Source organism: Dendrobates tinctorius, unplaced genomic scaffold, assembly GCF_039654945.1.
Source record: "Dendrobates tinctorius isolate UK_male_01 unplaced genomic scaffold, ASM3965494v1 ptg000293l, whole genome shotgun sequence".
In the NCBI taxonomy this organism is placed as follows: domain Eukaryota; kingdom Metazoa; phylum Chordata; class Amphibia; order Anura; family Dendrobatidae; genus Dendrobates; species Dendrobates tinctorius.
Genome location: NW_027361960.1, coordinates 25,200,612 through 25,344,790, shown reverse-complemented (window position 1 = coordinate 25,344,790; position 144,179 = coordinate 25,200,612). Strand labels below are relative to the sequence as shown.

Sequence of the window (144,179 nt, the reverse complement as noted above, 5' to 3'; positions counted from 1 at the left end):
GGTTAGGGTCAGGGTTAGGGTTAGGGTTAGTTAGGGTTTAGGGTTTGGGTTAGGGTTAAGTATGGTTTGGTTAAGGGTTAGGGTCAGGGTTAGGGTTAGGGTCAGGGTTAGGGTTAGGGTTAGGGTCAGGGTTAGGGTTAGTAAAGTCATGGTTTGGGTTAGTGTGAGGGGCCAACTAATGTTGGAAAAAACCGCAAACGCGGTAAAAACGCACTAAAAACGCATACAAACGCATAAAAACGCTGCGTTTTTTTCATGCATGCTCATAAAAATGCTTGAAAAAAACGCAGCAGTTGTATGCTTTTGTATGCGTTTTTTCAATGCGTTTTTTTGCGGGAAAAACGCGCTGCAAAAAAAAGCAAGTGTGAAACTAGCCTTACTTATGTAGAACTCCACTCGCATGACAGGCAGCTGTAGCCTCCTTCATGAACCGCTCCCAATGGCGTCTCTGGCTCACACATGCTGCTGTGTCGTCGAGTCTCTGTTGCGAACAGGGGATCTGCAACCTCCTGTCCTCCGGATTCTTCTGTGGGGTCTTTAGCACCCACACAGCCTCGGACTCCGGCGTCTGGTATCTCGCTCTCAAGTCTGGGGATGAGCTCTGCTTTGCTCCTGTCCCCAGCTTCTCTTCCACACGTCCTCTCGCTTCCCTGCTCGAGCTCTAACTACTAACTCCCTCCTCCTGACCAGAGAGAGCAGTTCCCCTGAAGTCGGGTTAGAGCTCCCTCTGCTGACCTGGAGCAGGAATTGTGTTGTACGCTGTAATTACCTGACAAAGAGATCCCTGCCTTCCTTCCAGGCATGACTTTATTCCCCCTTGGAGGGAGGTAAGGCCACTGTAACAACCGTACTCCTGGGTTGCCACAAAACTATAATTTGAGGACCTAGATGGGAACATAACTACAATATGAGGACCTGGATATGAATACATGAATATGGGGCATGACTACAACATGAAAACCTGGATGGCGACATAACTGCAATAGGTGGCCCTGGATGGATACATATATATATAATTTGAGGATCTAGATGGAGACAAAATTACAATATAGGGACATAACTACAATATGAGGATCTGGATGGGGATATTACTACAATTGTGGGGACCTGGATGGAGATATATCTACAATATGGAGACCTGGATGGTGACATAACTATAATATGGGGACATAACTACAATACGAGTGCACATTAGTTATCATCACACCCATTACGGCCCCCAAAAAATTAAAAAAACACGGCAAAATGTTCAAAAGGTGCATATAAAAAAATCGTATCACTAAAAATGTCACTTTGTCCTTCAAAGAATGCAGCGCCTCAAATTCAAATTTTTTCTATATGCGGACAATATACCCAGCCGAGTTTGAGACCCCTGGCCTAGACGCTGTTCTATTATGGTCTTCTTCACGTCAGTATTTTTGCATCAGTATTTCATCAGTATTTGCATGGCAAAACCAGGAGTGTCTCCAAAACAGAGAACAGGTGTCAACATTTCAATCATAGTAAGTTCCACTCCTGCTTTGGGTGATATTTGTTTAGGTGATGAATTATATGATTGGATCCCACGACATGTAAATGATGGTAATCAAGTGATTACATTGGAAAAATATCAAGTAATTATTAGTTTACAAGTGTTAAACTGCTTCATGTAATATTATTCACTGTGTTCACTCCTCCTATTCTGAAGCCAGATTACTGACCATCTCCGTTTAGGTTGTGTGGCTGACATGAGTTTTTGGGGATGTTTGGACATTGCATATTTTTGCAGCGTCAAACACGCCTTACAGTTCCAGCAAAAGTGGATGGAATTTATAGAAATCGCCTGCCCACTGCGATTTTTTTTTCTCAGCATAAACTAACCTGCGGTGCGTGTTTCTACTCCGCAGAATGTCATTTTCTCTTATGGGTTCTCTGAGTTATGACTAAAAAGCAGTTGGGTATAGCTGTGAAGGCTTACTGGTAAATTTGTATTTTTAAGCCAATGTGATTAATGTGAATTATTAAAAATTAACTTTTAATTGTTAAAATTGATATATTTACGTAACGACAAACATATAAAACCCTAGGGACAATTATGTGTGCTAAAAAGCAAAAAGCTAATTGATAGCAGCGCCTGAAGCTTGATAAATGTACTATGCCCCACTAGGCAAAACCTAGTCCAAATATGGTGGCCCATAGTACAATAACCTATCTCTGAATCAGGTCCTAAATAATCTACCAACATAACATAATTAAGTATGCAAAGAAAAAAAGTAGCGAGCAGCACAAAACCTTTAGATACTCGGTGCAATACTCAAAAATTATGTAAAAAAGCGTACATGCTGAAAGCATGTGTGCAACAAGCTAAGGATAGGATGGATACCCTCCATGTAGGATACCAGTCCAATAGTCTCTCCTGAGGAATCTATTAAAACCGGAGTCACAGTAAACGTATGAAAAATTGATCCGAGTCTCCCTGCCAAGAGTCACCCAAGTGTTCTCCGTATGGTCATACGTGTGTAATGCATTTGCAATGCGATTTCTCCCACCCATGTATCCATGTGGCATCTGTATGACATCCGTGTGGGTTTACATTTCTCACTGATTTTCCCCATTGAATTAAAGGAATCAATGGGCTGAAGTGAGGAAAATGTGTGCGTATTTGTTGCGAGCCAGATAGATGGTGCGTGTGGTGTCCGATTTTTTTCTCACACCCATAGGCTTGCATAGGTGAGTCTTGGACGATATACGTGTACAGTCGCAGCATGTTGCGATTTTACACGCACATCGAATTACGCCCAAGAAATAAAAACTGTGATGTGAGCTGCCCCTTAGATTAACACTGGTCGATGTTTTCGCACACAGCACTCACCCGTATTCAACGGTAGTGTGACTCCGGCCTATGAAGAAACACGTCGGGAGAAATATACCTTGATATGGATAGAATGAGCACCTAAAATGGACCTTCCATACTACTAGGAATAAGAGGGCAGCAGCCAGTTTTGACTCTATGTGGTGAGATCATTCTTGCTTGATTTATTTGAACGCACCAGGTAACTAAAGGTTGTGTGCTTTTCCCTACTTTTTACTCTTTGCATACTTAATTATGTTATGTTGGCAGATTAATTAACCCCTTCACCCCCAAGGGTGGTTTGCACATTCATGACCGGGCCAATTTTTACAATTCTGACCACTGTACCTTTATGAGGTCATAACTCTGGAACGCTTCCATGGATCCCGGTGATTCTGACATTGTTTTCTCGTGACATATTGTACTTCATGTTAGTGGTAAAATTTCATTCAAATAACTTGCGTTTATTTGTGAAAAAAACGGAAATTTGGCAAAATTTTCAAAATTTCGCAATTTTCCAACTTTGAATTTTTATGCCCTGAAATCACAGAGATATGGCACACAAAAAACTTGATAACTAACATTTCCCACATGTTTACTTTACATCAGCACAATTTTGTAACCAAAATTTTTTTTTGTTAGGAAGTTATAAGGGTTAAAAGTTGACCAGCGATTTCTCATTTTTACAACACCATTTTATTTTTAGGACCACATCACATTTGAAGCCACTTTGAGGGGTCTATAAGATAGAAAATACCCAAAAGTGACACCATTCTAAAAACTGCCCCCCTTAAGGTGCTCAAAACCACATTCAAGAAGTTTATTAACCCTTTAGGTGCATCACAGGAATTTTTTTGAATATTTAAAAAAAAAATGAACATCTAACTTTTTTTCCCAAAAAAAATACTTCAGGTTCAATTTTTTTTATTTTACCAAGGGTAACAGGATAAATTGGACCGCAAAAGTTATTGTGCAATTTGTCCTGAGTACGCTGATACCTGATTTGTGGGGGGGAATGACTGTTTCGGCGCATGGCAGAGCTCAGAATGGAAGGAGCGCCGTTTGACTTTTTCAATGCAAAATTGGCTGGAATTCAGATCGGACGCCATGTCACGTTTGGAGAGTCCCTGATGTACCTAAACAGTGGAAACCACTGACCCCATTTTGGAAACTAGACCCCCCAAGGAACTTATCTAGATATGTGATGAGAACTTTGAACCCACAAGGGCTTTACAGAAGTTTATAACGTACAGCGGTACAATTAAAAAATCATATTTTTTCCACGAAAATGATCTTTTCACCGCAATTTTTATTTTCCCAAGGGTAACAGGACCCTAAAAGTTATTGTGCAATTTGTCCTGAGTATGCTGATACCCCACATGTGGGGGTAAACCACTATTTGGGCGCATGGCAGAGCTCGGAAGGGAAGCAGCGCCATTTGACGTTTTTGGCTGGAATTGAGATCGGACACCATGTCGCGATTGGAAAACCCCTGATGTACATAAACAGTGGAAACCCCCCACAAATGACACCATTTTGGAAACTAGACCCCCTAAGGAACTTATCTAGATGTGTGGTGAGAACTTTGAACCCACAAGGGCTTCACAGAAGTTTATAACATAAAGCTGTACCATTAAAAAATCATATTTTTTCCACAAAAATGATCTTTTCACCCTCAATTCTTATTTTTCCAAGGGTAACAGCACCCTAAAAGTTATTGTGCAATTTGTCCTGAGTACGCTGATACCCCACATGTGGGGGTAAACCACTATTTGGGCGCATGGCAGAGCTCGGAAGGGTGGCAGCGCCATTTGACGTTTTTGGCTGGAATTGAGATCGGACACCATGTCGCGTTTGGAAAGCCCCTGATGTACCTAAACAGTGGAAACCCCCCACAAATGATGCCATTTTGTAAACTAGACCCCCCAAGGAACTTATCTAGATGTGTGGAGAGCACTTTGAACCCCCCAGTGCTTCACAGAAATTTATAACGCCCGGGCGTGAAAATAAAAAATTTGTATTTTTTCCACAAACATGATCTTTTAGTCGCCATATTTTTTATTTTCCCAAGGGTAACAGGAGAAATTGGACCCCAAAAGTTGTTGTCCAATTTGTCCTGAGTATGCTGATACCCCATATGTGGGAGAAAACTACTGTATGGGCACACGTCGGGGATCGGAAGGGAAGTAGTGACGTTTTGGAATGCAGACATTGATGGAATGGTCTGCGGGTGTCATGTTGCCTTTGGAGAGCCCCTAATGTTCCTAAACAGTGGAAACCCCCCACAAATGACCCCATTTTGAAAACTAGACCCCCTAACGAACTTATCTAGATGTGAGGTGAGCACTTTGAACCCCCAAGGGCTTCACAGAAGTTTATAATGCTAGGGCATGAAAATAAAAAAATCGTATTTTTTCCACAAACATGATCAATTATTCCCCAATTATTTTATTTTCCCAAGGGTAACAGGAGAAATTGAACCCCAAAAGTTGTTGTCCAATTTGTCCTGAGTAAACTGACACCCCATATGTGGGAGAAAACTACTGTATGGACACACGTCAGGGCTCGGAAGGGAAGTAGTGACGTTTTGGAATGCAGACATTGATGGAATGGTCTGCGGGTGTCATGTTGCCTTTGGAGAGCCCCTAATGTACCTAAACAGTGGAAACCCCCCACAAATGACCCCATTTTGAAAACTAGACCCCCTAAGGAACTTATCTAGATGTGAGGTGAGCACTTCGAACCCCCAAGGGCTTCACAGAAGTTTATAATGCCCGGGCATGAAAATAAAAAAATCGTATTTTTTCCACAAACATGATCAATTAGTCCCCAATTTTTTCATTTTCCCAAGGGTAACAGGAGAAATTGGACCCCAAAAGTTGTTGTCCAATTTGTCATGAGTACACTGACACCCCATATGTGGGAGAAAACTACTGTATGGACACACGTCGGGGCTCGGAAGGGAAGTAGTGACGTTTTGGAATGCAGACTTTGATGGAATGGTCTGCGGGTGTCATGTGCGTTTGGAGAGCCCCTGATGTACCTAAACTATTGAAACTCCCCACAAGTGACCCCATTTTGGACAATAGACCCCCCCACGGAACTTATCTAGATGTGTGGTGAGCACTTTGAACCCCCAAGTGCTTCACAGAAGTTTATAACGCTCGGACGTGAAAATAAAAAAATCATTTTTTTCCACAAAAATGATATTTTTGCCCCCAATTTTTTATTTTCCTCAGGGTTACAGGAGAAATTGGACCCCAAAAATTGTTTTGCAATTCGTCCTGAGTAGGCTGATACCCTACATGTGGGGGTAAAACGCTGTTTGGGTGCATGGCAGAGCTTGGAAGGGAAGGAGCATCATATGACTTTTTCAACTCAGAATTGGCTGGAATTGAGATCAGACGCAATGTTGCATTTGGAGAGCCCCTGATGTGCCCAAACAGTGGAAACCCCCAATTCTAACTCCAACCCGAACCCCAACACACCCCTAACCCTAATCTCAGCCCTAACCCTAGCCCTAACCCTAGCCCTAACCCTAATGGAAAAATGGAAATAAATACATTTTTTTAATTTTATTATTTTTCCCTAACTAAGGGGGTGATAACGGGGGGTTTGATTTACTATTTATGGCGGTTTTTATGTTTGGCAGCTGTCGCACGCTAAAAGACGCTTTTTATTGTAAAAATAGTTTTTGCATCACCACATATTGAGAGCTATAATTTTTCCGTATTTTGACCCACCGAGTCATGTGAGGTCTTATTTTTTGCGGGACGAGTTGACGTTTTTATTGGTACCATTTTCGGGCACGTGACATTTTTTGATCGCTTTTTATTCCGATTTTTGGGACGCAGAATGAACAAAAACCAGCGTTTCATGAATTTCTTTTGGGGGAGTGCGTTTACACCGTTCCGTGTGCGGTAAAATTGATAAAGCGGTTTTATTCTTCGGGTCAGTACGGTTACAGTGATACCTCATTTAGGTCATTTTTTATGTTTTGTCGGTTTTATGCAATGAAAACTATTTTATATAAAAAATAATTATTTTTGCATCGCTTTATTCTGCGAGCTATAACTTTTTTATTTTTTCGCTGATGATGCTGTGTGGCAGCTCGTTTTTTGCGGGACAAGATGACGTTTTCAGCGGTACCATGGATATTTATATGCGTCTTTTTGATCGCGCGTTATTACACTTTTTGTTTGGCAGTATGATAATAAATCATTATTTTTTGCTTCGTTTTTTATTTTTATTTTATAAGGGGTTTGCTAAAGGGGTTAACTAATGGGACAGTTTTATAGGGCGGGTCGTTACGGACGCGGCGATACCTAATATGTGTACTTTTATTGTTTTGGGTTTTTTTTATTTTCAAAAAATGAATTTATTGGGGAATCTTTTTTTTTTTTTTTTACTAATTTATTTGGCGATTTTTTTAAAATTATTTTTACACTTTTTTTTATTTTTTTTTACTTTATTATATAGTCCCAGGTGGGACATCACTGTCCTGTGACAGATCGCTGATCTGTCACATCACAGATCACTGTGACAGATCAGCAATCTGTCACAGGCATTGAAGAAGACTTCCTCTTGCCTGCGCTTTGCAGGCACTGAGGAAGCCAGCTTCCTGCAGGCCCCCGTCGCCATCTTGGATTCGGGGGCCTGGAGGAAAGGAGCCCCCTGCAGCAGCGCTGCACATTGCGCTGCCGTGGGGGGCTCAGGGAAGCACGGAGGGAGCCCCCTCCCTGCCGATGCTTCCTTTTAACTCCCGGTACACCGCGATCGTGTTTGATCGCGGTGTGCAAGGGGTTAACGTGTCGGGGGCGGTCCGTGACCGCCCCTGACACATTGTGCCGGGTGTCAGCTGTGATAATCAGCTGACACCCGGCCGCGATCAGCGGCGCTCACCACGTGGGCACCGCTGATCGCGGTAGACGTACCATCCCGTCCATGGGCATAGGGGCCCGGGTCCCATGGACGGGATAGTACGTCGGATGTCAGGAAGGGGTTAAAACCTGATTCAGATATAGGTTATTGTACTATGGGCCACCATATTTGGACTGGGTTTTGCCTAGTGGGACACAGTACTTTATCGAACTTCAGGTGCTGCTCTCAATTTGCTTGGTTTGCACACATAATTGTCCCTAGGGTTTTATATGTTTGACGCCATGTAAATATTTTAATTATAACAATCAAAAGTTAATTTTTAATAATTCAGATTAATTAATCACAATCGCTTAAAAATACAAGTTCTCTTGAGTTTTATCTGCAGATTTTTCTCAGACTTGCATCAGGTGCAGAAAATCTGTAGGTACCAGGAAGTATTAATAACAAAGCAGCTTTGGGTTATTTAGTTTTCAGTCAGTTAATCCACTCTCATTATCGTCATTGAGGAGTCGTAAACATTAGAATCTTGGCGATAATCAGCCAGTGGAAATACAATCTATTTACAGATATTTACATGGACTGTGATGCTCCAGCCTGGGTGAGTTCTCAGCCTTAGCATAAAACCATGGCAGGCAATCAGGAGAGAAAACAAACACTTTCTGGAAGGAAACTCCACTGGAAACATCACGTGACCCCCCGACATCAGATGAGAAGGAGTTTGGCCTTTAGCAGTTTGCTTCTAAAATACCTGCATTGGTCATGAAGTATAGGCAGCTATAGGTAGTTCAGGTGGATGATTTACGCGGCCATGGAATGTTCAAATCAACAGTTTAGATGGCCATGGGCCCTCTGGGGCGCTCTGTTCTGTTGCTGTCAATGTTACAAACCCATTTTTTCAGCCATAACCATGTACTAAAGGAACCGGGCAAGGGGACATATATCCTACATACCCCAGGTAAACCTGCATCTTTTCCTGAACATGACAGCTGATCTGATTAGCTATCATGTGCCTCTAACTGTCGAGAGTGGATCCTAGATCTATTCGTGGCTTTTAACAAGTTAAATCCTTCTGTCAATCTCTGAAAGTGGTATTTAACATGCGCCGGGTAGAAGCGAGTTACAAGACACGCCCATCAGCATCCCTGTCACGTGATCGTGAGGCACCGATGAGATGTCATGACAGCCGGGGGCCTGCAGATGCCTGTGCCTGTTATTGTAAACCTCCTATGAATTCCGGCACATGACTTGCGTTTATTTATGAAAAAAGGAAATATGGCGAAAATTTTTAAAATTTTGCAATTTTCAAACATTTAATTTTTATACCCTTAAATCGGAGTCATGTCACACAAAATACTTCTCACATATCTGTTTTATATCAGCGATTTCTCATTTTTACAACAAAATTTACAAAACCATTTCTTTAGGGACCACCTCACATTTGTAGTCATTTTGAGGGGTGTACATGACAGAAAATACCCAAAAGTGACACCATTCTAAAAACTTCACCCCTCAAGGTGAAAAAAACACATTCAAGAAGTTTATTAACCCTTCACGTGCTTCACGAGAGCTAAATCAATGTGGAAGGAATAAATTAACATTTTAGTTTTTTTCACAAAAAAATTTACTTTGGAACCAATTTTATTTTATTTTCACAAGGGTATCAGGAGACAATGGACCACAAAATGTATTGTGCAAGTTCTCCTGAGTACGCCGATACCCCATATGTGGGGAAAAGCCACTGTTTGGGTGAATATGGCAGGGCTTAGAAGGGAGCACCGTTTGACTTTTTGAACGCAAAATTGGCTGGAATCAATGGTGGTGCCATGTCGCATTTGGAGACCCCCTGATGTACCTAAACAGTGGAAACCCCCTAATTCTAACTCCAATCCTAACCCCAACACACCCCTAACCCTATTCCCAACCCTAACCATAACCCTAACAGCAAATCTAACCCTAATCCCAACCCTACCCTAAATATAAACACTTACAGGTGCATCTCACAAAATTAGAATATCATCAAAACGTTAATATATTGCAGTTCTTCAATACGAAAAGTATTATTATCTTATATAGAGTCATTACAAGCAGAGTAATCTATTTCATGTGTTTATTTCTGTTAATGTTGATGATTATGACTTACAGCCAATGAAAACCCAAAAGTCATTATCTCAGTAAATTAGAATACTTTATAACTCCACCTTGAAAAATTATTTTAAAATGTGAAATGTTGGCCTACTGAAATGTATGTTTAGTAAATGCATTTAATACTTGGTCAGGTCTCCTTTTGCATCAATTACTGCATCAATGCGGTGTGGCATGGAGGCAATCAGCCTGTGGCACTGCTGAGGTGTTATGGAAACCCAGGTTGCTTTGTTAGCAGCCTTCAGCTCTTCTGCATTGTTGGGCTGGTGTTTCATGTTCCTCTTGACAATACCCCATAGATTCTCTATGGGGTTAAGGTCAGGCGAGTTTGCTGGCCAATCAAGCACAGTGATACTGTTGTTTTTAAATCAGGTATTGGTACTTTTGGCAGTGACGACAAGTACCAAGTCCTGCTGGAGAATTAAATTTCAATCTCCAAAAAGCTTGTTGGCAGAGGGAAGCATGAAGTGCTCTAAAATTTTCTGGTAGACGGCTGCGCTGACTTTGGTCTTGATAAAACACAGTGGACCTACACCAGCAGATGACATGGCTCCCCAAACCATCACTGATTGTGGAAACTTCACAATAGACCTCAATCAGTTTGAATTGTGTACCTCTGCATGCTTCCTCCAGACTCTGGGACCTTCATTTCCAAATGAAATGCAAAATTTACTTTCCTTGTGGAGTGTGTCAATGGCTTCCTTCTGGACATCTGTCAAGTCAGCAGTCTTCCCAATGATTGTGGAGCCTAGTGAAACAGACTAAGGGACCTTTATAAACACTTAGGAAGCCCTTGCAGGTGTTTTTTGTTAATTATTCTAATTTACTGAGATACTTACTCTTTGGTTTTCATTGGCTGTAAGCCATAATCATCAAAATTAACAAATAAACACTTGACATAGATCACTCTGTTTGTAATGACTCTATACAATATGAGTTTCAATTTTTGTATTGAAGAACTGAAATAAACTAACTTTTTGATGATATTCTAATTTTGTGAGATGCACCTGTATATAGAGCCTGGCTTAGGTGGTCTCCTAAAACTTTACTCTGCATAGGGTACACTATGTCCACATAAGTTGAACAGATGCCTTAAATCTGGGAAGCAGTTGATATCTTTTTGAGGAATGTGAAATGATGAAGTGGCTATAGATTGGGGTAGGCTCATGTCCATCTTGGGGCTGAATTTCAGCCCTGACATTAAGGATTCGCTTACATCTGTGTACATAAGGTAGTTGAGGCTCTCAGCCAGAAAAGTTGGAGAGTGTCATACGCTTTTTCTTCTCGCCTAGCATATGTATATCATGCGAGTGATATGCAAGTGCACATTTTTTTCCCCACCTAGTAGTCATATGACATCCATATGACATGTGTATGAAATCTCTATGCAATGCATTTTTAACATCAGCTTTTACATACGGTAATTCTCTGTCATTTTAATCTAGTTTTCTAACTAATGAAACAATCGTATATACAGAGATAAATAGAGTAGACAGATAAATACTGTATATGTATGTATTTAAATACATGTATTTTGCTAATAAAGAACTAAAAGAAAAAAATGGAGTGGGGCTCCCCTTATTTTAAATAACCAGCTGAGGGAAAGCACACAGCTGGGGGCTGGTGTTATTATTCTGGGAAGGGGCCAATATCCAGGAAGCTTTCCAACCTATATGCGCCAGCCTGCGAGTGGTGATGTCAGTAAGGTTACTGCAAAAAAACATATTAACAAATATATTGTCACGGTTCCACCTCTCTGGGTGTCTGGAATGCAGTTACTGACAGCTCGGCCATCCAATCTGGTACAGGGTTGTGCTGAAGCTGCCAGTACTTTGATTGACAGCATGGCTATCCAGTCTGGTTCAGGGGCGTGCTGAGCTGTCTGTGTGTTAATTGACAGCTCGACTGGACAATCTGTGACTGGGAGGCATCTGCTGTCTCCAAGTGTTCACTGTCCCGGGCAATTGCAATGCCTACTTAACTGAGCAGCTTTTCCCAGATCACTGCCAGACATACATTCATCTTGTGAGGTTTATGCTTTTTGATTTCCTGCACCTTGAGTTCTGAATGCTTGATCTGTTGCCTGACCTTGGACTTCGTTCTGACAATTCACCTGTTTAACTCCTTCAGCTCTGAACAGTTACCCTCCCGGTACTCTGACCTCGGAAAATTACCTGACTACGCTTTTATCTCTTCCTTCTGTTTATGACGTACCCTCCTGGCTTCTGACCTTAGACTCCTTGACCACTCTGACTTACAGCTTGGCCATGAGAAGTGACTAGTGTCACATTATGTCTTGCCGCTACATTTTTCTTTTTCGCCAGTATGGATCCTGTTCACACGCTTTGTGACCAGGTGGCGAATTTGATGCAGATGACTCAGGATCTGGCAAAGGATTGCCAGAGTCTGGTGTCATCGTAATATCAGTTGCAGGGTCAGATAAATAACTTGATGAAGACCTCCCATAGCTCCCCACTGCCGTCAGTGGTTGTGATGTCCATACCTTCTGATGTACAGTTGGTCTCTCTGAACCCGTCATATCCCTCCCTGATAATTTTTGGGGAGAGAAAGACCAGTTTAGGGTATTCAGGGAGAGCTGTAAGTTATTTTTTACCCTGTGCCCCGGGTATCAGAGGAGGAGTTCCAGCGGGTGGGAATGATCATGTCCCTACTGCGATTGGGTCCTCAGACCTGGGCATTTTCTTTGCCCCCACAAGCCAGAGAATGGTTTTCCGTTGATGGAGGCAATAACTCAGGCCATACGAATGGACCTCAAAATCCGTGAGAGACATGCTGAACAGAAGGCTGCATGTTATACTTTCCCCAAAGCAGGTCCATTTACCCGAGGTTAGAGTTGCCAGTCTTCGTGTTGCGGAGAGAAGATGGAAACAAGATCTCAGACTGTCTATACTGTGATCTCTCTGGACATTTTCTTAAGAATTGCACAACTCGTCCTCAAGCCATCAAACCATCGGGAGAACATCTGAGCCTGGGTTACGACCAAGGAGTTCACCCAGACTCCCAGGTACCTTTTTCTTCCTCTGATAAAGTACTGATAAATATGATGATTTCCTTCGAGAACCAGGTGTTATCAACATTGTCATTCATTGACTGTGGGTCTGCTGCTAACTTTATTGATTTGGGACTGGTTCTGAAGTTAGGGTTAGGGACAGTTAGTTTAGAAAGACCCATTCAAATCATCGCCCTGGCCAAGACACCGTTAGTTCACCTTCTGGTCAAGAGAGCAACGTTGGATTTCACTCTCCAAGTGGGGGCACTTCACTCTGAATCCATCTTTTGCTTTGTGTTGAATAAATTACATGCTGTATTGGTACTGGGGTTTCTATGGTTGCAGACTCACAATCCAGTTATTGATTGGTGTCTGAAGGAAAATGTGAAATGGGGCCCCAACTGTTCCAAGAAATGTCTAAAAAAAAATGTACAGATATGCTCCGCTAGTCTGGAGGGTCTTCCGGAGTACCTGAAGGACTTTGGAGATGTGTTCTCGGAAAAAGAGGAGATACTACCTCCCTGTCATCCCTATGATTGTACTATTGACCTTATGCCTAACGCCAAATTGCCAAAAGCTTGCCTATACAATTTGTCAGGGCCTGAACGGACCGCCATGAAAGAATATGTTAACGAAAGTTTACATAAGGGTCATATCCATCCTTCCTCTTCCCCTGTAGCTGCTGGATTTTTCTTTGTTAAAAAAAAGATGGGGGTCTCCGTCCGTGCCTTGATTTCTGAGAACAAGATCATGGTTAAAAATACCTACCCACTTCCACTCATCCCTGACCTATATAATCAGCTTCTGGGGCCAGGGTGTTTTCTAAACTTGATCTTAGAGTGGCTTACAATTTGATATGCATCCGGAAGGGTGATGAGTGGAAAACAGCATTTTTAAAGTCTGAGGGTCTGTTTGAAAACCCTGTCATGCCTTTCGGATTATCTAATGCACCTGCTGTGTTTCAAAGTTTTATGAATTATATTTTCTCTGATTGCATTGGAAGATTTGTTGTAATATACCTCAATTACATTCTATTGTTCAGGAAATCTTTCAGTAGACAGTGGCCAGGAGTATGAAATTCAGAGGATTGTGGATTCTCGTAGGGTCCATAATTCCTTCCAGTATGTCATCCACTGGAGGTGATACGGACCAGAGGAGAGATCCTGGTTCCCTGCTCGAGATGTGAAGTCCGGTGGCCCCACCAAGAAGAGGGGCTACTGTCACGGTTCCACCCTTCAGGGTGTCTGGGATGCAGTTACTGACAGCTCGGCTGTCCAATCCGGTACAGGGGCGTGCTGAAGCTGACAGTACTTTGACAGCATGGCCATCCAGTCTGATTCAGGGGCATGCTGAGCTGTCGGTGTGTTTAATGACAGCTCGACTGCCCAATCTGTGACTGGGAGGCATCGGCTGTCTCCAAGTGTTCACTATCCCGGGTAATTGTCATGCCTACTTAACTGAGCAGTTTCTCCCAAAACACTGCCAGACGTACATTCATCTTGTGAGGTTTGTGCTTCGTGCTTTTCTGTGCCTTGAGTTCTGTATGCTTGATCTGTTGCCTGACCGTGGTCTTCATTCTGACAATCCGCCTGTTTAACTCCTTCAGCTCTGATCCATTATCCTCCCGGTACTCTGAACTCGGAAATTTACCTGACTATGCTTTCGTCTCTTCCTTCAGTTTATGACATACTCTCCTGGCTTCTGACCTTGGACTCCTTGACCACTCTGGCTCACGGCTTGGCCGTGAGAAGTGACTAGTGTCACATATATTAACAAAAATAAAACAAAAAAGGGGGAAGAAAAAAAAAGAATTCCAAAGAGTTCAGTGCAGGGGGAATATATAGAGCCAGGCACCTCTAGGGCTGGTCAGGTACAGAGCCTGGCCCCTCCAGACCTGGACCTGGACTCATAGTCTGGCATGTCGCAGGAAGCCGCTGTAAACTGCGATAACCTTACTGATGTCAGCACTCGTTGCAACAGCCGGATTCACACACTTCTCTGTGTGTTTTGTTTACCTTGGTGAGGGGTTATATTACTGGTGTCACCACTCACCGCAGCATCTGGATGTAGCAGACTCGGGGATAGTTGTGGGTTATTCTAATTATGGATTTACGGCAGGCCTAATTGGATTATTTTATTTTTTAAAGATAATAAATGGGTAAAAGAGTGTCAGGGAATGCTTTTCACAATTAACATACTTCTGTATGTTTATTTCTTTTGACTACGGGGTTAATAATATGGGTGTTTGATAATCACCTCTCCATTACTAATCCCTGGGCTTGATGCGAACATTACACTGCTGACATCAACCCAAAAACTATTACCCCGATTGCCAATGCACCAGGAGAATGAGGAAGAGCCAAGGCTAAGCATCATAATTGGTACATCTAATAAATGCGTCATTTCTGAGGTGGATGAGGGCTGGTGTTACTAGTCTGGGAAGGGGCCAATATCCATAGCCCCTTCCCAGCCTATTAATATCAGTCTGCAGCTGTCTACTTAGCCTGGTTATTAAAAATACTCAAGACACCACATCCTTTTTTCGCATTCCCCCCTTTTTAATAATTAGTAAAGGCTATGCAGACAGCTGTGAGCTGTTATTAATAGGCTGGGAAGCTTCATGGATATTGGCTCCTTCTCATTATAATAACACCAGCACCCAGCTGTCTACTTTCCTTTGACTAGTTATTAAAAATAAGAGGAACCCCACTCCAATTGTTTTCTTTATTTATATCAATACATATACAGAGAGCTACACATGCACTGCACTAATGATATATCTCACTGACATCATCAATTCTGACGGGTCATGCTGTGAATTTACTGTGCTTCGCTGATTTAATGTCCTGTCTCCCTTGAGATGAGTGTGCCAAAATCAGACGGCATGTATCCTTGTGTAGTGCAATTTTTTTTCTTACACCCATTGACTTGCATTGGTGAGTCTCGGCCATTTTACGCAGGCATATGTAGAGTGCTGCAATTTTGTTTCTCACCCCAATTCCAGGTAAGAAAAAACTGCACAGATGAACATTGCCTCTTTGAATAAGATTGTTGCAGGTGCAATGTGATTTTTTTCTTACATTGCATTTGCCGATTTTATACACAGACATGAACCATGAAATGTGTACTAGCCCAGGCAGCACGACTAAGGGAAAACACTCTCTAACCCCTGCCTATCACAAATTCAGCACTGTCAGCAGTTTTAAAGGTGTCATACCTACATACAGACTCCATAACATTGGAGTTGGCGATGTTACGATGGGCTCCATACCTAAACAATTAACCCAAAATAAACAACCACCCCCCCACCCAAATTCCCAAATAAGACCAGGACGCCAAATTTCGAATGGTAATGGCCACAGCAGCCTTTTTATTTAAACATATAAATAATTAACAGTAATATAAATAACATTGAGAGGGTCCTTGAAGCTCCCAAAGTCTGGTGACCAAAAGTAACCAAAACTTATGTGGACAAACACATACCATAAATTACTCCAAGCCGTTACCCCACTCGGGAGCACTAATATCCCTCCGGGGTTGCACTGTCCACTTAAACCCTGGGGATCGGACCAACCACTGGCAGAAATCCCCCCAAATCACCAGACCCAAGCCACGAATAATAACAATTGAGGAATCCATATTCCCACAGATCCCCAAAACAATTTACCACCAACTTCAAGGACCCCCTCCCCCAAACGCCAACTTGCCACTATGACCCGTTGACATAAAGCCCATACTAAAACACCATTAGAAAGCAAGGGCGGGCGGGCGGGACAGTAAACGCTGGCTCCGGAGCGGGAACTGAGGTAACCGCCCGACAAACAGCCCCTCAAATACCCCTTATTTGCATATCCCTCCTCTATGGACAGTTAACCCCTTCCCTCCAACCCACTATCATGTGGGCCTCCATCTTACGCCGCCGAGGGGGGGGGACCAGTTTGCTCCGACCCCTCCTCTGAAATTGAAAAGATACTTATATGGGAGGGACTAAATTTGTACATTCCTTTTTTTACGAGCTGTATTTTATCCAAGTAATTAATAAATGTGCTCATAGTATTAAATGTGTGCTGGGGAATGCAAGAGATCTTGTAAACAAAATGTGTGAACTAGAGACTCTTATGCCAGCCACAGAGTATGATGGGGTGTGCATTACAGAAATGGGACTGGACAAGATCCATGACTGGATGACAAATGTAAAGAATAAAACCATATTCAGAAAGGACAGAAAAGACAAAAAATGGGTAGGAGTGTGTATTTTTGTTAAACCAAACTTAAGACCTGTGCTCAATAATGACATTTGGGGGAGCTGCAACAATATAGAGTCACTTTGGGTAAATATACTTGAAGCTGATAATAAGAGCTAATTGGAGCTTACTGTAAATCACATAATATAGCTGAAAAGGTAGAGGATGAAATGGTGCAACAAATGGAAAATGCAGCAAATAATAAAAAGGAATTGCTGTAGTTAGTGGCGCTCTTAAATTACCTGTACACCGCTGCAAAATAGGGTCTCAGCCAATTAGACCAACAATATGTGAACAATTATGTAAAATTATTTTGCGCTGGTTACAGATATAATAGCCTATTGTCCACACTCCTACAGAGTAATAACCTTTTTATAATATACAGCTGGTAGTTTGCACATATAGAAATATATCAGGAAAAATGCTGATTACAGGGGACTTTTACCTTGTATTCTCAATTTGAAGTGCCGATGATTAACCCCTTCCTGACATCCGACGTACTATCCCGTCCATGGGACCCGGGCCCCTATGCCCATGGACGGGATAGTACGTCTACCGTGATTATCACAGCTGACACCCGGCACAACGTGTCAGGGGCGGTCACGGACCGCCCCCGACACGTTAACCCCTTGCACACTGCGATCAAACATGATCTCGGTGTACCGGGGGTTAAAGGGAAGCATCGGCAGGTAGGGGGCTCCCTCCGTGCTTCCCTGAGCCCCCCACGGCAGCGCAATGTGCAGCGCTGCTGCCGGGGGCTCCTTTCCTGCAGGCCCCCGAATCCAAGATGGCGACGGGGGCCTTCGGGGGCCTGCAGGAAGCTGGCTTCCTCAGTGCCTGCAAAGCGCAGGCATGAGGAAGCCTTGTGCACTGCCTGTGACAGATCGCTGATCTGTCACAGTGATCTGTGATGTGACAGATCAGCGATCTGTCACAGAACAGTGATGTCCCACCTGGGACTATTTAATAAAGTAAAAAAAAAATAAAAATAAAGTGTTAAAATAATTTAAAAAAAATCGCCAAATAAATTACAAAAAAAAAAAAAAATATTCCCCCAAATAAATCCATTTTTTGAAAATAAAAAACAAAACAAAACAATAAAAGTACACATATTAGGTATCACTGCGTCCGTAACGACCCGCCCTATAAAACTATCCCATTAGTTAACCCCTTTAGTGAACCCCTTAAAAAATAAAAATAAAAAACGAAGCAAAAAATAATGATTTATTATCATACTGCCAAACAAAAAGTGTAATAACGCGCGATCAAAAAGACGCATATAAATATCCATGGTACCGCTGAAAACGTCATCTTGTCCCGCAAAAAACGAGCCGCCACACAGCATCATCAGCGAAAAAATAAAAAAGTTATAGCTCGCAGAATAAAGCGATGCAAAAATAATTATTTTTTATATAAAATAGTTTTCATTGCATAAAACCGACAAAACATAAAAAAACGACCTAAATGAGGTATCGCTGTAACCGTACTGACCCGAAGAATAAAACCGCTTTATCAATTTTACCGCACGCGGAACAGTGTAAACGCACCCCCCCCAAAAGAAATTCATGAAACGCTGGTTTTTGTTCATTCTGCGTCCCAAAAATCGGAATAAAAAGCGATCAAAAAATGTCACTTGCCCGAAAATGGTACCAATAAAAACGTCAAATCGTCCCGCAAAAAATAAGACCTCACATGACTCGGTGGATCAAAATACGGAAAAATTATAGCTCTCAATATGTGGTGATGCAAAAACTATTTTTACAATAAAAAGCGTCTTTTAGCGTGTGACAGCCGCCAAACATAAAAACCACCATAAATAGTAAATCAAACCCCCCCGTTATCACCCCCTTAGTTAGGGAAAAATAATAAAATAAAAAAAATGTATTTATTTCCATTTTTCCATTACGATTAGGGTTAGGGTAGGGTTAGGGTTAGGGCTAGGGTTAGGGCTGAGATTAGGGTTAGGGCTGTGTTGGGGTTCGGGTTGGAGTTAGAATTGGGGGTTTCCACTGTTTGGGCACATCAGGGGCTCTCCAAATGCAACATGGCGTCTGATTTCAATTCCAGCCAATTCTGAGTTGAAAAAGTCAAATGGTGCTCCTTCCCTTCCAAGCTCTGACATGCGCCCAAACAGTGTTTTACCCCCACATGTAGGGTATCAGCCTACTCAGGACAAATTGCAAAACAATTTTTGGGGTCCAATTTCTCCTGTTACCCTTAGGAAAATAAAAAATTGGGGGCAAAAATATCATTTTTGTGGAAAAAAATGATTTTTTTATTTTCACGTCCGAGCGTTATAAAATTCTGTGAAGCACTTGGGGGTTCAAAGTGCTCACCACACATCTAGATAAGTTCCGTGGGGGGTCTAGTGTCCAAAATGGGGTCACTTGTGGGGAGTTTCAATAGTTTAGGTACATCAGGGGCTCTCCCAACGCACATGACACCCGCAGACCATTCCATCAAAGTCTGCATTCCAAAACGTCACTACTTCCCTTCCGAGCCCCGACATGTGTCCATACAGTAGTTTTCTCCCACATATGGGGTGTCAGCGTACTCATGACAAATTGGACAACAACTTTTGGAGTCCAATTTCTCCTGTTACCCTTGGGAAAATGAAAAAATTGGGGACTAATTGATCATGTTTGTGGAAAAAATGATTTTTTTATTTTCATGCCCGGGCATTATAAACTTCTGTGAAGCCCTTGGGGGTTCAAAGTGCTCACCACACATCTAGATAAGTTCCTTAGGGGGTCTCTTTTCCAAAATAGGGTCATTTGTGGGGGTTTCCACTGTTTAGGTACATTAGGGGCTCTCCAAAGGCAACATGACACCCGCAGACCATTCCATCAAAGTCTGCATTCCAAAACGTCACTACTTCCCTTCCGAGCCCCGACGTGTGCCCATACAGTAGTTTTCTCCCACATATGGGGTATCAGCATACTCAGGACAAATTGGACAACAACTTTTGGGGTCCAATTTCTCCTGGTACCCTTGGGAAAATAAAAAAATGGTGACTAAAAGATCATGTTTGTGGAAAAAATACGAATTTTTTATTTTCACGCCCGGGCGTTATAAACTTCTGTGAAGCACTGGGGGGTTCAAAGTTCTCACCACACATCTAGATAAGTTCCTTAGGGGGTCTAGTTTCCAAAATGGTGTCATTTGTGGGGGGTTTCCACTGTTTTGGTACATCTGGGGTTTTCCAATCGCGACATGGTGTCCGATCTCAATTCCAGCCAAAAACGTCAAATGGCGCTGCTTCCCTTCCGAGCTCTGCCATGCGCCCAAATAGTGGTTTACCCCCACATGCGGGGTATCAGCGTACTCAGGACAAATTGCACAATAACTTTTAGGGTGCTGTTACCCTTGGAAAAATAAGAATTGAGGGTGAAAAGATCATTTTTGAGGAAAAAATATGATTTTTTAATTGTACTGCTGTACGTTATAAACTTCTGTAAAGCCCTTGTGGGTTCAAAGTTCTCACCACATATCTAGATAAGTTCCTTGGGGGGTCTAGCTTCCAAAATGGGGTCACTTGTAGGGGGTTTCCACTGTTTAGGTACATCAGGGACTCTCCAAACGTGACATGGCGTCCGATCTGAATTCCAGACAATTTTGCATTGAAAAAGTCAAACGGCGCTCCTTCCATTCTGAGCTCTGCCATGCGCCGAAACAGTCGTTCCCCCCCACATATCAGGTATCAGCGTACTCAGGACAAATTGCACAATAACTTTTGCAGTCCAATTTCTCCTGTTACCCTTGGTAAAATAAAAAAAATTGAACCTGAAGTACTTTTTTTGTGAAAAAAAAGTTAGATGTTCATTTTTTTTTTTAAATATTCAAAAAAATTCCTGTGACTCACCTAAAGGGTTAATAAACTTCTTGAATGTGGTTTTGAGCACCTTAAGGGGTGCAGTTTTTAGAATGGTGTCACTTTTGGGTATTTTCTATCATATAGACCCCCTCAAAGTGGCTTCAAATGTGATGTGGTCCGTAAAAATAAAATGGTGTTGTAAAAATGAGAAATCGCTGGTCAACTTTTAACCCTTATAACTTCCTAACAAAAAAAAATTTTGGTTCCAAAATTGTGCTGATGTAAAGTAAACATGTGGGAAATGTTAGTTATCAAGTTTTTTGGGTGCCATATATCTGTGATTTAAGGGCATAAAAATTCAAAGTTGTAAAATTGCGAAATTTTCAAAATTTTCGCCAAATTTCCGTTTTTCTCACAAATAAACGCAAGTTATTTGAATGAAATTTTACCACTAACATGAAGTACAATATGTCACGAGAAAACAATGTCAGAATCACCGGGATCCATGGAAGCGTTCCAGAGTTATGACCTCATAAAGGTACAGTGGTCAGAATTGTAAAAATTGGCCCGGTCATGAACGTGCAAACCACCCTTGGGGGTGAAGGGGTTAAGGTGCCTTAATGCATGAGGTAGATGTCCTAGATATAAAATACCATAACAGGTAACACTGGGCCATCTCCATATGTTTTTGGTGACAATTTTCAGTACAAGTTTATGTACTCTTTATTGTTTCTTTCATATGGGTCCAATGCTAGTTGCTGTATACTGCCAGTGATCCCTGTAGGTTTCTTTTAAAATGAATCTGTCCTGGTATTATTATCATTATTTGTAATTTTGGTGACGTATGGATTAGTTCATATATTATTATTGTTGTTATTATTAATATTATAATTGTTTCTGTTAGTCATGTTCTTCAACTTGTTGCGTTCTAATTTTAACGCTATTTGTATGTATTCCCACACAGATTGGCTTCAAAAAGGCATGTGTGTGCTGAAACGTTGCAGAAGTACATTTGTTTTTCTTTGGGGTCATTTTTTGTATGGTGTTGGTTCTAGCCTAATTTGAGTGCCGAAGTCTTTTGTTATTATTCGGAATTTTCTTCAGCGCACCATAACCCATCAACAGTGAGCACCCCTTATATCCTATATATTATTTCTTCTTTTTGGGTTGCTGCTCCTGCCATACGAATGTCTTTTTCCATATTATTATTATTATTATTTATTGTTATAGCGCCATTTATTCCATGGCGCTTTACATGTGAGGGGGGTATACATAAAAACAAGTACAATAATCTTAAACAATACAAGTCATAACTGGTACAGGAGGAGAGAGGACCCTGCCCGCGAGGGCTCACAATCTTCAAGGGATGGGTGATAATACAGTAGGCGAGGGTAGAGCTGGTCGTGCAGCGGTTTGGTCGATCGGTGGTTACTGCAGGTTATAGGCTTGTCGGAAGAGGTGGGTCTTCAGGCTCTTTTTGAAGGTTTCGATGGTAGGTGAGAGTCTGATATGTTGTGGTAGAGAGTTCCAGAGTAGGGGTGATGCGCGAGAGAAATCTTGTATGCGATTGTGGGAAGAGGAGATAAGAGGGGAGTAGAGAAGGAGATCTTGTGAGGATCGGAGATTGCGTGCAGGAAAGTACCGGGAGACGAGGTCACAGATGTATGGAGGAGACAAGTTGTGGATGGCTTTGTATGTCATGGTTAGGGTTTTGTAATGGAGTCTCTGGGCAATTGGGAGCCAGTGAAGGGATTGACAGAGGGGAGAAGCTGGGGAATAGCGGGGGGACAGGTGGATTAGTCGGGCAGCAGAGTTTAGAATAGATTGGAGGGGTGCGAGAGTGTTTGAGGGGCGGCCGCAGAGCATGAGGTTGCAGTAGTCAAGGCGAGAGATGATGAGGGCATGGACTAGGGTTTTTGCAGATTCTTGGGTGAGGAATGAACGGATGCGTGAAATATTTTTGAGTTGAAGTCGGCAGGAAGTGGAAAGGGTTTGGATATGTGGTTTGAAGGAGAGATCAGCATCAAGGATTACTCCGAGGCAGCGAGCTTGTGGGACTGGGGAGAGTGGGCAGTCATTTACTGTAATTGATAGGTTCGTAGGGGGGGTCACGTGAGATGGGGGAAAGATGATGAATTCTGTTTTGTCCATGTTGAGTTTCAGATATCTAGTGGAGAAGAAGGATGAAATAGTGGACAGACATTGAGGGATTCTGGTTAGTAGGGAGGTGATATCTGGTCCAGAGATGTAGATCTGTGTGTCATCAGCATAAAGATGATACTGAAAGCCATGAGATTCTATGAGCTGTCCCAGGCCAAAGGTGTAAATAGAGAACAGCAGGGGCCCTAGGACTGAACCTTGTGGGACTCCGACAGATAGGGGGCGAGGTGAGGAGGTGGTGTGTGAGTGGGAGACGCTGAATGTCCGGTCTGTTAGGTATGATGAGATCCAGGAGAGGGCCAAGTCTGTGATGCCGAGGGATGAGAGGGTCTGTAATAATAGGGAATGGTCCACTGTGTCAAAGGCAGCCGACAGGTCCAGGAGGAGGAGGACAGAGTAGTGTCGCTTGCTCTTGGCAGTTAAGAGGTCATTGGTGACCTTAGTAAGGGCAGTTTCAGTGGAGTGGTGTGACCGGAAGCCAGATTGTAAGCGGTCGAAGAGGGAGCAAGAAGAGAGATGGGAGGACAGTTCAAGGTAGACGTGTTGTTCCAGTAGCTTGGAGGCGTATGGGAGAAGTGATATAGGGCGATAGCTAGATACAGAGGATGGGTCAAGAGAGGGCTTTTTGAGGATAGGTGTGATGGAGGCATGTTTAAAGCTTGAGGGGAAAACACCAGTTGTTAGTGATAGGTTGAAGAGATGGGTTAGGGTTGGGATGAAGACTGTGGTGAGGTTTGGGATGAAGTGGGATGGGATCGGGTCGAGTGCACAGGTGGTGAGATGTGATCTTGAGAGTAGAGTGGAGAGTCGATCTTCTGTAATGGTGGAGAAGTTGGTTTTGAAGGTGGAGGGCTGGGAAGTCGGGAGGAAGGGCTCTGGGGGTTGTTGACCAAAACTGTCCCTGATGTTATCAATTTTCTGCTTGAAAAATGAGGCAAAGTCTTCAGCTGAGATGAGTGGGGAGGGAGGAGGTGCTGGGGGGCGGAGGAGAGAATTGAAGGTGTTGAATAACTGTTTAGGGTTGTGAGACAGGGAGGATATGAGAGATGAGAAGTAGGTTTGTTTAGCTGTGGCGAGTGTGGTCTTGAAAGTAGTGAGGGACTGTTTGAATGCGATGAAATGCTCGTTGGAGTGGGATCTTTTCCATCTGCGCTCAGCAGCCCTGGAAGCTCGCCTCAGCTCTTTGGTCAGGCTGGTGTGCCAGGGCTGTCTGTTGATTTTGCGAGTTTTGGTATGTGTAAGTGGGGCAGCGGATTCCAAAGCTACAGCTATTGTGGTGTTATATAGAGCGGCAGCGTCATCCGCATTGTGTAAGGAACTTATATCTGTAAGAGGGAGGAGGGATTCGGAGAATGAGTGTAGGTCAAGGTGTTTAAGATTCCTGCGAGGGTGTGAAAGTTAGTGGGGTGGGGATTGTAGACATGGAGTGAAGAGGGAAGAGAATGTGAGCAGGTTGTGGTCAGAGAGAGGAAGAGGTGAGTTAGAGAGGTTAGATAGGGAGCAGAGGCGGGTGAAGATGAGGTCCAGTGTGTGGCCATCTTTGTGGGTGGCTGTAGAAGACCATTGAGTGAGGCCGAAGGAGGAAGTGAGAGATAGAAGTTTAGTGGAAGCTGAGAGGGAAGTGTCAATGGGGATGTTGAAGTCGCCCATGATGATAGTAGGGATGTCCGCGGAAAGGAAATGAAGTAACCAGGTGGTGAAGTGGTCAAAGAAGGTGGTGGCTGGCCCTGGGGGGCGGTAGATGACAGCCAGTTGGAGGTTGGAGGGGGAGTAGATGCGCACAGAGTGCACCTCAAAGGAAGGGAGGGTAACAGAGGGTGGCAGTGGGATTGGGGTGAAGGAGCAGGTATCTGACAGGAGAAAACCAACTCCTCCACCATGTTTGCTGCTGGGGCGGGGGGTGTGAGAAAGGTGGAAGCCGCCATACGAAAGTGCAGCAGGAGAGGCTGTGTCAGAAGGGGTGAGCCAGGTTTCGGTGATGGCGAGGAAGGAGAGTTTGGTAGTAACAAAAAGATTAAAAGATATTATCATTTAATTCAGGAGTCTACCATCATCTCAAGGGTCACCACTACAGGTTCCTTCCTACATACTCCAATGGAAGAAATACGGACGAGAGATTTTGAGACGGACGTAAGGAGGCTTTCTGCTTTAGATTTGCACTGTATAGCATTGGCAGAGTACCATAAGGTCCGATGAATTCCTAGGGGATTAAGGGTCCCCTTGAGACCCACCCTGTTCCAGGAGAATACGGAATACTGCACCAAATTTGAGGCAATTCTCAATAAATGCTCGATGGACATAATCATATTTATCATTGATTTCTTGCTGGAGATTACAGAACTCAACACTCGTATCGTAACGGCCCAACAGCAGCTGTTTAACACCATACCTGCTGAACAATTCAAGAAATTTAAAACTAAGTTGGATAAGACTATCAGTGATTTTCGTAACAATCTTCAAATACGAAAGAAGAAATAGTTCTTACGTGATACAGACGATTACTGGCACAATCAAGTATATAGATGGCATGCCACAGGATCCTACAAGGGCTATCATCAGTCCCAACAAGGTTACAGTCCTTCATCTACAAGTTCAGACAGCGAGTATGGTACAACACGCTCAATTCATTTATTAGGACGACAGGCCCGACCTTACCGAGGTAGATGCGGAGAGGGATGAGACACCGTCGTGGACCAGTCCAGGAGGACAATGAGATCACACATATGACACCGGAGAACATCATGTAGAATATCTCATTACATTGTCTCTCTCCCCCTGAATTGACATTATTGCAAAAAGGATTGACCTTCTCCCCGACACCTTTCTTTTATACCTTTCGTCTGGACCAGGAGCTCCATCGTTTTTATAGGACACTTCGACTTAAGGCTCATTTCGCCACCAGCGACATGCGGACTTCCAATGTACCACAATTGCCTGTAAAATGTTTTTCCCTCCAGCAACAAAATCTCAGGGTTCCTAGTAATTTTCAACCCTTCCGCACTTACCATCCGGTCGAGGCCTACATTAACCTAGTCCAAAGGGATATATCTGATACAATTCAGACGATCAATAGGGGTGAGTTCCATGTTAAGAATAATTTAACGCAGGAGGAAACCATGGCTCTATCAACACTTAAAGCTAAGAAAAAATTAATTATTAAACCAGCCAACAAAGGGGGAGCTAGTGTGGTCATGGATCGGTCCTATTACATAGCAGAGATTCAATACCAACTTAGTGATACCGACACATATATACTTATACCCTCTATCCCTACTTTTGATATCGCCAGAAAGATTAGACACCTAGTTGAACAGTACAGTTGGTTGGGTATCATTGACTCTAAGTTAAGCGAGTTCTTGATTAACAACATCCAGTAACTCCAGTTTTTTACACTCTCCCTAAGGTTCATAAAAATCTCTGGAAACCTTTTGGATGCCTTATAGTGGCCTCCACTAATTCGATTTTGTCCCCTTTTGCCATCACATTGGAGAAAATTCTCACCCCATGGATCTCATCCATAAGATCATATTTGAAGGGCACCCCGGATTTTCTGAGGTCCATTATGAACATTGGGGCCATCCCTTTGGGGAGCAAATTAGTGACACTCAACATCAATAGCCTGTACACTAGTATAGATCATCAAGCAGGCATAGAGGCACTTAAGGTGTTGACTAACCACACAACCTATAATGTTGACCAGATCCGGTTTTGTGAGGACCTGCTCAAACTAATCTTAAAGGAGAATTTTTTTCTGTTTGAAGATCAGTTCTGTTTACAAAGAAAAGGCACAGCTATGGGGTCCAATGTGGCACCCCCGTATGCCAACATATATATGGACCACTTTGAGAGAACATTTGTGTACAACCACCCCTTTTTTGCTACTAATGTCATACACTGGAAAATAGTCATTGACTTTTTTTCATTTAGATTGGTAATGATGAAACACTCTCCCAATTTTTCACTGACATCAACCCAGCTACCACAGACCTGTCTTTCACTATCAATCACGATATTAGTGCAATTCATTTCTTGGATACCACTGTTTCAATTACCACGGACAGGAAACTGACTTGTATACGAAGACCACTTGCAGGAACAGTCTCCTCCATTACATGAGTTGACACCACAATACATCAAAAGGGCTCTCCCCAAGTCACAACATTATAGGGTCCGCTGTATCCTGACAAATTAAAATGTCCATGCAATTAGACACGAGGACATGGATTTTAAGTTTCGACAGGGGTCAGCCTGACAGCATTTTAAAATCTTCTCAAACACCATCTGAACAAACTAACAGAGACAAGGACCAAAGATTAATTTTCATCAGCACCTTTCATCCTTTCGGCAGGGCAATCAATCGTAGTATATTAAAACATTGGCCTATCCTACAAGCATTTTACCCAGGAGTACCTGAGTTTACCAACAGACCCATTATGGGTCATAAACGACCGGATATTAAAAATCATCTAGTAAGGGCTGATGTTAGTTCCGCGAGGACAGGTCCACTACAACGCACATTGGCAACACCACACAGAAGCACATTCCCATGTTTGGGATGCCTACAGTGTCCCAACATCTCTAGAGGGGATAGTTTCACCCACCCACGGTCCGGTAATCGGTATCCCATTAAGGGCTTCTACAGGTGTGATTCCACATACGTAGTTTACCTTATCAAGTGCCCGTGCAGTCTGATATGTTGGGGAGACCACTCAGCATATCCGTAACCACATCTCGCAATATAAGTCCACAATCCGTTGTGGGCATACTTTATTTCCCATCCCCTCACTTCATTTCTTCAGGTCATACGATATCCCAGCTCAAATATCAGGTCATAGACCATGTCCCATTCAGTAGAAGAGGGGGGTGACAGGATTAAAATATTAAAACAACGCGAGTCATTTTGGATACAGACACTGCAGACCCTTACTCCACTGGGTTTAAATAGGGAGTATGAGGTTCACTATTAGTAGTCATATTAGTTTATCATTGATGAATCATTTGCATAACTTAGTGTTGATTTCCGTCTCCTTTTTGGGCTTCTCTGAATGTTTTTTTTCGTGCATGTAACAGACTGTTTTTTAATGTGTTTTGCTTGGTAAACATTTCCCTTATTGACATTGGACCCATGATGATCTAATTATGTTTTCCCTTATTTTATAGATGCCATAATAGACAACTGACCAGGTATTGGGTGTTTCTATAGATTTGTTTTCATTTTTTTTTTCTTGTTTTTTTTCTGTGGTCTTTTCAAGACTCATTATTATTTGGCAACATTTTTCATATTTTTTTTTTTTCCCCTTTTTTCCCCATTTGTTATTTTTTCATTTATTAATCATTCATTACTTATTAATGTTTCCGTTCTTCATTCTTTAATTCAATTTTTATCTAGTTTGGTCCTTTTCTAGATCCCCCTTGTCTGTGGCGCTTTACTAATTATCTGCTTACAGCTCCACTAATTACTTAGCATAAGTTACCACCTCCCATTTGTTCCCCACTGCAATGTGACTCAGTCCTATGCGCATGCGACCTCTCATTTCTGAAGGACACAAAGACTTTCGGCTTCATTCTTCTGTTACAGCCTTGCGCACGCACCACTGCGTTCTCAACCCCAGCCGGCGTGAACCAGAAGTCCTCAGCAGCACTTCCACGCCGGCACTTAAAGGATGGACCGGAGCGGTCGCATCCAGACACTGGCACCTTCAGCTGTTTTTTTCTACAGTAGTCCCTGCATCACCCACGTAATCCAGGCCAACTGAATGCAATCTGGGTACGCTTTCTGCTACCCGCACCTAGCGTCATCCCTCTATTGCAACCCCCCCTTTTTTCTTTGGCATCTGTCCAACTTGGGGTATTTTTTCTTTTTATCCCTTTTCCCCACCTTTTTTCCTTTTTACATAAGCTTTCTTGTCCATGGCCAGCTTGATTAATGGATTGGTGTGATCTATTTTTAGGCATGGATGTGGATTTGTTCCATAATGAGAGACCCCTCTCCATAACAGGTAACAATGGGCCATCTCCAAGTTTTTTTTGGTGCCAATTTTCAGTACAAGTAAGTATATGTACTCTTTATTGCTTCTTTCACATGGGTCCAATGCTAGTTGCTGTATACTGCAAGTGATTACTTATCCCTGCAGGTTTTTTTTTAAATGAATCTGTCCCGGTGTTATCATTATTTGTAATTTTGGTGACATATGGATCATATTAGTTCATATATTATTGTTGCTATTATTATTATTGTTTCTGTTAGTCATGTTCTTCAACTTGTTGCGTTCTAATTTTAATGCAATTTGTATGTATTCCCTCACAGGTTTGGCATGAAAAAGGCATGTGTATGCCGAAATGTGGCAGAAGTACATCTGTTTTTCTTTAGGGTCATTTTTTGTTTTTGTATGGTGGTGGTTCTAGCCTCATTTTTCATATGAGTATTGGGTAATAAACCTATCATTTGAGTGCCTAAGTCTTTTGTTATTTTTTTATTATTTGGAATTTTCTTTAGAGCACCATAACCCATCAACAGTGAGCAACCCTTATATCTTATATTTTAATTCCCAATGAATTTTTTATCCGTACTATGCTGAATTTTATCCTCTATTTTTGCAAAAATCTGAGTGAATAAAGAATTGTTTTTTCACTTCATTGTTGAGCTGGATTTTCTCTTCATTGGAACGGTTGTTCCGTGCTCCGAGCCTCATGATGTCCTGATCGATGAGCTGGATTGTTTTATATTCAGGGAAATGTTTTACCTCACAAAAAAGCATCGGTGATCCAGTGCTGTAATGTCTATATTCTCCCTTTTGCGTAGTCAAAGTAAGGTTTTGCATATCAAAGTAATTCTCTGTCGCAGTTCTTGTGGAGGCGTAGTTCTCTGCCCTGTTGAGGGCAGAGCAAAGTGCTGTAGTACACAGGCGACGGGAAAGGTCAGATAGGCCCGGCGCCTGCACACTGCAGTACTTTGCCTCAACAGGGCAAATCAGTACACCTGCACAGGAGCCGCGACAGAAGCAAGGAAGAGGACGTCATCACCTGAAGATGGGAGGCGCCGGAGCCGGATCGCGACACCCATCAGACCGGACCTCCCCCCCCCCAGGTGAGTATAATCTAACTTGCTTTTCTTATCTTTCCGGTTACATCAGGGGCTTATCTACAGAATTACAGAATGCTGTAGTTAAGCCGCCCAAATGGCTTATATGAAAAAAATGAGGTGACAGATTCCCGTTAATGAGATTCTGGTGCTTCGGGTTGGGTCTTAATGTGGTGCACTGGCCTCTTCATCATCCTTATGTGCGTAAATGACAGTTCACTGAACCTTCAGTGACCTGCCTCCTATTTTACATACTGTACTTGTGCAGTTCTTATTGTGGTCTTTAAAAAAAACCCATACACTACAGCAAAATGGCAGCGGCGCATGCGCAGTAGCATTCATCATTTGCTGACAGATGCTGCGATGCCATTTTATTGGAGGGAAAAAAGATTGGCTGAAGCAAAATAGTACCATCTCCAATTTTTTTTCCTCCACAAAATGGTGCTGCCAGCAGCACATGCGCAGTAGCATCTTTTGCTGGCAGTAATGGATGCTACTTCGCATGCGCCGCCACTTTGCTGTAGTGATTTTTTTTTTTTTTTAAGGCCACAATATGAACTACGCAAGTGCAGTAATTAAAATAGGTGGCAGGTCACTGAGCGTTCAGAGTCTGTCATTTAAGCCAATAAGGATGTCTATGAGGCCAGAGCACCAAACAAAGCCCTCGCCCACATGCCGCCCCTAAGCACAAGAATCTCATTAACTTAAAACTACAAATAAAGATTAACAACCACAAGCCAGATTTCATAAACCAAGGTATCATTTTAATCAGTATAACGGTGCCGACCTGAGACTGTCTGTAGGTTACTGTGCACATTCGTGATGACAGGTTCGCTCTAAAGCCCAAACAGGTTGGACTAGGTCAGTAAAGGAAAAAACAAGGCCAAGTAAACCTGTCAGTATTAATGCAATATGCAAGTAGACATGCACAGTGTGACCATTAAACATATATGACCTAAAATCAAAACATAGCTCCAGATATATACATTGCTCAAAAAAAAGGGAACACTAAAATACCACATCCTAGATATCTCTCAATGAAATATTCCAGTTGCAAATTTTTATTCATTGCATAGTGGAATGTGTTCAGAACAATAAAACACAGAAATTATCAATGTAAATCAAAATGAATATCCCATGGAGGTCTGAATTTGGAATGATACTCAAAATCAAAGAGAAAAATCAAATTACATGCTGATCCAACTTCAGTGGAAATGCCTCATGACATGGCAAAGATGTTCAGTATTGTGTGTGGCCTCCACTTGCCTGTATGACCTCCCTACAGTACAACACATGCTCCTGATGAGGCAGAGGATGGTCTCTTGAGGGATCTCCTCCATGACCTGGAATAAAGCATCCGCCAACTCCTGGACAGCCTGTGGTGCAACGCGACGTTGGTGAATGGAGCGAGACATGATGTCCCAGATGTACTCAATCGGATTCAGTTGCAGTCTGCCAGTCCATAGCTTCAATGCCTTCATCTAGCAGGAACTGCTGACACACTCCAGCCACATGAGGTCTGGCATTGTCCTGCATTAGGAGGAACCCAGGGCCAACCGCACCAGCATATGGTCTCACAAGGGGTCTGAGGATCTCATCTCGGTACCTAATGGCAGTCAGGCTACCTCTGGCGAGCACATGGAGGGCTGTGCGGCCCTCCAAAGAAATGCCACCCCACACCATTACTGACCCACTGCCAAACCGGTCATGCTGAAGGATGTTGCAGGCAGATCACTCTCCACGGTGTCTCCAGACTCTGTCACGTCTGTCACATGTGCTCAGTGTGAACCTTTCATGTGTGAAGAGCACAGGGCGCCAGTGGCGAATTTGCCAATCCTGATGTTCTGTGGCAAATGCCAAGTGTCCTGCACGGTGTTGGGTTGTGAGCACAACCCCCATCTGTGGACGTTGGGCCCTCAGACGATCCTCATGGAGTCGGTTTCTAACGGTTTGTGCAGACACATGCACATTTGTGGCCTGCTGGAGGTCATTTTGCAGGGCTCTGGCAGTGCTCCTCCTGTTCCTCCTTGCACAAAGGCGGAGATAGCGGTCCTACTGCTGGGTTGTTGCCCTCCTACGGCCCCCTCCACATCTCCTGGTGTACTGGCCTGTTTCCTGGTAGCGCCTCCAGCCTCTGGACACTATGCTGACAGACACAGCAAACCTTTGTGACATCCTGGATGAGCTGCACTACCTGAGCCACTTGTGTAGGTTGTAGAGTCCGTCTCATGCTACCACGAGTGTGACAGCACAACCAACATTCAAAACTGACCAAAACATCAGTCAGAAAGCATTGATACTGAGATGTCGGCTGTGGTCCCCACCTGCAGAACCATTCCTTTATTTACGGTGTCTTGGTAATTGCCAATAAATTCCATCTGTTGTCTATTCCATTTGCACAACAGCATGTGAAATTGATTGACAATCTGTGTTGCTTCCTAAGTGGGCAGTTTGATTCACTTGGAGTTATAGTCTGTTGTTTAAGTGTTCCCTTTATTTTTTTGACCAGTGTAGTTTATGGGGGGGGGGGGGGGGAGACTTTCCTTTTATGGCTTATGGTATTACTTGCTGTTTTAGGCACCAAATTCTCCAAACTGGCTACACGCGATTCATGAATTGGGCACAAAGTCAAAAACATTTTTTTTTCTCGAATGGTTTTTGCACCAAAAGTGGCACATTGTGCCAACATAGCTCCAAAATACTGGTACTTAAAAATATACCAGGTGTGGAGGACTGGAGTGGAGTTGCGACAAATTTTAAGCAATTGATGAATCAGCAGAAAACATCTGGAATTGTTAAACTCAACCCACAAAGTGAGAAAAAGGAGAATAAAAAAAAAAACAAAAAAGTTGAGCACATAAAATAGACTTAACAAAAGAGGCGCAAATAAATTAATTAGGTGCAGATTAAAAAAAAGTCGCAAAACACACAAAACTAGACAAAAAAAAGGCACAAAGATAATGATGAATCTGGGCCATAATGCGTTGACACTGCAGCACGTAAATAGTAACACATTTAATAATAATAATTAATAATAATTTTTATTTATATAGCGCCAACATATTCCACAGCACTTTACAATTAAAATAGGGCATATGTTTTTTTTTTCATGAAAATAATGTAAAAGGGCATCCCACTGCTACAAGGTGTCCCCAATCAGGGTAATCCCTAACTTTAGTAACTTACCTCATCATGTGCCAACCAGGCCTCAAAATAGAGGACTAAAGTAGTATTCCTTCTGTCACATACATACACATTGAGTACATGGTGTGATTCACTGAAGGGGTCACCATCTTTGTTAAATTCCTGAATGGTGACATTGTTATGCATTGGGGGGGCAGTATCACACAGTTATAATACAGGAGAGCACAGTTCCGTTTACTAGTCTGTGACCGTAGTTTGGGAGGCACTGGTGCAAGCTGGTCTAGTGATCATGTGCTGACGCATCATGGGATTTATGGCAGAGCAGAATATCATTATTCAGGGCGAAATTTGCAAATGAAGATGGAGGGTGGATGACAGAAACAGAAAGCCACTACATACAAAAGCATATGGTATACAAGAGTGCAGAGTGCAACAGACAAGTGGGTGGTGCAGTATCAGAAAAAAACAAAACCTGGGAATGCTTCTTTACGAACCATCTTGAAGGTTAGAAGAAATGTACACACATGTATTCAGGACAGGTAGGATGCAGAAATTGGTGAATTCGAGGACTTGAATGCTCACAAGATTTCCAGGACCGTACCTTGATAGATAAAATATGAGCGGATAGGTCACCAGTGTCACTCAGTAGTGCAGCCTCACGACTTGGCCTTCAATTTCAGACATAGAAAGATTCTACATTTTAAAGATTCAGAAGTTTTGCAAGCTCATCAATCATAGGTGTCGCCTCTAAAAATCTGGTGTTGAGAGATATCCAACCGAAATATTTCTGGTTTTAACTCCCTTTGATTATAAAAGTAGTAAATAGAATCAAAAAGTGTTTTTTTTATTATCTTAAGAATCATTGCAGCTTACAAAGAGTTAAAAAAAAAAAATACAGCAGCCAGGGCCAAGTCAGCAAAGATATAAACTACAGAAAAAAAATTAAGACTTCAGGCTGACTGACAGCTTTTATGTCTAGTCTTTAAGAGTCCTGTTAACAAGACCCAAACTCCTCTATCCACTTCTCATATTTTTCAATATCCAAGGCGGACACGGATTTGGATACTTTCTTCAATGCCATCTCAAAGTCTTCCATTGTAGTGGGCATGTGCATGTCATCTCTGGAAAGATTGCGAATTTCTTCTGGCGTTAAGCCTTCAATACGTCTTCTCATTGCCATCAAAGAAGCGTCTCTGTGGAGATATGAGCATTTCTAGGTCATGAAGTATTAAATGGATTATGCTACCAGGTTTTTGCCATCTAAATTTTGACATGTAATCAGAGAACCGTATAATATAGGGGGCAGAGGCACTGACTCCAGCAATGTATCACTTACTGGACTGCTTGCTGCATTTTTTACAAAATCAATGCTTTATCAGCAGCTGATAAGTCACAAGAGGACTAGTAAATCTGGTGCCATGTAATCAAACACATTCATGAGCACTGTATAATTCTGTCCCAACCACTGACTGGCAGATTGCTGCCCAAGCACAGTGTACACAGAAAGCTGCCAATCAGTGGTGTAGGTGGGGTTATACACAGCTCAGCTTTCAGAGAATTGGTAGCAGAGAAAACAGGAATTGAATCAATACTGCAGCAAGCAGACCTGTAAGTGATACATCACTGGAATCAGGGTCTCTGCCCCCATAGCATGGTGCTTTCAGAACATTATAAAAACCAGCTGATAGATTCTATTCCTTACCATATGCAATACTACAGGGGCTCATAAAGTCACCAGGCCATTCTGCACTGGATTTCTCCCCTTTATAGAATAAACTGTTCATTCTAATATTTGCACACTTTGATAATATTCTGAGTATTATACCGTAAGTCTACAATTAACATATCTAGGGATTACCAATTACATACCTGCATACATTGGTTATATCTGCCCCAGAATAACCATCCATGTTTTCTGCTATTTTGTCAATGTCAACATCACCTGCCAATTCCAACTCTTTAAGGTTTATTCTTAAGAGCTCTCCTCTGCCTTTGGCTGGAAAAGACAAAGCAAAAAGACACACACTCAGGTATATTGATATACAAATGTATACAGAGATCTCCATCCAGGCAAAAGAAGAAAAATAATTTATATTTTTTCTCCCCCTTCTGCCTGAATGGAGAACACATACATTTTAGTACATTAATACATACATTTTATTGCATTTGTTTTTTTTTTTAGGCTAGTTTCACACTAGCGTTTTTTTGCGCTGCGCCTCGTGCGCTTGCTGTTTTTTTGCGCATGCGATTTAACCAGTTTGTCACCATGTTAACTCAAAAAACGCATGCGATTTTAAACACATGCGTGCGCATGTCCTAGCGCACGCGTGCGTTCCCATAGACTAATTTTTTTTCGCATTCCGTACGCATGCGTTTTGAGACAGGTCGGACGGACCAAAAATGCAACAGGTTGCGTCCGGCGCGCCTAGGCGCACACTACAAAAAAACAAATGCGCACGAAAACGCATACGAACGCGTGCATGCACTAGACAATGCTCACCCATGTTAAAGATAGGGAGCAATGCGCATGCGCACGAGGCGCAGCGCTAAAAAACGTAAGTGTGAAACCAACCTTAGTCCCAGGAGGGGACCTTATAACATTTTGTAATATACTAGCAAGAATGCATAACACCTACATGAGCCCCAGGCTACCAGTATATAACCGTTAACCACCACAATCCAACTATTGAATTTTACAGGTAAGTAACAATCTATCCCTTTGTTACTATTTACATGAACATTAAATGAGTCTGTCCTTCCTCTGGAGCTGAAAAGCAGAAAAGCATGGTTAAAAAAAAAATGTCAGTGTCATGATCCAGGTCGGGTTTTGTGTCCTGTCTCTTTTTCCTGGTCTGATCATGTTAAGGGTTAACTTCTCTGCCTCCTTCTGACTTCAGGCCGGCTATTTCTCTCCACTGCAGAAAATATCAAAAACAAAAATTTGGCACTCAAAAACGAAGGCAATTTCACAGTTCCTTTATCGCATCCAATTCAATAAATACCTTTTGAACGTTTTTGGTCAAACAACAGACCTTCATCAGAATAAGTTTCTCATGGTTGATTTAGCTAAAAAAAGGAGCTGTATAGGAAAACCCATATGCTGTAGGGTATGCTGTAATGGGTACGCAATTCGTGGTACTGAATATGTAACTAGATGTATTAAAGTAAAACAGATGTCTACTGGGAAGCGGCACAAGAAGGCAAAGAGGCACTGTAGAGAAATAGAATCATAGAATCGTGGAGTTGGAAGGGACCTCCTGGGCCATCTGGTCCAACCCGCTGCTCAAAAGCAGGATTTTACTAAATCATCCCAGACAGATGCTTGTTCAGCCTCTGTTTGAAGGATTCTATTGAAGGAGAACTCACCACCTCTCGTGGCAGCCTGTTCCAATCATTGATCACTCTGTCAAAAAGTTTTTTCTAATATCTAATCTGTGTCTCCTCCCTTTCAATTTCATCCCACTGCTTCTAGTCTTTCGTATGTGGGACTAATATGGGAGTTGATAGTCTGACAGCGTATTGAGTACTAGGTTTACTGCCCCAAACTGGCGCTGTACATGAACAGGCAAGCCAGTGATGCCTTGAATGTGAGAATGTTGTGGCTATAGCTAGATTGGTGGCGTGTTGGATACCACGCTTAGAGTCCCAGGTGGATACTGTATAGAGTATTTTTTAGCTTGTGAGCCATGTCCAGTGATCCCACACTGATCACAGGTAAATGAACCAGCGCTATAGGAGGGGGCACCAGGGGTGCAGCATAACAGCGCTTAGCCTGTGTCCGGGGAATGTGAAGTCGTATTTTTTTCAAATTTCTCTCCACTGCATCCTTCAGGCGGTGTCAGTTATAGTTTCTGCCTACGGCGTGTGTAGCCGACTCTGCTTGCCCTGATTTATCCTGCTGCTTTTGCTGACTGTAGCCATGTCTGTTTACTCCTCTCTTCCAGTCCCAAGTCTGTGTTCCCCTTCTCGTGTTTTGACTCCCTGGTATCTGACTTGGCTTGGACCCTGACCTGCTGTTTGTCTCTTGTCTTTGGCATATCTGCTCCTCACCGATATTGACCCATTTGGCTTGTTTCTGACTCTGTGCTTGTTTATTCCTTTGGTACTGCGCTGCAGACTAATATCGACCAGGCTTGTTTGACTATTCCGCTGCCACCTGGTTGTAGCCTTGCTGCTGCGCTGCAGGTCTGCTCTTGCTATGTGTAGTCTTCCCTCCACTCTATTGCCATCTAGTGGAGCTTGCATCTACCTGCATAGCAGCAGCTTTGACGGACAGCATACTCACCCAATCCAAACAGAAAAAAATTGTTAACTATGAACAGTAGTAATTAGGGATGAGTGAACATGAACGATAAAGTTCAGGGTTCGTACCGGACACCAAGTAACCGGTAAAGAGAACCCCGACTTCCAAACAGAAGTCCGTGTTTCTGTTTGGGATTGCCAGACTAATGAAGCTTGTGCAGCCAATCAACAAGCTCTAAGGCTGTGGGCACTTCAGGCCCAAACACAGCCATGCCAGTTATTGGCATGGCTGTGATTGGCTGGTGCATTCTGTGCCTCGGCCTGTATAAAGACCAGATAAACTGTTGCGCCACCATTCTGACGCCTTGGTGTAGAGGACCCATAATACAGCCTGGTGCAGCGTGCCCGTAATACAGCCTCTTCTCTACTGGGAATTTTTTTTAGGGGGAAAAAAGGAAAGAATCAAATAGGGAACATGGTCCTGCTGTAGCTGCTGCGGGGAGAGGACGTGGTCAATCTGTGCCTGTTACGTGTCCAAGTGCAACACCTTCCTCATGTGTACACAGGTGGCAGGACCTTATGCGTCATTTCGTAGGTCCGAGTACCGCTGGCCAAATAGTGAGGCCAGAAAATGTTGAGGCAGTGTTAGATTGAATGTCTGAGAATGCCTCTGGTTCCTTTGCATTGTCTTCCATCCAGTTCCCTGTAGAAAGTACAGAGTTGGCACCTGAAGACCATGGGCATTTTTCTTCCACCTCACCCCCTTACAAATCAGCCAAGCAGTCTAAGCCCAAGTCATGCAGCAGTCTGTTCAGTTTTTATTGACTCGGATGGCTGGGGTTCTGTGGCCCATCCACCTGGTCCTGCCCCACAAGTGGAAGAGACTGAATGCACTGATGCGCAACCACTTGTTATGTTGAAGGAGGAGTACATGGGAGGGCTAGTTCACAGAGTCAGCGAGCGACGAAACTCAGCAGGTGCCAACTTCTGCGTCTTTCTGCAATGTGCAGATGTGCATACTGGCAAGGAGGGCAGGGGTGAGGAATGGGTGAAAGATGATGCGGGGGATAATGAGGTCCTATACCCCACATTGAGCAAAGACCATCCTAGTGACGTAGGCGCAGGTTGGAAAAAGAGGAGGTGGTCACACTGCCCCAGCAGCACAGAAAGAGAAAGAACAGGGTTTAAAAGTACAGCAGGCGGCCATTAGCCAGTACGCCTGCTGCTACTGCCCACCACACGCCAAGGAAATGAGTAAACCAACAAGTTCAAAAGAGATCCCTGGTATGGCATTTCTTGAGGCATTGTGCTGACGAGAAGACACGGGTTGTTGCAACGCTGTGACATCAGAGCTTGATGCCGGGCATAAATCTTATGAACCAGAGCACCACCTGCATGACAAAGCATCTGAATTCCAAGCACAAGGTGTAGAGGAGTACACACCTTAAAAAGCATGACAGATCTGAGCATCCTCCTGCTACCTCTTCTGCTGTGGTTTCCGCCAGAGCTGTGTAGTCGGAGCTCATTTTGGTGGAGTCAGAGTCGGTATAAAATGGTCAGACTCCGAAAATATATAATAAATTGGGTACAGTAGTTCAATGCAGAATGTGCTGAATATTTTTTCATAAGAATTTGGGAAAGTTATGAAATGTCCTATAAATGGCTGTTCTATGGCTACATTCACACACAGCGTTTTTGCTGCGTTTTTTGAGGATACATTTTTCAGCTGCAAAAGCAGATCAGCTTTTTAAAAAACCGCATCACCTGAAAGGTTTTTGAGCTCATAGATAATGTTTTCAATAGCAAAAGCAGATTAGAAATCTGCTCTATCTATCCATTTATCCATATCTGTCTATCCATATCTTATCTGTACCAAAAAGAATGAAAGCCGGGTAGCACACAGACTAACACTCCTTTTATTTTAGCACCAGTCAGGTACACCTCATAGCTGCCCAAAAGGACGCCCAGGACAGGCATTGCTCGTCTTCAGTAACACATCAACATCAATTGATAGTTGGAATAAATAGACTGCATTCACCACATCTTAAGGTGCAGCCTTTATTTTCAAGTGTAGGGCTGTGCAGTATAAGGTTCTGCAGTAGTTGAGGTGTGCAGTATGAGATTCTGCGGAACAGTATGAGGTTCTGCCCCCCCCCTAGTTTTGATCCTGGCTAAAACCGTTTCTTATAGATATGGCGAACCCTCAGGTAACCCTAAATGAAGGTCAATGGACACAGGTGACTGAATTGAAGGAATTGCTTAATCACCTATTTACCGTGACTAAAAAATTACAAGCTGAGGATTTAACTCCTGGCATTTTCATAAGGGAGTGGAAGAACTTGCTATTTTGCCTGTCCCAAAGAGGAGATTTAATCGCAGATGGCATTTCTACTTCAATGAAACGGAGAGAGACACAGCTATTGGAAAATAAAATTTTTCTGGCAGCTGTTTATGTGGACCCAAGTCATCGTATATTGCTTGATGATCAACAACTTACTAAAGGAAAAGAAGCTCTGACTGAGGTAGCAGTTAGGATGAGTGGCCTACAGGAGGACTGCCAGGCGCAAGAGGACTTGGGTCCTGACAGTGCTACTGCTGCCATATCTTCGTCCTCATCAGATGAGGAGTTTGACTTTGACAAGTATTTGGATGATATGGAGCAGGCAAAGCGTTGCTGCAAGGAAAAAGATTTCCCTCCGTCTCCTATAGCAAGCAGATTGACCATATTTCAGCAAAATGTTTCATTTGCTCTCAAAGAAAAAGAAAAATTCAACCGTTCATCAAAACTGACTGTGCATGAGGCAATTCCTTTATACTTGGAAACTGTTAGAGATGTTGCCCATGTGGTTATGGCTTTGCATCCAACCCAAGTTAGTGTAGAGAGGTTGTTCTCTAGCCTTAAAATTATTAGGTCAGGTTTTAGGTCATCTATGAAGGAGGATCTGATGGAGGCAATTCTATTTCTTAGAACAAATTCATAGACTGCACAAATGTTATTTAGTACGTTTTCGTTGAAAACTGTTTTTTGCCACTTACATAGTTTATTACATAGTGATTATATATATATATATATATATATATATATAAATACACACACACACACACACTGTATGTATGTAATCGATATTACATAGTGTATTACATATTCACAATTTATTACAGTTTTTTGTGTTCTAAAGTTGTATTCCAATAAATATATATTATGTTCTATCTAAATGTCTTGATTATTGTATCATAAAAATGATTTAATGTCTGATGTTCACATTGTACTACAATAAATTTTTCACTTAAATATAAGCAATATATGTTAGAGTTGGAGTCGGTGGAAGGGAGTCGCAGGTTTGGCTTACCGACTCCACAGCCCTGGTTTCCGCCTCATCCTCACACTCACGATTAACAGGGCCACCTTCCTCCCCTCAAAGAGAGGATGTGACAGCACCACCACCAGCAGTGTCACCGAGCATCTCCACAAGGTCCCATGGAAGTGTTCAGCTCTCAATAAATAATAATAATCTTTATTTATATAGCGCCAACATATTTCGCAGCGCTTTACAGTTTAACAGTTTCAAAACACAAGTCATAAGTAACAACGTTAACAATACAATAATTAAAGCCCCATCCCCCCTACCCACCCACAAACCATGGTCTTGAACGGCAGCATTCCCAAATTCCTGGCCTTTCAAATGCTGCCATTCCGGCTGGTGGAGATGGACAGTTTTTTAAAAACTTAAGGCGGTGGCTGTCCCGCAGTATATTATTCCCAGCCGCCACTACCTTTCAAGTTGAGCCATGCACACACATATTGCAGACCAAATCAGGTGTGTACTGCGCAAAGCCATCTGTGGCAAGGTCCACATAGCCACTGGACCAGTAAGCACCACCATGGAGGTTACAACTCTCTAACTGTGGCGGCTGGGACAGAGACAGAAGGCATTCTAGCGCATGTTGTACCACCGAGGATTGCTGGACTTTTCTTTGTCCTTGTTGCCACCTCCTCTTACTCCGCTTTCTCATCAGGTCACAGTAAAACCTGCACCACCAACTTTAGCACAGACAGGGGGAAACGACAGCAGGTTGTTCTAAAATGTAACTGTTTGGGGAACAAATCGCACACCACAAAGGAGCCGTGGACAAGTTAAAAAAACCCAGACAGATGAGTGGTTGGTGCCGGTGAATCTCAAGCCAGTCCTGGTGGTGTGCGATAAGCTAAATCACAGCAAACAAGATCTTTGGAACAAGATACATAACGGTCCTAGGTCATAGTGCCCAAACCACCGCATGCATTAGCCATGGAATCACTCCCCATAGTATTGGAAACAAAAAAAGAACTGGACTCCAAAATCCACCAAAAGAATTGTAAAATCAGAAAAGGCTTTATTAATCTCATATAAGAGATACCAAGACAACATAAAGACAATATCATATCATTATAGAGTTATTTGTACAGGGTTTTAAGGTGCAGCAAAAAGAGTGCAGCAGCGCACAGCAAACCAATGGGAAACTTATTAATTACATTACAATTTATATTAAAGTGACAGTGCTAGCAGTAATTTTCTATCATACAACCTACATATCCAAAGAAACTGGACACCAGTGCAGTGAAACTATGAGGCCCCACAAAAAATTAGTCATCATAGCATAGTAGCCATAGTGACCCCATATTAACAGCACAGATGATCACAGTATTCTAAATGCCTTACCCATGGATGCTCCGCACGCCGCACGGCTCACCCCTATGCGCGTTTCGTGTAGGCTTCGTCTGGGGGCTGAGATGGTGTAGTCTGTCGCTTCACGCCTTTTAAACCCCCTTAGCAGCTGTAGAGTGTTGCACTAAGTGGCGCGTGTCGCCGGCATACAGGACCCAGAAGTCGCGTCACCATTAGGCGCCAAGAAGGCCGCGCGGTTCACCCGGAATACCCGGTGACGTCACTGAACCGCAACCGTCGTCAGCCGTAGCCGGAAGTGACGCGCCGGCTGTCTCCGTGCCCGCGACATGCGCACAAGGAACCTCCAAATGCTGCAAAGGCGTGAAGGGACAGACTACACAATCTCAGCCCCCTGACGAAGCCTACGCGAAACGCGCGTAGGGGCGAGCCGTGCGGAGCATCAATGCAACAAGGCGCACCCTGTTGCATTTTCTGTGCGCCCAACCTGTGTGAAACAAATGCGCACCAAAAAACCACATTACAGTCTATGGGAACGCATGCGTTTTTAAAGTCAAACTGGTTAACAGGCATGCTCAAAAAATAAAAAACGCATACAAAACGCTTTTTTGTATGCATTTGCACTGCGCACGGAGCGCAGCGCAAAAAAAACGCTAGTGTGAAAGTAGCCTAAGACACACTTTTTTTCCCCCCAAACTTGGGGGGGGGGGAACGGGGGTGCGTCTTAGAAAGCGTACATGCCTTACTGATACTGTGCGTTTAGGCCGCAGGCTGGGTTGAGGGGGTGTACGGGCACCCGGAGACCCCCTGCAGCAGCACAAGACCCCCGGCAGCAACGCGCCACACATCGGCGCCCCCCCTCATCCCTTGCCAGCGGCCTGCAGCATAACCCCACTCCTGCCTTCTCCAGCAGCGAGCCTGGGACCCTGATTCACCGCAGCCACCACCCCCGGTAAGCAATAAGATGCAAGAATTATAAGAAGCACCACAATTTTAATAAAAAATATTTTTTTCTTAATTTTTCTCCTCAAAATTTGGGGTTCGTTTTATAATCCGGAGCGTCCTCTAGTCCGAAAAATATGGTACTTAAGAGTGTGGTGTTAATTGCTGGTTTTCCCACTTTTTAAGCACTGCATATATTTTTGAATTTGTGTGTAATAACATTTTACGTTTTATATATGACTACGGTTCATTGTTTACAATTTTTTATTTTCGGATTAAATTCTCTATTGTACTGAACCGTGTTCATTCCATGTGTTATAGTGGACACACACACACTTTAAATTTGATTTCGATATTGGTGCCCCATGTCTGCGCCTTTTCATTTTAGCATATTCACCTAGTGATTCCCTGCTGCTACTCTCCCAGTGGAGGATCGTTCTCCATATGTATAAACATTGCTGCAGCCAATCATTGGCAGTAGCGGTCACAAGTCACAAAGAAAAAGCAAGGAGAACATCAGGGGACCCTGGCTGATTACACTGTGTTTTATAATTTTTACATCACGCTTGGCCACTTTTCCACATAAACAGGGAAGACAACCCTTTTAACTGCAGTACCAAAGGAGTTGAATAACCTATTGCTGCAGAATCGATAGCTGCAGGAATGTCTGCCTGATTACTACAATATACATATGGATTATATTGTTAATAGTATAGTTTTTACAAACATAAAAATCAGAAAAAACACATAATTAATGGAAAAAAATGAATTCAGGCCAAAATTTTGCAGGAAAGCAAGACTGTCCACCTACCAGATGGCAACGGAATATAAATCCGCTTTTCCAAACGCCTCCTTAAAGCTTCATCAATATCCCATGGAAAATTAGTGGCAGCAAGGACCATTACCATTTTAGATGGATCTTCATTTTCAGAAGCACCACCAACACCTAAAAAAGGAAGGTGGGTTACTGTGACATTTATTGGACAGCTCATCTTACAATGGCCTCATGCCTTGCATTCCCAACAGGGTTTTTTCATTTATGTAAAATATATCTCTTTTTTGTACCTTACAAAGTTCAGGCTTTGAAATGCTTACATTTCATCAACAAAATTTACCCTTTACAGTGCCTCTCTCTTAAGCTGTGCTCACATCTGTGTATAAAATCAGTGAGTGCAATGTGAAGGAAAAAAAAACAAAACATCGCATTGCACATGGGTCATGTATGTGCCATCTGATATTTATGCACCCATCTCATAGGAAACGCTACATTTCATCAGCTGAGTACAGTGAAATCACAGCGTGAACCGTCAGAATAGAATAGATTGAATAGATATATAGATAGAACAGATACAAATAGGTCAGTGAGATATATAAATTAGTGCAGTGCGTGTAGTTTACTACACTTGCATTTAGCTTATAAATATAAAATTAAATAAAAAAAAAAAATGAATGAAGTCCCCCAATTTTTAATAACCAGCTGAAGGAAATCAGAAAGCTGTGAGCTGGTGTTATTATTCTGGGAAGCAGCCAAGATCCATGGATCTTCCCAGTCTATTAATAACAGCTCACAGCTGTCTTCGTCGCCTTTTCTGGTTATTAAAAAGGGGGTCCCAAAACAAATGACGTGGGCTCCCCTCTATTTTTAAAAACCAGCAAAGGCTAAGCAGAAAGCTGGAGAGTAGCCTCCTCCCTTACTAACACCAGTCCTTAGCCACCCCAGAAATGGCACATCAATCAGATGCGCCAATTCTTGCGCTTAGCCTCGGCTCTTCTACCTTGCCCTGGTGCATTGGCAAGCAGGGTAGTGGTTTTGGGGTTGATGTCAGCTGTATAATGTCCGCTGACATCAATTTCACGGGTAATAGAGAGGCATCTATAAGACACCCTCATTACTAACCCCTTAGTCTAAAGCAATATACACACACTGAGAAAAGTCTTTAAATTGTATAAAGCACTCCCGTACCCACTTTAACCTATTATCTTTAAAAAATAAAATAATCCAAAAGGGGTCTGCTGTAAATCTGTCCCATGACAATCTTGGAATCTGCTACCACCAGATGCAATGCTGAGCCGTGACATCAGTCATGTAACCGCTCAGCAAGGCAACCAAAATACAATGACAGTGTGTGAATCTGAATGCTGCAAACAGTGCAGACATCCGTAAGGTTATCGCAGTTCATCAGCCATGAACTACGAAAAGCTTACCGACCTCAACACTTGTCGCAGCAGCAAGATTCACATGCTACTGTCATTGTGTCCTGGCTGCCGTGCTGAACGGTAACATTACTAACATCACCACTCAGCACTGCATCTGGATGTAGCAGAGTTGGGGATTGCTGTCGAACGTGGGATGAATTTACAGCAGAACGCTTTGGATTATTTTATTTTTTAAAGGTAACAAATGGGATACAGGGTTTGGGAAGTGCTTTTTACAATTAAAAGAACATTTCTCTGTGTGTGTGTTTATTGCTTTTGACTACAGGGTTAGTAATAGGAGTGTCTTATAGACACCTCTACATTACTAACCCCTGGTCTATTACCCCGAATGCCAATGCACCAGGGCAATCGGGGGAAGTTAAGAGGCTAAGCGCCAGAATTGGCACATCTAATGGATGCGTCATTTCTGGGGTGAATAAGGGCTGGTGTTATTAGTTTTGGAGGGGGCCAATATCCATTCCCGCTTACCAACCTAGTAATATCAGCCTGAATCTGTCTGATTAGCCTTTGCTATTAAAAATATGGGTGGACACCATGTCATTTTTTTGTGGCCCCCTTTTTAACCCCTTAGTGATGGAACTAATTTTGACCTTAATGACCAGGTCAAATAGTGTGTTTGCATATATATTATTGTACGGCAGCGATTATTGTCAGTGTTGGGGACACTCACTTGGCAGCGGATTCACATCACACAGGAACACTTTCCACTTAAACAGTCCATGTGGTTTATTAAACAGCATAAACCATGTTAGGCAACACAAAGAATACAGTCTTGCATCAGATTAATCCTTAATGATCATAGTAGAGCTCCACTCTCTCAGTTCATTAGTGTCCAGAGAACATCACGGGCACCAACAGCTATATCCCCATGTCTGGGGTTACCTCGCAGGAGCTCTGGCTCCAGATGCCGACTCTTTGGTAGTCCTCTCTCACAGGGAAGCTGCCGAACTGTGATCACCGTCCCAGACAACGCCTTGCTCACCAGGACACCTGACAGTCCAGATCCACAGACGGACAGTAGCTCCCCCAATGCAGTGCCGTCACAGACTCTGCTCACACACGTGGCCTGTCCGGGTGCTGTTTAGGGATCCGACCCTCATCCTTGGGTCTCCCAACACACCGGCCTCACCAAGTCCAAGGTCGCAGCAGGTGCTATTCAGGAGGGCAGCACACCTTCCAACACCTAGACCCTCCAGGACCTTCCACCCTGAACCATTCAGGTACACACTCTCTCTCCATGTGACCAGACCTCAGGCACACTATATGGTACGTAACCATGCCCACTGGATCACATGGCTATGACCTCACTAAAAGTCCTCTTACAGACACAGCCATACACACACAGGCTTTACTTTGGGCATTCAGATACATGCCCCTGGGTGGGTTTGTAAGTGACTGGTCCCGCCCATCTCACCAAGTCACCTGAAAGCTGCCCCATATAAAACAAAAAACCTCATTAGCAGTAGATCTGCTAATCACAACAAGATTCGGCTTCCACAGGGCACCCACCCCTATGATGCATATCGGCCATTTATAACCCTGCCGGTCACTATTTTCCCTATTACCGTGAAAGAACGCCTGCATGCATGTCCCATACATATATCCCATAAATAAATATTTTAATAATTAAAAAAAAAAAAGTACATAGTTGGTATCGCCACTTTCAGAACAACCCGGACTAAAAACAAACTGTCCCACTAATTAACCCCTTTTGTGAGCACCGTAAAAAAAATTAAATTAAAAAAGCAAGGCAAAAAAACAATGCTTAATAATCATACCGCCGAACAAAAAGTGGAATAAAACGTGATAAAATAGAGAAGTGAAAATAAAAATAGTATAGCTGAAAATGTCATTTAGTCCCGCAAAATAATAAGCCGCCTTACAGCTTATCAGCAGAAAAATGAAAAAGTTATAGCTCGCAGAATAAAGCGATGCAAAAATTTTTTTTTCATAAAAAAAGATTTTTATTGTGTAAAAGGGACAAAACATAAAAAACTATATAAATGTGATGCAATAAAAACAGTCTTTAGTGTGTGACAGCGGACAATCAGAAAAACCTGATATAAATCTGGTATCACACCGACCTGAAGAATAAAGTAGTCTAATCCCTTATAACACATGAATAACGGCATAAAAAAATAAATAAAACCAATGCTTCACCTGCTGTTGATTTGTTCATTCTGCTTCCCAAAGATCGCAGTATTGCTTGGCGCACCTTTATTTTGCACCTTGTGCTGAGAGCTTGCACCTGGATTTCCGTGTAAATCTCTGAAATACGTTATTCAGACAGAACCCCCCGGCGGAAGATTCCCTATAATGAGGTAGATGGAAGCACTGTGGACACCGTCTGGCCTATGATCCAGCTGGGGCCAAAACTAAATTTTGGCAGTAAAATTATTTTTTTCTTTATTGCCCAATGGTATAAAATTCTGTGGCCCACCTGTAGTGACAATATGATCACTGCACTCCTACTTAAAATTCTTTGAAAAGTGTCGTTTGTAAACTGGTGTCTCTTAAGGGGTTCTGCTGTTCTAGCACCTCAGGGGCTCTGCCAATGTTACATGGCACCCTCAAACTAGTCCAGCAAAATGTGAACTGAAATATGGCGCTTCTTACCTTCTGAGCTTTGAACTGTGCCTTAAAAGTAGTTTTCAACCACATATGGGGTATCGGCGTACTCAGGAGAAATTTCACAACAGATTTTGGGGTCCATTTTCTCCTGTTACCTTTGTGAGAAAAAAAATTTGGGGCTAAAAAAAAAAAATTTGTGGGAAAAATGTGATTTTTCGGCTCTACGTTATAAACTTCTGAGAAGCACCTGTGGGTTCAAGGTGCTCACCACACATCTAGATAAATTCCCTGAGGGGGCTAGTTTCCAAAATGGTGCCACTTGTGGGGGGTTCTCCCTGTTTAGGCACATCAGGGGCTCTCCAAACGCGACATGGCGTCCACTAATTATTCCAGCAAATTTTGCAGTAAAAAATGGGCATGGTTTCGGCCCTGGCAAACGTAGTTTTGGTACATGTGTCGGAAGTACGTGTGTTGGTTCATGACACTTCTGTTTTTCGGCTTTGCCTGCAGTTGGGCAAAGCGTATTGCGCAGGTGCGAAGCGCAATATTTCTGAGCATGCGCGAGATGTTATCCATGTTAACCGAGAAGCGTTATCCATGAAGTAGGACGGCGAGCAACAGCCAATGGGAGTGATGTAGAGGCCCAAAACCACGCCCATTGGACCGGACTGAGAGGATTACCATACAGCGTGGGAGACATTAAAAAACGTTTTTGTGAGTATATAAGGGGAGTAAAGATGTAGGGAATGCATAGCAGACGCTAAATAAGGCGATATTTTTAGCTGCTATGTCACAAAACTGGTGACAGATTCCCTTTAACTATTTTGTGAGACATAACTCTCTGGGCATAAAATTTAAACGTTTGAAAATTAGAAAATTTTTCACCAAATTTCCATTTTTTTCATAAATAAATGCAAGCCATATAGTAGAAATTTGCCACTATTATGAAGTACAATGTCACGAAAACGCAATCTCAAAATCAATGGGAGCTGTTGAAGCGTTCCAGAGTTATTACCACATAAAGTGACACTTGTCAGAATTGTAAAATTTGGCCTGGTCATGAAGGTGAAAACAGTCTGGGGGGCTGAAGGGGTTACATTTTTCTGCCCTTAAATCAGATAGCTATACCACAAAGAATAATTAATAAAAATTCCCCACATGTCTACTTTACATCATTTTTTTAAACATTTTTTTCTCATTTTTTGCAACAAAATTTACAAAACCATTTTTATTTAAGAGACCACATCACATTTGAAGTCACTTTGAAGGGTCTACATGACAGAAAATACCCCAAAGTGACAGCATTCTAAAAAATGCACCCCTCAAGGTGCTCAAAAAAAACATTCAATAAGTTTATTAACCCTTCAGGTGCTTCACAGGAATTAATGGAATGTGGAAAGAAAAAATGAACATTTTACTTTTTTCCACAAAATTTTTTTCTTTAGCCTCAACGTTTTTACTTTCACAAGGGTAACAGGAAAATGAAGCACAAAGTTTGTTGTACAATTTCTCCAGAGAAACCGACTGTCTGTGTGCACATCAGGGCTCAGAAAGTGAGGAATGAAAATGCCAATTGCTAGGGAACTCATGAATGCGTAGAAGATATAAAGGTGTCGATGGATTTACATTTCACAGGGTGTTGACCTTACTGATAGATTCCCTTTAATAAAGTCTAAGGCCTGCTTCACACATACGTTTTTCCTGTCAGTTGCCAGCCGCCAAAAAGAGCGGAGAATGGATCCGTGTCCGTCGAGACACCAATGGGTGCCACCGGACAGTTGATATGACGGGATCCGCCGATCGAGGAATGTTAAAGGAACCGCGCTTAAAAAAAAAAAAAGGTCGGAGCTCGCAATGTCGCGGGAGGTCGGAGCTCGCGATGTAGCGAGAGGTCGGAGCTCGCGATGTCGCGGGAGGTCAGAGCTCGCGATGTCGCGGGAGGTCGGAGCTCGGGTGAGGAGACTGTGGGAGCGATGGTCGGAGATCGGGTGAGGAGATGGCAGGAGCGATGGTCGGAGATCGGGTGAGGAGACGGCGGGAGCGATGGTCGGAGCTCGGGTGAGGAGACGCGGGAGCGATGGTCGGAGATCGGGTGAAGAGACGGCGGGAGCGATGGTGAGAGAGAGATTTTAGCGGCTCCCGGGACGGCAGTAACGGGTTAAAATGCTTCCCGGGGCTATGATTCCGGGCATGCGTGGTTCAAACTGACGGTCCGTCAGAGAGAAAAAAACGTTGTGGGGTCCGTTTCATCCGCCCGGGAGCCGCTAAAATCTTGGCGGATTCGTACAAAAACGGGTAGGACGGATGACTGTCAGTTAAGATCCGCCAAAAATGTAAGTCTATGGGGAAAAAAAGGGATCCGCCCCTTTTTTTGGCAGATCCGTTTTTTAAAAAAATTGGCGGATTTTGACTGATGGCAAATAACGGACGTGTGAAACAGGCCTTAGCAGACTAGATCCCTGGCAGCCCTTCTGCCTGGCAAGATGGCAGAATAAAGTCATTGTGGTTGTACAAGAGCACATAGGTTTCGTGTGAGTGTATGGAGTGGGCTAAGGAGATGTGTGATACAGTTGATGTCTGCATCAAATCTCTTCTAATAGTAACATTTAAGTGTTGCAATCGTGAGGGTGTCTGGGTCTGTTTCAAAGCCCATGGGTTACTATGACAGCCAAGGCCCTACTGAAGACCCTGTCGCCATCATATATATCACATATTCTTCTCCCCACCTATAAACTCAGACTGAATTCCAGCAATATATTTGGGCAAGGAGAAAGCTGAATAAGATAATGAAGCATGGAACAAAAATTTATAATGCTCCAAATGATGGAGGATAAATAAAGAAAATACACGTACACGTGACATCAAAATACGCAGTTTGTTTTAAACTTTGATTAATTTAACAAAAATGGTAACCCAAACTTTGGGTTTCCTAAATCCAGTAAACAGCAATAGTTACCATCCATCTGAACTAAGAGCTCTGCTTTTACTCTTCTGCTGGCTTCGTGCTCTTCAGAGGTACCTCGTCGGCTGCATATGGAGTCAATTTCATCAATAAATATAGTTGTCGGGGCATAAAAACGTGCCTAAAGCAAAAAGATTAATAGGTTTTCAGCAAAAAGGAACAGCAACTGCACCAAAGGACCACGTCTGTGTACATTTCTTAACCCTTGACAGTCACCTTAAAACAAATTAAGAAAAAAAGAAGAAGCTTAAAAGTGTAATATTAAACTTCCTATATAGATCTAGCTTCCACATAAATTTGGTCTCCTTATCGTATCATGAAGTGATAAGATAGTGTAGGAGAAATCGTATTTCCACACAACATTAACCACAATTTGGGAGGTTTTGACGCACTAGTCACAGCCAGTTTAAATGAACATAATGCATTCTTGTATCATCAAAATGAAAGGTTACCATTTCAAACAAAAGACGGACAAGCTTCTCTGATTCTCCCCTGTATTTGGATGTAAGTGTAGAGGACGAAACATTGAAAAATGTAGTTTTGCATTCTGTTGCAACAGCTTTGGCTAAGAGAGTCTTCCCTGTTCCCGGTGGTCCAACCATTAAAACTCCCTTTAGAGAAGAAAAGAAAAATTCAATGTGCACATATTTTAGAAAATGCAGTAACCACTAGAACTATAGAAATAAAGTGCTACATGTGAAGACATTTTACTACAGACTTAAGGATTATTCCTATCTCAGCCATTCATCAGGTGGCAAGGGCTTCTGCTGGGTGTTGCTTAATATGCTACATTGTTTCTATAACTCCTATTCACGGCTATGAAATTTAAAGGGAATCTGTCACTAGGATCAATCATCCTAAGTCATCTACACTCACTGGCCACTTTATTAGGTACACCTGTCCAACTGTGTGTTAAGACTTAATTTCTAATCAGCCAATCACATGGTGGCAACTCAGTGCATTTAGGCATGTAGACATGGTCAAGACAATCTCCTGCAGTTCAAACCGAGCATCAGTATGGGGAAGAAAGGTGATTTGAGTGCCTTTGAGCGTGGCATGATTGTTGGTGCCAGAAGGGCTGGTCTGAGAATTTCAGAAACTGCTGATCTACTGGGATTTTCACGCACAACCATCTCTAGGGTTTACAGAGAATGGTCCGAAAAAGAAAAAAAATCCAGTGAGCGGCAGTTCTGTGGCCGGAAATGCCATGTTGATGCCAGAGGTCAGAGGAGAATGGGCAGACTGGTTCGAGCTGATAGAAAGGCAACAGTGACTCAAATTGCCACCCGTTACAACCAAGGTAGGCAGAAGAGCATCTCTGAACGCACAGTGCGTCGAACTTTGAGGCAGATGGGCTACAGCAGCAGAAGACCACACTGGGTACCACTCCTCTCAGCTAAGAACAGGAAACTGAGGCTACAATTTGCACAAGCTCATCGAAATTGGACAGTAGAAGATTGGAAAAACGTTGCCTGGTCTGATGAGTCTCGATTTCTGCTGCGACATTCGGATGGTAGGGTCAGAATTTGGCGTAAACAACATGAAAGCATGGATCCATCCTGCCTTGTATCAACGGTTCAGGCTGGTGGTGGTGGTGTCATGGTGTGGGGAATTTTTTCTGGGCACTCTTTGGGCCCCTTGGTACCAATTGAGCATCGTTGCAACGCCACAGCCTACCTGAGTATTGTTGCTGACCATGTCCATCCCTTTATGACCACAATGTACCCAACATCTGATGGCTACTTTCAGCAGGATAATGCGCCATGTCATAAAGCTCGAATCATCTCAGATTGGTTTCTTGAACATGACAATGAGTTTACTGTACTCAAATGGCCTCCTCAGTCACCAGATCTCAATCCAATAGAGCATCTTTGGGATGTGGTGGAACGGGAGATTCGCATCAGGGATGTGCAGCCGACAAATCTGCGCCAACTGTGTGATGCCATCATGTCAATATGGTCCAAAATCTCTGAGGAATGCTTCCAGCACCTTGTTGAATCTCTGCCACGAAGAATTGAGGCAGTTCTGAAGGCAAAAGGGGGTCCAACCCCTTACTAGCATGGTGTACCTAATAAAGTGGCCAGTGAGTGTATATGCATAGTTGTCCTCTCATAGTGCTGTCAGCAATGCTATAGAGCTGCGACTGATTATAACTAACGCAGTACAGCAGTGTTGAACCTTGTCTCATTGCAAACTCGTTTGCAGTGCTGTCAGCTCTGCTGTACTGCCCCTTGGCAAGCCCTTGGCCTATCACTCTCAAGAAGGTGAAACATTACCCCCTATGAGAGTCAAGAGTCAGTTATTACAGGTTTCACATTGGAAACCCTCTTTTCATTTAAAATAAGCTCTTCAAGCAGACTGTCATCCAGATCAGTGTCAGTGTAAATTAACAGCTCATTTACATACAAGAAAAGCATATATTTCTCTGGGATAAAACATTGATCATAAGGCAGAGACAGTTTAACACCTGCCACTGCTTTTTTCAGTCTTCCCTCTCAAAAAATAATTCAGCCACATTTCTAGGTAGTGGGTATCTGGATAGATTCTGACAAATCCTATTATTGCACAGGATGTTTCCCATTACATTTTCAGAGAGATCACATAACAATATGAATCAATAATGACACACCTCTAGATAGAATTTAATGACAATTCCCAGCAAATGAAAGAGCCTTTTACAAGAATGCAGGTATATGAAAAGTATGTTTCTTCAATACAAGCAGTAAGGGCCATTTTCTGAAATCTACCCCTATATAAAAAAAACAACTCATTTAACACCTTCCCTACGGGGCCAATTTCATTTTTATGTTTTTGCTTTTCCTCCCCTTCTTACCAGACCCATGAAGGGAATCTGTCAGCAGGTCTTTGCTACCTCATCTGAGAGCAGCCTGATGTAGGAAAATAGAAGCTGAATCCAATGATGTATCACATAGTTTACTGGGTGCATTGGTTCTGATACAGTCAAAGCTTTATAGAATTAGCATGAGGCAGTGCTGAGAAAGCTAACGCCGCCCACACCAGGCTTTCCACGTACAAAGTCCATAGTCAGTAAGCTGCTTATCCCAGGAGGAGGAAGAATTCATCTTAGGCCTGTTTCACAAATACGTTTTTTCAAATCAGTCAAAATCCGCCAAAAAGTGAATATGGCGGATCCGCTAAAAATGTGTAAAAACGGATGCGGGTGGTACGGATCCGTTTTTTGACGGATCCGCTATACGGATTTTTGTACGGATCCGTCAAAAACCGGATCCGTTCCATCCGCTGGCATCCGATTTTGCCATCCGTTGGATCCGTTTTCTGATGGATACGTTTTTCCACACCTCCAAAATGGGATGCTCCCAAATATGACTGGCTCTTGGAAAATGCTCCCAAATGTGATTGGATACTGGAAACTAGGGAAAACTATATCTATGGTGTTGTAAAACAATATCTTTGAAAGGTTTTAGAGCTAGTGGCAGAGATGGAAGGAGTCATTGCGAGTATTAACAGCTTCTGTGTGGAATTTGATCTTCACTGCAATCGGTTGGCAATTATTGCTCTCCAGAGGGAGAAAAGAAGACTGTAAATCCTACGTCTCCAACGCATGAAGAGACGACGGCAAAGTCCGTTCACCTCAGACAGAATCTGCCAGAAATCTGGCGGATCCGCCGAATAGCGGACGGAACGGACGACCATCCGCCAAAATCCGCCACTAATGTATCTCAATGGGAAAAAAATGACGGATCCGCCACAAGAAAAGCGGATCCGCCATTTTCAAATTTTGGCGGATTTTGACGGATAGTGAAAAACTGATGTGTGAAACAGACCTTAGTGATAAATCCATCACAGTTAGTAAACAACAGCATCCACATTGACAAGTGACACATCTCTGAATTCTCTGTTTCAGCGTCTATCTCCTGCTGTCTTCAGATTACATAGCAAAAACTTGCTATGTATTACCTTTAACTTTTTTTATTTTTCCATCCACAGACATATGAGGACTTATTCTTTGCAAGACAAGTATTACTCTTGAATGACACCATTCATTTTACACACATTAAGTACAGGAAAATGAAAAATTACAAGTGTGGTGAAATTGTTAAAAAAAAAAAAAAAAGGAATTCTGACATTGTTTTTTGTAAATTGTTAATGGAGTTCTTTATGTGGTAAAAATAATGTAATGATTCATCTCATCAGTACAATTATAGCGATACTAAACACGTCCAGTTTTAATTTGATCTTTACCTTCCATGGCCGCCTTATACCCTTAAAAAATTCTGGCATCCACATTGGTAGAACTACAGCTTCTTTTAACAATTTCTTGGCTTCCTCCAAGTCTGCAATGTCATCCCTGTGTATGAAATATCCGTGTTCAATAGTGACAAACAAGTTAGGTTAACCCTGAAGATCACTGTGGTCACGTACAAGGAGCATGTAATATTTTAACCCTAGTTCTCACTTCACATTTACAGAGCAATTAAACCTGCCTATGCATATTAGAAGAAAGATGCAGAAAATGGATGTTTTCCACCATATCCAAGGTTCGTCATGTGAAATGTAATAGCTACCTAATGCAACATCTGGTATCTAGTAAGTTACGGTTTACATTTTTTTTCTTCACATGATAGTCAGATGAAAAACCTTTCTGGAAGAATCTTTTACAAGCAAAAAGTGCTATATAAAAATAAAAACACTCTTTGTAGAGATTAGAGATGAGTGAATTTGTTTGGTGTTTGTCCCCGAATCTGATTTTGACATATTCGTGCCATATTCGAACACTATTCGTGCCGAGTGTTCAATGATCGGTTTCAAACATATTTGGTAATTTCTACTCCCACTGACTAATGACATTCGGCCGTGTTCGACGAATACTGCAAAAACAATACTCGATGCCGATCGTATTCGGAACCAAATGCGAACAAATTTGTTCATCTCTAGTAGAGATCCTTCATCCTTCTCTCAGAACGACTGACCAGCAATCTTGCCCTATGTGCAAGTCCATCTTTACACTCACCACCGAACATTGGGGTTCTGGGAAATGATATCTCTTTCCAAAGCTTCCACCAAATCCTTATCATATCCAGTTCCATCAAACTTCTTGGGCTCTGGTTCCGATTCATCAGCAGATGACTTGTTCTACAAACAGAATAACATTGGTAAAAGGTAAATGATAAGGTTTTAAAGGGAATCTGTCACCCCATTTTAGCCCTATCTGCTGCCGGCACTGCCATCAGTGGCTTATCTACAGCATTCTGTAATGGTATAGATAAGCCCCCATTGAAACCTGAAAGAAGAGAAAAACACGCTAGATTATACTCACCGGGGGGCGGAGTCGGGTGCGGTGGGTGTCGCCGTCCTGTCCTGCGCCTCCCATCTTCATACGATGATGTCCTCCTCCTTGCTTCTCCCTCGGCTCCTGTGCAGGCGTACTTTATTTGCCCCGTTGAAGGCAGAGCAAAGTACTGCAGAGCGCAGGCGCCGGGAAAGGTCAGAAAGGTCCCGCGCCTGCGCACTGCAGTACTTTATTCTGCCCTCAACAGGGCAGATAAAGTACGCCTGCACAGGAGCCGAGGGAGAAGCAAGGAGGAGGACATCATCGTATGAAGATGGAAGGCGCCGGACAGGACGGCGACACCCATCGGACCGGACCGAACGCCAGGGTGAGTAAAATCTAACTCTTTTTTCTTATCTTTCAGATCCTGATGGCGGTGACGGCAGCTGATAGAGCTAAAATGGGGTGACAGATTCCCTTTAAAGAGCTTGCTCCAAGCTGAAAAGTCGCCAGCCACTCCATGTGACTGCAGACAGCCAAATCCTGTAGTGTGTAATGTGCACAATGGCAAGATTCCCCTGTATTTGCAATTGTACAGTCACATGACCATTTGTATGTAAATTGCACACATGCAGTCATGTGCCACCTAGAGTGTCAGTCACTTCTCAACAGATTCAGCAGGTACATGGAGCAAATGTAGACTTTTCTTTTCTGGAAAACCCCTTTAAAGCACATGTAATTTAAGGCTACTTTCAGATTTGCGTTCGGAGGCGCAGCACAGGGCCACCGCTAATCCCCGCCCCGGTCACGCCTCCTCCGGTCAGCTCCTCCTCTGATCGCATGACACTGCATGCGATCACCGTACCCTCTAGTTAGTGTTGGGTACGCTGGCTGTACGCTGGTACACTTTTGCCGGCGCTTGCACTCTTTTGGCGCTGCGCCGAGCGCACAAAAACATGCCGTGTTGCATTTTTGTGCGCTCAGCGCAGCGCCAAAAGGGCGCAAGCGCCGGCAAAAGTGTGCCAGCGCACGACCAGCGTACCCAACGCTAACTATAGGGTACGCTGATCGCATGCAGCGTCATGCGGTCAGAGGAGACGCTGACCGGAGGTGCGGCTGGGGCTTAGAGGCGGCCCTGCGCCTCCGAACGCAAATCTGAAAGTAGCCTAAGAGAGTAGCAAAGCTCCGCAAAATTATGAAACTTGAATATGAATATTTTTAAAACCTTTGTAAATGATTCCAGGTTGAACAACTCCTTTAACCCATTCCTGACTTCCGACGTACATGTACAGCGCAGCCCAAAATGCTTTCCCGCAAACCACTGTAAATGTATAGCGCGGCGATCGCTGACACTGCGCAGTAACAGCAATGATCGGGAGTTTAACCTCTCTGATGCGGCTGTCAATAGCGACAGCTGCATTGATCTGCTTATTGAGGGAGGGGGCTCCCTCTTTGCTCCGATCGGCACAACGTGATTCTGTCGTGCTCATTGTCTCGATGGTGAGCCCAGGCCAAATAATGGGGGTAATTGGGGGTCAACCAAGTACAGTTGTCTGTCAGGTCCTTCCCAAGAGCAGAACCTGGCATGCCTCCTGCCTGTGTATGACTGACAGATCCAATACCCTGCAGTGAAAAGTACGACCCGAAGAATAAAGATCACTTAACTGTCAATATAGCAGTGGTCATAATAATGGATACCTAAGGTCCTGCAATGCATATTCATGAGGAAAGAGACATAGTAAATCAGAAAAACTATATTACATTTCTAATTGGAGGAATTTGCGAATATTATTATTACACCTACTACATACTGGGATAGGATCTTGGAGATGGAAATACCCCCATATCCCTTTAAAAGGGGTTCTCTGGGTCTAATAATTATCTATCCCACTGAATAGTTCTTTAATATGACATCACTCCTCTAATTCTTGTGCTCTACTATATGAAGCATATTTAAAATTATTATCTAGGTGATACTTTACACCAGTAAAACTGCACAAAGTTTTTCCAACACAATCAAGATTCTTCTGAAGGGAATTTGGTCATCATGGTCATTAATTTCATATTTTTTGGAACTGTCCTGTAATGCAATCTCTATGGAATAAAATTGATGGGCTCATATCAACATTACCAAACTCAATGTTGATCTCACACCTCACCTAGCACTGTTATCTCTTGGTATTCAAGATATTCCTTTTCAATTTAGGCATTTAATTATTCATATTTTATTGGTCACCAAATTATTAATTGCTTCAAGATGGAAGGTAAAGGATATATACAAAATCTCAGATATTATAGAAAGGATATTTACATACAAGAGTTTTTGAACACTTACAAGTTTTAAGAGAGAATACATTTATAAAGTATTTAAAGAGAAGGCCGCTTTGGAATAAGGTCTTTCGTCCTACAAGGATGGATTTATATATATGTGCTGATTAATCAGGAACAGGACAAGGCAAGCCAAGTTTCATCATCCATGCTGAACTCAAGTACTAAAGGACTTGAGAATTTAAGTTCCCTATACCAGTTGGATATATGATCTTCAATAATACAAGTCTCACTTGATTTCTGCTTTGAAGTATCGGTATATCTCATGTAGAGTGCAATTATTCTAGCAGGACCTTATTCGTTAGTTCCCTCCCCGTATGTTCCCCTTGTAGTTCCTTGCAATTTTTCTTTTCCAAACTTTCACTCCTCTCCCCTTCTGCTCTCTTCCATTAGTTTTAACATTATTGTATTATCTTGTTTTGAATTATAGTAACACACTTCAATAAAAATACAGTCGATAACTCAATATGAGATCAGTGGGGCACAATCAACGATCAGCTCAAAACTGATTCAGACCTAAGCAATGTACGGGTGGAACAGGGCAGCCCTGCACATTTCTTAGCAGACGAGTTCTGAACTTTTGTACTGCAGCATTCGGGCAGCGGCCACCAAGCAAAGTACTGTTTTGTTGTATGTAGCCCGTACTTAGCATCTTTTTACAGTGGGTCCCTATGGTGGATGATGCTTCGCGATCCACCCTGACTGTGCACACTGATGGGTGCATACCTCCTCTGAGTGTATGCACGCAACAGTATCCACAAGCGCAGTGTGGAACTAGCCTTAGTTCTGGTAGCTGTCGGAGCAGTTTCCACTGATCAAAAGTTTCAGATCCCCACCAATCTTATACTAAGATGAGTCGCCTTGTTAGGTGCTGAACAACCCTCCAGGTGCACAAGCCAGGCTCTAAAATAGCATATTTGGAATTTTCACTCTGCAACATCCATTGGGCACTAATTTCTGTAAAATACCAATTGGGTCAAATTAGTCACTGCATCGTTGGCTGATTACCCTGAATGCAACTTTCAAAATGGGGCCACTTTTTGGAGATTTCTGCTTATTTGGAATCTTAGGGGCTCTGCAAGTGGCACCCACAAACTATTGACCTGAGGGATCACTGGCTGAGATCTCATCTCCTGAGATCTTGGTGCCAAGCTCTCCATCTGAGCATGCACCGCCCCCAGCAGCCATTTTCCTGGAGTCCACCGCATAGGAAACCAAGGAAATGTGGGGGCTCTGGCATTTCACAAAATGTCGGCAGAGTCCCCGCAGCAGCACCGAAACCCACAGCGGCGCACCGCACATCTGAACACCCTCTCAACCCAGCCTGCGACCTGCAGCAATGCTCCACTCTTGCCTCCTCCAGCAGTAACCCTGGGACCCAGGTAAGCAATAAGATCCATGGATTATAAGAAGCACCACCTTTTTATTAAAAAAAAAAAAAAAAGAAGCTTTTTTTGTATTTTTCTCCTTAAAATTTTGGGTGTCTTATAATCCGGAGCGTCTTATAATCCGCAAAATACAGTAAGAGGAAAAAAAATCCACAGAATTTGTTATGCAGGTTCTCCCAAACGTAGCCATAGCTCATAATGATTAAAAACAAATGTTTTGGGTATCGGCAGGGCAAAGCAAAGTGCGATATTTTGTTTTTGGTGTGCAAATTTGGATACCATGCTGCATTTGCAAGTCATAAAAGATGCAAAAAAAAAAAAAAAAAAAAAACAACAGAAACCCACCCAAATGACACCATTTTGGAAACTATAACCCAAAAATAATTAATTTAGGGGTGTGGTAAACATTTTAACCTACAAACTACATCTCGTAACATTGGGTTGTGGAAATAAATTCCTTTTTTTTTTTTTTTTAACAGTAATGCTATATTAGCTGCAAAGTTTTAATTTACACAAGGGTAATAGGTGAAAATGGACCCCATAAGTTGGTATGCAATTTGTGCTACAACAAAGTGAATAACCCACATATCGACAAACTACTGTTTGGCCACACAGCGGGTATACAAGGTAGGAGCGCCATTTGACTTTTGGAGTGCAGATTTTGCTGGTACAGTTTGCTGGAGCTATTTGCATAGTCTCTAAGTATCAAAACAGCAGGAAACCCCCAAAAGTGACCCCATATTAAAAATTACACCTCTCAAATCCATCTTCAGTTGGTTGCAGTGACTATTTTGGCCCCACAGGAGTGTGCAATTACCCAGAAAAACAATAGAGTGGGAGCTGCAGAGCGAAAATGACAAATATGCCAGCTTAGTGCCCATACATGGTGCCCAGCTTGTGCTTCTGGAGACACGTGTCCTATGAGTTATTAGGTGGACTCTCCTCAATATAGTAATGCCATACAGGTCGATGCTAACTGAGGTGTAAGCACAGTGGGGCTCAGAAACGAGGATGTCATTTGGATTCGGAAGCGCAGATTTCACTAGATTTTTGTGTTTGTTTTTTTACTTTGTCCCACTGTGGGACTTTTTTTTACTTTGATGGCTGGTTTCACGCACTGCGATACACATGGACTGCTGTGTGCCAGCATTTCTCTTCAATACCGACACTTGCACTGCAGCGCATGAGACCTGTCAGTTTCTCACTGACACAGCCAGTTAGTTCCTGTCATCGAAAGGCTCAAAAAGGCCGCCATAACCTGAGCTCATTACATACCGATAGTTTCCTCTTTAACACTATCTCCCTCTTTCAGCCATGCAGATGCAGCAGTCACAATTGAAGAGTAAGGCCAAATAACCCTTTCACAACATGCGCCGTATATATACGGTGCAAGTCTGAAGCGGGTTTATGGAGCCCGAACCATACCCAGCAGGCGATGGCTGTGAATTACAGCTAGGACCTGCCGCTAATAATGGAGGGTGGAGTGGAGTTATGCCGGCTATGGTTAACCTGTTGAATGCTGTTGTCAATCTCTGACAGTGGAATTTATCTCACCCTGACGAGCGTGCGTATGCTTACTTCCCTGGTGACGTGATCGCAAGTCGCCGATGGGTTGTCATGACAGCTGGGAGTCACCCCTGTGTTTGTGGTTACAGAACTCCTTTGAAACCCTGCCTGTGTTCAGAACTTCATATAAGACTTTGATTACTGCATATAGCACAAGTGATTAGTTGATCATATCTTCAAGCTCCCTTAGGGGGTTAACAAACCAGTAATAATAAAAAAAAAAAAAAACCCACACGTTTTAAAAAATGGGAAAACATGAAAAAAAAACAAAATATAAAAATCAGCCCCCATTCTCCCTGGTGAAAATAAAGATATGAAAGAATTAAAAAAAATTACACACATTTGGTATCACCGAGTTCAAAAAAGTCAGATAAAATATAAAAACGATTAACCCGGTTAGTAAACATCGTACACCGTAAATTCAAGAACGCCAAAAAAAAAAGCTGCAAGCAATCAAAAAGTCACATCTATCTCAAAATGGTACTAATAAAAATGTTGTCTTTCTCAGGACATAAATAAGATATCCCACAGCTCCCTCAGATGAGAACTAAAAACGCTACAGGTCTCGGAAAGTGGCAACACAACTCCCAAAAATTATTTTTGCGAACTTCTGATTTTTTTTCTTAAACTGGACATGTTTCGCCGTAATCGTATTAATGAGGAGAATCATATTGCATGGTAATTTTTACCACAAAATGTACACCGTAAAAGCAATTCCCAAAAAACAATGTCAGAGGTTGTTTTTTTCTTTCACAATTTCACCGCGCTTGGAATTTTTTCAACGTTTTTGAGTACACTGTGGCAGAATGAATGTCATTCAAAAGTACAACTCGTCCCACAAAAAAAAAAAAAAAAAAAAAGCGTTCATAGGTCTTTGTGGACATAAAAATAAAAGTTATGGCTCTGGGGAGAAGAGGAGAAAAAAAATAAACGAAAACGCGTAAATGGGCTGTGGCGTGAAAGGATTAAACAACCACCATAAAAAAGGCATTAGTTGTTAAGGTTAAAATAAAAAAACTAACCAACAATCAAAGTTCTTTTTTTCAGCAAAAATACACTGAGTATTTTAACATATACTGACATTTGGTAATTTGACTACCTTATCCTTCACTTTCTGCAAAGGATCTTTCCGTTCTCGTGCTCTGGCAGGTTTTACTTTCTGGTTATTGGCATTTCTCGAGGATGGTGGGGTTGGACCCTTTCCAGCCACACTTATGCGGTTGTTATGTACTCGATTGTCGCTGAATTGAGCAGACTGTCGCTTCCGGAGCCCTGGTGAAGGCCTTAAAATATAAATACAATTAATTACAATATGATGCATTATATCTCCATAAAAGATATGAAGTCGCAAACTTGGTGAATAAAAAGAATCTGGACACACAAAAAATAATTAAAAATAAATCACAAAACTGTAACTGATGTGTGCAGTATAACAGTGTTATTAAAGGGGTTTCTGGAATATATCAATTAGCTAGTCTGACAAAAAATGGAAAAATTGAAAATGTGATGGGACTATGGAGGTACCTGGATATATAACGGAGGACCTGGGGAGACAGTGTGGAAACAGTCCGATTGTCCCCGTTCTGGTGTTGCACCCCTTGGATGAGACTATGGAGGTGCCTGGATATATAACGGAGAACCTGGGGAGACAGTGTGGGAACAGTCTGATTGTCCCCGTTCTGGTGTTGCACTCCTTGGATGAGATCATGGAGGTGCCTGGATATATAACGGAGGACCTGGGGAGACAGTGTGGGAACAGTCTGATTGCCCCCGTTCTGGTATTGCACTCCTTGGATGAGACCATGGAGGTGCCTGGATATATAACGGAGGACCTGGGGAGACAGTGTGGGAACAGTCTGATTGCCCCCGTTCTGGTGTTGCACCCCTTGGATGAGACCATGGAGGTGCCTGGATATATAACAGAGGACCTGGGGAAACAGTGTGGGAACAGTCTGATTGCCCCCGTTCTGGTATTGCACCCCTTGGATGAGACCATGGAGGTGCCTGGATATATAACGGAGGACCTGGGGAGACAGTGTGGGAACAGTCTGATTGCCCCCGTTCTGGTGTTGCACTCCTTGGATGAGACCATGGAGGTGCCTGGATATATAACGGAGGACCTGGGGAGACAGTGTGGGAACAGTCTGATTGCCCCCGTTCTGGTGTTGCACTCCTTGGATGAGACCATGGAGGTGCCTGGATATATAACGGAGGACCTGGGGAGACAGTGTGGGAACAGTCTGATTGCCCCCGTTCTGGTATTGCACCCCTTGGATGAGACCATGGAGGTGCCTGGATATATAACGGAGGACCTGGGGAGACAGTGTGGGAACAGTCTGATTGCCCCCGTTCTGGTGTTGCACTCCTTGGATGAGACCATGGAGGTGCCTGGATATATAACGGAGGACCTGGGGAGACAGTGTGGGAACAGTCTGATTGCCCCGTTCTGGTATTGCACCCCTTGGATGTGACACGGATTATGGCTTCATTACAGCGTACACAATAATGCTGCATACTGTACTTGCCATGGAGGACAATCAGCAGGGGTCATGAAGAAATCTAACATATTGTTATCAATTAGAAAGAAGTCAGGTTTCTAAAGTTCTTTAAGACATCTGCTGATAGCGAAGACATTTCGTCATCAAGGTATGGCTGTACTAGATTTTTAGCTGCAGTGTGTTTGATCTTTGGGGGTGAGAATGGGAAGACCCCCACTAACAGGCAAAGGAAGCCGTTTTTTAGTTATGCAGACGGTGGTGGGCACACAAATTGGAGCAATCAGACTCCAAATTTACAGGTATCCATAGCTACCATGTTTCACTTTCTGATGCAAGAAAAGAAAAAACATAAGCCAAAAGTTATTACGATGGTTTCTCCTTTTAATAAAATCGGTGCAACATATTTGAGTGCAAGTCAGTTTAAAGCTGGTGTATGAAATACCAGCCTTCGTCAAAATGGAAAGCTGAATAAGAGGGTTTACTACCAGCAACCTCCACTAGAGGGAGTACTGAGTATGTCATGTTCAGTAAGACAGCATGCAGCCCCCATGCTCCCTCTAGTGGATAAAAGGAATCACACAGGCACATTTGGCTCAAACTGAAAGTCTTAAAAATCAGGAGCCAAATAGTATACTTTGGTTGCATAAGTAACCATGTTAGTCACACTCTACAGCTCTCGCTCAGCCGATATGTGCATTTCATGACTTTCCTTAAAAAAACAGCAGAAAAATACCCACCAAAAATTGCCATCCATTTTATGATCAGTAGAAGTCTCATAACTTCAACCACAAATGATTACATCTTTGACATGTCATGTGCTGGAATTTCATAAAATTACTGTGACGTTTTAAAGGGAATCTGTCGGCAAGATTTCACCCTCCTTCCCTCCCTAAACCGTCCACCAATAACATTCCGTTCACTTTCAGCTCACCTACGTTCCACTGGCACTGGTAATGACCAGACCTCGCTGTCCTGAGCTGGAAAGTCATGTTGTGCTGCTTTCACAGGAGAGCTGTCCAATTTAAAACTTTCCATTGTAGACATAATGTCCTTCACATGTTTAGCTTCCGTGCTGATCTCGTGCCAAACCTGCCAATTAGATAAACATTGGATCATCGGAGATGCAATGACTCTTCATCTTCTGAACGTATGCAATACAAGTATGGATCCCTCGCCATCCGATCCATATATTATCAGGTCACCGGGGAGAAGGAGCTACACACTTTCTCAGCTGAACAGGTGTGAGCCGGATACAAGAGTACCCTCAGTGCTTGCCGTCAGAGCACCTCGGCTCCATTGGGTTTGGGAGTGCTGAAAGTTGACTGGATTTTGATCAGAAGTACAGCGCATTTTCACCAAAATTTACATCTATTTTTTTCACTTTTTAATCCTTAGGAAGATGTGCTTTTCTACTTCTTAGTATGCCTTCCTTCAAACATACTTTATTGCTACAGATATGCCCCAAGACAGGGAAAGGGATAAACTTAGACTTGATATCGGCAGTAGGAAACCATGTTGATATACACCACTTAGGGCCTTTTTGCTCTCTGAACCACCACCGGTGTGGAGTGTCTTGCTCCTGTCCATTACCTATATCCTTATTAGACAAACCAGATACTGGAGTTTGCTAAAAAAAAAAATAATGTTAATCCCTGCGCACACAAGGTGTCAAGGAGGAGGGGAGGGAGGGGAGGCCCGGGAGAGAAGCTGAGCTGGCCGTGCCCAAATCCCACACAAGCTGGCTTGACTGATGTCCTCAAGGACAGGGAACACCACCCTAAAACCTAATCAGGGACATCAATGACGCTAGATTGGGTGAGATTAAAGGGAACCGGTCATCAGTTTTGCCCTACTGCAGAAACATGCGCACTTATGTTTTTGGCTCTGCCCGTATTAGGGCAAAGCATAGTGCGCAAACCTCAATTTCTGTAGGCATGCGCAAGATTTCGCCAGCCAATGAGAATGACACGAGGCGTCTTTCATGTGAAATAAAGAAGCAGGATGTCGAGCAGCAGCCGGAGGGGGGGAATGGAGAGGCCCAAAAAGACACACCCATTGGACTGGACCAACCCAATTTCCATACAGCACGGGAGAACTTGAAAAGGTTTTTGGGGGTTATATAGGCATTTATATAATGCAGCAGGCACTGAATAAGGTCATAGTTTTAGTTCTTATATGACAAAACTGGTGACAGGTTCCCTTTAATGCCTCACAAACCTCTCAAGAAAGGAAAATGCATAAAAAAAAAAAAGAAACGAGTACCAGTTTAACAAAATCCAGAACACCTTTAAACAATAGGGGCAGACATCAGCTAGTGGTGACTGTTCGGTTATGTGCACACGTTGCTTTATTTAATGTAAATGAAAAGCTGCATTTTACAGTGACCAGCAAAAGCTAGGAGATTCCAGAAATCTCATGTACACCATTTTTTTTCCTGGATGCTGAATTGGAAAAGTGCTGCATTTTTAAAAACTTCAGCATATCAATTCTTTCAACATTTTTGCAGCATTTTTTACCCGTAGAAAGGAATGAGTAAGTGCGAAAGTTGTTGCAGTGTTTGGGGTGAAAGAAACACAGGTGCAGCAGAATGTGAAACCTATTTATTTTTGTGATTTTTCCAAGTCTAAACCATAATGTCTTGGTGTCCTCACATGAGTATGGATGATATTTTTGCTAAAATTTTCAACAAAAAAAAGTCACTCTTTATATCCTTTAATGCTGTACAAAATAATTAATAAATAACATTTCCCTTATGCCTACTTCACATCAGTATTATTTTTCAAACGTCCTTTTATTTTGTTAGGATGTTAGAGGGGTTACGCTTAGCAGCAATTTCTTATTTTTTCAACAGTTTAACAAAACCTGACTCTTTAGGGACCTATTCAGATTTACCATAAATGGACTTTGAGGGGTCTATATATTGGAAACTCCCCAAACGTGATACCGTTTTAAAAACCACACCTCTCAATTACTTCAAAACTTGGCTCAGGGAAAAACAATTAACCCTTCACGTGCTGCTTGGAATTAATGCAAAGTAGAACGATAAAAAATAAAAAACATTTTACCACTAAAATGTTGCTTTATCCCCAATTTTTTCACTTTTACAAGAGCCAACACCAAAAAGTGGACCCCACTATTTGTTACCCACTTTCTTTCGAGCACAGCGATACCGCATATGTAGTAAAAAAGTTCTGTATGGAGAATTTGCAGGGCCCGAAATGGAAGGAGCACCATTTGAATTTTGAAACACAAATTGGCAGAAAGAGATTGCAGGCTACATGTCCTATTTGTGGAGAGTTTAGGGGTGCCTAATGAGCAGAAACCCCCACAACAGACACCATTTTGGAAACTACAACCCTCAATGATTTTACTCAGGGGTATAGTGAGGATTTTGAACCGAAAAGTACTACACAGAATTCGATAACATTATGTTATCATATTAAATATGTTGACATATCGTCATCATAATATTTTTATTATATTTTTAAGTTTTGAGAAAAAAAAAAACTTCCCTAAGCCAAAAACTAACAGCAAAGAAAGAAAGAAGGAAAGAAAGAAAGAAATCTAAAATAAAAAATATTTAATCTAACTAAGGGGACAACACAGGGGGATAATTTACTATTGCGCTTTTGATCAATGTGATAAACCCTATCACAGCGACCAAAAGGCAGGTATCAATAAGAAAAATCCCTGCAGTTGCTGGGTGCTAGTTGGCAGCTCTCAACGGGCGCACTGTGTATGCACCAACCATTTTTCTTCATGAAGACAAGGAGGGGGGCCCGGGGATGGAGCAGGTGGGCCAGGCGATGTCAGATGTACCGAGGGGGTCTTGGGGACATAATTTCTCTCTCCTCTGACTTGTTATACCATGTCAGAAAAGACAGAAAACATGTTAATAGTGGATCACTTTTTTTTTTACGTGATCGCCGAATCATTGAATATCGGCAATCATGTGATCGGGGACAGGAAAAAACAGCCCTGATCGTGTTCTCCAGGGTCTCAGCTACCCCTGGAAACTGAGATTTCAGAGATTTTTGCACACTGTGGGGCACTATTCACTTACTCCAGATTGTCGTTTTTACGGCAATGAGAGAGTAAGGCACCTTAGCGGCTGCTGCTTTATGTGTACCACCGGTCTTTAAGGGGTTAAATTACAGATGTGTTAAAGCAAACAAAGCCTGACCATTTCAATTGTGTATTTTTTATTGAACTCTTACAACCTAAGCTCACAGCTACACCATGCATGAATCCATTTTTTTTTGTTCAGAACTATTTTTTTCAGACATAAACTTTCCCCTAAATAATTAAATGAAATTGTCTTTTTTTCCAAAAATGTTTTATGGTATTGCATACGTCTTGCATTGGTGAGCCAGCACCTTGTATTGTGAACTTTGGAATCCTGAAAAACACAGCAAAAAATGCAACAAACCCACAGCAAGAAATGCAGCAAAAACAGGTTTTTTTGTTTTTTTTTACTGTCAAAAGATCAGCTTTTGGCTGCAGACAAAAACACCGCAAAAAAGCCTAATAAAGTAAGTGAATAAGTAAGCGAATAGCAATGGGATATCTCCAGTACTATATTAGTGACATTAGTTGATAGCGGATGAGATTAGTACACAGGTAAAGCTTTTAATTTCTGAGAAACCGAATGCCAGAGCGAAGATTAGATGGCAGTGATAACTTTTGCTGGCTAAAGGCCCCATCTCACATAGCGAGATCGCTGAAGCGTCACCGATTTTGTCACACAACAGCGCTCTCGCTACATGTGACACATAGCGACAACCGCCCCCCCCCCCCCGCTGGATATCGCTGATCGAGCTTGAATGTCCTGGGCCATTTTTTCATCGTCGGCGTCGGCGTCCCGCTGGCCAGCGCGCATCGCTGTGTTTAAGGCCGACGAGCGACCTCGTTGGCGACGCAGAACTCAGGGACGGAGCCGTGAGTCGTCAGAAAAGCTGCTGTGTGACAAGGTTCCAACGACCGTCAAGGTCGTTATACGGATCGCCGTCGGATTGCTGCGTCGCTGAAGAGATCTGCCTGTTTGGCAGCTTACTAGCGACCATGTAGCGATGCACCAGCGATCCTTACCAGGTGGTATCGTTGTCGGGATCGCTGGTGTGTCGCTATGTGAAACGGGACTCTAAGACATGTAATCATGTGTGCACAGCAGCTAAGTAGCCAGATGTGCTACTTCAGGCACAGAAACGAGTGCATGTGGGTGGAGTGATAAACAGATAAAAACAGCCAACTTTATATGGACTTAAACACAAATGAAAGAATAAATCTCAGCAATAATCACTGTAGGACTGTCAAGCCTGCTTGGATGGACAAATATACTAATGTATCTTTCTGACCGTTCCTTCAGTGTTTTGTTCGCCGACTCCATGTCATCTCCTCTTCCTCTCGCTGTCGGGGTACCTCAGGGCTCAGCCCTTGCCCCCCCCCCCTCCTTCTTTTCTCTCTCTCTACACGGCCCCAGTTGGACAATCAGCAGATTTGGCTTTCAGTACCATCTTTATGCTGATGACACACAACTATATACGTCATTCCCCGACCTTACCCCCACTGTACTACAGAACGCCAGTGACTGTCTGTCCGCAGTCTCCAACATCATTTCCACTCTCTATCTGAAACTCAACCTCTCCAAAACCGAACTTCTTCTGCTCCCGCCATCCACTAACCTCCCTAAATCTGACATTTCCCTCCCCGTGAGTGGCACCATAACACCCCCCGCCCCCCCGGCAGCAGGCGCGCTGTCTGGGTATGTTTGTTACCAATCTCTCCTTCACATCCCATATACCAGGGTTCCCCAACTCCAGTCCTCAAGGCCCACCAACAGGTCATGTTTTCAGGGTTTCCCTTGTATTGTACAGGTGATGAAATTATCACCTGGGCAATACTAAGGAAATCCTGAAAACATGACCTGTTGGTGGGCCTTGAGGACTGGAGTTGGGGAACCCTGCCATATACAATCTCTTGCCGCTTACACCTAAAGAACATCTCTAGAATCCGCCTTTTTCTCACCATGGAAACAACAAAAACCTTCACTGTCGCCTTGATCCACTTCCACCTGGACAACAGCAGTGCTCTATTAATTGGCCTCCCCGTTACTCGACTTTCCCCTCTCCAGTCCATACTTAATGCAGCAGCCAGGGTCATCCATCTGGCTAATCGGTACTCGGACGCGTCCGTTCTTCGCCAATTCTAAGTACTTGTTCTCACCCACAAAGCTCTCCACAGTGCGGCACCCCCCTACATCTCCTCCCTCATTTCTGTCTATCGGCCTAACCGACCTCTGCGCTCTGCAAACGACTCTCGACTAACCTCTGCAATAATTTGCATCTCCCACTCCCGATTCCAAGACTTCTCCCGCGCTGCGCCAATCCTCTGGAATGCTCTACCTTAAGAAATTAGGACTATCCATAATTTACATAGTTTTAGGCGCTCCCTCAAAACACATTTGTTCAGAGCGGCCCACCACGTTCACTAATCAAAGTCATTTTATGTGTAAGTGTGCATGTGTAGCCCATTCACTATCTCCATCCATCCCTCACTCCCTCAAGATGGCTGGACCATCATTGTAAATACACACCTGTACTTTGTATCTCCCTCACCTCATTGTAGATCGTAAGCTCTCACGAGCAGGGTCGTCTTATTTCGCTTTAATTATTGTATTGTTAACGTTGTTATTTATGACTTGTGTTTTGAAACTGTTAAACTGTAAAGCGCTGCAGAATATGTTGGCTCTATATAAAGAAAAGTTATTATTATTATGAGCAAAAGTTGCAATAAACTCATACATGGTTTTGGAAAGATCTTTCCAATGTAGATTATTGAAAACATCCAGAAAGGTTGTACAACGCTTCATCTGACAGCATGGAGGGCGAGAGGTACAATCTAATGTGACAGTTCTTCACACTCTACGAGCCTCCAAAACACCTCTCAGCGTGTACAGCTTCTCTCCCTAGTGCGCTACTAATACTACTGAACCATTTACTTACCACTACTACCCATCTCTTCAGGAAGGCCTTCAGAAAGGACTTACAGGGAACCTGACAGGAGATACATGCTGACAAAACTGTGGGTAGTGTGCATCAGCCACAGCCATGTTCTGTATCCGCCAGGGACTGAGCTGCGCAGGTGACTAGTCGTACAGGCTTCTCCCCGCCCGCTGGCAAGCTTCTGCCTACATGCATGTAAACATACATGACTATGATCGTACAGCCAGTGGCTGATAATGCCCAACTGTGGGCAGCACGTATGTGTCAGCTGACAGGTTCCATTTAATAGGTTGTCTGAGAAGGTGATAAGCATGATGCGGAGACAATTTCTAGTCATGTTTCACACCCACCTGCAGTGGGAATATAGGAGAATCACAACAATGTGTGCAATACATAATGTCACAATTCTGTACTCTTTAAAGAGTAAGACATCTCTTATACATAATGATTCATCACTTGTTAATCATATATTTTTTGTGATCACTGGTTTGATTATACATTCTAATAGATGTCTATCATGAATTTATGGAGATACACTCACATTTAATTACGGTAATATATTTTTTTTGCTGTGTATATTTATACAGTGCTCCAAAAAATAAAGAGAACACTTAAACAACAGAATATAACTCCAAGTACATCAAACTTCTGTGAAATCAAACTGTCCACTTAGGAAGCAACACTGACTGACAATCAATTTCACATGCTGTTGTGCAAATGGAATAGACAACAGCTGGAAATTATTGGCAATTATCAAGACACCCTCAATAAAGTAGTGGTTCTGCAGGAGGGGACCACAGACCACATCTCAGTACCAATGCTTTCTGGCTGATGTTTTGGTCACTTTTGAATATTGGTTGTGCTTTCACGCTCGTGGTAGCATGAGACGGACTCTACAACCCACACAAGTGGCTCAGGTAGTGCAGCACATCCAGGATGGCACATCAATGCGAGCTGTGGCAAGAAGGTTGGCTGTGTCTGTCAGCGTAGTGTCCAGAGGATGGAGGCGCTACCAGGAGACAGGCCAGTACACCAGGAGACGTGGAGGGGGCCCTAGGAGGGCAACACCCCGGCAGTAGGAACGCTACCTCAGCCTCAGTAAAGAAATTTTTTTGCATATATGATTTTTTTATGAAAATAAGAATAAAACTTCTTTTGGTAACATCTTGTCTTTTTTATTAATTTTACATTTTATTTCATGAGGTACTTTTTGTGATACATTTATAATGAAATAAATCCAATTTTATGAGTTAGGGCAGAGACACACTGGCGTATTTCTCCTGCGATAATCACATCGCACTGAACGGACTGGCCGACAGCTCTCCTGACCTGAGCATGACGGATTAATATGCAGCTGCCAAGCTCAGGTCAGGAGAGCAGACAGCCAGTGCGAATTTTACGATGCAATTCTCGGACAAAAAATACGCCAGTGTGTCTCTGTCCTAATACTTCAAATGTCTCTTTGTTTGGGCTTTATATCGTAGAGTATTTGCTCTGCATATCACAGTAGGCACGGCAAAGAATGAATTCCAGAGAAATTCTACAACATAAATCAGAATACAGTGAATTTAAATCCTCCGCCGGATAAATCAGTACAATTCAACTGAAACAAACTGAAATCTTTTCAAAGGAAAAAAAAAGGAAAATAATGTAGTTGCATAAATGTGCACACCCGTACACTAATACTTTGAAGATATGTCAGCATCTGGTCTTTTTTGGTAAGAGTGTCAGCATGGCATATCTAGGATCAAAAGCATCACAGAAAAAAAAATCATGTACGATACAAGAGTACGAAAATTAGAAGAATGTAATGAATGGATCCCCTGTTATAAATTATATAGTTATGGTGTAGTCCCATGAACAAAAGTTAATTTTAATCAATAGATCTTGGAATAATAATAATTTCCACAACTGGATGTGATTAAATAAAATGTCCCTGTGCTGGGATAATCTTATAAATGCGCCCCTGCTGTGTACTGTGTAATGGCTGTGTCTGACCGTGCAGGAACATGGTCTGATCATACCGCAGCTCCTGGGCAGGGGCAGAAAAAAAGAGAGTATACAGACAGGACAGCATGGGATCACAGTTGATTCTTTCTGTGAGACAAAACATTTCACTGCCTGTTTTTAAACAATGTTTTACTTACTGTGTTCTGGTGATTTCTATCATAAAAGTAATTCTAGTATGGAATTGTACCATTCTATTCCAGCACATCAGTGGTACTTATTACATTATTTTGATAAAAATGTATGTATCGGGCCACTATTCTGGATTGGAGCATTCAATTATGATGTTTAGCCACACAAGTATAGTTCCAGCTAATTATGATGCCTATTTCAGTATCTATTAATATATACTATTACAACATACTTGATACAATGTTTTTTTTACTATCCAAGCATTATCTGTGTATTATGAATGATGGCTTAATCATTACTTAAATAAAAAAATTTGAATCATCCTGTTATTTTAGTAACTTGTCCTTTCATCTACATTGCCAAGGTCATGTAGTGACTATTGACTGTGGGCGCCTATCCAATCCCTTGAATTAGGGGTGTCCTAGTCTATCCATGTACCCTGGATTACTCTTAAAGGTGGAGACGCCGGGGTCACATGTCTTGCTATGCTCTTATATTAACCCTTATATGTTCCCGCCCTCACCTAGGGAGGTGTGAGGCCGAAATGTATAGTATAACACTAACCAGACAAACAAGGGAAGACATACAAGGATAAATTGAAACTACAATCATACAAAATAGAGTCACAAATAGGGATGGGAGGACCGCTGGAAGTTCTGGCTCTGGTACTTGATCGAAACTTTTGAGGAAGTTTGTTTCGGGTACCAGAAAAGTACTCAAAACCCCATTGATAATAATGGAGACCCGAACTTATAAAAAAAGGAAAAAAAAAATCTCTCTCTCAGAAGGAAGTCCATTTTCTGCATTCAGGCCCGAACAGTGACTATCCAGTAAGAACCCTGAACATTTCTGTTCGGATTCACCAATCTCTTCTCCCAAAACAACAGAGTGGAACACAGGGGAGGTATAGGAAGGTGAAACAAAATAGGAGAGGATGAGGATGAGCACGCAAAACAACTCCACGCCACATTCTCCTGAACAATTCTCCAAACGGGAACTTCACCTCCAACTCCTAACCAGGCAGTAAGAATGATCACTAGCAATTCTCAGCTAGTGTCATCTGTTCAGTGTTGGCCATATATAGCAGAGGAGAGTGGCCAACACTAAGCAGCCGAGACAATCCAGGTAGGAAAACTCCAGGAGATGAGCCAATTAGCCCTTGCAGTGACAGCAAGTAAAAGTAATTGCACTATTTAATAAGATGGTGAAGGAGTTCTAATCAGTGCAGGAGGTCATGAAACCAGACGCCGCAATCTGCTGGCCCCTCTGTGTCATGGTATCCCCGTGACAGTCCCATTTTGTGACGCACTTCCCATCCATGGCTATTTTGCATTCCTCAGGCTGCTGGAATGCGGGGCAATGGGGATGTTTTTCCGGCTCGTGACTATCTTGCTTCAACTTAAAGGGAATCTGTCAGGATGTTTTTGCTATCTGAGAGTAACATGAGGTAGGGGCTGAGAATGATTTCAGCAATGTGTCACTTATTAGACTGTGTGTTATTTCAATATAATGAGTGTTTTAACTGCATGTGAATATAACCACAGGACTACAGCTAACGTGCGTCATGGTCCAATTTTACACCTAGCACCGATTAGTAGCTCACTGTCAATACACAATGTACACAGAAAGCTGCTAATCAGGAGAGTTGGTGAGGTTAGCTTTCTAAGCTCAGCTGGAATCACAATATCTTTCCCTACAATTTTTTTCTCATGAGGCAGCAAAAAACTGTTGACAGATTCCCTTTAACCTGGCAGGTTTTCCCTACTTCTGGGGTACGTTTATGTGCGATAATAGGCAATTTTAGAGAGACTGGCATGATGACACCCCCTACACGTGTGTTTCTAAGCAGCCACTTTAGGGGATGCACATGTGTTTTACCTGGCATCCCTGTAAGTTCTACACTTCGGAGCATCCTGATGAACCCCATATCACAAGGGGGAAACATGGTAATGCAGTAACAAGGACTCTAAGCAGACATGTATCGCTTTCTATGAGAAAGCAATATGTATCAGTAACTATTAATTATATTTGGGTTGCTCTCTTATAACCCCATGGCATTTTTGCTTGTTAATAAGTATATTAAATAAGCCTTATCATATGTTAAGAGACTAGCTACAGATCAATAGAACTTAGCCGACATTGAGAGAGGGCACCATTTATGCAAATTAGGAATGCCAGCCTCCACAGCCTAGGTAAAATCTTCTATAAGATTTAGAGCCTTACAGGGGGATTAGAAGTGTCTAGCCCCTTGAATGTGGAGTGATTGTGTCACGGGTTCAGAGAGGTACCAGAAGACCACAGCGTCTGATTTCCTGCAGTCCTGCACTGATTAGAAGCACCTGACCATCATATTAAACAGTGCAGGTTTCTTCTAGCAGTGCAGGGGTTAACTGTTCAGTTTAGAGCTGCTGGAGCTTTCCAGCATTGATGGATTTCAGCTGTCCAGTGTTGGCCACTCCACTCTCCTGTATATACACTCGCCTCTGGCTAATCGGGGATGCCAGTGTTAGTTTGTGGCTGTCTGGCTCTGAAGCAGTTGGTTGAGAAGGTGTTTGGAGTGTTTAACTAAAGACTGTTGCTTGGTTATTCAGTTGTGAGCATTTCCTCATTCTCTCCTATTTGTTTTTGTTTTCCTTCCTTAACTCTCCAGTGTTCCACTGTGTTGTTTGTGAGTGCATATTTGTGTGATTGGTATTTTCCTTTATCCCTGTACATATTCCTTTGTTAGTCTGGTTTATTTTCATATACTACCACTACCCGCTTCGCTGGGTGGGGGAGGGAAAAGATTAAGGACGGAATCAGAAGCTCAGCAATGTACGTGGTTCTGGTGTTTTCACCATAAGGCTGAGTTCACACGTTGCAGTTTTTTCGCGTTTCCGCGGCGGTTTTAACCGCGCGATTTTGAAGCGAAAAAGCGAAAAATAAGCATCCCATGCATTCCTATGGGATTCCGCAATGCTGAGCTAATGCTGCGGTTTTTACCGCGGCGGAATCGCTTCACGGTAAAAAACGCAGCATGCTCATTAATTTCGCGGAATTGCGGCGATCCCGCACCCATAGGAATGCATTGCTCTGCTTACTTTCCGCATGTGGCTGTGCACAACATGCGAAAAGTAAGTGCGAAAAGTAAGCAGAACATTTGCGGACGGTACCCACGGTCCGGAGGAGAGGAGACTGTCCTCCGGGCTTTGGGTACCATATCTCTGTAAAAAATAGAATTTTAAATAAAAGATATTGTTATTCTCACCTTCCGACGTCCCGCACAGCCTTCCCGCCTCTCTCCATGCTCGCGTTCCCAGTCAGCCTTTGCGAGCGATGACGTCCGTTCTCGCGGGATCGCGAATGACCGCGAGACGTCGTCATCGCGGTAATTCGCGCAAAGGCTTACTGGGACAGGGAGCGTGGAGAGAGGCGGGAAGGCTGCGCGGGACGTCAGAAGGTGAGAATAACAATATATATTTTTTTTATTATTATTTTTTACATGCTATCTTTTACTATTGAGGCCGCATAGGCGGCCTCAATAGTAAAAACCTGGTCACACTCGTCAAACACTATGTTTGACGAGTGTGACCATCCTGTCAATCAGTTCTTCAAGCGATGCTCCAGATCGCTTGGAAAACGCTAGCAATTCTGCAAGCTAATTACGCTTGCAAAATGCTAGTTTTTCCGCGGGAAAATCGCGGGAATTTAAAATGCGATTTTCCCACGGAATGGAATTCCGGAATTCTCGCGGTAATTTCGGTGTGAACCCAGCCTTAGAAGCAGGTTTAGCTAGGGCGCCCCTAGTGCTAGTGACAGAGGAGCCCCTAGCCTTGGCATATCTGACAACAGAGTTGCAACAGATAGTATCATTGTCCCTTGCCTTTAAGGTTTAGTATTTTGCTATCCTTTTTGGTGTATTTTAATGTTATAATTAAATAAAGGTTTATTGTCTTTTAACTATATGATTTATAAGCGGGAGATAATTCTTCTATTGCATTTCACATGTAGAACTGGCAATCTTTGCCAACTCGTCCTTGCTGTAAGTCTGGAAATTTGTCAGCTTGTGAGAGCATCTCCTGTGTACAGTCACACACAGTGCCCACTTCAGATAAACTTTCAGATTTTCAATTAGATTCAGGTATGGGCTCGGCTGGGCCACTTCAAAACTTTGATTTTCTCCGAGAGAAGCCATTCCTTAATTGATTTGGCTTAGGGTCATGCAATGACTGATATTTGGAACTGTCCATAAATTCCTCCAACGTGACTAAAGCCCTAGTTCTAACTGCCAAAAAACATCAAAGCCAAAGCAAAATGCTGCCTCTTCCATGCTTCACTGTGGGGGGTTTGGTGTTCTTTTGGTTATGTACAGTATTTACTTTGCGCCAAACATACCTTCTGGAACTATGGTCCAAAAGTTCAACCTTGGCCTAATCAGACCACAAGTTTTCCCACATGCTTTTTTTCAGATTTGCTGTACATTTTAGCAAAATATAGCCACGGCTTGGATGTTTTTCTTTGTAAGAAAAAAGTCTTCTGTCGTGTCACTCTACCCCACAGGCCAGACATATGAAGAAAACATGAGATTGTTGTCACATGGAGTACACAACCAGTACTTGCAAGAAACTCCTGCCGCTTTTTAATGTTACTGTAGGCCTCCTAACAGCCTTGGCAAATTCAAGCCAATTCTCGATGACCGTTTTCACCCAGTATTCCATTGTGTATCTAATGCCCTGGAAAAAATCTGAACTCTTATCTTGACTGATAACATTCAACAATGAGATCCCTTTGCTGTGTTGCAAGCTGTTTACAGACTATGGCTTTTGCTATAAAATGCAACTTAGAAAATGTCAGGAAAATCCTACTAGAACAGCTAAACTTTATATGGGGTTAATGAGAATCACTTTAAATGATGGCAGCTGTGTACTGACTTATTTACAAGAGTTTAAATGTGACTGGCTAATTCTGAACACAACCACATGCCCAATTATAAGCGTGTGTTCACACTTACGCAACCACGTTATTTTATTTGTTAATTTTATCCCCCCCCCCCTCAAAAATAATTTTGTTTAAATTTGTACCGATTTATGGGTGTCAATAAACATGGAAAATCTGATTAAATGATTCTTCTTGACATGATTTTTTTTTTTTACATAACAAAAACTTGCCATTCTGACCCTTTCATGACCAAGCCTATTTTGACCTTAATGACCGGGCCATTTTTTGCAATTCTGACCAGTGTCCCTTTATGAGCTAATAACGCAGGAACGCTTCAGCGGATCCAAGCGATTCTGAGATTGTTTTTTCGTGACATATTGGGATTCATGTTAGTGGTAAATTTAAGTCAATAATTTTTGCGTTTGTGAAAAAAATCGGAAATTTGGCGAAAATTTTGAAAATTGTGCAATTTTCAAATTTTTATTCTGTTAAGGCTAGTTTCACACTAAGCCCCGCCCGCTCCGGTCAGTTCCTCCTCTGATCGCATGACACTACATGCGATCACCGTACCCTATATTTAGCGTTGGGTACGCTGACCGTGCGCTGGTATGATTTTGCTGGCGCTGCACCCAGCGCACAAAAATGCAACACAGCGCGCTTTTGTGTGCTGGGCACAGCGCCAAAAGGGCGCAGTGCCAGCAAAATCATACCAGCGCACGGTCAACGTACCCAACGCTAAATATAGGGTACACTGATCGCATGCAGTGTCATGCGATCAGAGGAACTGACCGGAGGGGGTGTGGCTGGGGGCGGGGCTTAGCTGCGGCCCTGCGCTGTGCCCGAGAACGCTAGTGTGAAACTAGCCTAAACCAGAGAATTATGTGACACAAAATAGTTACTAAATAACATTTCCCACATGTCTACTTTACATTAGCACAATTTTGGAAACCTAATTTTCTTTTGTTAGGAAGTTATAAGGGTTAAAAGTTGACCAGCAATTTCTCATTTTTACAACAAAATTTACAAAACCATTTTTTTTAGCGACCACCTCACATTTGAAGTCAGTTTGAGGGGTCTATATGGTTGTAAATACCCAAAAGTGACACCATTCTAAAAACTGCACCCCTCAAGCTTATCAAAACCACATTCAAGAAGTTTATTAACCCTTCAGGTGTTTCACAGCAGCAGAAGCAACATGGAAGGAAAAAAATGAACATTTAAACTTTTTAGTCACAAAATGATCTTTTAGCTACAATTTTTTTATTTTCCCAAGGGTAAAAGGAGAAAGTGGACCCCAAAAGTAGTACGTATCCACACGGACAGCACACGGATCACACACGGATGGTACTCACGGATGTGACAAATGGACACGGATATCTCCGATACTGGTTATTTCGGTATCGGCAAAATCAGGACGTGTGAAACCGGCAAACTATTACCACAATAAAAAATGGAAAATAAAATGAATGTGTAGCTAGTTAATTATTCTGCTTGTATTCATCATAAAAAAAAAAAAGAATTCCATTCAAGCTGAGCTCTCAATTCTAGAGGCTTTAGAAAAGTAAAAAAATTACATTAGTCATTGCAATAACTGGAATGTGTAACAGCAAAGAAAATTTCAGATGACGGTTATAAAAAGAAAATCACCACTAAACCCATGCTATTAAAATATAACAGGAACTGCAAAAGAAAACTAATGGTAATGAACATGGCACAAAGCACGCACAACAACTGGATGATGGTGGACACTTATCGTACTTACATCTCAAACCTCCACTGATGCTGTGTTGGGAGGATTTAAAAAAGAAATAAATGAATAAAACAAAAACACAGCATTTAGTTCTTCGTATTTCTTTCAACCTATACATATGTTCAAAGCTTTGAGAAAGACACATTTTCAGGACCCCGTTTTATCTCCCCATTTCTGAATATAAATTTTTGAACTGGTTGGGCATATTTGTATGTCTGCAACTTGTCTGTAAGCAAACTTTCTGTTAAATTTCCCATACAAACTTTTGCCAAAAAGCTTAAAATATCATTTATTTTTATAATTCATTGTATTACTGCTCATATAATTCCAAGCCAAGAATGTGACAAAAAAGAACAGTTGTACATCATGTGATTGCTCCTTACTGTACATTCTATATGTCTATGTCAGAAAACCTTACCTGCTGCCACTTCTGCTGTAGGAAGGTGTCTTTAACGTATAGGTATTTGTTCATCTGTTCCAACACACCTTGGTAGTAAACCATGGCGGAGTCATAGTTACCCAAGAGTGCATACTCCCGTGCTAGCTTCACATTTTCACTTATCATGAGCAGACTCATCTTGACTACAAAAGTAAAAAAAAAAAAAAAATTAGGCAAATGGATATTTTGTTACATAATTTCCATAACTGTAGTAAATTACAAGTTTGAACCTATTAAAATACCACACATGAACAGATAAGTTTTGGGCCCTACCAACAGTGTAGAACATATGTATTACCGCCATCTCCGCCCGCACTCCCCGCGCTCCGGTCTCCCGACGGGCAGCTGGGATCGGGGCGCACCGCGCTCTCACTATGCTCCCAGGCTTGCAGCCTCCCCAGGTCCCTCGCTGTCCGCGCATGCGCACTCTTAGGCCTCAGCCACGCGCTTGCCGGGTACACTAGGCTTCTGCCAGAGTCCTGACTCGGAAGTGATCTCGCCGCGTTCCCGGTGGTAGGTATATCAGACGGCTTCGGCCATTCCTCAGCGCCTGATTATTTCCTGCCCTTGCCTGTGTAGGTGCTCTTCTAGGTCCCTGTACGCTTCCAGTGCGTGCTCTGCTCTGTCCCTGTACGCTTCTAGTGCGTGCTCTGCTCTGTCCCTGTACGCTTTTTAATGCGTTCTCTGCTCTGTCCTTGTACGCTTCCAGTGCGTGCTCTGCTCTGTCCCTGTACATCTTCCAGTGCGTGCTCTGCTCTGTCCCTGTACATCTTCCAGTGCGTGCTCTGCTCTGTCCCTGAACGTCTTCCAGTGCGTGCTCTGTTCTGCCCCTGTACATCTTCCAGTGTGTGCTCTGCTGTCCCTGTACGTCTTCCAGTGCGTGCTCTGCTGTCCCTGTACGTCTTCCAGTGCGTGCTCTGCTGTCCCTGTACGTCTTCCAGTTCGTGCTCTGTTCTTCCCCTGTACATCTTCCAGTGCGTGCACGGCTCTGTCCCTGTACGTCTTCCAGTGCATGCTCTGCTCTGTCCCTGTACATCTTCCAATGAGTGCTCTGCCCCTGTACATATTCCAGTGCGTGCTCTGCTGTCCCTGTACATCTTCCAGTGCGTGCTCTGCTCTGTCCCTGTACATCTTCCAGTGCGTGCTCTGCTCTTTCCAGTATCTTGCACCATCTGTGAACTCTGCCTTGTCCAGGACCCTATGTCTCTGCGGCTGCTCTGCTCCATCTCATTCTCAGTGATTTTTCTTGTTGTCTTCAAACCGTTCCTCTGGCACTAGCTATTGCGGTATACCTTCCTCCTGGGCCTGCCCCTAACGATCCCTGTATAGGGGTCGGTCCCACCTGGCCTGCTCGCCCTGGGTCAGTCGGCACCGCCATCCAGTGGGTCCACTCTAGGTTTCATAACATTATGCCAGAGTCGCAAAATATGAATTTGCTTTTAGGGACATGTGCCACATGTAAAAAAGCCTTTTTTGTAGGAAAATATTTAAAGGGGACTTGACAGCTTTCCCAGGCCCCCCACCACCATGCATTTATTGATATCTGTAAAACCTTCCTAATTAACCATTTTATTGTTTTATTGATTGCAGCCAATGTATAAAAACAATCTTATTGCTTCGGTTGCCATATGCCATTTACTAGGTGACTAATTGTGGGGGTGTTTTTTCGCCAGAATAATCATCCCACTAATCCAGTTATTACAACTTGATTTGCCGGATTTTTGGCTTCCAGACAAGGCACAGTAAGACGAGTGTATGCACCCCTGATTCAACAGGACAATGCAAATTTCCCGGGACACAGGACATACGCAGTGCGCTGGTGAAGCCGGGTGCTTACAGTAAGCTAACTGCGCATTGTCACGGAGCCAAAGCTCTGCAAAGAGCCGCCGATGACTTGCAAAGCATACAATTTACTCCCAAGGAGGCATGATAGCATAATTAGTGGGATAACTAGTTTGGGAAAAACTAACATGTCACCAAAGTTAAAAAAAAACAACAAAAAGAAAACACTACTGTTTTATGGCATATGCAATAATCAATTAGGGATTAAAAAGGAATTGTTAGGAAGGTTATACAGATAGCTTTTGTTACTGCATTTAAAAGTTTGAAAATCCTAAAACAATGTGCTAATAATGAATTAGAATGAATTAAAATTATTTCTCTTAACACAAACTTCTCAAAAAAATGAAGGGAACACAAATACCACATCCTAGATATCACTGAATTAAATATTCCAGTTGCTAACCTTTACTCAGTGGAATGAGTTGAGAATAAAACATAAAAATGATCAATGTAAATCAAAATTTATATTCCATGGAAGTATGGATTTGGAATGATAATCAAAATCAAAAGTGAAAAATCAAATTACAGGCTGCTCCAACTTCAGTGAAAATGCCTCAAGACAAGGAAATGATGCTCAGTAGTGTGTGTGGCCTCCACGTGCCTGTATGACCTCCCTACAATGCCTGGACATGCTGCTGAAGAGGTGGCGGATGGTCTTCTGAGGGATCTCCTCCCAGACCTGGACTAATGCATCCGCCAACTCCTGAACAGCCTGTGATGAAATGTGTCGCTGGCGGATGTGCTCGATTGGATTCTGTTCTGGAGAATAAGAAGGCCAGTCCTTAATGGCATTAATGCATGATGAAGGCATTGACTCTAACTGCTAACATACTTCAGCCACATAAGGTCTAGCATTGTCATGCATCAGTAGGAGCCCCGAGCCCACAGCACCTGCATATGGTCTCACAATTGGTCTAAGGATCTCATCCCGGTACCTAAGGAAAGTCAGGGTACATTTGGCTAGCACATGGAGGGCTGTGTGACCCTCCAAAGAAATGACCCCCCCACACACACCATTATTGACCCACCTCCAAATTGGTGATGCTGGAGGATGTTGAAGGCAGCAGAACGTGTCCAGACTATCACATGTGCTCAGTGTTAATCTGCTCCAATCCGTGAAGAGCAAAAAAACTACTAAAATTATTAAAAACAATTACAATGCTATCCACATAGGATTATTTCCCTTTTTTAAAGCATTAGACATACAATTGCATATATCAATAGCAGCAATAATGTAATTCTACCTTTTTACAGTCCTGGTTATTTTAAGATCATAGATTGGGACATTTGATTACGCACATAGCACCTTAATTAGGGTAGCATCTAATGTTTATTAAAATTACACATTGTTTTGAGATTTTCAGACTTTTAAATGCAACAATAAAAGTTATATTTTATATAACATTACTCAAATTGGAATAGTCAGTGAATTAATTTGCATATTATTGGAGAAACCCACAAAATTATGTACCTTGAATTTATTTAAAAGAAAGTTATACATATAGCAATAAATACATGGCAATTTGGGAGGCTTAGCGAAGATGTCGTGTTTGTTTTTTTAAACTTCACAGTAAACAGTATGTACTAATAAAAATGGTTGACAGCAGGTCTCCGAATAGCTCTAGTAGATGAACAAATGTGACTTATTATAAACCTGCTTTACAGCAACCTGTTAACGTCGAGCACTATTCTATAAGTATCATAACAGAATGACTCACAGTCAAGTACAGGAACAAGCACATTATATAGCCTCACAACCAGCCAGGACATTACACGTGCAACGTGCGTGCTGGGAAAAATGCATTGCTGATAGATTCATTACATGCAGGGTCATACTGGCCCACCGGAGAACCAGAGGATTCTCCGGGGGCCCAGGCACTGACACCTGCTGGCATAATACTGGCCAGCAGGTGCCTAGGGCCCCCACTGCTCCAGGGGCCCCCAGCCAGTGGCTATGGGACCCCTGAGAGAAGGGGGCCCGCCGTGTGCCAGCGGAGGAGCAGCTGGAGACAGGATCCTGTCCCCGCTACTAAAGAGAAATGAATATTTACGCTTCTCCACGCCCCCCATGGGCATGGAGAAGAGTGAATACCATTTCACTTTAATAGCGGGCAGCGTTAGCCGCAGGCTGCCTCTAACACTGCCCGCTTGTAAAGCCCCACCACCACCGCCCCACTCTCTCACACTAACACAAAAAGCACCGCACCACATACACACAAGTCTAGGCAGACAGACACACAGCCCCCCCACCTCTCCTCAAGTTTCCTGCAGCACATCCTGGCGTCCTGCTTCCTGCCCGGCACTTCCTGTCTGAGACAGCGCAGCTGGATGTCATCATCATTCAGTGCGCGACTGTTTCAGACAGAAAGCTACCGACGAGGGAGAGGCTGCCGGGAACTTGCGGAGAGGTGAGTGGTGCTGTGTGTGTGTGTGCGTGTATGCGGTGCGGTGCTTTGTGTGTGAGTGAATGGTGCGGTGCTGTGTGTATGTGGTGCGGTGCTGTGTGTGTATTGGAGATGTATGTATTGGAGACTGGCAATGATGAGGTGGTGGGGAAGGATGATGGCGTGGTGGGGAAAGAGGCAATGATGGAGGTGTTGAAATGGGCAATGATGGGGTAGTGGGGGAGAAATCAATGATGGTTGTGGTGTAAAGGACAATGATGGTAGTGGTGGAAAGGACAATGGTGGTGGTGGGGGAGGAGGCAATGACTGAGGTGGTGGAATGGGCAATGATGGGGTGGTGGGGGAGAAGGCAATGATGCTGGTGGGGTGAAGCAATGATGGATGTGTTGAAATGGGCAATGATGGGGGTGGTTGGGGAGAAATAAGTGATGGTTGTGGTGTAAAGGACAATGATGGTAATGGTGGAAAGGACAATGGTGGTGGGGGAGGAGGCAATGATTGAGGTGGTGCAATGGGCAATGATGGGGGTTCTGGGGGACAAAGCAATGATGGAGGTAGTGGAAAGGGCAATGATAGAAATGGTGGGAGAGAAGGCAATGATGGGGGTGGAGGGGGAGAACACTGATGGAGGTGGAGAGGGGCTGCACTATACCCTATGAGGGGGTCTGCATTATACTTTATGAGAGGGCTACATTATATTCGGGGGGGACTGCATCATTCTGTCAGGGGACTACATTATATTCTGGGGTTCTACAGTATACTCTATGGGAGGCTGCATTATATTCTGTGGTGGGGCTGCAGTATTCTCTCAGGGGACTACATTATACTATATGATGGGGGCAGCATTATGCCCTATGAGGGGGCTACAGTATACTCTGGGGCGGCTGCATTATATTCTGTGGTGGGGCTTCATTATACTAAATGAGGGGGGCTGCAGTATACCCTATGAGGGTGCTACATTATATTCTATGGTGGGGACTGCATTATATTTTGTGAGGTGCTGCATTATATTCTTTGAGAGGGGGCTGCATTATATTCCATGAGAGGAGCTACATTATTTTATGAGGGGGGGGGCTGCATTATAATCTATGAGGGAGGCTACATTGTATTCTATGAGGGGGCTACCCAAACCCCTGCTACATAATTAAGACGTGTAATACCTTATATTATACCCTGATGTTAGCGTGTTTTACCACACAATTGGTGGTCTTGTATTTATTTCAATGTAGCTATATAGTGGGCCCCAAGAATGATTTTTTCTGGTGGGCCCAACGAGCTCCAGTCCGCTGCTGATTACATGTGCTTACACTCCATGTCCTTGCAGATCTTCATACACTGTGCAGCAGGGAAAACATTCTGATATTTAGAATTATGTAACAATACACGAGATGCACTGTAAGCAAAATCTGCTTATTCATTGGCAAAACCAAGCTATGTGCCGAAGTGCATAATATCAATGCTGCAGAAACGTACCACCCAACTAGCTGTATCATTTTATGTCATTCTTTATTTTAGATGCTAAAAGGTGTTCCCTACCCTTGGGGACTTTAATTTTTTACAATTGGGCTTTGATCAGCTTCCTTTCTATTGCTGTGTTATTCTGTTTATGGCTAACTGAAGAATTAGTTAACGGGCTTATCAAGTTCCAGAGAAGTGGGCACCAAGCTGTTAAATACCTAAAATAAACTCAGCAGATACTAATCCTCCCCGGGTCCTGTGCCACTGATCAAGTCCCGATGTTTTGGTTGCAGCGGTGTAGTCACATCAATAGTTGGAGTGGTCGCACTAGCCAGTTATTGAGCTCAGAGGTGGCGACAACCCTTGTCACTGAAGCAGCCAAAACAGTAAGATCAACGGCGCTGGAACCTGTTGAGTTTGTTATTTTAAGTATCTTCTTATCTTAATGATTAATTATAATAATAATTTGCTGCAGACATTTCCGTATCAAAAATGCGTCTCTTGGCAGGAAAAATTGTTGCATAACAAAAACAATCCCCTCGAAAAAAAAAATTGTTTGCAAGGTTTTTGTTTTTTTTTTTAAATACATTTTTTCCCCCATTTCTTTCAATGGGTAAAATTGGAAAAAAAGGCTAAAATAATTGATAGAAGTCTCAGTCATTTTTCTGGGACCGTAAAATGCTCCTTTTCACAGCAAAAACATAATGTGTGCACACATCCTTAGGCCTCATTCACACGGCCATGTACACATTTGCCAAGAAAATGGTATCGTTGTCATCAGTGTTTTGAATCAGTGTTTAGTCTGGGTGTCCAATTAAACCATCAATGACATCAGTGTTTTTCACAGATGGTTAAATAAATGACTAAGTTTCTCCTACACTTTGCAAAGCACAGACAATCACCTGGCTGTACACTGAGGCTACCCCAGTGCTATATGTGTTTTTTATGGACCCATAGACTTGAATTGGCCTTTTTTTTTTTATCAGTGCTGCCAGAAAGAAACAGACAAGTCCGTGAGTTTTACACCAACACAACGCCATATAAAGTTTAGCACTTAGGCTATGTGCACACGTGCAGAATTCCCGCGGATTTTATACGTTTTTGCCGCATTTTTCGCAGCGAAAACGAATAAAATAAGCAACCCATTGAAATGCGGAATCGCATCGCGGAAAAATACGCAGCATGCTCATTCTTTTTGCGGAATCACAGGAATTCCGCACACTTAGGAATGCATTGTTCCACTTACTTTCCGCATGTGGCTATGCCCAACATGCGCAAAGTAAGCTGAAAATGTGCGGATGGTACCCAGGGTCTGGAGGAGATTCTCCTCGAGGCCCTGGGTACCATATCCCTGTAAAAATAGAATAAAAATAAAAAAATCGTGATATTCTCACCTTCCGGCATCCCACGCAGCGTCGCCTGGCCTCAGCGATGCTCCCGGCAAGTCCCGGTCCCAGTGATGCCTTGCGACAGTGACCTGTGATGACGTAGCATCTCACGAGACCGCTACGTCATCACAAGTCATTGTCGCAAGGCATCGCTGGGGTCGGGACTTGCCAGGAGCATCGCTGAGGCCTGGGAACACTGCGGGGGACGCCGGAAGGTGAGAATATCACGATTTTTTTATTTTTAACACTATCTTTTACTATTAATGCCGCATAGGCAGCCTCAATAGTAAAAAGTTGGTCACACTAGTCAAACACTATGTTTGACAAGTGTGGCCAACCTGTCAATCAGTTTTCCAAGCGATGCTACAGATCGCTTGGAAAACGCTAGCATTCTGCAAGCTAATTACGCTCGCAAAGCACTAGTTTTTCTTGCGCATTTCCCGCGGAAATTCCGCACGTGTGCACATAGCCTTATAGTAGGATTTTCCTGACATTTTCTTAGTGAATAATAATAATCTTTATTTTTATATAGCGCTAACATATTCCGCAGCGCTTTACAGTTTGCACACATTATCATCACTGTCCCCAATGGGGCTCACAATCTAAATTCCCTATCAGTATGTCTTTGGAATGTGGGAGGAAACCCACTCAAACACGGGGAGAACATACAAACTCCTTGCAGATGTTGTCCTTGGTGGGCTAACCACTGAGCCACCGTGCTGCCCCGGTAGTTGTATTTTAGAGCATATGCCATGGTCCATAAACACCTTACAACCAAGCAAAGGGATCTCATTACTGAAGCTTGTCAAAAGAAGGGTACAAAAAAGATGGACCACTATGAAAACAGTTGTCAATAAGTGGCTTACATTTGGCACAACAGCGACATTACCTAAAACTGGATGTCCTTCAAAAATTGGTTAAAAAAAAAAAAAGGACCAGAAAACAAATTGGTCCAGGAGGCTGCTTAGAGGCCTACAGCAACATTAACCCCTGAACCCCCGGAGGTATTTTCGTTTTGCATTTTTGTTTTTCACTCCCCTTCTTCCCAGAGTCATAACTTTTTTTTTCATTTTTCTGTCAATATGGCCATGTGAGGGCTTTTTTTGCAGGACAAGTTGCTCTTTTGAACGACACCATTCGTTTTACCATGTTGTGTACTAGAAAATGGAAAAAAAATTCCAAGTGCGGTGAAATTGCAAAAAAAAGTGCACTCCCACACTTGTTTTTTTGTTTTGCTTTTTTACTAGGTTCACTAAATGCTAAAACTGACCTGCCATTATGATTCTCCAGGTCATTACGAGTTCATAGACACTGAACATGTCTAGGTTCTCTTTTATCTAAGTGGTGAAAAAAAAATCCAAAACTTTGTTAAAAAAAAACAAAAAAAAATTTGCACCATTTTCTGATACTCGCAGTGTCTCCATTTTTTGTGATCTCGGGTGAGGGCTTATTTTTTGTGTGCCAAGCTGATGTTTTCAATGATACCATTTTGGTGCAGATACGATCTTTCAATCGCCCGTTATTGCATTTTAATGCAATGTTGCGGCGACCAAAAAAAACGTAATTCTGGCGTTTTTACTTTTTCTTACTACGCTGCTTAGCAATCAAGCTAATCCTTTTTTTAATTGATAAATCAGGCAATTCTGAACATGACGATACCAAATATGTGTATGTTTGATTTTTTTTATTTTATTTTGAATGGGGTGAAAGGTGGGTAATTTGAACTTTTATATATTTTTTTTAAAACTTTTTTTGGCATGCTTCAATGGTGTTCATGGGAGGCTAGAAGCTGCTATATCTTGATCGGCTCTGCTACATACAAGCGATGATCACATCGCCTCTATGGAGTAGAAATTACTCACTTGCTATGAGCCCTGACCACTGGGCGGCGCTCACAGCAAGCCGGCAGTGACAACCTTAGAGGTCTCCAGGAGACCTCCGGTTGTCATGCCAACCCACCAGTGACCTGCGATCACGTGACAGAGGTTACCGGTGGGCGGATTTCCAGCACAATTGCCAGAAGCGCATGTTAAATGCCGGTCAGACTTTGACAGCGGTATTTAAGTGGTTAATAGCTGCGGGTGGATCGCGATTCCACCTGCGGCTGTTCCAGGCACTTGTCAGCTGTTCAAAAGAAAGATGTGGGCTCATCGCCGGAGCCCACATCAAAGGGAGGGAGTCCAACATCAGCATAAATATACACCAGATGTCGGAAAGGGTTTAAAAGTATCTGCAGGGATTACTGGTAAGTACTGAATGTGACAACAATCTACCATATTCTTCAAATATCTAGCCTATGGGGTAGGGTGTCAAGACACAAGCTATTTTCTTACAAAGAAAAACATCCAAGTCCATCTTTGCCAAAAGTATGTGAGAAAAAATGATCTGATGATACCAAGGCTGATTCCTTTGGCCAGAATTCCAAAAGGTAGGTTTGGCACAAAACCAACACTGCGAACGACCAAAAGAAGCACAGTAGAGGCAGCATTAGAGGCGTTTTCCCACTAACAAAAGTTCTTTTTAATCAATAGATCTTGGAATAATAATCATTTCCACAATTGGATGTGTTTAAATAAAATGTTCCTGTGCTGAGATAATCTTATATCTACTGTGCAGGTGAGGAAGCAAAAGAGTATACAGACAGGATAGTACAGGATCGCAACTGATTCTTTCTTTGCAGAAAACCATTGTTTAACCCCTTTACCCCCAAGGGTGGTTTGCACGTTCATGACCGGCCAATTTTTACAATTCTGACCTTTATGAGGTCATAACTCTGGAACGCTTCTATGGATCCCGGTGATTCTGACATTGTTTTCTCGTGACATATTGTACTTCATGTTAGTGGTAAAATTTCATTCAAATAACTTGCGTTTATTTGTGAAAAAAACGGAAATTTGGCAAAAATTTTGAAAATTTCGCAATTTTCCAACTTTGAATTTTTATGCCCTTAAATCACAGAGATACGGCACACAAAAAACTTGATAACTAACATTTCCCACATGTTTACTTTACATCAGCACAATTTTGGAACCAAAATTTTTTTTTTGTTAGGAAGTTATAAGGGTTAAAAGTTGACCAGCGATTTCTAATTTTTACAACACCATTGTATTTTTAGGACCACATCACATTTGAAGCCACTTTGAGGGGTCTATATGATAGAAAATACCCAAAAGTGACACCATTCTAAAAACTGTACCCCTTAAGGTGCTCAAAACCACATTCAAGAAGTTTATTAACCCTTTAGGTGCGTCACAGGAATTTTTTTGAATATTTAAAAAAAAATGAACATCTAACTTTTTTTCACAAAAAAAATACTTCAGGTTCAATTTTTTTTATTTTACCAAGGGTAACAGGAGAAATTGGACTGCAAAAGTTATTGTGCAATTTGTCCCGAGTACGCTGATACCTGATTTGTGGGGGGGGAACGACTGTTTCGGCGCATGGCAGAGCTCAGAATGGAAGGAGCGCCGTTTGACTTTTTCAATGCAAAATTGGCTGGAATTCAGATCGGACGCCATGTCACGTTTGGAGAGTCCCTGATGTACCTAAACAGTGGAAACCCCCTACAAGTGACCCCATTTTGGAAACTAGACCCCCCAAGGAACTTATCTAGATATGTGGTGAGAACTTTGAACCCCCAAGGGCTTTACAGAAGTTTATAACGTACAGCGGTACAATTAAAAAATCATATTTTTTCCACAAAAATGATCTTTTTACCCCAATTTTTATTTTCCCAAGGGTAACAGGACCCTAAAAGTTATTGTGCAATTTGTCCTGAGTATGCTGATACCCCACATGTGGGGGTAAACCACTATTTGGGCGCATGGCAGAGCTCGGAAGGGAAGCAGTGCCATTTGACGTTTTTGGCTGGAATTGAGATCGGACATCATGTCGCGATTGGAAAACCCCTGATGTACCAAAACAGTGGAAACCCCCACAAATAACACCATTTTGGAAACTAGACCCCCTAAGGAACTTATCTAGATGTGTGGTGATAACTTTGAACCCCCAAGGGCTTCACAGAAGTTTATAACGCCCGGGCGTGAAAATAAAAAATTCGTATTTTTTCCACAAACATGATCTTTTAGTCACCATTTTTTTTATTTTCCCAAGGGTAACAGGAGAAATTGGACCCCAAAAGTTGTTGTCCAATTTGTCCTGAGTATGCTGATACCCCATATGTGGGAGAAAACTACTGTATGGGCACACGTCGGGGATCGGAAGGGAAGTAGTGACGTTTTGGAATGCAGACATTGATGGAATGGTCTGCGGGTGTCATGTTGCCTTTGGAGAGCCCCTAATGTACCTAAACAGTGGAAACACTCACAAATGACCCCATTTTGGAAACGAGAACCCCTAAGGAACTTATCTAGATGTGTGGTGAGCACTTTGAACCCCCAAGTGCTTCACAGAAGTTTATAACGCTCGGACGTGAAAATAAAAAAATCATTTTTTTCCACAAAAATGATATTTTTGCCCCCAATTTTTTATTTTCCTAAGGGTAACAGGAGAAATTGGACCCCAAAAATTGTTTTGCAATTTGTCCTGAGTAGGCTGATACCCTACATGTGGGGGTAAAACACTGTTTGGGCACATGGCAGAGCTTGGAAGGGAAGGAGCACCATATGACTTTTTCAACTCAGAATTGGCTGGAATTGAGATCAGACGCAATGTTGCATTTGGAGAGCCCCTGATGTGCCCAAACAGTGGAAACCCCCAATTCTAACTCCAACCCGAACCCCAACACACCCCTAACCCTAATCTCAGCCCTAACCCTAGCCCTAACCCTAATGGAAAAATGGAAATAAATACATTTTTTTAATTTTATTATTTTTCCCTAACTAAGGGGGTGATAACGGGGGGGGTTTGATTTACTATTTATGGCGGTTTTTATGTTTGGCGGCTGTCACACGCTAAAAGACGCTTTTTATTGTAAAAATAGTTTTTGCATCACCACATATTGAGAGCTATAATTTTTCCGTATTTTGACCCACCGAGTCATGTGAGGTCTTATTTTTTGCGGGACGAGTTGACGTTTTTATTGGTACCATTTTCGGGCACGTGACATTTTTTGATCGCTTTTTATTCCGATTTTTGGGACGCAGAATGAACAAAAACCAGTGTTTCATGAATTTCTTTTGGGGGGCGTGCGTTTACACCGTTCCGTATGCGGTAAAATTGATAAAGCGGTTTTATTCTTCGGGTCAGTACGGTTACAGCGATACCTCATTTAGGTTGTTTTTTTTATGTTTTGTCGGTTTTATGCAATGAAAACTATTTTATATAAAAAATAATTATTTTTGCATCGCTTTATTCTGCGAGCTATAACTTTTTTATTTTTTCGCTGATGATACTGTGTGGCGGCTCGTTTTTTGCGGGACAAGATGACGTTTTCAGCGGTTCCATGGATATTTATATGCGTCTTTTTGATCGCGCGTTATTACACTTTTTGTTTGGCGGTATGATAATAAATCATTATTTTTTGCTTCGTTTTTTATTTTTATTTTTTAAGGGGTTCGCTAAAGGGGTTAACTAATGGGACAGTTTTATAGGGCGGGTTGTTACGGACGCGGCGATACCTAATATGTGTACTTTTATTGTTTTGGTTTTTTTTATTTTCAAAAAATGAATTTATTGGGGAATATTTTTTTTTTTTACTAATTTATTTGGCGATTTTTTTAAAATTATTTTTACACTTTTTTTAATTTTTTTTTTACTTTATTACATAGTCCCAGGTGGGACATCACTGTCCTGTGACAGATCGCTGATCTGTCACATCACAGATCACTGTGACAGATCAGCAATCTGTCACAGGCATTGAAGAAGACTTCCTCTTGCCTGCGCTTTGCAGGCACTGAGGAAGCCAGCTTCCTGCAGGCCCCCGTCGCCATCTTGGATTCGGGGGCCTGGAGGAAAGGAGTCCCCCGCAGCAGCGCTGCACATTGCGCTGCCGTGGGGGGCTCAGGGAAGCAAGGAGGGAGCCCCCTCCCTGCCGATGCTTCCCTTTAACTCCCGGTACACCGCGATCGTGTTTGATCGCGGTGTGCAAGGGGTTAACGTGTTGGGGGCGGTCCGTGACCGCCCCTGACACATTGTTCCGGGTGTCAGCTGTGATAATCAGCTGACACCCGGCCGCGATCAGCGGCGCTCACCACGTGGGCGCCGCTGATCGCGGTAGACGTACTATCCCGTCCATGGGCATAGGGGCCCGGGTCCCATGGACGGGATAGTACATCGGATGTCAGGAAGGGGTTAAAAACAGGAAGGGAAATTTTTTACCTCATAAAAAGAATCAGCAGTGATCCTATGCTGTAATGTCTGTATACTCTTGTTTCCGCCACTGCCCAGGATCAGTGTCCCTCTGCATGGTCAGACACAGCTGGAGCACATTTATAATTATATATTACTAGCTGAAGAGTCCGGCGTTGCCAGGGCATAGTAACTAACTGTCACCCCGCTCTCTCCATCCGCAGGCCCACTCTCCACTCAACGTCCCGCTCTCACCCTACGAAGCCCAGCTCTCCACCCGCCGTCCCGCATTCTCCTTCAGCAGTCCCGCTCTCTCCCTCCGCAGCCCCTGTCTCCACTGGCCACCCCACTCTCCCTCAGCAGCCCCGCTGTCTCCTTCCACCGTCACGCTCTCTCCTTCCCTTCCGCAGCCCCACTCTCCAATCGCCGTCCCACATTCTCCCACTACAGTCCTGCTCCCTCCGCAGCCCATGTCTCCACTGGCCGCCCCACGCTCTCCCTCCGCAGTTTCACTCTCCACTGGCCGTCCCACATTCTCCCTCAGCAGTCCCGCTCACCATCCCGCTTTGTCCCTCCGCAGCTCTCGTCTCCACTGGCCGTCCCGCTCTCCCACAGCAGCACTGCTTTCGCTCCGCAGCCCCACTGTCTCCCTCTGCAGCCCAGCTCTCCATCCACCATCACGCTCTCTCCTTCTGCAGCCCCACATTCTCCTACTACAGCCCCGCTCTCCACTGGCCATCGCGCTCCCTCCGCAGCCCTGCTCTCCGTCCTTTCTCCCTCCACAGTCCCTGTCTCCACTGGCCATCCCGCGCTCTCCCTCCGCATCCCCGCTCTCTCCCTCCACAGCCCCTCTCTCCACTCGCCGTCCCGCTCTCTCCCTCCTAAGTCCCTGTCTCCACTGGCCATCCTGCTCTCTCCCTCCGCAGCCCCGCTCTCCACTCGCCGTCCCGCTCTCCACTCGCCGTCCCGCTCTCCACTCGCCGTCCCGCTCTCCACTCGCCGTCCCGCTCTATCCCCTAACAGCCCTGCTCTCCACCCACCACCACACTCTCTCCTTCCGCAGCCCCGCTCTCCATCAGTGTCCTGCTCTCTTCCTCTCAAACCCCGTCCTCCACCAGCCAGTGGGTAAGCTATGTGGAGTGGGTGTGACTTGATACACACATACACTCAGTGTATATATCAGCATAGGGACATGTTGTTTAAAACACATCCAATTGTAGAAGTTATTATTATTCCAAGATCTATTGATTAGATCCTATGGAGCTTTTTTTGGACTTCATACCCTGAGGAAGAAGTAGTTCATGCTTCGAAACGCGTTGGGAATAAAAACATTGATCTTTTAATACATCGGTAATTGTGCAATATGTTAAGCAACGCACGAAGTCCAAAAAAAGCTCCATAGGATCTGATGTGTCGGCGGTCGCTTGTTTGACCCTTGGACGTGCAGCAGCTGATCACTAAAGATATATGTTTTAACTCTCCTACAGCAGGTGAGTAGATTCTATATACCTTTATAACTTTATCATCGGATAAGACCCTATTTGCGCTCTTTTGTTCCTATAGTGCAGAATATTGAAAGAGCTATTGATTAAAATTAACTTTTGTTCATGGGAAAACCCTTTTAACCTCTGGGGAAGTTTTTCAGCAGCTGGAACAGGGGCTTTGGACAAGGTGGAAGGAATCATGAACAGTTCTAAATATCAATCAATTTTGCTTCAAATCCTTCAGACTGCTGCTGAAAAGATGAAGATTAATTTAATCTTTCAGCAAGACAACAACATACCCCCAAATAAACAAAAGATTGGCTTCGAAAGAAGATCAAAGTTTTGAAATGGCCAAGACAATAAGAAACCATCTGACAGATTTGGAGAACTAACGTAAGACAGAATGGGCAAAGTCTGCCACATCTAGAGGTGCCTTACGGAAAGACTCGTACCCAAAAAGTCCAGAAGCTGTCAGAAATGCAAAGACTACTTTAAACCAAGTATTAGTTTTGGTGTGAATGTTTATGCAATCATATTAGTTTAGTTCTTTATTTTTCCAACGAGAATATTACAGTTTACTTCCCAACTGAATTGTATAGATATAGATTATGTGTTGACATTAAAATTGGAAAAAAATCTGGATTCTTCTTGGTATGAATTTTTTCACAGGACAAAAACCTGGCATTCTAGCATGGTATGTAGACTTTTTTATATCCACCGTATACCAGAAGTATAAAGATCACGCTGTGAGGAAAATATATTATGTCGGCATGCAGCATATAACGTAGCCGTCATTCTCTATGGGACACAGTAAGATTTGTCACCGCATGCTTCATTTGGAAGCTATTAAACAACACCTGTCGTAGATTGTGTTTGTCTATATAAAGTAGATGACGATATGCTCAGAATATGCACTTATTGTGGTTATGGCAGTGGCACTGCATTCAGTAACGCTCCGCTGAACATGCAGGAACAGGATCAGGGAGGCATCCACACAGGATGTTTATGGGAAACACGCTGCTCCGCCTCTACTGCACTTTTCTCATAAAGCTTCCCACAAAGCAAATAAATGGTTTGATGAAAAGAATTACCTTCAAAGTTATATTCCTTATTTACACACCAACACCAAACTTGTCATCATTTCAGCATGCAAGAATCTAATGAAAGGGTGTTTAATAAAGCAAAGCAAAACCTGGAGGATAAGTCCTATATAAAGTGCTTGAATGAACCTGAAGGAGGTTGTCTAGTTTGCAAAACTCATTTACACACACTAACATAGAAAAGGGGTGTCCTTTAACTGAAAATCTACTAGTCAAAGTGGAGAGACCGTATAAATAGCCTCTCGCCATCTGGAGGCCCTTTCCAGGCCTGATTTACAAAGAGAACTTGCCCTTGGGTAAAGGCCTATTATACCATCAGTGTGTGATGCACCTGGGTGGAACTTCCGAACATGACTGAGACAAACGTGGATCTCGACCTTAGGTAATAACAGAACTTAATCACTCGCACCTTCTACATTGGCATTGTGCAGATGAAGCATCAACAGGGCATGTTATAGTTTTGGAACATAGAAGAAAACTTAAAGGCAAAGTGCAGGCACAACATACTGATGACCTGTCAGTAGCACAGCTCATCAAAGACAAATTGGTAGGGGTCCGACACTGGTAAGTCCCACCAATTATCTGTTATTTCCTCCAGTAGCAGTGTGTCTACTGTGCTTCAGGGAGAGACGTGAGGGCATGGTCTTCTTCTGGTTCTTTGCCCCCCGCCAGTCTCCTCTGCTGCTGACATCATTGTGTGGGTGGCGTGTGCAGTGTGAGTTGGCATCCTGTGTGTAGGACTTCAATGAAATAGCACAGAGGCAGCACATGACCAGTTCCGTGGTTTCAGATAATTTCATAGCCGAAATCTTCATCTGTGCATGCGCCGTCTCCATTTTATGGAAGTCCAGCACACAAGACACTAACTCACACTGCAAACGTGTCGCCCAGACGATAATGGCAGTGGCGCGGAATTTTAAAAAGGGGGCAGGTCACTGCATAATCATGACCTGTGCAAGAAGCAGAGGAGGCTGGTGGGGGGGCGAAGAACCAGAAGACCCTGCCCACAAGACGTTATTTTATAAAAACTTCACAAGAGGAGTATTCCACAACGATAGAGCAGATCCCTTCACATCAGGTATCAGATTAACCAGCATCACAATGCCATTATGGACATGCCTTTAGTTTATATGGCTAAATCCTGCTGACAGGTTCTCTTTAAGAGCCACTGTGCAGTAAGTTGCAGCGGCCAACGCATAATGAATGGAGTTGTACTTTTCATCTCCATGCAAATGTTTTACATCCAGCAGCTGCAGGAGTAAATAACAGATAATGGGTAGACACACACACCGTGAATAGATCATCAATGTGGTGACCGGACAACACCCTTAATATACACATGTAGCTCTACATACCCCCTATTGAAGCTCACGTGAAACGCGCGTCGGGGAGCCTCTGCCACCAGCAGGTTAGGTATTCTTTAATCAGCTGCTATGTTTACTTTGACTCATGTTTTCTCTTTGTGACTTTTAGGCTGTGTGCACACGCTGCGGATTATGTGCGGATTCATCCGCGCGGATTTTGTAAAATCCGCAGGTGAAACCGCAGGTCAAAAGACCTGCGGTTTTACCTGCGGATTGCTCTGCGGTTTTGCCCTGCGGGTTTTCATCTCCTCAATAGAGGAGATGGCAAACCACAGGAGAATCCGCAGAAAGAATTGACATGTCAATTCTTTCTGCTGATTGAAAACCGCAGATAATCCGCGCGGAAAATTCCGCACCGTCTGCACTGCGGTTTTTGATTCCCATAGGGAATCATGGTACTGTACACCGCAGCAGAAACTGCTGCGGGTCCGCAGCGGCCAAAACCGCTGCGGAACCGCAGCAAAATCCGCAGCGTGTGCACACAGCCTAATAGGTCCTTATTTGCACATCTGACACTTTCTGTCTACACACTTGTGAACTTTAGTCATTTTACCTATGGCTTTAAACACATTGTTGTCACATGGCAACACTTTTTGAATTACTTTAAAAATTATTTGAAGATTAAATTGCCCTTGTAAAACCTTATTTAGGGCTTTGGATATCTGTTGCCACATGGTAATATTTTTGACCACTTTAATTTTTTTGCATGGAAGTATAATTGTCAATATTAAGAAATTTAAAAGTTTTTATGCACTTTGAAAAATATTTTTCTCTTCATAACTTGACTATTATTTCTTAGCCATGTGAATTTTGTTTTTGTGCATTTTTTGACTTTTATTAGGAGGATATCTACATTTTGCACAGCAGCTTTTTCAGATAGCCTTATGTTTGGCATTCTATTGACATTTACATTCTTTGGGATGATTATTTACCATCTATTTACCTTATTTATGTGCACAGTTGTCCAAGACAAGATAAAGAGTTTTTTGTAACCTATCAGTGGACGAGAATACATATCTGATGCACTCAATCATTATACCTCTGTCCCACAGTTTTGTCTTTGAGTGATCCTGCTGTTGGCAGCTACCTTTTTGCATCTATACATCTCTGTTTTGGACCATTACTATGAGTACTAATTTTATGATGTATTAATAAAATGTTTGCTTTAATAAAATGTCTTTTTTACTAATGGTATAGACTTCCCCTTTTTTTATTGAATATATCGCATATAGGAAGTTATTAGGCCATATTGTTTGGTATACTTATATAGATATACAGTGCCTTGCGAAAGTATTCAGCCCCCAGGAACTTTTCAGCCTTTTCCCACATATCATGCTTCAAACATAAAGATACCAAATGTAAATTTTTGGTGAAGAATCAACAACAGGTGGAACACAATTGTGAAGTTGAACGAAATGTATTGGTTATTTTAAATTTTTGTGGAAATTCAAAAACTGAAACGTGGGGCGTGCAATATTATTCGTCCCCTTTACTTTCAGTGCAGCAAACGCACTCCAGAAGTTCATTGTGGATCTCTGAATGATCTAATGTTGTCGTAAATGACTAATGATGATAAATATAATTCGCCTGTGTGTAATCAAGTCTCCGTATAAGTAAAGGGACCGAATAATATTGCACGCCCCACTATTCAGTTTTTGAATTTCCACAAAAATTTAAAATAACCAATAAATTTCGTTCAACTTCACAATTGTGTCCCACTTGTTGTTGATTCTTCACCAAAAATTTACATTTGGTATCTTTATGTTTGAAGCATATGTGGGAAAAGGTTGAAAAGTTCCAGGGGGCCGGATACTTTAGCAAGGCACTGTATAAATATTTGTACTTTACTCCACTATCTTACATAATGTACAAAAATGTGATTAAATTGACAGTATTGTTAGGCATTACCGACATGTCAGAACTCCTGTGGAAAACTGATCTCTGTAGCCTTTGTAGACTACTTAGCTAGTGAACTTGGATTAGCAGCTTAGAAACTTGAGACATGTCAGTGTTGTTTAGGTTCCCCTCTAATGCTCTGTTAAATTCACAAATCGGGCTTACCAGTAGGTTCATACTCCGGGGAAATCTATAGGCATATGTGCCAGACATCACCCATAGGGCCACATGCAAGAGAAACAACATTACTTGGCTTTATCTCAGGCAATCCCAAAGAAAATGAATGGCGAGGAGGTACCTGGGATCAGTATAAATCCAAGTACTCAGTTATCCCCTATCCTGTGGGCTTGATACATACCTTTCACTAGCCCCTTGAACAAGGAGAGCAACTAAGGGCAATTTAAGTGACAGGGTGCTTACTACAAAAACAGATAAGTAATAAGTGCCAAAGCCCTTTAGCCACAGAAGCTTAAAGGAATTTTCCACTTCAAACCTTAGGCTATGTGCACACGTTGCAGATTCTGTTGCGTTTCCGCATCGGTTTATAGTACCATGTTATCCTATGGCATTTCAAAACCGCTGTGCTCACGATGCGTTTTTTTGCGCGGTTTTGCTGCTGTTTACAAACCGCAGCATGTCGTTTGGGCGGATTCCGCAGCGGTTTCACACCTTTAACATAGTAGAGGTGTGAAACTGCAGGGCAAAACCGCAGGCAAACCACAGGTCACTTTACCTGCGGTTTTACCTGCGGATCCGCGCGGAAAAACCCGCAGGTGAATCCGCAGCGTGTATAGCCTTAGGCTTCCTATGTGCATGTCAGCAGAAGACCAAAGTAGCAGAGGAAAGGCTGGGCTGGAGTGACAGGGGTTACAGGGATTTATGATTATTCTATCTTCAGGAACATAGTGCTCTCCTGCCTTCCTGCTACAGTGGGGAGGGGGTGTGCTCCTGAAGACTGACAGTTCGGACAAGTAGCATGGTCACACGATGGTCTTAAGGCTGGTTTCAGACTAGCGCATTTTACATGCAGCGCACGGCACTGCTAAGCCCCGCCCCGTTCGGTCATTTCCTCCTACTATCGCACACGGCTGCATGCGATCTGCGCACCCTATCTTTAGCATAGGGTGCGCAGACCATGCGCTGGCTGTGCGCTAGCAGGATTTTTGCGTGAGCTGCGTACTTTTGAAGGTGCGCCGGTGTGCGCCGAACGCACCATGTTGCATTTTGGGGTGCTCGGCGCACCTTCAAAAGTGTGCAGCGCACGCAAAAATCCTACTAGCGCACGGTCTGTGCACCCTATGCTAAAGATAGGGTGCGAAGATCGCATGCAGCCGTGTGCGATAGTAGGAGGAAATGACCGGACGGGGCGGGCAGGGCTTAGCGGCGCCGTGCGCTGCATGTAAAATGAGCTAGTCTGAAACCAGCCTAACACTGCACTCTCCCTTGCTGCAAGCAGAGGCGGCTATCCCCCTGCAGCATGGCAGAAAAGTAGGGGGTAATGAAGCTGGCTGGATCCAGTGATTGGGCAAAAGTCAAAGTAGTGATCGCACATGTGCGCTCTTAAGGTCCCGTTACGTTTAGCGATGCACCAGCGATCCCGACAACGATACAACCCGGTCAGGAACGCTGGTGCATCGCTAAATGGTCGCTAGTGAGCTGCCAAACAGGCAGATCTCGCCAGCGACGCAGCGATGCTCGGCGGTCGTTACTTACCTGTCACACACAGCGATGATGACGACGACTTTCGCCTGCGTCAATGCGTCGCTCGTCGGCGCCAGTGGGACAACAGCGAGAAGAAAACGGCCCAGGACGTTCTCGCGCGATCAGCGATATCCAGCGGGGGGGGGGGGGGGCGGTCGGATGTAAGTGTCACATGTAGCGAGATCGCAGCAGAATCCGCAGCGTGTGCACATACCCCAAGGATTAAAATAAACAAAAAACTCCTGCTATTGGTTCAAAATCTGGCTCCGACAGAATAAAGGCATGTTGGAAGACGTCCTTCATCCAAATGAAGAAAAAACAAAAACTAAGGCTACTTTCACACATCAGGTTTTCGGCGTCAGGCGCGATCCGGCGTCGTGCCGGAACGCCGGATCCGGCAAATGTTTTGTAAAACCGGATGTGACGGATCCGGTTTTCTGCCGGATCCGTCTTTTTCTTGACAGACAAAACCGGATCCGTCTCATCCGGTTCATCCGTTTTTCTATCCGTTTTTCGACGGATTACGCCGGATCCGGTTTTTAAAATTGACCCTTGTGGCTACTGAGCATGCTCAGACCAAAAAAACCGGATCCGGCCACCGGATCCGGCTTTCGCAGGATCAGGCGCATTGCGGCGCTCATAGGCTTCCATTTTGTGAAAAAGCCGGACGCGCCGGATCCGGCGTGTCCGGCTTTTTCGCCGGAGACAAAAAACGTTACAGTAGACGTTTTTTCCAGACGCCGGATCCGGACACATTGCCGGATCCGGCGAAAACCGGATGAAACGCATGGCCATCCGGCGCGATCCGGCGCAAATGCAAGTCAATGGGGGGGAAACCGGATCCGGCATTGCATTTCGCCGGATCCGGTTTCTGTCAAAAGCGCCGGATCGCGCCTGAAGGCGAAAACCTGATGTGTGAAAGAGGCCTAAGGAGTTATGGATGTGGTCTGTGTACACGCCATTCATTTCACTGAGCGTATGAAGTGGAATATCGCTATATGACCAGATGTAAAGGTCATCCATCCTTATAGCAGCCTGCTCAGCTGTCATGTCAGGGGAGGCAGAATGATTGCTTATGCTATGCCACCACCTGTGAGCGGGCACCATACAGATATACATACACAATGCCCCCCGCCTGTGAGTGGGCACCATACAGATATACACAATGCCCCCATCTGTGAGCGGGCACCATACAGATACATATACACAAAGCCTCCACCTGTGAGCGGGCACCATACAGATATATATACACACACAATGCCCCCAACTGTGAGCAGGCACCATACAGATATATATACACACACAATGCCCCCAACTGTGAGAAGGCACCATACAGACATATATACACACACAATGCCCCCAACTGTGAGCGGGCACCATACAGACATATATACACAAACAATACCACCTCGCCACCTGTGAGCGGGCACCATACAGATATATATACACACACAATGCCCCCAACTGTGAGCGGGCACCATACAGATATATATACACACACAATGCCCCCAACTGTGAGCGGGCACCATACAGACATATATACACACACAATGCCCCCAACTGTGAGCGGGCACCATACAGACATATATACACACACAATGCCCCCAACTGTGAGCGGGCACCATACAGACATATATACACCAACAATACCACCTCGCCACCTGTGAGCGGGCACCATACAGATATATATACACACACAATGCCCCCAACTGTGAGCGGGCACCATACAGATATATATACACACACAATGCCCCCAACTGTGAGCGGGCACCATACAGACATATATACACAAACAATACCACCTCGCCACCTGTGAGTGGGCACCATACAGATATATATACACACACACAATGCCCCCAACTGTGAGCGGGCACCATACAGATATATATACACACACAATGCCCCCAACTGTGAGCAGGCACCATACAGACATATATACACACACAATGCCCCCAACTGTGAGCGGGCACCATACAGACATATATACACAAACAATACCACCTCGCCACCTGTGAGCGGGCACCATACAGATATATATACACACACACAATGCCCCCAACTGTGAGCGGGCACCATACAGATATATATATACACACACAATGCCCCCAACTGTGAGCGGGCACCATACAGACATATATACACAAACAATACCACCTCGCCACCTGTGAGCGGGCACCATACAGATATATATACACACACACAATGCCCCCAACTGTGAGCGGGCACCATACAGATATATATACACACACAATGCCCCCAACTGTGAGCAGGCACCATACAGACATATATACACACACAATGCCCCCAACTGTGAGCGGGCACCATACAGACATATATACACAAACAATACCACCTCGCCACCTGTGAGCGGGCACCATACAGATATATATACACACACACAATGCCCCCAACTGTGAGCGGGCACCATACAGATATATATATACACACACAATGCCCCCAACTGTGAGCGGGCACCATACAGACATATATACACAAACAATACCACCTCGCCACCTGTGAGCGGGCACCATACAGATATATATACACACACACAATGCCCCCAACTGTGAGCGGGCACCATACAGATATATATACACACACACAATGCCCCCAACTGTGAGCGGGCACCATACAGACATATATACACAAACAATACCACCTCGCCACCTGTGAACGGGCACCATACAGATACATACAATGCCCCCGCTTGTGAGTGGGCACCAAACAGATACATACAATGCCCCCACCTGTGAGCGGGCACCACAGATACATACAATGCCCCCGCTTATGAGCGGGCACCATACAGATATGTATACACAATGCCCCCACCTGTGAGCGGGCACCATACAGATATATATACACATAATGCCCCCACCTGTGAGCGTGCACCATACAGATATATATACACAATGCCTCCACCTATGAACGGGCACCATACAGATATATATACACAATACCCCCTCCCCCGCCAGCACACGGGGAGGGGGCAGTCGCCAGCACACGGGGAGGGGGCAGTCGCCAGCACACGGGGAGGAGGCAGTCGCCAGCACACGGGGAGGGGGCAGTCGCCAGCACACGGGGAGGGGGCAGTCGCCAGCACAAGGGGAGGAGGCAGTCGCCAGCACACGGGGAGGAGGCAGTCGCCAGCACACGGGGAGGGGGCAGTCGCCAGCACACGGGGAGGGGGCAGTCGCCAGCACACGGGGAGGGGGCAGTCGCCAGCACACGGGGAGGGGGCAGTCGCCAGCACACGGGGAGGAGGCAGTCGCCAGCACACGGGGAGGGGGCAGTCGCCAGCACACGGGGAGGGGGCAGTCGGCAGCACAGGGTGAGGGGGCAGTCGGCAGCACACGGGGAGGAGGCAGTCGCCAGCACACAGGGAGGGGGCAGTCGCCAGCACACGGGGAGGGGGCAGTCGCCAGCACACGGGGAGGAGGCAGTCGCCAGCACAGGGGGAGGAGGCAGTCGGCAGCACAGTGGGAGGGGGCAGTCGGCAGCACAGGGGGAGGGGGCAGTCGTGCGCGACATTCCCCCCACAGTATAAATATATATCACCTGAATAAGCTCCGCTTCCTCTCACCCCGGCTGCCGGGACCGGAAAATGCCTGTGAAACTTGCCGGACTACACTTTTCCCCGCCGCCTCCTCATCTCCATATCTCCTCCTCACACATTCAAACGGAGCGCTGCGTCACTTCCGCCCTCCCCGAGCCAGTCCGCCCTGTTAGGAGCCCATACAGGCTGGCATCTTCAGTAGTGAGCCGGCTAGACTGTATGGGCTGCAGTTAGGACCTGGTAGGAGCCCATACAGTCTAGGCTCGACCCTGTCTGCAGCCGTCAGCCTCCTGTTACTTTGCTGTCCATAGAGACAGACGGCTACTGTTGTATTATACCGTGCCGGCACCGCACGTCCAGTCACTAATAATAATCGCTAGGAATAAGAAAACGTAAAGTATACAACTGCTGCAAAGAAACACGGAAATTAAAGTAAAATTGTAACACTGCATTGGCCGGGAATCGAACCCGGGCCTCCCGCGTGGCAGGCGAGAATTCTACCACTGAACCACCAATGCTCGCTGTTATATAGGTGCTCACAGAGACTATTGGAGGATGAAACATAGCTGACAACGTGGTTTCAGATATAATGTGATTGTTTTCTGCTGTATTCTATAAGGAAAGTAAGGGCTCATACTCACAGAGAATACAGACGAGTGCAATCCAATAAAATAATCAGACTGCACTCGGACCAACGTTATTCAATTGGTGGCACTGGCTTCTCATCTGCGATTTTTTTCTCAGCTGAAATCGGACTGAGAAAAGTTTGCAGCATGCTGTATATTGCTGCGTATCTCGGACAAGACTCGCCAATGCAAGTCAATGGGTGCGAGAAAACGGAAAAATGGCACAGCACTCGCACCATACAAGTGATGTCCGATTTTTACCCACCAGTGTCCTTTGAAAAGACGGCAATTCATGTCCGGCTACTGTAAAATCACACTGACAGCTCGCGAAACATTACATATATACACATGGAATATAGAGAGAGAGAGTCCAAAAAACATGAAGCAGCGCTCCATATAGCAGAAAAATCGCGCTCTTCATTGGCCCATGTGGCGACGTTTCGGTCCTGAGTGCAGATCTTTTTCAAGCCTGCACTCACCAAAACGTCGCCACATGGGCCAATGAAGAGCGCGACTTTACTGCTATATGGAGCGCTGCTTCATGTTTTTTGGACTCTAATTACAAGGTTTGGTACATGCGTATGAAACGTTGCACTCGGTATTTTAGTGCTGTGCATTTTTTTATGATATATACAGTACAGACCAAAAGTTTGGACACACCTTCTCATTCAAAGAGTTTTCTTTATTTTCATGACTATGAAAATTGTAGATTCACTCTGAAGGCATCAAAACTATGAATTAACACATGTGGAATTATATAATTAACAAAAAAGTGTGAAACAACTGAAAATATGTCTTATATTCTAGGTTCATCAAAGTAGCCACCTTTTGCTTTGATTACTGCTTTGCACACTCTTGGCATTCTTTTGATGAGCTTCAAGAGGTAGTCACTGGAACTGGTCTTCCAACAGGCTTGAAGGAGTTCCCAGAGATGCTTAGCACTTGTTGGCCCTTTTGCCTTCACTCTGCAGTCCAGCTCACCCCAAACCATCTCGATTGGGTTCAGGTCTGGTGACTGTGGAGGCCAGGTCATCTGGCGTAGCACCTAGAGTTGAGCGAAACGGGTCGGTCATATTCAAAAGTCGGTGACTTTCGCTGAAGTCGGGTTTCATGAAACGACTTCATAGCGTGAGGTCGGCCACGAGGTCGGCGACCAGAGCGCCAAAGTCGCGTTTCAAATGATGCGTCCAGCGCCCTTTTTCAGCCAATGATGGAGGACGCACACTGTGGGCAACGCGATGACATAGGCATCGGTCACCACCATCTTTGAGAAGGGCATGCAAGTGATTGACTGGCTTTGTGTGGAGTCACAGGGGCTATAAAAGGGCGTGAACGCCGACCGCCATCTTACTTCTGCTGATCTTAGCATAGGGAGAGGTTGCTGCTGCTGATTCAGAATAAGGGAGAGCATTAGGCAGGGAAGAAGAACCAAAAAACTACTTCTGCTGTTAGCGATTTCCACTGTACAACGCAACACTTTGTGTGCAGTGACAAGGGAGGCTCTATTTTTGTGCATCAGCTCTGTTGGTTATTAGGCTGCCTTATAAGGCTCCCTGATAGCTGCATTGCTGTTTGCACACTGCTGTGCAAACTGCTTTTTTAAAAGCAAAAATACTTTTCTTCCTCTTTTCTGCACAGTTACCAAGCGTTCATTTTTCCACCCTTTTGTGTGTGCAGCAGTCCTGCTTATTAGGCTGCCTGCGTCTGTACTTGGACTGAGAGCTTCATTGTCAGCGTCCTCAAATCTCTAGTGAGATCCAAATTCTCACCAATCCTATAGACACCCTCCACCTTGTATACACCATCCAATGTCAGCCTGTTACATTGAGGTGTAATCTCTCTTAGGCCTGAGACAATAGTTCAGCGTCCTCAAATCTATAGTGAGATTCAAATTCTCACCAATCCTATAGACACCCTCCACCTTGTCATACACCATCCAATTTCAGCCTGTTACATTGAGGTGTAATCTATCCTGTGCCTGAGACAATAGTTCAGTGTCCCCAAATCTAGAGTGAGATTCAAATTCTCACCAATCCTATAGACATCCTCCACCTTGTCATACACCATCCAATTTCAGCCTGTTACATTGAGGTATAATCTCTCCTGGGCCTGAGACAATAGTTCTGCGTCCTCAAATCTATAGTGAGATTCAAAATCTCACCAATCCTATAGACACCCTCCACCTTGTCATACACCATCCAATTTCAGCCTGATACATTGAGGTGTAATCTCTACTGGGCCTGAGACAATAGTTCTGCGCCCTCAAATCTATAGTGAGATTCAAAATCTCACCAATCCTATAGACACCCTCCACCTTGTCATACACCATCCAATTTCAGCCTGTTACATTGAGGTATAATCTCTACTGGGCCTGAGACAATAATTCTGCGTCCTCAAATCTATAGTGAGATTCAAATTCTCACCAATAGTAGATACACCTTCTACCTTGTTTTACAGTACCATATAGCTGGTGGCATTTTGGGTACATTTTCACAAAAATGAGGAAGTATGGTGGAAGACGCCATGGAAGTGGGCGGGGGTTGCCAGCTGGTCCCGATGGTGGTGGTAGTTGTGTTGCATCTGTTGGTAGTGGCAAAAGCACAATAACACCTAAGGCAGGAGGTGTTGAGCCTGCGTCATCGTCTGGCTCCACAAAGCCTCGAAGGCTCTTTTCTGGGAGTAGGTAAACCACTTTTAAAGCCGGAATCTCAGAAACAAGTTTTGGCTTACATTGCTGACACAGCCTCCAGCTCTCACGCCTCCTCTTCTGAAGTTTCAAAAAATAAAAGTACTGAGTCGTAAGTGGAGGCTCCTGTTCAGGAACAACACCTTTCCTTGTGTCCTTCACCTCTACCAAAAGTGAAGGATGTGGCAGGCCACACTACCGATTACTCCATGGAGCTCTTTTCACATACAATGCCTGGGTTAGCAAGTCAAATTGTGATTTCCCCAGTCCAAGATGAATCTGACATGGAGTGCACTGATGCACAGCCACTGCTAAATTTTTCTGCTGGTACATTCACTCAGAGCACTACATTGTCCTCGCAGTGTACTGAGGCAGAATCAGACCCTGATGAAACTCAGGTGCCCATTCCCGCATACTATACCACCTTACACGGTGACACAGAGGAAGGTGCACATGAAATTGAAGAGGAGGTGATGGATGACCCAGTTGTTGACCCTGATTGACATCCATTGGGGGAAGAGGGTGCCGCTGCCAATAGCTCAGAAGAGGAGGAGGAGTATCCGCAGCAGGCAATGATATCGCAACAGCTGTTATCTGGCATGACCGTAGCAGTCCAAAAACGTGTTACAAAAACCAAAAGAGTTGCAGGACAGCTTGGGCAGATGGTCACAGCGTGCAAGGTCTCAAAATGTCTTCCATAGTAGGAAGAGTGCAGTGTGGCACTTTTTTGAACAAAATCCTAATGATAAGATAAAAGTTTTCTGTAAGAAGTGCGCAAAGACCAGTTGCATACTTAGACATTTAACCACCATGCACTTGCAAGCGTGGACGGACAACCAAACTTCACGTACCACATGTGCACCTGCTCTGAATGAAGGTAGTCAGCAACGCTACATCGCTTCCCCAACTGTAAGCCCACCGGTTAGCACACCACCAGCAGCAAAATTCGAGGTGTCTTCGCAGGGGCAAAGCAGTCATGGAATCACAATGTTATTGCTACAAAAGACTGAATCAAGGCCATCAGCAACACCACCATCACCAACCCTCTCTCAGACCGCCATGTCCACCGCTAGTTCCACCATATGCAGCTCTGAAGTCTAGCTCACCCTACCAGAGACTCTGAGTAGGACAAGAAAGTACTCATCCTCTCATCCGCGTACACTGGCTTTGAACGCCCACATTGCCAAACTAATCTTGTTAGAGATGATGCCCTACCGATTGGTTAAAAGCAAAGCTTTCCGCGATTTCACGGCCTACGCAGTACCACGCTATGACCTACTCAGTCAGCACTTCTTTTCACGAAAAGCCATCCCAGCCCTCCACGTGCATGTGAAAGACCACATTGTCCATGCACTCAAGCAATCAGTGAGTGGAAAGGTGCACCTCACAACAGATGCATGGTCCAGTAGGCATGCCCAGGGATGTTACGTGTCCATCACTGCGCACTGGGTTAATGTGGTGGATGCAGGGTCCACAGGGGACAGCGGCGGTGGGTTAGTGTTGCCTAGCCCACGGTATAGGAACCAGCTGGCTGCAGGCATTCGTCCCTCCTCCTCCTCCTCCAGAAGCGAAAGCTCGTCCACAGAGCGCATTTGCACGAGCACACCATCCGCAGCTGCCAGTATTGCACACGAGTTGTCCCACTATCGAACAGCTAGCGGTAAGCGTCAGCAGGCTGTGTTGAAGATGATGTGTTTGGGCAACAACAGACACACCGCGGAGGTAGTGGCCGACTACTTGCAGCGACAAACTGAGTCATGGCTGGGCAGTCTACATCTTGAGGCAGGCAAGGTAGTTAGTGATAACGGACAGAATTTTGTGGCAGCCATAGCCCTTTCAAAACTCAGACACATGCCTTGCCTGGCTCACACCTTGAACCTGGTGATGCAGTGCTTCCGCAATAATTATCCGGAGTTAACACCCGTGCTCCTTAAGGTGCGAAGACTGTGCTCGCACATCTGCCGGTCGCCCGTACACTCCAGTCGTATGCAGAAGCTGCAGCGATTGCTCCACCTTCCCAATGTCACGGGGGCTTAGTTCAACTAAGGCTGAAATACCCGGGGCCCCTGTGGTGTCCCTTTACTAGGGGAAACCCTGTCTGACCCTCAACCCAGGGTTTTTGCTGAAGGTGCAAATGCCTGAGCCTCCGACCTTTCCTTATCTCCTGCTCAGCCCTGCACTTAACCCTCCACCCTCCACCCTCCACCCAGTGAGAAGTCACCACCAAAGCTCCCACACAAATAATGACAGACAGGGAGAACTTAAACTGCACTGCGCCGCACACACACAGGAATAAACAGTAATGTGAACAGGGCACAACTAAACACAAATATGGGAAGGAGAAAGGATAACGACGGATCATACGACACCAGATTTGAATCTCTCTCTCTTGAACACCTCCACTCCAGACCGGAACCACTTGGTATGAAACACAAGCTATAATCGGCAACGCCCATAGGCCAGCATGACTATTTAAAGACCGTGGGCGTGACTAACCATCCAACCTGGTCTCCAGCAGGATTAACCCCCGAGAGCCTGAAGATCAGGCCGGCGCCACTGAGGCTATAGTGGCTGGAGGTGGAACTACCTCTGCCTGCCGGATGCTGTGGTGTGAACAGCGTCCGACATGACAGTACCCCGTCTTCTACGAGGGACCCCAGGGCCCTCAAGACTCATAGGACCCGGCTTGTCCGGATGACGACGGTGAAAAGAACTGACCAGCCGATCCGCATGTATGTCTGAGGCTGGAACCCAAGACCTCTCCTCTGGACCATACCCCCGCCAGTGCACCAAATACTGAAGAGTACGGCGTACTACTCGAGAGTCCACTACCTTGGCGACCTCGAACTCTAACTCGCCATCCACCATGACTGGAGGTGGCATCGGCGTCGTGTCCACCAAGCCTACCACCTTTTTCAATAAAGCCCTGTGAAACACGTTGTGTATCTTGTACACCGCGGGAAGTTCCAACCGATAAGCTACTGGGTTAATGATGGCAGAAATCCTAAAAGGCCCAATAAACCTTGGACCCAGTTTTAAAGAAGGGATTTTGAGTTTTATGTTCTTCGTAGCTAACCACACCCATTCACCCACACACAGGTCCGGACCTGGCACGCGTCTACTGTCAGCCACCCGTTTGTACCTGGCACTCATGCTCAACAAACGCTGTTTCACCCGCCTCCAGACTGATGACAATTGGGCTCCTAGCTGATCCTCCTCCGGGACACCCCCGGAGTCACCCTGACGTAAGGTACAAAACTGAGGATGTTGACCGTACACACAAAAGAATGGAGACTCTCCTGATGACTCTTGGCGGTGATTATTTAATGCGAATTCGGCCAGAGGAAGGAAAGTAGACCACTCCTCCTGGTTGTCGGACACAAAGCATCGTAAATACTGTTCTAGATTTTGGTTCATGCGCTCAGTTTGTCCATTAGACTGTGGATGAAACGCCGATGAATGTGACAACTTGATCCCCAACCTTGAGCAAAAAGCTTTCCAAAACCTCGCCACAAATTGCGTACCCCTATCAGATACTATGTCAGACGGTACTCCGTGGAGTCTGACCACCTCCTTTACAAATACCTGAGCCAACGTCTTAGCATAGGGCAAAGAGGACAACGCCACAAAATGCGCCATCTTTGAAAAACGGTCAACCACCACCAGGATGACCGTGTTCCCTGCCGAGGCTGGCAAGTCAGTGATAAAATCCATGGAGATTTCTGTCCATGGCCTATTGGGTACCCCCAGAGGCTGTAGCGTGCCAGCAGGACGGGTTCGGGGTGTCTTAGCCCTAGCGCACGTGATGCAAGCTGCCACGTACGAGACCACGTCCTGCCGGATTTTGGGCTACCAGAAACGACGCGATACCAGCTCTAAGGTGCCCTTCACCCCTGGGTGACCAGCCAGTACCGAATCGTGGTGTTCCTTCAACACCTTAGGCCGAAGATGCAGGGGTACAAATGATTTGTTGGCGGGAAGTCCTGGTGGTACCTCCTCTTGGGCCTCGGCAATCTCCGCCTCTACCTCAGTCGTGAGAGCCGAGACCACTACCCCTTTCTGGAGGATGGGTACCGGCTCTTCCCGAGGTTCTCCCCCCGGAAAACACCTAGACAAAGCATCCGCCTTGGTGTTTTTAGCCCCGGGACGGTACGTCACAAGAAAATTGAAACGAGTGAAAAACAATGCCCAGCGAGCCTGCCTAGGAGACAGACGCTTGGCCGACTCCAGGTAGAGCAGATTCTTATGGTCGGTGATAACTGTGACCTGGTGAGCCGCCCCCTCCAAGAAGTGTCGCCATTCCTCAAAAGCCAGTTTGATGGCCAACAACTCCCTGTTGCCGATATCATAATTCCGTTCGGCCGGCGACAACTTCTTGGAGAAGTAGGCGCATGGATGCATCTCGCTCAAGGACGAGCCTTGAGACAGTACTGCCCCCACTCCCACCTCCGACGCATCAACCTCTACCACAAAAGGTTTAGACACGTCTGGTTGCACCAGAATGGGGGCTGAAGCAAAACTATTCTTCAGACGCTCAAATGCACGTATAGCCACCTCAGGCCAGTTCGCCAGATCGGCAGCCTTTTTTGTCATGTCCGTGAGCGGTTTGGCGACAGTCGAAAAGTGTTTTATAAATTTCCTATAATAATTCGCAAACCCAAGGAACCGCTGGAGTGCTTTCAGACTCTCCGGCCTCTCCCATTGCAACACCGCTTGCACCTTAGCGGTGTCCATTTTAAAACCAGCTGCGGACACAATATATCCCAAAAAGGGCAACTCCTGGACAAAAAATAAACATTTTTCCAGCTTAGCATAGAGCTGGTTCTCCCGGAGCAACTGTAACACCTGCCTAACATGCTGCAAATGAGTGTCCCGATCGCTAGAATAAATGAGGATATCATCCAGGTATACAATCACAAATCTCCCCAGGACATGAGCAAAGACATCATTAATAAAATGTTGGAAAACGGCAGGCGCGGTGGTCAACCCAAACGGCATAACCAGACTCTCAAAATGACCCTCAGGAGTGTTAAACGCCGTCTTCCACTCATCCCCCTGACGGACCCTTATGAGGTTATACGCCCCCCTGAGGTCCAGCTTGGAAAACCATTTTGCCCCCGCTACCTGGTTGAACAAATCCGGGATCAACGGCATTGGGTAGGGATCACGGATAGTAATCTGGTTTAACTCTCGGAAATCCAGACACGGGCGTAACCCCCCATCTTTCTTCTTAATGAAGAAAAACCCCGCGGCTACAGGCGAGGACGAAGGCCGGATGTGACCTTTGCTCAGACTCTCCGCGATGTAGTCTTTCAGAGCTTGTCTCTCAGGACCAGAAATATTAAACATCCTGGCCTTAGGTAATTTGGCCCCGGGTTTTAACCTAATAGCACAGTCATAGGCTCTATGTGGAGGCAGTTCTGAGCAACCCTTCTCAGAGAAAACATCCGCGAAATCCTGCAAAGCCTCCGGCAGGCTGGGCGTCACGGCGGACACACATGTGGCCAAGCAATTGTCTTGGCAGAAACCACTCCATTGTACTATGTCCTGAGTTTTCCAATCAATTACCGGGTTGTGCCTGGACAGCCATGGAAAACCCAGGACCATTTGAGCTGGGAGATTACGGAGGACCCTACATGTAACCGACTCAGAATGTAGGACCCCAATGTGGAGTTTCACCTCTGCCACAAACTCAGTAATCTCCCCTTGAGGGAGGGGAACAGCATTAATGGTCACCACCTGTATGGGGTGAGGAAGTTTTTCAATCTTAAACCCGGCGGTGTGTGCAAACTCCTCATCTATGAGATTGGTGGCGGAACCGCTATCCACAAACACTGATATAGGTAGCTCTCTGCCGGCGACAATAACCTTGGCAGGGAGCATACATTGAGATACCATCATGGAGGATATGCATACGCTCAGTTGGGTCTCCTCCATACCCTCTGAGCTTAACAGTTTTCCGCCGGTGTGACCCTCTTAGGTAGTACCGGGCAAACGTTAACATAATGACCTCCTTTACCACAGTAGAAACATGCTCCGGACTTCTGGACTCCCGGAGCGCGAGGCTGAACCTGTGCCACGCCAGCAATCTGCATAGGTTCAGGGGACTCATCTACTTCAACCACACCTGCACCTCTGTTTTCCCCCAGAGGTAGCGTCTCCTGTGCCCCCTGACGAAAACGGCGATCAATACGTATCACCAAACTCATGGCAGACTCCAATGATGCCGGAGTCTCATACATCAGGAGGGCTTGTTTCACCCTCCCTGATACCCCATGAATAAACTGGCTCCGCAGTGCTGGGTCATTCCACTGTGTGTCTACAGCCCAGCGGCGAAATTCCGAACAATAGTCTTCTGCCAAGCGCTCCCCCTGGCGGAGGGCGCGGATTTTAGATTCCGCTAGAGCCAGTCGGTCAGGGTCATCGTAAATGAGCCCGAGGGCAGAAAAAACATTATCGACCGAATGAAATGTAGCAGAGTCAGGTGGTAAGGAAAATGCCCATGCTTGGGGGTCACCACTCAGTAATGACAACACCAGCCCTACTCGCTGGGCCTCATTACCTGAGGATATTGGCCGCATGCGGAAGTATAATTTGCAGGCCTCCCGAAATACGACAAATTTGCTGCGATCGCCTGAAAATCGTTCTGGCAGCGGAAACTTCGGCTCTGCACCGATACCTGCAGATGCCGTTTGCACCTTTGCTACTACCAGGCCCTGCTGCTGAACTGCCCCATTCAACTCGGAGACCTGTATGGACAGCGCCGCCAACTGGCGGGTTATGGAATCTAATGGATCCATGGACTCCTGAAAAAATGTGGGCCGATTATAATGTCACGGGGGCTTAGTTCAACTAAGGCTGAAATACCCGGGGCCCCTGTGGTGTCCCTTTACTAGGGGAAACCCTGTCTGACCCTCAACCCAGGGTTTTTGCTGAAGGTGCAAATGCCTGAGCCTCCGACCTTTCCTTATCTCCTGCTCAGCCCTGCACTTAACCCTCCACCCTCCACCCAGTGAGAAGTCACCACCAAAGCTCCCACACAAATAATGACAGACAGGGAGAACTTAAACTGCACTGCGCCGCACACACACAGGAATAAACAGTAATGTGAACAGGGCACAACTAAACACAAATATGGGAAGGAGAAAGGATAACGACGGATCATACGACACCAGATATGAATCTCTCTCTCTTGAACACCTCCACTCCAGACCGGAACCACTTGGTATGAAACACAAGCTATAATCGGCGACGCCCATAGGCCAGCATGACTATTTAAAGACCGTGGGCGTGACTAACCATCCAACCTGGTCTCCAGCAGGATTAACCCCCGAGAGCCTGAAGATCAGGCCGGCGCCACTGAGGCTATAGTGGCTGGAGGTGGAACTACCTCTGCCTGCCGGATGCTGTGGTGTGAACAGCGTCCGACATGACACCCAAGCACCGCCTAATTATCGACCTTGCAACAAGGTGGAACTCCACCCTGCACATGGTTCAGAGGCTGTGCAAACCGAGGCAGGCTGTAATTCATTTGTGGGAGGATACACGGGCAGGCAGTTTGCAGGGAGACATGGAGTTGTTTGGTGTGCAGTGGTTGAAGCTGAAAGACCTCTGTAAAGTCCTTCAGTGTTTTGAGGAATGCACTCGGCTGGTAAGCGCAGATGACGCCATCAAAAGCATGAGCATCCCACTTATGCGTCTGCTCATGCAAACTTTGACGCACATTAAGGAGCAGGCGTCTGCAGCTGAGGAGGAAGAGGAGGAGGGAAGCCTTGATGACAGTCCGCCATTGTCTGCTCAGGGAAGTCTCGTGGACGAGGTGGAGAAAGAGGAGGAGGAGGATGATGGGGATGATTATTTTGGGGAGGAGGATGCTTCTCAGGGGGCAAGAAAAAATGTTGGCGTGGCAAGGTCAGGTACAGGGTCTGTGCGTGACTGGAGGGATGTTGATTTGCCAGAAAGTGCTCCTCCACCCAGCACTCGCAGCGCATCATTGACACCTGGAACATTGGCCCACATTTCTGATTATGCCTTGCAGATCCTAAAAAGGGACCCCCGCATTGTCAAAATGATGAACGATGACGACTGCTGGTTGGCCAGGATCCTGGATCCACACTATAAAGGCAAATTCCAAAACATCATGCCACAGGAGAACCTTGACCTAATATTGGCTAACAAACAAGCAACTCTGGTAAACCGTTTGTTTGAGGCATTCCCAGCACACAGCGGCGGTGATGTTTTTCCAACGAGCCGTAGGGGGCAACATGGAAGAGGTGTTCGTGGTGCACACAGCCGAAGTGGCGTTGGAGACAGGGGTTTCATGACCATGTTGTGGACTGATTTTTCAAGTACCGCTCACACGACTGGTAATACTGCATCGATCGAAAGTGACAGGAGACAGCAGTTGTCAACTATGGTAACAAACTACTTCTCCTCCCATATCGATGTTCTCCCTCACCTGTCATTTCCCTTTGACTATTGGGCCAGTAAACTTGACACCTGGCCTAAATGGGCACAATATGCCTTACAGGAGCTCGCTTGCCCTGATGCTAGTGTGTTATGTGAACGAGTCTTCAGTGCTGCTGGATCAATCCTGACAGAAAAAAGGACCCGTCTGTCGACCCAAAATGTTGGTGATCTAACCTTCATTAAAATGAACCATGCATGGGTTTCAAAGGATTTTGCCCCACCCTCCCTTGCTGACACGTAGGTTGCCAGAAAAATGGCTTGCTTTTGTCCTCCTCTTCCGCGGACTTCTCCAATTACTCCATTTGCAGCTGCTGAATGTCCATCATCAACATCAATATATGCAATTTTTTCCACCTCCCTAACTGGGCTGCCTCCCCCCACAGGGCCGGGGTCACCACCTGGCACACGCACCCATGCGAGTGCCGTTACCCTGGACAGGTGGGTGGGCACACTCTTTGGCAACGGCACTGGCACAAGGTCCCTCATAGTAGAATCAAGTGTCTCTGATGGTGGGGGTGCACACCCGCCGTCAGACACACCGGTGTACTTTGAGGGGCCCTGTGCCAGTACCGCCGCCCACGAGTGGGCCCCCCCTGCTTGCTCAGGGCACCAGCACTTGCAATACTTACCTCTCCCTGCTCCACCACTGTGTAGTCTGGCCTGTTAAATACTTCACTGGGACTGCCAATACAAATTTGGTGAAATGATAGATGATGGTTAAGACGTAGCTATGCCCTGTCCTTCTGGGCTCTATCTTCAGATGATCAATGGCTTCCATTTGTTATGGACATCGACTCACAATGAGATGCAGTGGTGGTTTATCATCAGCTTTCACGGTTTTCCGACTCACAGACGTGTAACATTCCTGCCCACATTTTTAAATGTGTCCTCTCATGCCAATCCAATAGAATCACCTACGGCCTGTGGCTTGTGTCTTTTGCACTCCAGAGTTACCTGACAGATCATGATAGGCAGTGAGCACAATGTCTACATCTGTCCCTGTGATCACAATTTGATGGAGATGAGTAACGGTGATGGGTTCCACAGTACTGCGTGTGACGTAGCGCTGTCATTCAAGGTTGGGGGACACTCGTTTGGCAGCAAAGAAATTACATCCGGTTTTCCATAAAACCATATCAGTCCGTGAGGTTTATTATTCAGCATAAACCAAAGGAAGCACCACAAAGTTCATATCAGCATAGCGTCCATTATATAGGCTATTCAGCCTCATCATTATCTCACCCGTCAGGGTTCCTTATGCGGCTTCACCATCGCATACGTTAGTTCCCTCCAGGGAGCTCTCAGGCACACATCGCCAATGCTCACACAGCCGCTCCACAGGCTGTGAGCCAGGAGATCCTTCTCCTCACGGGACCTTCCAAACTGGACCAATCAGGTCCCAGCATTCACACCTTGTGATCTACCCTGGCCACTGGGTCACATGGCTGTGACCTCATCACAGGTCCTTCACACACTTACAAAGCCTTTTACTATAGGCATTTTCAGACACACCTCTGGGTGGGTTTATAGGTAACCAGAACCCTCTCTCTAGTTACCTGAAGACTTCTCCCTTATACTTAGAAACAACACCTCAGCAATGACATTGCTGATCACACATACACAAGTCTCCATCTCCAATCCACCCACTTTGAGATACATAACTATTCTTCAGGATTCTGCCACTCATCCGTTCTCTTGGGACATCCACACAGCGCCCCCTAGTGGACACAGTTGTCATTACACCACATGCGATACAGCAAACCTTTCTTCACAAGAACTGTTTTCGCTGTCTCCACAGACAAAGTAATTGAGCGTCAGCATCGCCTCTGAGAATTCTCCCGGGAGTTTTTACCGTGATTAGTAATTCTAAAATTTCTGCAATCAGTCGACTTTCCATCTGTACTTGTATCCATCTCGTTTCCTCTTGCGGAGAGTCTGGACTGTCTTACTGAGACTGAAATATATATATGAAGAATGAAAAATACCCCAACAATGTATACTGATGTACGCTTTGAATACATAACCGTTTTTCTACCTTTTAGATTCTTGTCTAATGCATACTGAGGCTGTGAGTGTCTTTGTCGGACTCCGGAAATATACACACAGCTTTTTAATGTTTAAACTATGCTATATATACCTGCTATCCAGTGATATTGTACCATTTCTCAACTTTCTACAATCACGTCGAATCCATACTGGGCCTGAGACCCTCTGAGTCTGCCTCCTGATATATAGACATAGGTTTTTCAGGTGTACACTATGCTACATATATACCTGTTATCCGGTGATACTGTACCCTTTCTCAACTTTGTACAATCACGTCAAATCCATACTGGGCCTGAGACCCTCTGAGTCTGCCTCCTGATATATAGACATAGGTTTTCAATGTTTAGACTATGCTATATATACCTGTTATCCGGTGATACTGTACCCTTTCTCAACTTTGTACAATCACGTCAAATCCATACTGGGCCTGAGACCCTCTGAGTCTGCCTCCTGATATATAGACATAGGTTTTTCATGTGTAAACTATGCTACATATATACCTGTTATTGGGTGATACTGTACCCTTTCTCAACTTTCTACAATCTTGTCGAATCCATACTGGGCCTGAGAAAGTCTGAGTCTGCCTTCTGATTAGAGATGAGCGGTGTTCGAGTCGACCTGTTCGCTAAGATAAAATTCCAGCTGTTTTGGGCGGTGTTGGAGCCGTTCGTCGAACTCGAACACTTTGCTTAAAATTCGGCTGTTCGAGGTTCCGTTCGAGAACGGTTCGTTCACCAAAAGCGTAACTTCATTTTCACATTAATAATGGTTTTGAATGTTAATAGACTGTTTCATGGCATAGTAGCGGTGTGTGGCAGCAAGCGGTGTAGTACACCTGTCAAGGAGATACACCGTGTGTGTTTCTAATTATTTTTTACCGCATCTTGTCCAGAAAATCCTTTTGGGCCTTGTAGCACTGTCTGCTACTCAGCAGAGGAGCCCACCAGTGAACCAAGCTACGCCGCCTGTTTATGTAAGAACTGCGTGCTACTCAGCATAGGAGCCAAGCAAGCTACAGCACCTGTGGTTTGGACACTTAATTTTTTCATTTTTTTTGGAATGCCGGTTAGGCCTAATTCCGGATTTCCGGTTGACCTGCACTTACTGGGAAATCAGCTTTCGCGGGGAAGAATTGTAATCCCAGATCCCCATCACTAACGGGCTTCAGCGGGTTATCTGCACCTGTAAGCGACACACGCTGGACCTTTCAGTGTAGTGCACATGCAGCCCCGGACATGTAAGGGCATGACAGACCTGTTATTGATCGATCTCACGTGCCAGAGCCTCGCGTGTCCCTCTAGTAAGCTTGACACGACCCACAGAATCAACAAAGCTTGCAATCTGTCAATCTTTTCTGTAGCTGGCATGGTTGAGGTTTCCCGGGTGGAGTCTAATTAAGCCGCAGGCTCCACTCCTGGTGGTGCCCTTCTGGACATTCCTTTAAGGTTCAGCTTTGCAACCATACTGCCCTTGGAAACCAAACACTTTACCTTCATGGACGCTGTTCGGAGGTTCGTGGGAATAACGCTGCCCGATCAGCAGTTGGCCTAATTTATGATGGGAAGTCCGACGGTATATGATCGTCTTCGATTTCAGATTTTTACTGTTTTTTGGTATTTTACATTTTCATTCCAGCCTTTCTTAACTTCATAAGGGCATGGCATGCCTATATCTGTGTCTCCTCCTCCTCCTTTTACTCCTCCACCTCTTCTATATATAGTTGCCTTTTCCATATGTTATTTTTGTATTCTGAGCATTTTCTCTGCTTTGGGACACCTTTTAAGGTGTTTTGTAATTGTTTTATATGTGTTTGTATGTGTTTGTGTTTGCCTGCCATTGTTTTCAATGGTGTTCGACGTTGTTCGTCGAACGTTCGACAAACATTCGACGAACGTTCGACAAACATTCGACGAACTTGCCTCGTGTTCGACGAACCAAAACGAACTGGAACACTAGCGGGGTGGCTCAACACTACTGAATATATAGACGTACATTTTTATGTTTAAACTATGCTATATATACCTGGCATCTGGTGATACTGTACCCTTTCTGCCAGGAAGTCCTCCTCCACCCACCACTCTAAGTGTATCATTGATACCTGGAACATTGTCCCACATGTGTGATTATTTCTTGCGGATCTTCTTGTTATATTGTGGTGTGATCCATCCTGAGCGTGTGACAGTCTGTGGGTTACTCCTGCAATTTAGATGTACATTTAAAAATTACCCCATCACTAGTGTATACAGCTGTACGCTTGTGATACATTACCCATTTACTGCTTTTTATATTCTGGTCTAATCCAAACTGACCAAGTGAGAGTTATTTTCTGACTGTGGAAATAAATACTGAGATTGACAGCAATGACCCCTACACTGTGTACAGCTGTACTCTTCAGATCTATAGAGACAATCATGTGAACTCTGTCTTACTTTTCACTCAATAAATGGATCTTATAGTAGATGGAATTTTTTTCTTTTTCTGGAGGAAGGTAATGCCACTGTGGCGACCATACTCCTGGGGGCACCACAAGAGCACTGATGCCCAGCCACTGCTAGATAATTCTGCTGGTACATTGACCCAGACCACTACATTCCCCTCGCAATCTGCACAGCCAGAATCTGACCCTGATGAAACTCAGGTTCCCCTTCCCGCATACTATACCACCTTACACGGTGACAAAGAGGAAGGTGCAGATGAAAGTGCAGGTTCCTTGAGCAGGTGGGGGGGGCATACTCATGGGCGACGGCACTGGCACAGGGCCCCTCATAGTACGCAAAAGTGTCTCTGCCGGTGGGAGGGGAGGGCCCGGGAGGCTCACCCTCTGTCAGACACATTGCCGTACTATGAGGGGTCCTGTGTGTAACTACCCTGCTGGCATCACTGCATGGCCTCCCTTCCCCCGCACACCAACTTACTTTCTGCTTCAAGCTATGCTGTGAATTCTGTCTGTTGCCAGTCCTGTGCTCTGTGCCTCTGCTCTCCTGTATGTTTCCTGGCTATGTGTGTATAGGGGGGCGGCGCCAGAACTCTCTGGTTCTTATGCATTCAGGGTGCACCTGTCTAATCTGTCCCTGACCAATCACCTAGAGCCCTTGACTATTTAGTTCTGCCACACCCACTGAAACATTGCCTGTGCAATGTCTAATCTCAGTATCTTGCTGCTGAGGAAGCCAGGCCCTGTCCTGTGTATTTCCTCCTTCTTTGGAGGAAAACTTCTTGTCTTGCTTTGTACCTTGTCTGCCTGCCAGGAGGCTGAATACCCTGGCCCTTGAGTCTTGGTCCCAGGACCTTGTCTGTACTCTGTCCTACCTTAGTCTCCCTTTCTCCTTGTCTGTGGCTTCCTTCCCTGCTGTGTATTTCCTTGTGTCCCTGGAGTGGCACCCGACAGCTACCTGCCGCACAAGCCTGACCTTACCATCAGAGGCTCCAGTGAAGACCGAGGTAGCTGACGTAGTCACGCCCCTTCCAGGGTAGTCTGGTTTGTGGCACAGTGGGGCCATAACCCCCCAGCTCGCGCCATTCAGCCAAGGCGCGAGCGTGACAGTTTGCACAGGCAATGGTCCCCGCTGAGTCCCATGTCCTTTCGCTCTCGGAACAAGATGAGCTTTTTTGCCAGTATGGGCAACCAAATAAATTTACCCGGTCTGAAGCCCAATCCTTCACTGCTCCACCCACCATTGTGGACTCCAATAGACTGTTTGCTCAACTAGAGGCTGGCATACCTAAAATTGAACCTCCCACGGACCCGCCAAGATATGATGGGGACCCTAAGCAGTGTCGTGCCTTTATGGAGCAGTGCCTATGCTATTTTCAATGGCATGCTCCCTACTTCGCCAGCGATCGGGTAAAGGTAGGATTACTAATGTCCTACCTAACAGGAGATGCATTGCAGTGGCTTAACCCCCTTTGGGAAGCTGGGGATCCCATCACCTTGAGCTTACCGGCCTTCCTGGTGACCTTCTGCAAAGCCTTTGACAAGCCAAGTACAGTGTCTCCTGAAGAGTCTTCCCCCCTAAGCTTCCAGGAACGGACCATACGAAAGAAGCCTTGGGCCAATTCATCTTCTCCGTCGGTGACCGTCCATGACCCATCTGTTCCTCAACCTGCCAGAGCAGCCCCCCATGCAAGATCCAAGAGGTCTAAAAAAAAGGGGCTGGCTAGGTTGTCGCCAGAGGCCAGTCCTGAGAAGGAACAACCTGACGGTCTCTGCCCTGTGAAGCCAAAGCTCCAGAACCTTGGGTCAGTAGGAGAGACTGCCCTTGGTGAGAGTACCTCCTCTCCACTAAAGTCTGTGACTGTTCCGGTGCCTTGTGGGAGTTTCGGCCCTGCAGATGTATGTAAGCTGCAAGCCAGACGGAGTCTGTGCATGGTTCCTGCTCCACAGTCCCAGAATCCTTTGAGGGTGTTTGATGCTGGCCGAGCCCTACTTGTGAACAGTCCAGTACTGAGGGGTCAACTACAACTCCTAATCGAAGCATTATACACGAAGACATTTGTTTTCCACCTGCTGTCCAGTTTGCCCACTGGTCGTTCAGAGCCGGGTACTCTACTGCCCCTTCTGGTCCAAAGACCCAGCGTGGTGCTGCATTTGGAACTGCCTAGCCAACAGAGGTTCCTAGTTCCACTACTGCAAGGCCAGTTTTCTGTATCGTCACCTTCTCCACCTGATCTGCCGGTTATTAAGTCATGGTGTGCTGACGTCACTGAAGAAAAGAAAGCAGTGGCGCCCTCTCCGCACACCTCCGGTGACCAGTCCCCAGGAACATCCCTGTCGCTTGATTGTCTTCCCCAGGATAGTGGGCTGAAGATGGATCCTGAGTGGATGCCCTCGGCTCCTCTATGGCCAGTGGGTGAAGGTCCCAGGATTAAGCAGTACTCGTTCGCCATCTTGAAAGAAGTGGCCCAGTCTTTTCCGGGTAACAGGCGGAAGTGGCTCACCATATGTATGCCTCAAAATTCCATTTTGCAGGTGGATGAAGAGGTGGGAACAGTGGCCTATGCATCTCCGTTTTTTACCCATCTGGAGGAGGAGGTCCAATTTTCTTGGAATAACGGGCTAAAAATTGACTCTGTGCAGGTGTCTTCAGTTTCTAGCTGGCCGGCTGATGTAGGAGCGAAGCTTGAAGCTGCCAGGGCCCCACTTTTTGCCAATCTGGAGGAAGAAGTCCTTGCACCCTCTGTGTTGGAAGCTGTTGGGCACCAAGAGACTTGGCACTCGGTGATTCCGGATGGCACGCCTACTTCATCTTACCAGAAGGATGCCCTGTCAGCCTGGACTGTGTGTGGTCCTGTACTCCTTCTTCTGGTCATTCTTGCAGGCTTGAGGAAGAGGGGCCGTAAAGGGGGGGTACTGTAACAACCCTGCTGGCATCACTGCATGGCCTCCCATCCCCCGCACACCAACTTACTTTCTGCTTCAAGCCATGCTGTGAATTCTGTCTGTTGCCAGTTCTGTGCTCTGTGCCTCTGCTCTCCTGTATGTTTCCTGGCTATGTGTGTATAGGGGGGCGGTGCCAGAACTCTGGTTCTTATGCAGTCAGGGTGCACCTGTCTAATCTGTCCCTGACCAATCACCTAGAGCCCTTGACTATTTAGTTCCGCCACACCCACTGAAACATTGCCTGTGCAATGTCTAATCTCAGTATCTTGCTGCTGAGGAAGCCAGGCCCTGTCCTGTGTATTTCCTCCTTCTTTGGAGGAATACTTCTTGTCTTGCTTTGTACCTTGTCTGCCTGCCAGGAGGCTGAATACCCTGGCCCTTGAGTCTTGGCCCCAGGACCTTGTCTGTACTCTGTCCTACCTTAGTCTCCCTTTCTCCTTGTCTGTGGCTTCCTTCCCTGCTGTGTCTTTCCTTGTGTCCTCCCTGTCTGTACATCTGCACCTTTGCAGCTCCGTTTGTGCATCTGCACCCTTGCAGCTCCGTCTGTGCATCTGCACCCTTGCAGCTCCATCTGTGCATCTGCACCCTTGCAGCTCCGTCTGTGCATCTGCACCCTTGCAGCTCCGTCTGTGTAACTGCACCCTTGCAGCTCCGTCTGTGCATCTGCTCCCTTGCAGCTCCGTCTGTGCATCTGCTCCCTTGCAGCTCTGCTCTCTTGCAGCTCTGCCTGCTCGGCTCCCTAGCCGCTCTACCTGCTTGGCTCCCTAGCCGCTCTGCCTGCTCAGCTCCCTAGCCGCTCTGCCTGCTCGGCTCCCTAGCCGCTCTGCCTGCTCGGCTCCCTAGCCGCTCTGCCTGCACGGCTCACTTGCCGTTCTGCCTGCCGGACTCCCTTGCAGCCCAGCCTACTCCGCACTCCTGCGGCTCTGCCTACTCCACACTCCTGCGGCTCCGCCTACTCCGCACTCCTGCAGCTCCACCTACTCCGCACTCCTGCGGCTCAGTTCCTACCTCTTCCTTTCCGAGCAGTGCCTGCTTGCCCTGTGTCTCCGAGCCGTGCCTGCTTGCCCTGTGTCTCCGAGCTGTGCCTGCTTGACCTGTGTCTCCAAGCCGTGCCTGCCTGCCAGTGTACCAATCCATGCCTGCTTGCCCTGTGTCTCCAAGCCGTGCCTGCCTGCCAGTGTACCAAGCTGTGCCTGCTTGCCCTGTGTCTCAGCCTGCCTGTTAGTCACACCTGTCCAAGTGACTTGTCCCCGAGTGGGATCAGCAGCCACAGCCAGACACCACCCTGGAGTGGCACCCGACAGCTACCTGCCGCACAAGCCTGACCTCACCTTCAGAGGCTCCAGTGAAGACCGAGGTAGCTGTCATAGTCACGCCCCTCCAGGGTAGTCTGGTTTGTGGCACAGTGGGGCCACAACCCCCCGGGTCACGCCATTCAGCCAAGGCGCGAGCGTGACACTGTGCCAGTGCCGTCGCCAACGAGTGGGCCCCCCCTGCTTGCTCAGGATCACAGCACTTGCAAAGTTGAAATACTTACCTCTCCCTGCTCCACCGCTGTGACGTCTTCCGCGTTTCCTGACGGTGACATTCTGGTCAGAGAGCGCGATGACATCACATCTGTACGCCCTCTGCCTAAACAGTCCAAGTGCAGTGAGATGGAAGATGGGGACGACGAGGAGTCCAGACTAGTACAGGGATTCCCTAGCGAAGAGACTTATTTAATTGTTTTCAATGTTGGGACAGCTATTTTTGGGGAGCACTGTACTCTGGAGAATGATATATGAGGCCCACCATACACTGGAGCATTCCAAAGGTGGACATCAGACACTGGAGCAGCATTTACGGAGCCCATTATGCACTGGAGCATTAGAAATGGGACCCATTATATATGGAGCATTATTTGGGCCCATAACACAGTGGAGCTTCATCCATGGGGACCAACATATACTGTAGCATTATGTGGAGCTCATCATATACTGTTTCAAACATTATATGGGACCAATGATTCTGTATGGAGATATACACTCACTGGCCACTTTATTAGGTACACCTGTCCAACTGTGTGTTAAGACTTAATTTCTAATCAGCCAATCACATGGCGGCTACTCAGTGCATTTAGGCATGTAGACATGGTCAAGACAATCTCCTTCAGTTCAAACCGAGCATCAGTATGGGGAAGAAAGGTGATTTGAGTGCCTTTGAACGTGGCATGATTGTTGGTGCCAGAAGGGCTGGTCTGAGTATTTCAGAAACTGCTGATCTACTGGGATTTTCACGCACAACCATCTCTAGGGTTTACAGAGAATGGTCCGAAAAAGAAAAAAAATCCAGTGAGCGGCAGTTCTGTGGCCGGAAATGCCTTGTTGATGCCAGAGGTCAGAGGAGAATGGGCATACTGGTTCGAGCTGATAGAAAGGCAACAGTGACTCAAATTGCCACCCGTTACAACCAAGGTAGGCAGAAGAGCATCTCTGAACGCACAGTGCGTCGAACTTTGAGGCAGATGGGCTACAGCAGCAGAAGACCACACTGGGTACCACTCCTCTCAGTTAAGAACAGGCATCTGATGGCTACTTTCAGCAGGATAATGCGCCATGTCATAAAGCTCGAATCATCTCAGATTGGTTTCTTGAACATGACAATGAGTTCACTGTACTCAAATGGCCTCCTCAGTCACCAGATCTCAATCCAATAGAGCATCTTTGGGATGTGGTGGAACGGGAGATTCGCATCAGGGATGTGCAGCCGACAAATCTGCGCCAACTGTGTGATGCCATCATGTCAATATGGTCCAAAATCTCTGAGGAATGCTTCCAGCACCTTGTTGAATCTCTGCCACGAAGAATTGAGGCAGTTCTGAAGGCAAAAGGGGGTCCAACCCGTTACTAGCATGGTGTACCTAATAAAGTGGCCAGTGAGTGTATATGGGCCTCATTACTCTGTATAGTGCACTATGCGGTGGCCATAATACTGTATGGAGTAATATACTATCCGTTTTTGGAGCTACTGGAGAATTTAAAATGGATATCAGTCATGAGATGTAAGAAGTGAAGCATTTTTCATTGTACTATACCGCTATTTCTCTGCCGCATCAGAGGATCATGAATTGTGGTATGTGTTAAAAGAGCCCAGTGACACTCTTTGGCCCAGGGCCCACGAAAATCTGGAGCCAGCCCTACCCCCCCACAACTTTAGCCAAATAACCCCCAGTTTTCAATGCCTAACTATAATTATAAAATAAATTAAGGTTGACAAGCTTTAAGTAATAAGAATTGATGTTTTTGGCATTAAAATGGGCACTGTAGGTGTGTTTCCTGTCCTCCACTCCCTGCCGACCTTGGTTCCCCATTGACTTGCATTGGGTTTTGTGTTTCAGTTGGCCTTCGACTTTTCACAATAATCGGCCGATTTCGTTCGACCCGACTTTTGAGAAAGTTGGGTTTCATGAAACCCGACTCGACCCGAAAAAAGGCAAAGTCGCTCATCTCTAGTAGCACCCCATCACTCTCCTGGACAGCCTGGAGGTGTGTTTGGGGTCATTGTCCTGTTGCAAAATAAATGATGGTCCAACTAAAAGCAAACCGGATGGAATAGCATGCCGCTGCAAGATGCTGTGGTAGCCATGCTGGTTCAGTATGCCTTCAATTTTGAATAAATCCCCAACAGTGTCACCAGCAATACATACAGATATATTTATACACAGACTACCGAATGTAGTCTCCAACGTCCCGGGCCATATTTGGCCACCAATATGTCCTTGCATTCGAGGATTTTTACATTTTTAAATCCAAATTTTATAACAATATCATTACCTATAAGCGATACATAGACGATTTGTTTTTTGTGTGGGATAATTCCATGAATGATATTGATGAATTTATCATGGATATGAATAACAATTCCTGGGGCTTGTCCTTTTCTTCATCATATAATTCCTCTACTATTAATTTTTTAGATATTACTATATTTATTCAGAGCAATAATATTTTAACGAAAACTTTTTTTAAACACGTTGACACAAATAGTTATATACCTTTCAGTAGCGGTCATTACAACAAATGGTTAAAAAATATACCTGCCAACCAATATAAAAGAATCAGAAAAAATTGTACTGACATGAGGGATTTTGAAAATCAGGCTGAAATATTGAGGAATAGGTTTAAAGCTAAGAAATATCCTGAGGGATTGGTTAAAGATGCCTACAACACCAGTAAGAGTCTTTCCCAGAATTTACTAATTTATGGAACTAAGAGGACTATAACCGATAGTGAGAGATTTACAGGCAATTTTATCACACAATTTTGTGCTGAGAACATTAAAATTAGAGAAATTCTGACACGTAATTGGCATGTTCTTTTAAATGACCAATTTTATGTAAAATTCTCCCGAGGAATCCTGGCATCACTTTTCGTAGAGCACCGACTATCAAAAATTTAATTGCCCCAAGTCGTCTCAGAACAAAACCATCCTCCTCTCCCTTAAATTCAGTAATAGGGATATATAAATGTGGCAAAAGAAATTGCTTATGTTGCGGTATTATTTCCCATAAAGATAAAACTTTTGAATCCACTTTTACTAAAGAATGCTTTCCCATTAGAAGTTTTTTAAATTGTACTACAGGATTCGTGATATATGTAATAGAATGCGACTGCAAAAAGCAATATGTGGGAAGAACAACTCAGCCCTTACACCGAAGGGTTAACTCCCATAGACATAATATTAAAATAGGTTTTATGCAACACGGTCTGTCCAGGCATTTTGCTCTGAAGCATGGGAAAAACTACAATGGGTTAAAAATAAGCCCCATCGAACATATACCCAGTGATCACCCTGACAGAATGGGACAATTGAACCGTAAGGAGATCTTTTGGATTTATAGACTAAATACGTTGAAGCCTAATGGTCTCAACGAAATCACAGAAGTTTTCCTTTAATCTTCCCTTTTTAAAATACTTATTTCTTTTAACAATTTTTTGGAGTATATTTAAAGAGAATTTTATGTATAATTGTCTTGTCTTCTGTTGGAGCATTCTTGCTAATTTATTGATTTGATTTTAATTATTCTCCCTTCTCTTTTAAAGAATTTTTGCTGGTTCAAGCGTGTTTCTCCCTTGGGATATGAACCCGTTCTCGTGGGGTATCTCTGGAGTCCTTTTTTGTAGGTCCGCTTCTTTTGTCATGCACCTATCAATCATTTTGACATTTCCACTAGAATTATATTCCTAAGCCCATACAGAAAGAAATCTTTTTTAAATAATTATCGATCCAACGCAATTTTATTACACATAATTTTTATACAAAAAAATTGTTTTTATATATTTTAAACACATTCATATTTTTAATATAAGAAATTTTAATGATATTTTATTATATATACATCTGTAATATTTTTCCACTTTTTGCTTCCATCTGACATTTTTCTTCTTTTTTCAAACGAAATCCGCTCCATCCGAGTGGTATAGGCTCTGGACTATGATATATATATACAATTTTTTAATGGGTTCGTTCCATCTCCCAAGATATTTTCTTTTCTTTCTTTTTTCAGTGTATGTAATAAAGCTTCCTTTCTTTTCATATATTTTTATATTATCTGGAAATAGAAATCAAGAAATTATAATTGTTAAATAATATGAACATTTGTAAAAGGTTTTTACGCTCCATTAACCCCTGAACTCTGACATCTGTCCTCTCATCCCATGTGGTTTTTTGGTGCCTAAATTCAAATATCTTATGTATTTAACCAGAGAAGGCTGTATCTATCCACTACATGTCATCCCCTGAAGAAGAAGTGGTTTTTCACTTCGAAACACGTTGGGAATAAAGAGTTAAAAGTTTTTCATGTGGTGACTTTATCCTGGTCTCAGCAGCGCACAGTAAGCCCAAAATAAATTATCCAAAAGGAACCCTGATGTATTGAGACATAGCCTCTGTCTCCGGGAGAGATAAGGGGTAGACTCGACCCCGGGGAGGCTCAGCACCCGGCAAGAGGTCAACAGGACAGTCATAGGGGCGATGCGTGGGAAGGATTTCCGCCGCCTTTTTGGAGTACACGTCCGCATACTGTCGACAGTGTTTGGGGAGCGAGGAAAGATCTGCGGGGACCTCGGTGGAGGCAACCTGAACGCACTCCCTCAGACATCTACCCTCAAATGATTTACTCTAACCAAGAATTTTCCCCGAGGACCACTCTATATGGAGAGAATGATACCGCAACCAGGGGACCCCTAGAAGGACCTGGTCGATACCCTCAGGCATGACAAGGAGGGATATCGTCTCCTGATGAGATGGAGACACCGAGAGTATCAAGGGAGCGGTCTGGTGGGTAATCTGTGAGGGCAGAGTCGCACCGTTCACTATTCTGACGGTGACTGGCTTAGATATCATAACCAGTGGTATTGCCTGCCATTGAGCGAAGGCAGATAACATAAAATAACCCTCCGCTCCGGAATCCATGCAAGCCTCCACCACCAGAGTGGAAGAACCAAACTCTAGTGTCCCCTTAAAGCAGGGTTTCCCAACTCCAGTCCTCAAGGCACACCAACAGATCATGTTTTCAGGATTTCCTTAGTATTGCTCAGGTGATAATTGCTTCACCTGTGCAATACAAAGGAAATCCTGAAAACATGATCTGTTGGTGTGCCTTGAGGACTGGAGTTGGGAAACCCTGCCTTAAAGGACAACTTGGAGGAAAACGCAGCAGATTCTAGTGGGCCGCCTCCTACGGCTACTAATGTAGATGCGAACGTTCACCCGGCAGCTGTGGGCAACTGTTGGCTGGGTGACCAGACTGCTGGCAACTGTGACAGACCACGAGTACTCACGTGGACCGGGACCTGGATCCCACGTGAGAATCCCCCATAGCCTCTTGGAGCTCGGACGCCCAATCGGGAGGTTCCAGAGGTTTAACAAACTGGGTGCCAACCTAAACCTCTGCCTACACTGGGACCGCTCCAACCTTCGCTCCGAAAAACGAAGGTCTATGCAGGTGGAGATGGTGATAAGCTACTCCAGTGTGGCGGAAATCTCCCTGTTGGCCAGAGAGTCCTTTACATCGCCAGCCAGACCTCTCCAGAACAGCAGAATGACGGTCTTATCTGACCACCCCAGTTCCGAAGCCAGCGTCCGGAACTGGACGGCATAATGGCTGACCAGAGACGAGCCCTGCGATAATGCCAGCAGCTGGAGCGCGGTATCATGGGTGACTCGCGGTCCCAAGAAGACCGGCTTCACAGTGCCCAACCACTGCGAGGCACTCTGCACCACATGATCACTATGCTCCCACAGCGGTGTGGCCCACTCCAGAGCCCTGCCAGACAAGAGGGAAATAACAAATCCCACTTTAGCCTGCTCGGAGGGTAATCGTGCAGCCAGCAGCTCTAGCTGTATGGCACATTGGCTGATGAATCCCCTAAAAGAAGCACTATCTCCCGAGAACTTCTCAGGCAGCGGGAGGTGGGATAAAGTCAAGACATAAATGGCAGTAGACATACGGGAGACAGCTTCCGTGGCTGCCTGAACAGTGACCGCGGAAATATCCACAGCTGAGCGCTCAAGAGCCTCCAACCTGCCCTCCAGCTGCTGGATGTTCTGGAGGAGTCGCTGTTCGTCCGCCATTACTAGACAGACGCTGGCGCTAGTATAATGTTACCGGCTGGCGGAACGCACCAAATAATAAAGAAGGTATAAGGTGCGTTCGCAGCCCAGGGTCCACTGTGCAGAGATGGTGACTGCTGCTCGGTAATTGCGGACGCTATATTGCGGTATAAAGGAAGATGACACGCGGGTTAACATCACCCGGTGTGTACAGGGCGAACTCTGTTACCTCACAGAGCCGCATTACCATAGAACATAAATGCCGGAGCCTGTTTAAGCTCACAGAGCTCGGCAGAGGAGCGCACAGAAAGCGGTCACAGAACCCTGCCCCAAAGACACGGGGTCAGAGTCCCTCTAGACCCTCTGGGTGCGCGGTGTCGCACCTGCGGACGCCACTATAGACGCTGACTACGGTGGAGTGTCAAGCAAGTGCACCGTGGCGTTCAGTGCTAACATACTTGCACAAGGGTTTTTAAGGGTATTCTAACCATCCATTAGCCTTCTTACACAGTTAGCAAACGCAAAGTACCATAAGAACACTGGAGTGATGGTTATTGGAAATGGGCCTCTATCACCTATGAAGATATTGCATTACCAACCAGATGTTTGCAGCTAGAATAGTCATTTACCACATTAACAATGTATAGAGTGTATTTCTGAATCATTTAACCCCTTCACCCCCAAGGGTGGTTTGCACGTTCATGACCGGGCCAATTTTTACAATTCTGACCACTGTACCTTTATGAGGTCATAACTCTGGAAAGCTTCCATGGATCCCGGTGATTCTGACATTATTTTCTCGTGACATATTGTACTTCATGTTAGTGGTAAAATTTCATTCAAATAACTTGCGTTTATTTGTGAAAAAATCGGAAATTTGGCAAAAATTTTGAAAATTTCGCAATTTTCCAACTTTGAATTTTTATGCCCTTAAATCACAGAGATACGGCACACAAAAAACTTGATAACTAACATTTCCCACATGTTTACTTTACATTAGCATAATTTTGGAACCAAAATTTTTTTTGTTAGGAAGTTATAAGGGTTAAAAGTTGACCAGCGATTTCTCATTTTTACAACACCATTTTATTTTTAGGACCACATCACATTTGAAGCCACTTTGAGGGGTCTATATGATAGAAAATACCCAAAAGTGACTCCATTCTAAAAACTGCACCCCTTAAGGTGCTCAAAACCACATTCAAGAAGTTTATTAACCCATTAGGTGCGTCACAGGAATTTTTTTTGAATATTTAAAAAGAAATGAACATCTAACTTTTTTCACAAAAAAAATACTTCAGGTTCAATTTTTTTTATTTTACCAAGGGTAACAGGAGAAATTGAACTGCAAAAGTTATTGTACAATTTGTCCTGAGTACGCTGATACCTGATTTGTGGGGGGGAACGACTGTTTCGGCGCATGGCAGACCTCAGAATGGAAGGAGCGCCGTTTGACTTTTTCAATGCAAAATTGGCTGGAATTCAGATCGGACGCCATGTCACGTTTGGAGAGTCCCTGATGTACCTAAACAGTGGAAACCCCCTAAAAGTGACCCCATTTTGGAAACTAGACCCCCCAAGGAACTTATCTAGATATGTGGTGAGAACTTTGAACCCACAAGGGCTTCACAGAAGTTTATAACGTACAGCGGTACAATTAAAAAATCATATTTTTTCCACAAAAATGATCTTTTCACCCCAATTTTTATTTTCCCAAGGGTAACAGGACCCTAAAAGTTATTGTGCAATTTGTCCTGAGTATGCTGATACCCCACATGTGGGGGTAAACCACTATTTGGGCGCATGGCAGAGCTCGGAAGGGAAGCAGCGCCATTTGACGTTTTTGGCTGAAATTGAGATCAGACATCATGTCGCGATTGGAAAACCCCTGATGTACCTAAACAGTGGAAACCCCCCACAAATGACACCATTTTGGAAACTAGACCCCCTAAGGAACTTATCTAGATGTGTGGTGAGAACTTTGAACCCCCAAGGGCTTCACAGAAGTTTATAACATAAAGCCGTACAATTAAAAAATCATATTTTTTCCACAAAAATGATCTTTTCACCCTCAATTCTTATTTTTCCAAGGGTAACAGGAGAAATTGGACCCCAAAAGTTGTTGTCCAATTTGTCCTGAGTATGCTGATACCCCACATGTGGGAGAAAACTACTGTATGGGCGCATGGCAGAGCTCGGAAGGGAAGCAGCGCCATTTGACGTTTTTGTAAACTAGACCCCCAAGGAACTTATCTAGATGTGTGGTGAGCACTTTGAACCCCCCAGTGCTTCACAGAAGTTTATAACGCCCGGGCGTGAAAATAAAAAATTCGTATTTTTTCCACAAACATGATCTTTTAGTCACCATTTTTTTTATTTTCCCAAGGGTAACAGGAGAAATTGGACCCCAAAAGTTGTTGTCCAATTTGTCCTGAGTATGCTGATACCCCACATGTGGGAGAAAACTACTGTATGGGCACACATCGGGGCTCGGAAGGGAAGTAGTGACGTTTTGGAATGCAGACATTGATGGAATGGTCTGCGGGTGTCATGTTGCCTTTGGAGAGCCCCTAATGTACCTAAACAGTGGAAACCCCCCCACAAATGACCCCATTTTGAAAACTAGACCCCCTAAGGAACTTATCTAGATGTGAGGTGAGCACTTTGAACCCCCAAGGGCTTCACAGAAGTTTATAATGCCAGGGCATGAAAATAAAAAAATCGTATTTTTTCCACAAACATGATCAATTAGTCCCCAATTTTTTTATTTTCCCAAGGGTAACAGGAGAAATTGAACCCCAAAAGTTGTTGTCCAATTTGTCCTGAGTACGCTGACACCCTATATGTGGGAGAAAACTACTGTATGGACACACGTCAGGGCTCGGAAGGGAAGTAGTGACGTTTTGGAATGCAGACTTTGATGGAATGGTCTGCGGGTGTCATGTTGCCTTTGGAGAGCCCCTAATGTACCTAAACAGTGGAAACCCCCCCACAAATGACCACATTTTGGAAACGAGAACCCCTAAGGAACTTATCTAGATGTGTGGTGAGCACTTTGAACCCCCAAGGGCTTCACAGAAGTTTATAATGCCCGGGCATGAAAATAAAAAAATCATATTTTTTCCACAAACATGATCAATTAGTCCCCAATTTTTTCATTTTCCCAAGGGTAACAGGAGAAGTTGGACCCCGAAAGTTGTTGTCCAATTTGTCATGAGTACGCTGACACCCCATATGTGGAAGAAAACTACAGTATTGACACACGTCGGGGCTCGGAAGGGAAGCAGTGACGTTTTGGAATGCAGACTTTGATGGAATGGTCTGCGGATGTCATGTGCGTTTGGAGAGCCCCTGATGTACCTAAACTATTGAAACTCCCCACAAGTGACCCCATTTTGGACACTAGACCCCCCCACGGAACTTATCTAGATGTGTGGTGAGCACTTTGAACCCCCAAGTGCTTCACAGAAGTTTATAACGCTCGGACGTGAAAATAAAAAAATCATTTTTTTCCACAAAAATGATATTTTAGCCCCCAATTTTTTATTTTCTTAAGGGTAACAGGAGAAATTGGACCCCAGAAATTGTTTTGCAATTTGTCCTGAGTAGGCTTATACCCTACATGTGGGGGTAAAACACTGTTTGGGCGCATGGCAGAGCTTGGAAGGGAAGGAGCACCATATGACTTTTTCAACTCAGAATTGGCTGGAATTGAGATCAGACGCAATGTTGCATTTGGAGAGCCCCTGATGTGCCCAAACAGTGGAAACCCCCAATTCTAACTCCAACCCGAACCCCAACACACCCCTAACCCTAATCTCAGCCCTAACCCAAGCCCTAACCCTAGCCCTAACCCTAATCCTAGCCCTAGCCCCAACCCTAGCCCTAACCCTAATGGAAAAATGGAGATAAATACTTTTTTTTTTATTTTATTATTTTTCCCTTACTAAGGGGGTGATAACGGGGGGTTTGATTTACTATTTATGGCGGTTTTTATACTTGGCAGCTGTCGCACGCTAAAAGACGCTTTTTATTGTAAAAATAGTTTTTGCATCACCACATATTGAGAGCTATAATTTTTCCGTATTTTGACCCACCGAGTCATGTGAGGTAGTATTTTTGGCGGGACGAGTTGACGTTTTTATCGGTACCATTTTCGGGCACGTGACATTTTTTGATCGCTTTTTATTCCGATTTTTGGGACGCAGAATGAACAAAAACCAGCATTTCATGAATTTCTTTTGGGGGAGTGCGTTTACACCGTTCTGCGTGCGGTAAAATTGATAAAGCGGTTTTATTCTTCGGGTCAGTACGGTTACAGCGATACCTCATTTAGGTCGTTTTTTTATGTTTTGTCGGTTTTATGCAATGAAAACTATTTTATATAAAAAATAATTATTTTTGCATCGCTTTATTCTGCGAGCTATAACTTTTTTTTTTTTCGCTGATGATGCTGTGTGGCAGTTCGTTTTTTGCGGGACAAGATGACATTTTCAGCGGTACCATGGATATTTATATGCGTCTTTTTGATCGCGCGTTATTACACTTTTTGTTTGGCGGTATGATAATAAATCATTATTTTTTGCTTCGTTTTTTATTTTTATTTTTTAAGGGGTTCGCTAAAGGGGTTAACTAATGGGACAGTTTTATAGGGCGGGTCGTTACGGACGCGGCGATACCTAATATGTGTACTTTTATTGTTTTTTCTTTTTTTTATTTTCAAAAAATGAATTTATTGGGGAATATTTTTTTTTTTTTTTACTAATTTATTTGGCGATTTTTTTTAAATTATTTTTACACTTTTTTTTTATTTTTTTTTTACTTTATTACATAGTCCCAGGTGGGACATCACTGTTCTGTGACAGATCGCTGATAGTACGTCATAGCGATCAGCGGCGCCCACGTGGTGAGCGCCGCTGATCGCAGCCGGGTGTCAGCTGATTATCACAGCTGACACCCGACACAATGTGTCAGGGGCGGTCACGGACCGCCCCCGACACGTTAACCCCTTGTACACCGCGATCAAACACGATCGTGGTGTACTGGGTGTTAAAGGGAAGCATCGGCAGGGAGGGGGCTCCCTCCGTGCTTCCCTGAGCCCCCCACGGCAGCGCAATGTGCAGCACTGCTGCGGGGGGGCTCTTTCCCTACAGGCCCCCGGATCCAAGATGATGACGGGGACCTTTGGGGGCCTGTAGGGAGCTGACTTCCTCACTGCCTGCAAAGCGCAGGCATGAGGAAGTCTGCAGCAGTGCCTGTGACAGATCACTGATCTGTCACAGTGATATGTGATGTGACAGATCAGAGATCTGTCACAGGACAGTGATGTCCCACCTGGGACAATGTAATAAAGTTAAAAAAAGTGTAAAAATAATTTTAAAAAAATCACTAAATAAATTAGTAAAAAAAAAAATATTCCCCAATAAATTCATTTTTTGAAAATAAAAAAAAAACCAATAAAAGTACACATATTTGGTATCGCCGCATCCGTAACGTCCCGCCCTATAAAACTGTCTTAAAAAATAAAAGTAAAAAAACAAGCAAAAAATAATGATTTATTATCATACCACCGAACAAAAAGTGCAATAACGTGCGATCAAAAAGACGTATATAAATATCCATGATACCGCTGAAAACGTCAGTTTGTCCCGCAAAAAACGAGCCACCATACAGCATCATCCGCAAAAAAATAAAAAAGTTATAGCTCGCAGAATAAAGCGATGCAAAAATAATTATTTTTTATATAAAATAGTTTTCATTGCATAAATCCGACAAAACATAAAAAAAAGACCTAAATGAGGAATCGCTGTAACCATACTGACCCGAAGAATAAAACTGCTTTATCAATTTTAACACACGTGGAATGGTGTAAACGCACCCCCCCCAAAAGAAATTCATGAAACGCTGGTTTTTGTTCATTCTGCGTCCCAAAAATCGGAATAAAAAGCGATAAAAAAGTCACATGCCCGAAAATGGTACCAATAAAAACGTCAACTCGTCCCTCAAAGAATAAGGCCTCACATGACTCAGTGGGTCAAAATGCGGAAAAATTATAGCTTTCAATATGTGGTGATGCAAAAACTATTTTTACAATAAAAAGCATCTTTTATTGTGTGACAGCTGCCAAACATAAAAACCGCCATAAATAGAAAATCAAACCCCACGTTATCATCCCCTTAGTTAGGGAAAAATAATAAAATAAAAAAAATGTATTTATTTCCATTTTCCCATTAGGGTTAGGGTTAGGGCTAGGGTTAGGGTTAGGGGTGTGTTGGGGTTAGGGTTGGAGTTATAATTGGGGGGTTTCCACTGTTTGGGCACATCAGGGGCTTTCCAAATGCAACATGGCATCTGATCTCAATTCAAGCCAATTCTGCGTTGAAAAAGTCAAATGGTGCTCCTTCCCTTCCAAGCTCTGCCATGCGCCCAAACAGTGTTTTACCCCCACATATAGGGTATCAGCATACTCAGGACAAATTGCAAAACAACTTTTGGGGTCCAATTTCTCCTGTTACCCTTAGGAAAATAAAAAATTGGGGGCAAAAATATCATTTTTGTGGAAAAAAATGATTTTTTTATTTTCACGCCCAGGCGTTCTAAACTTCTGTGAGTCACTTGGGGGTTTAAAGTGCTCACCACACATCTAGATAAGTTCCGTGAGGGGTCTAGTTTCCAAAATGGGGTCACTTGTGGGGAGTTTCAATAGTTTAGGTACATCAGGGGCTCTCCAAACGCACATGACACCCGCAGACCAATCCATCAAAGTCTGCATTCCAAAACGTCACTACTTCCCTTCCGAGCCCCGACGTGTCCCCATACAGTAGTTTTCTCCCACATATGAGGTATCAGGGTACTCAGGACAAATTGGACAAAAACTTTTGGGGTCCAATTTCTCCTGTTACCCTTGGGAAAATAAAAAAATTGGAGACTAATTGATCATGTTTGTGGAAAAAATACGATTTTTTTATTTTCATGCCTGGGCATTATAAACTTCTGTAAAGCCCTTGGGGGTTCAAAGTGCTCACCGCACATCTAGATAAGTTCCGTGGGGGGTCTAGTTTCAAAAATGGGGTCACTTGTGGTGGGTTTCCACTGTTTAGGTACATTAGGGGCTTTCCAAAGGCAACATGACACCTGCAGACCATTCCATCAAAGTCTGCATTCCAAAACGTCACTACTTCCCTTCCGAGCCCCGACGTGTGCCCATACAGTAGTTTTCTCCCACATATGGGGTGTCAGCTTACTCAGGACAAATTGGACAACAACTTTTGGGGTCCAATTTCTCCTGTTACCCTTGGGAAAATAAAAAAATTGGGGACTAAAAGATGATGTTTGCTGAAAAAATACGATATTTTTATTTTCACGCCCGGTCGTTATAAACTTCTGTGAAGCACTGGGGGGTTCAAAGTGCTCACCACACATCTAGATAAGTTTCTTAGGGGGTCTAGTTTCCAAAATGGGGTCTTTTGTGGGGTGTTTCCACTGTTTAGGTACATCAGGGGCTCTCCAAAAGCAACATGACACCCGCAGACCATTCCATCAAAGTCTGCATTCCAAAACGTCACTACTTCCCTTCCGAGCCCCGACGTGTGCCCATACAGTAGTTTTCTCCCATATATGAGGTATCAGCGTACTCAGGACAAATTAGACAACAACTTTTGTGGTCCAATTTCTCCTTGTACCCTTGGGAAAATAAGAAAATTGTTGACTAAAAGATCATGTTTGTGGAAAAAATACGATTTTTTTATTTTCACGCCCGGGCGTTAAAAACTTCTGTGAAGCACTGGGGAGTTCAAAGTGCTTCCACACATCTAGATAAGTTCCTTGGGGGGTCTAGTTTCCAAAATGGTGTCATTTGTGGGGGTTTCTACTGTTTTGTTACATCAGGGGCTTTCCAAACGCGACATGGTGTCCAATCTCAATTCCAGCCAAAAACATCAAATGGCGCTGCTTCCCTTCCGAGCTTTGCCATGCGCCCAAATAGTGGTTTATCCCCACATGTGGGGTATCAGCACTCTTAGTACAAATTGCACAATATCTTTTAGGGTCCTGTTACCCTTGGAAAAATAAGAATTGAGGGTGAAAAGATCATTGTTGTGGAAAAAATATGATTTTTTAATTGAACGGCTGTATGTTATAAACTTCTGTGAAGCCCTTGGGGGTTCAAAGTTCTCACCACACATCTAGATAAGTTCCTTGGGGGGTCTAGTTTCCAAAATGGTGTCATTTCTGGGGGGTTTCCACTGTTTTGGTACATCAGGGGTTTTCCAATTGCGACATGGTGTCCGATCTCAATAACAGCCAAAAACGTCAAATGGCGCTGCTTCCCTTCCGAGCTCTGCCATGCGCCTAAATAGTCATTTACACCCACATATGGGGTATCAGCGTACTCAGGACAAATTGCACAATAACTTTTAGGGTCCTGTTACCTTTGGAAAAATAAAAATTGGGGGTGAAAAGATCATTTTTGTGGAAAAAATATGATTTTTTAATTGTACCGCTGTACGTTATAAACTTCTGTGAAGCCCTTGTGTGTTCAAAGTTCTCACCACATATCTAGATAAGTTCCTTGGGGGGTCTAGTTTCCAAAATGGGGTCACTTGTTGGGGGTTTCCACTGTTTAGGTACATCAGGGGCTCTCCAAACGCGACATGGTGTCCGATCTGAATTCCAGCCAATTTTGCATTGAAAAAGTCAAACGGCGCTCCTTCCCTTCTGAGGTCTGCCATGCGCCGAAACAGTGGTTCCCCCTCACATATCAGGTATCAGCGTACTCAGCACAAATTGCACAATAACTTTTGCAGTCCAATTTCTCCTGATACCCTTGGTAAAATAAAAAAAATTGAACCTGAAGTATTTTTTTTGTGAAAAAAAGTTAAATGTTCATTTTTTTTTAAATATTCAAAAAATTCCTGTGATGCACCTAAAGGGTTAATAAACTTCTTGAATGTGGTTTTGAGCACCTTAAGGGGTGCAGTTTTTAGAATGTTGTCACTTTTGGGTATTTTCTATCATATAGACCACTCAAAGTGGCTTCAAATGTGATGTGGTCCGTAAAAATAAAATGGTGTTGCAAAAATGAGAAATCGCTGGTCAATTTTAAACCCTTATAACTTCCTAACAAAAAAAAATTTGGTTCCAAAATTGTTCTGATGTAAAGTAAACATGTGGGAAATGTTTTTTATTAAGTTTTTTGTGTGCTGTATCTCTGTGATTTAAGGGGATAAAAATTCAACTTTGGAAAATGGCAAAATTTTCAAAATTTTCGCCAAATTTTCATTTTTTTCACAAATAAACGCAGGTTATATGAATGAAATTTTACCACTAACATGAAGTATAGTATGTCTCGAGAAAATAATGTCAGAATCACCGGGATCCATGGAAGCATTTCAGAGTTATAACCTCATAAAGGGACAGTGGTCAGAATTGTAAAAATTGGCCCGGTCATGAACGTGCAAACCACCCTTGGGGCTTAAGGGGTTAATGGGTGTCTGTGTTTTATTTACTATTTGACTATATGGGGTTAGTAATGGGGGCATCTAATTGACGCATCTTCATTACTAACCTCGGGGCTTGATGTCACAAAGGGGACAACAACACCCCAACTACAGTGCTGTGCAAATTAATTGGGACAAAGCATTTTTTTAAGTAAAATCGTAAGTTGGTTACCAGTCAGTGATTCAAACCAGTTTTCACTGCTTTGAACAGGCACTCACACCTGTTCAAAGCAGTGAAAACTGGTTTGAATCACTGACTGGTAACCAACTTACGATTTTACTTAAAAAAAATGCTTTGTCCCAATTAATTTCCACAGCACTGTGTTACCCCATATGCCACCGCTACAGGGCATTGGGATGAGCAAGACTATGTGCCAGAATTTTCTGGGGCAGCTGAGTGCTGGTGTTTGTAGCCGGGGGGGGCACTATCCATGGCCCCTTCCTATGCTAGAAATGTCAGCTCTCAGCTGTCTGCATAGCTATTGCTAGCTATAAATTAAAGGGGGACCCACACCATTTTTTTCCATGAAATAACCATTTACTAAATAAATGCCCATCATTTTGCACACACTGTACTAATTGTGTTTGTCACTGTGACCTATATATATATCTATAATATAATCGGGAGAGCGTCACTCTGTCTGAAGCCTTTATAGACTGCACAAGCGCGACGTGCCTGCGTAGTCTGGACCCAGAGTGACGCATCCCCTACAGAGTGACGCATCCCCCCAGGAGATCGCGGTAATGCGTAAGCACTGAACACATACCGCGATCTCCGCAACACCTTACCAAACCTGGTGTTGCTGTTGCCGGCGGGGTCTTGCGTCTTCAGGTGATGTCTGGAGTGCGCGTGTTGTAGCGCCGAAATCGGCGCCTGCGCAGTCCGCGCTTACCACCGCCATTTTCTTGAAGACACACTGCAGTGTGTCTTCAAGAACATGGCAGCGAAAAGCGAGGATTGCGCAGGCGCCGAGTCCTGTACCACAACATGCCCACTCTAGACATGAATCGGCGCCTGCACAGTCTGTGCTTACCTCCGCCATTTTCTTGAAGACACAGTGCAGTGTGTCAAGAACATGGCGGCGGAAAGCGAGCACTGCACAGGCGCCAAGTCTGGCACCACAACACTCCCTGGACAGGACAGCGCTGGACACAGGGAAGAAAGGTGAGTATAAATGTTTTTTTTAATGTGTGCAGTTTAATAGGGGTGAGGGTGACCACTCATATCAGGATTGGGGAGTGAGGGGACCATGTATACCACGAAAGGGGGGTGAGGGGACCATGCATGCCACGAAAGGGGGGGTGAGGGGACCATGCATACCAGGAAAGTGGGGTGAGGGGACCATGCATATTAGGATAGGGGGGTGAGAGGGCCATGCATACCAGGATAGGGGGGTGAGAGGACCATGCATACCAAGATGGGGGGGTGAGGGGACCATGCATATCAGGATTTGGGGGTGAGGGGGACCATGCATACCAGGATAGGGGGGGTGAGGGGACCATGCATACCAAGATAGGGGGGTGAGGGGACCATGCATACGAGGAGAGGGGGGGTGAGGGGACCATGCATACCAGGATAGGTGGGTGAGGGGGACCATGCATACCAGGATTGGGGGGTGAGAGGACCATGCATACCAGGATAAGGGGGTGAGAGGGCCATGCATACCAGGATAGGGGGGTGAGGGGACCATGCATACGAGGAGAGGGGGGGTGAGGGGACCATGCATACCAGGATAGGTGGGTGAGGGGGACCATGCATACCAGGATTGGGGGGTGAGAGGACCATGCATACCAGGATAAGGGGGTGAGAGGGCCATGCATACCAGGATAGGGGGGTGAGAGGGCCAAGCATACCAGGATTGGGGGGTGAGAGGACCATGCATACCAGGATAGGGGGTGAGGGGACCATGCATACCAGGATTGGTAGGTGAAAGGACCATGCACACCAGGATAGGGTGGTGAGGGGACCATGCATACCAGGATAGGGGGGTGAGAGGGCCATGCATACCAGGATTGGGGGGGGGGTGAGAGGACCATGCATACCAGGATTGGGGGGTGAGATGACTATGCATACCAGGATAGGGGGGTGAGAGGACCATGCATACCAGGATAGGGGGGTGAGGGGACCATGCATACCAGGATTGGGGGGTGAGAGGACCATGCATACCAGGATTGGGGGGTGAGGGCACCATGCATACCACGATAGGGATGAGGGGGTGCCATGCATACCAGGATTGGGGGTGAGGGAACCATGAATACCAGTATATGGATAAGTGGGTACCATGCATACCAGGATAGGGATGAGGAGTGCAGCACATACCAGGATGGGAGACCATATACCAATAAACATGCCCGCCAGCCGGGCATAGAACAGGTTCATAGCTAGTAAATATATATATATATACCTGTATATATACAGAATCATGTGGGAATAGTGGATGAGGGCAGGTATATCTCGCCCAGATTCCTTTCCTATGTGGCCTAGTCTGGTCAGTATATCACCTGGTTACTAATGAATAATGGGAGGAGGATATAAAAGGATGCCAGGTGGTTGTGTGAGTGTCTCAGCCTGGGAACACAGAGAGCCTGTCTGTGTGAGAGACACACGTGAGTGGAAGCAGTGCCCACTGCAACTGTGGTTTGGCTGGACGGGAGAAGCCCGCCAGTTGGTAGTTCGGTTGTACCTTATTTAGTTAGTGCTGGACAGGCACGGATTTGTTTTATGTTTTTTTTCTTTATGCATTGCTTTCACCTTTAATAAACCTGACCCAGTGTCAGTTATACCCGGACCCCGGCTGTGCGCCTGAGTTTCATGCTGAACGCATGTGACCTTTGACCCCAGCAAAGGCGATCCCGGAGTGTTTTATCACAATATATATTGTGGTGTGACAGGTGGTCGCGTGGTATATGTCACATGGATGGATGCTCCCTGCGATGCAACCCGGAGTACTTTGTCTATAGTGTACATGAGCATTAAAGATGTAATTTAGTGCACTGGGTCCGGGTTGCGGGTAGCTATGAGAGATGGGAGGGTCTGGCTACCCATATTTCCTCTCCTTTGGGTGAGGGTGCGGACTGTACCCCGTTTTGCCTGAAGATATGTGTATGTTCAGGACCTGTGATGAGGCCCTGACCATGTGACCAGCTCATGTGATCCATACTTCACCTATGGGTGTGGCTACAGGGCTACGTATTGAGGCGTTTAGCACATGTGAGGGAGTATGTCAGAGTGTGGCCAGACACGACACTACAGAGTGATCT

The 144,179-nt window shown here is 44.4% G+C and overlaps 1 protein-coding gene and 1 non-coding gene across 5 annotated transcripts; both read right to left on the bottom strand.

Moving 5' to 3' along the window:
* Positions 1-34,129: 34,129 nt before the first annotated feature.
* Positions 34,130-104,827, bottom strand: KATNA1 (katanin catalytic subunit A1). 4 transcript variants are annotated; one of them, XM_073560194.1, is made up of 11 exons: positions 104,624-104,825; positions 80,161-80,324; positions 64,867-65,024; positions 62,519-62,720; positions 55,898-56,019; positions 55,129-55,234; positions 51,357-51,515; positions 50,899-51,025; positions 43,966-44,100; positions 35,176-35,302; positions 34,130-34,499 (listed from the first exon to the last, which is right to left on the bottom strand). In XM_073560194.1, the coding sequence occupies exons 2-11, from the start codon at positions 80,317-80,319 to the stop codon at positions 34,301-34,303; spliced, it is 1,494 nt and encodes a 497-aa protein (XP_073416295.1). In that variant the 5' UTR covers positions 80,320-80,324; positions 104,624-104,825; the 3' UTR covers positions 34,130-34,300. The 4 variants fall into 4 exon arrangements, with proteins under 4 accessions (XP_073416295.1, XP_073416297.1, XP_073416296.1 ...); XM_073560196.1 differs by having other exon boundaries at positions 62,537-62,720; positions 104,624-104,818; XM_073560195.1 differs by lacking the exon at positions 104,624-104,825 and adding an exon at positions 83,052-83,157.
* A 241-nt stretch (positions 104,828-105,068) lies between these two features.
* On the bottom strand, positions 105,069-105,139 carry TRNAG-GCC (transfer RNA glycine (anticodon GCC)). Its single transcript has one exon. It is a non-coding gene; the product is annotated as a tRNA-Gly (tRNA).
* Positions 105,140-144,179: the final 39,040 nt, after the last annotated feature.

Bases quoted from the DNA above. Each gene is read 5' to 3' on its own strand.
- KATNA1 (XM_073560194.1), bottom strand. From the start codon at position 80,319: ATGAGTCTGCTCATGATAAGTGAAAATGTGAAGCTAGCACGGGAGTAT. The intron at 65,025-80,160 runs GTAAGGTTTTCT...TCTAATTGGCAG, and splicing joins TACAGCAGAAGTGGCAGCAG to GTTTGGCACGAGATCAGCAC. The intron at 55,235-55,897 runs GTGAGTGTAAAG...TTTCATACACAG, and splicing joins CAGAACCCCAATGTTCGGTG to GGATGACATTGCAGACTTGG.